Source organism: Tachysurus fulvidraco, chromosome 2, assembly GCF_022655615.1.
Source record: "Tachysurus fulvidraco isolate hzauxx_2018 chromosome 2, HZAU_PFXX_2.0, whole genome shotgun sequence".
Lineage (NCBI taxonomy): Eukaryota > Metazoa > Chordata > Actinopteri > Siluriformes > Bagridae > Tachysurus > Tachysurus fulvidraco.
Window position 1 is genome coordinate 37148152 of NC_062519.1, and position 144179 is coordinate 37292330.

Genomic DNA, 144179 nt, shown 5'->3' on the forward strand with positions numbered 1-144179 from the left:
GCTCATGATATTTGCACCTTTACACCAGCAAGCTCAGCACAACATAGTTACAGCAAGATTGTAGTCTTTCTTTGGATCAACAGAGATCAACAGAGACGGATTATAACATAAAGGAGATAATCTTGAGGGATTACCCTACTGTAAATGCAAATTTTACATTCCCTTATTCCACATTGCTACTGGTTTTTTAATTCTAATTCAGTTGATTAATTAGGAAAGACTATAGTATCAGTAGTAGTGGTTGTAGTCGTAGTTGTTGCATTTTTTTTGGAAGGGGTCTCCAGTGTCAGTGCTATTTTAACAGTCAGAGGTAAAGCTAGTGGTTTACTTGTTGCAGTCAAGGTAAGCCTGTTGTAAAGTAAGTTACAACAACACTTAAGTAAAGTGTTTGATTCATGTACAATAATTAATGTAGTTGTATGAATAAAATGTATGATGTTTCAGACCTTTTTTATTTTTAATAAATAACACAATAACAAATGGTGGAATATTATTTTATAAGAAAATAAATGTAAGGAACTTGCAACTAACTATGGTTTGTTTCAGTGTCTTTTTACTGATTTTGTATTAAAGTATTAAATTATTCCACCTCGTGCCACTGTCATGAAAATGCGTTCCAAATCTAAATGCTGAAGCAATTTCTCATACAGTGTAAGAAAATCAGAGGATGCATGTGCATCATTGGAAACTAACACAATTTAAAACTGACTTAACAGAAATAACAAGCTCAGAGTTTTACACTGCAGCATTGTCAGTTCACAAAAAAATACAGGAGAAAATAGATTGTAAGTTTGTAGCTAAGCAAATTGCACAAGCCATAACAGTAACCTGCCTTAGGATAGGAACGGAAAGAAAGAAGAATTGTTCCGTATGTGTAGAGTTTCATGTGAAGTTCACAACATCTTGCTCAGTCTCTGCTCAACCAGTCACAGCATAGCCAGAACAGGTTTAACATAATAGCAGTAAATCAAATGTAGTAATTAAAGTTTAGCATTCAAATTTGCTTTACATAAACACTGTTTTTGAGATCCATGTGAGACTGAATATACTGTATGAACACCCTCTTAAATTGTTGAAAACTCAACAGTTGTGATTGCATAAGTGCTCACCTTCTGCTGCCAAATTAGTTCTGGCGCAACCAGTTACATAATTAACTGGATTAAATCTCATAATTATTTAAATGCAATTCACCTATGGGCAGTTAAAATGTTCTTACTGTAAAAAGACCTGTTCCTGGAAGTCCCCTGAGCCCCCATTTCAAACAGCATACGATGTCTGGGACAAAGTTCTGGAAAAGTACCAGTATGGTTTTGATTATAGAAATTTAAACTTTCCATAAAATGCTACATTTTTAAAATAAAAAATATAAAGAATATTGTGAAGCCACAAGTCTGCCTAAAGCATATTATCCACCAAATATCAATGGAAATGTAAAGAGTACATTGATGAGAGATGCAATAAAGTGCTCAAGGGAAACTTTGAAGAAGCTGAAGATATCCACATTTCAGATATGAGATAATGTTTTTGATGGAACATGTAAAAAAAATGTTCTCGGGCTCTGGAAAGGCCAAAAAGTAACATACTGGCCTTGGGACAAATTGGAACATTTGGTGTGAATGCAGCATGGCTCATCACCACAGTAAAGCATAGTGGTGGTAGCATTCCAATAGCACCCTAAGCATACTGCCAAAGAATCACAGAAGTGGTTCAACTCTAAGAAGAATTAGTTGAATCTGTTGACAATCCCAAATGAACGCCCAGGCATCAATCCAAAAGAGAATCAATCCAAGTAGCAAAACTTGGATAATTCTGTTTATCAAAATCCTCATACAGGTTTATAGAGCATCAGCAATTCTGCCAAGAACCGGCAAACACATCATGAACCAGATAGATAGAAACATATCCCAAAAGACTTTGTCAGCTGTAATTGAAGCCAAAGGTGGTTCTACAATGTCAAAGAAAGTGTATATTGTGGTTTTAATGTATTTTTCTTTTTTTTTTGTACCATATAAGAGACTCTGAGACCTATAACTTCACACAAAATGAAATTGTAATATAACACTTTAATATTTCATTTATGATGAGATTAAAAAGGGTAAAATTTGGTAACATTCAAATGTTTAACAATACACACAATTCAATTTTATGGCAGCTTTGCGAGTTATGTTCATAAAGTTAAGTGAGCATAGAATGAACAAAGTTAAATGAACAAAGTTAAATGTCTGCTATGAAGAGAACAGAAAATCAGGCTCTACTAAGGCAAAATAAGAATTTCTTAACAGAGGGATGCAGAACTTTGTTTTCCAAGCCCAGGGAAATGCTTGACCTTTTAAACCAGTGTTGGCCTTTGACCTTGCCATTTCACACGCACTAATAATGGACAAATCATCTGCACAACAATCCACCTAGTAATTACCATCTTCATGAAAGTCTGGTGTAATTTTTTATCATTCATACTTTTGTCTTTTACAGAAGGAATAATAAAATGAACATGGTGTATGTACAATAAACAGATTGTTGGCAATGGCTTAAGAATACATTTTATATATCAGCTGTTTCTGCTGTTTTTGCACATACTGTCCAAAATTTCAGCCGTTTTTGCACATATTGTACAACATCTCAGCCATTTCGCACATACTATACAATATTTCAGTCATTTGCTGTTTTTTGCACAATTCTATATATTATCCCAAGGACCTGCTGCTAAGAAACTGTGTTCATTCTAATGATACTGCATGAAATATTGTTTGAACATTCAGTATTTACACTGGTCGGTCGGCGCTGTTTCTGTTACTGTTTATTGTCTTTTGTGTATTGCATTTTTTGTACTTTTTGTATTGTCTTGTAACTTTGTGTCTGCACTGTCTTTTGTCCTGCACTGTCTTGTCTGTCTTGTTTGTCTTGTCCTGCACTGTTTGCACCAGGTTGCACAGTTGCAATTTATGTGGCTAAGACTACTTACAAATCCTTATAGCCCTGTCTTTGTTTTATGTAGCACCATGATCCTGGAGAAACGATGTACTGCAACAGCTATATATGGTTGAAATGACAATAAAAGCTTCTTGACTTGACTTGACTCTTATACAGTATGATCTGCAAATGGACTGCAAGTCCACAAACAAATGCTCCATTGGGGAACAGTTGATAACTTCATAGACTTTATATTAAATCTCGAATCTATTTCCTGCTTTTTGGTCATGTAGGAAACTGCTATAGAAGGGAGATTATTTTTAATCACACCATGCAGTGCCACCCAGTTGAGTCTGGATTCTCTCTTTCTCTTCAATTTCATTTGCATAGAATTACAGATAGCATAAGATACTTATTTTTCTTTTGTAAGGTTTGCAAAGATGTTTATCGGTACCTATGGCAGAGCAGTAACCCCAATGCAAACATTTGCACAGCACTGCTGAGAACCGGGAATGGATAAACACCTAATTTCCTCTAAGATCTGCTGTGACACATTTGGCCTGTCAAAAGATACAAGTGAAACAGACTAGAAAAATGGCTCACTCAAATGTGCTTTCAAATGTCAACAAGGCACAGAGACCTAAGATTAGTTTTTGTTAAGTCGGGCATGCAGACAGAGAACAGGCTTTAAACAATAGCAGCAAATGAATATAATGATTTAAAGGTATGTGTTTTGCATTCTGCTAAAAATGTACTTGATCTTTGCTTTCATAGGGTGTGGTGGAAGCTATGGGATGATTTTTTTTAATCCTAAAGGTTCATAATAAAGAAATATATATATATATATATATATATATATATATATATATATATATATATATATATATATATATATATATAATACATTTATGGGAGTGCTGGCTAAATTGTTAGAAAAATCATTAAAGAAAAAACATATAACAACATAGCAATGCCCTAAATTAATAATATTTCAAATAATGGTATCATATGGATATGGGATTTTGTATATAGGCAAAGTGGGTGTGTTGCTGATACTTTTGTGGCTGTGGCTCTCAATTGGACTTTCAAGTTTCAGTGAGTCATGTTCAGTGAGTTTCAGTGAGTCATGTTGTGAATAATTTTTAATTGATTGAATTGCATCGACTTCATTCTGTATTTTGCAGTTTTAACTAAAAACACAGCGAGTTGCATTTTGTGCATAAGGAAGGCCCAATACTCTGTGACAATATTTAAAGAAGTGCCATTGCAAATTACTCTACCAAGTGCAGTTTGCATTCCTTTGGTAATTTAATCAGTTTAAGAGCTCACTATGATTCTGTATCAGCCCAGCCACTAAAATGAAACACTGTGTTTGAGGGACCACCAAATGAGGTTTCCCACACTCCACTTCAACCATCTCATTCTGGACTTGCCCAGAGGAACAAAAGAAGTAAATCAAGCCAAACTGCTTCCCACAGATGGACTGCCTCCTTTTGTCAACAAAAGCATGCAAAATAGTATTTACAAACGACAGATTGAGCATAAAGGGGCTCCTTTTGAGAGCAGACGTATGGAGAGTGTGCAGCCTGCACGCTCCCTGTGTCCCTCCCTCATTACATTGCTGTGCTCTTTCACAGCAGCATGTAAATTTCAGAGCCAGCTGGCCCTCAAGCCCGTCAAGGCTATAAGGTCAAGAAGAGGATGTGACATGCAAGTCATGTTCAGACCCCAAACAGACCCCCATAGATGTAGAATATACCAACCAGAGAAGCATACTGTAACTGCTGAATTTAGGGCTAGGATTTCTTGTGTCATTGAGGTGAAGCACGCATGGGACAGAGTCTTTCCCAGCATTTGTTGTGTTTCTTTATAATTGTTGCCAAAAGAACTTTAAGATCTGGCATGGTTCATTGGCAGATTACACACAGTTGCACAAGATCACTTGGATCACTGTGAGGATTGACATTGAGATAATAACCTCAGGCAAATCACATTTGGGAACTTGAATGAGCATCAAACATTATTTCATTATGTTATCTTAAGATTATAAATGTCATAATTAAAGTTATAGGATTCGGGTGATAAAATCCATGCAAATATATTTATGTGAACCTCAATAACGTGCATAAAGATGAATTCTTAGACAGTTTTTATACACAGTGAGGCATGATGCAACAGTAATCAATAGTGATCATCAGAAAATAATGAACAGCATGGTGTGTGTGATACTGATTAGATCTTTTTTATCTATTAATGAATGACAGACCATTATTTTTTATCTGCATAAATTTACCTGTGATATTGTATAAGTACAAAACAAGTTAATTCGTCACTTACATTCTAGCATTTACAAATAATTATTTCACCATTCTCTCTTTTTTGACATCAATTAGGCAAAAATGCACCTTGTCATGTCACAGAGCAACCAGAAAATGCCACATCCTCCATTCTTTGACTTTCCCATGGCAGACAACATTACTTTTGACTGCGAGAATATCTCCAATATTAACAATTACCATTTATCTTTGTAAAATAAATGTATTATTACATTTGAATCATGTAGCTATTCTGCCAATCAAGATCTAGACTGTTACTATAGAAACGATAATGTATTAAAACAGACACATTAATTAAACTTGTGATTTGAATTACAGCTGAAACGTCTGTCAAAGCTGCAGTTATAGAAAATTAATAGATGCATTCTAAGCAATCTGATCTAAGAACTCCAGGTCCACCAAGCTGCCACTGCTGGGCCCCTGAGCAAGGCCCTTAACCCTCAGTTGCTCAGTTGTAAGTCACTCTGGAAAAGGGTGTCTGCTAAATGCTGTGAATGTAAATGTAAATGTAAAAACTCAACATGGAGGTTTTATAAAATGGTTGCAGAGGTTAAACAATCTTGTACGGAATATTCAGTTGGGTAAAATCACCCGCTTTACTTGGCATAGTTTTAATGCCCTTAGGTCTTTTTTTTTTTTTTTTAAACCCTTGGGGTTGAAATTTTCACAGCAATGGTATTAAGTTTTATATTATTTGATTTACAATGATGACGCCTTAGGACGGTCTGGGAAACATACCCAGAGGGTCTGTGATTTAAAAAAATTAAATAAAATTCTAGTGGTAGAAATCTTAAACTATCATTAATAAGTTATTATATTTATGAGTGAGTTTGTATAATTATTGCTTAGTTTGACTGGTCCCAGTTTAATCCAAAACTCAAAAAAGTAGGCCTATAAATTCCTCTAGCTTAGACAAATTTCTTCCAAATGTCCATCTATTCTATACAACTCTTGTCCTTGTCTTGTACTGGGTTGGTGAACCTGGAATCTATGTCAGGAGACACATAGTACAAGGCAAGGAACCTGGACAAGATGCCTGTCTATCACAGGGCACAATCGCACATTATGGAAAATATGCTAATCAGCCTACAGTTGTGGCTGTACAGTAGTTTTGAGAATTACATAAATATTAGTTTTCACAAAGTTTGCTGCTAAACTGCTTTTAGATCTTTGTTTCAGTTGTTTCTGTGATGTACTGAAATATAATTACAAGCACTTCATATGTTTCAAAGGCTTTTATCGACAATTATATGACATTTATGCAAAGAGTCAGTATTTGCAGTGTTGGCCGTTCTTTTTCAGGACCTCTGCAATTCCACTGGGCATGCTCTCAATCAACCTCTGGGCCAAATCCTGACTGATAGCAACCCATTCTTTCATAATCACTTCTTGGAGTTTGTCAGAATTAGTGGGTTTTTGTTTGTCCACCCGTCTCTTGAGGATTGACCACAAGTTCTCAATGGGATAAAGATCTGGGGAGTTTCCAGGCCATGGACCCAAAATTTCAACGTTCTGGTCCCCGAGCAACTTAGTTATCACTTTTGCCTTATGGCACGGTGCTCCATCGTACTGGAAAATGCATTGTTCAGAATTGTGAGCAAGCCCACTCCCTTGGATGAGAAGCAACCCCACACATGAATGGTCTCAGGATGCTTTACTGTTGGCATGACACAGGACTGACGGTAGCACTCACCTTTTCTTCTCCTGACAAGCCTTTTTCCAGATGCCCCAAACAATCGGAAAGGGGCTTCGTCGGAGAATATGACTTTGCCCCAGTCCTCAGCAGTCCATTCACTATACTTTCTGCAGAAGATCAATCTGTCCCTGATGTTTTTTTTTGGAGAGAAGTGACTTCTTTGCTGCCCTTCTTGACACCAGGCCATCTTCCAAAAGTCTTTGCCTCACTGTGCGTGCAGATGCGCTCACACGTGCCTGCAGCCATTCCTGAGCAAGCTCTGCACTGGTGGCACTCCGATCCCGCAGCTGAATCCTCTTTAGGAGACGATCCTGGCGCTTGCTGGACTTTCTTGGACGCCCTGAAGCCTTCTTTACAAGAATTGAACCTCTTTCCTTGAAGTTCTTGATGATCCTATAAATTGTTGATTTTGGTGCAATCTTAGTAGCTACAATATCCTTGCCTGTGAAGCCATTTTTATGCAATGCAATGATGGCTGCACGCGTTTCTTTGCAGGTCACCATGGTTAACAATGGAAGAACAATGATTTCAAGCATCACCCTCCTTTTAACATGTCAAGTCTGCCATTCTAACCCAATCAGCCTGACATAATGATCTCCAGCCTTGTGCTCGTCAACATTCTTACCTGAGTTAACAAGATGATTACTGAAATGATCTCAGCAGGTCCGTTAATGACAGCAATGAAATGCAGTGGAAAGGTTTTTTTGGGATTAAGTTAATTTTCATGGCAAAGAAGGACTATGCAATTCATCTGATCACTCTTCATAACATTCTGGAGTATATGCAAATTGCTATTATAAAAACTTAAGCAGCAACTTTTCCAATTTCCAATATTTATGTAATTATCAAAACTTTTGGCCACGACTGTACACCACATGTCTTTGTACAGGGAAAGAAAACAGAATACCCAGAGGAAACCCTCCAGGCATGGGGAGAGCATGCAGATTCTCAAAATCAAACTCTGGAGGTGTGAGGTAAATGTGCTAACCTCTAAGCCACTGTGCTCTTTCGCTATGTTGTTCTTAATTAATAGTTATTAACATACTGTATATTGTATATACTGTATATTGTATATACATTATATTGTATATTGTATATACTGTATATACTGTAATAGCAAGAATATTTTTACAATTATAAATAATTAGCCTAATATCCAAATAGTTGCAGTGCATTCAGTAAAATAAATAAAATACAATGCTAGTTACTGTGATACAAACAGGATATTTCATATTTTCCAAATTTAATATGTGTATAAGAGATCATTTTAACTCATTTAAAAACAGAACAATGAGAACATTTGAGCCATTTTAACGGAGAGCAACTCTTTCTGAAATCTTTACTACATTACTACAGTTTTCCACTGATAAATAGTGTGGAAGGAATCATTCTTTCTGTAGTGGCATAAAAACATAATAAAATATGTGTAATTCCCCAATAAATGTTCATCTTTGAGAGCTGAACTTCATGACACAGTTGTAGATGATTGATGCAGGCTGTCAAGAGCACAGGAAGCAAACATAACAACTTGACAGAAATCCTAGTGTGTAAACCTACAGACAAAATAAAGAACAAACATGACCTGGTTGTCATTGGCTCATTTGTTTCCAGGTAGATGAAAGAAGATGTCCATTTAGTAACAGGATTTATGCAGATTGGCGAAGTGTCGAATAAACAAAAGGTCATGTATAATACTACGGAGGTCTTTATTCTGTAAGATGTGTCTCAGAAAACCTGTCATTTGACCTGTCATGCATTGCTGAGTTCTACATTGTGCATTTGTCAGTACGTTACACATTCACAGAGCTCAGAATTGCATGTTAGGTCAAATTAAAGGCATATCACAAGTCTGTAGATGGATTTTGTTATGGATTGGAAATAATAATATTGTGCCATTACACGTGAAAGTTTAAATGTTTTGCAGCTGAAAAAATACAACAAATAGAAATAACGAAAGAAGTTTGTAATTTAATTTTAGATGTTTTTATAGCTTATTCAATAGTGAACAGCTTTATAGGAATATATAAATCCAGGACATAAACTATACATTTTAAATCCCTAATAAGAAACTCTCTGATACAATATGAGGCAGAAACCTTGAGAGGAACCAGGCTGATTAAGGAATCTATCCTCATTTGCGTGACACCAGTTAGTGTAATTATAAAATAATTTCTCTTAAATATCTGTTTACTGTATGGTCTAAAAGTGCAATTGCGCAACCGGGGCAGTCCTTCTACTTATAATATGAAGTCACAGAAAACTTCACCTTATATACAATTACACATTTTCATCAGTTTGTCTAAAGCCTCTGTCATACAAGCTGGGTGTATATTGTTACTGCTATTTTTAGCATAATGTATTAGAATGGTCACATTAATAACTCTCTGAACTGCTGTTATAAAAATTAGTCACCATCATTTGACCAATAACAATAGAGACTTTGTACATTTATATGCTAATGTGGTGTGTTGATGGCAAATCTGTCAACAAAAACCAACAAAGTTCATAATTAAGTTATTTGCAGCTTAGATGGCTGTAGCGTTGTACACACGTATGGCATCGTCCTTGCAGGTAGGCACATGCATAATATACACATGCACAGACACCGAGCTGCGTGAGGGTGTGCCAGCATATGGAAGACATTTTTATAGCATAGCACATGGATTGTGGTAAAACAGGTAGATGACAAACAGGCAGGACACAATATGTTTCTTCACCCTAGCTCTTACTTCAAACAATAACATGTTTAATTAAGACAACGATTCACACAAATGAGCAGGAAAGTTTCTTCTAAAATGTATTGCTGCTAATGCTAATAATACTAATACTAATAATGCTTTTTTGCAAGCATGTTTTCCATACTGTACTATTCCAATATTATATCATTTACGCTGAGAATTATTAAGATGCACTTCATTGAATACAATATCTATTAAGGACTATGCAGAGAAAAAGTTATAATCAAGCTTGTTTTTCTATAATACGGTACTTATAGGGCTTCTAGCTGTCCTGATAATCCTGTAAAAAACAGAAAACAAACAATTTCCACCCAACACTCAGAACACTGCACAGAAACTTGCTACAATTGCATGCCAAATTAATTATGCCTTACTAAAGTGGAACAGGTTTACTCAAACAATTTGCTCTGATGACAAGCCCAGGTCGTAAAAATCCTGCGCTAAAGAAATATATTGTCACATTTGTCTTGTTCAGGCAAGTTGCCTAGTTATTGGCATATTGATCTAGAAAATAAAGATGACTTGTGTCACAGTAGGTCTGGTTCAAAGAGAGAAAGATTTTAAAGGATCCCTGCCAGTCATGGCATTTTATTATCTTATTACTGAAAATCTTCACTAAATGTATTTTCTATTTCCTAGTTGTGTGGTGGTCTGGAAAAGCTCAGCTTTGGCAAAACTTTGTTTTGTTCTCGTGATATAACTTGATATTTAAACTTTAAGAAATGTAAATACATTTTACCAAAAGTAAGTAAACATATTTTGATTTCATCTTAAACCTTGGCTTTCTGCCTGCAAAGTTCATATTAGGTAAAGATCCTGTACATGGCACAGGAAGCCAATAATAAATGTATTCAGTCGATGTTTAAGATACTGTTGGAAAACTACATGCCTTAGCAAAAAGGGATAAGAGACTTCATGACTGTGATGAAGACTGTGATTGATGCTGTTGGACACTTGAAGACAATGTACTGTTGGTCGAATTGAAGACACTGGTGTAGATTGTGTCAGAAACCATTTATAAGATAGTAGAGACTATGTTTCAGACAGTGATGGAGATTATATTTGGCACTGTTGAACCTGTGTTTGAAATTGTGTCGAATGTATTGGATTTTGGATTATTCAAGATTTTGCTAGTGATTGTATTTATGACTGTGTTAGAGACTGTGTTGGAGACACTGGTGGAGGCTATGCTATGCTGCACTCCACTAAACCATGTCTGAAATGACTTGATTTATGATATTCACATTTACTATTAGCCATACATTTTCAGTGGCGGAGTTGAAGAGAAAGTGTGTTTGAAAAGATTAATTATGGAGGCACATTTGCCCGGATGCTTATGGGATAGCAGCTTATGGGATAGCAGCTTATGGGATAAAGATGCATTTTAAATGAGAATGCCCCAATTCGATAATTGGAATGTTTTTCGATAATTGGAATGTTTTCTGGGAGTGTCCTAGGCTATTCCGTGCTGACGGCCTGCCCCCCAGCAGAGTTGGAGCGGAGATCCTCTCGGACCACATCTCCAGGGTGCTGAACACCTTTTGACTGGTAAACTACTCTTTAAATCTCAATAGCCATCCTTCACCTCAGCACATTGAAACAAAAAATGCACACATAGCTCACCCTATAGAAACTGTGTCTGTTCCCCGAGCAGTGACATCAAAAAGTAAATACATGAGAAGTTCTCGAAATAATCTTACTGTAATTAGACCAGAAAAATGCCAAAGAAACAAACAAAAACAGTTCTTAAGGTTTGGACTTCTGAACATTAGATCGCTTGCACCCAAAGCACTTATTGTAAATGAAATGATCTCAGATAATAGCCTTACTGCACTCTGCCTCACCGAAACGTGGATTAAACCAAATGAATACATCAGTATAAACGAGTCTACACCATCAGGATATATCTATAAGCACGAACCTCGTCTGACTGGTCATGGAGGTGGTGTCGCCACTATCCTTAGTGATTACCTCACTGCTACCCAGAGAATACAGCATAGATTTAGTTCTTTTGAAGTGCTCGTCCTTAATGTTACACTATCGCACTTGCACACGAAGAAATCCCTGATTTCTCTTGCTCTAGCGACCGTGTACAGACCCCCAGGGCCCTACACAGTTTTTCTTAGAGAATTCACAGATTTTCTCTCAGACCTATTGGTTAACTTTGACAAAGCATTAATTGTAGGAGACATAACATTAGGACTCACATTTATGGACTTACTAAACTCACTTGGGCTCAAACAAAACATCACTAGTGCAACTCATCGACATAACCACACACTAGATTTAATAATATCACACAGAATAGATGTCACTGATATAGATATCATACCTCAAAGTGATGACATCACAGACCATTACCTCATAATGTACTCACTACCTATAGAACAGACTCACCTCAGTGTCTCACCACGTTATCGACTCGGTAGAACCATTATTCCGACCACCAAAGACAGATTCACAAATAACCTGCCTGATCTGTCTAGACTTCTTACTGTACCCTCAAACTCAAACGACCTAGATGCAATGACTAACAGCATAGACGCTATATTCACTAGCACATTAGACACTGTTGCCCCAGTCAGATTACAGAATGTTAGAGATAAAACACTTGCACCATGGTATAATAGTCATACTCACATCCTCAAGTGGGAGACCCGTCACCTCAAATGGAAATGGAGAAAAACTAAATTAGAGGTTTTATTTAGAATTGCGTATAAGTACTGTATGTCCAGCTATAGACAGGCTCTAAAAGCTGCTAGGGCTGAGCACCTGAGCAAACTCATAGAAAATAACCAGAACAATCCCAGGTTTTTATTTAGCACAGTGGCTAGTTTAACAAAAAAACAGAAATCTGAACACACTATTCCATCACATTTCAGTAGTGAGGACTTTATGAGATTCTTCACTGATAAAATCGAAAGTATCAGAAATAAAATAGGTGATGCTCAACATGTGAGAGAAACCAGTGACACAATCTCACCTAAGGCTTTACACAGCTTTACAAGTACAGGACAGGAAGAGTTAGATAAACTTATTACTACAGCTAAATCAACAACATGTTCACTAGACCCCATCCCAACTAAACTACTGAAAGAAGTGTTACATAAAGCTGGTGAGCCTATTCTTAATATCATTAACTCCTCTTTATCTTTAGGTTATGTCCCGAAGTCTTTTAAGTTGGCAGTTATTAGGCCACTCATCAAAAAACCTAACTAAGATCCTAATGAACTATCAAATTACAGACCTATCTCACACCTTCCGTTTATGTCTAAAATACTTGAAAAGGTTGTGTCTGTTCAACTGAGCTCCTTCTTACAGGAGAGCAACATCCTTGAAGAGTTTCAGTCAGGTTTCAGGCCCCATCATAGCACAGAAACGGCACTTGTTAAAGTTACAAACGACTTGTTCTTAGCTTCGGACCAAGACTGTATGTCACTATTAGTTCTACTTGACCTTAGTGCTGCATTTGACACTATAGACCACAACATTCTTCTAGATCGCTTACAATATTACACAGGTATTCATGGACAGGCTTTAAGCTGGTTTAGATCCTACCTGTCAGAGCGATACCATTTTGTAGAATTAAATGGTGAATACTCCAGTTTATTGCCAGTTAATTATGGGTCCCTCAAGGATCAGTTCTCAGACCTCTGCTTTTCTCTATATACATGCTTCCATTAGGGAACATTATTAGAAGACATGGGATTAGTTTCCATTGTTATGCTGATGACACACAGTTATATATCTCATCAAACCAGATGAAATAGCCACAGTGTCCAAATTAACTCAATGCCTTAGAGAGATAAAAGACTGGATGAGCTGCAACTTTCTATTGTTAAACTCCGATAAGACAGAAATACTACTCATAGGTCCAAAAATCAGTGCACAGAAACTCTCACAACTTAACTCCCATTTAGAGGGATGTACTGTTACTAGTAGCTCGACAGTGAAAGACCTGGGTGTTATATTAGACAGCAACTTGTCTTTTAAAAATCATATCGCCCATACTAACAAAACAGCCTTCTTCCACCTTAGAAATATTGCCAAGCTGAGAAACATCCTGTCTCTGATGCTGAGAAGCTAGTTCATGCGTTCATGACCTCTAGACTGGACTATTGTAATGCATTACTAGGTGGTTGTCCTGCATCTTTAATAAATAGGTTACAGTTAGTCCAAAATGCAGCTGCCAGAGTTTTCACTAGGACAAGAAAGTATGACCATATAACCCCAATGTTATCATCTCTACACTGGCTACCTGTTAAGTTTAGAAATGACTACAAACTGCTGCTACTTACTTACAAGGCTCTTAATGGTTTAGCTCCCATGTATCTAACTAGTCGGGGCTCAGACACACTTTCCCAGTTTAAATGTAGATTAAAAACTCAACAATTTAGTCAGGCGTACACATAATACATCCTATAGTATCATGCACTAGTACATCAAACCGGCACATTTTTATGAACAGCAGATATGTTAATCCCTTTCCACTGCTTCTCTCTTTGTACCCATCCTGAGGCATCCAGACATTGTACCAGCTCCCAACGTCCTCTGTGGGACGAAGCCTTTGGACGTCCACTGAGCCGAGGCCGACTCTAAGAATCCTGAGACATCTCCAGTTAGACCCTGTGATACTTAGGAGATCCGAAGTCCATGATCCTTACACCAATACAACATTTAAATGACTGTATATTACAATCACACCCCAGTCTCACCCATATGAGGATGGGTTCCCCTTGAGTCCGGTTCCTCTCAAGGTTTCTTCCTTACCAATTTAAGGGAGTTTTTCCTTGCCACTGCTGCCTGAGTCACCTCAGACTTGCTCATAGGGGAATAAATACATACACATTGTGAACTATATACATGTAATAATAACCTAGAATTTTTATTCTGTTAATTCTTATTTCTTTTATTATTCATTATTTCCTTTATCATTAATTATGTCTACCTTCTGCTCTATGTTTATGTTCTGTAAAGCTGCTTTGAGACAATGTCTATTGTAAAAAGCGCTATACAAATAAACTTGAATTGAATTGAATTGAATTGAATTGAATTGAATGCCCATAGCAATCACAGCACTTGTCATTTATGGTTCCATTTATCTGTTGTTAACTGCATATAGGTTTTAACCCCAGGACTGTCAAACACATGCAATGACCTACTGTACACAGTAATAAATCAATATAGGAACTCTTTAAAATGCCTACCGGTATATGGGTTTGAAAATACTATTACAACAGCAGGTTTTCAACACCATAGTCCCTGTTGTATTAATTAATACATGTTAGCCATTTCAGTTTTTACTTATGCAAATTGTAGTCTATATTTGTACATTTTGTAGAGTAGAGTATGTGGCCAAGAACTACCTTCTTTCACAGAAAGGGGTAGGTTTGACTTACTTGCAAGATATGGCATGAGGATGGCGCATATAAAGCTAAGACAGTGCAAACAGCTATGCTTTCACCAATCAACATTGTAGATATAATGCCATCATTATTGTTAAGTTATACTACTTGTGTCTGGATGAAAATACAGATATACAAATTCCTTCAAAAGTTTTGGAACAGCCAGGGCAATTCTTTTGATTTTGTTTTACATCGATGTCAAGACAAGCTCTTAATTTCCTAATATTTGCATCTTTGTTAAACAACTTAGAACATGTTATCCTTTGGTGAACTGTTCATTTTTAGGTGAGCACAAGTACTGGGACAAACAAAGTTTCCTCCCTTCAGTCTCCTTTTCAAGAGGTGGAATGCATGATCAATTTGATTAAGATCTGGTCCATTTTTGCCTACAATGAAGTCCTTTGTTATGTTGGCAGTGTGCTTTGGATTATTCTTGTGCTGCATGATGAGTTTTCCAATTAGAATGGATGCATTTCTAAATGTTATATTGGCAGACCATGTTTTTGTAGACATCTGAATTCATACTACTGCTAATACAACCAATCATCATAAAGATTAATGAGCCTGTTCCAAAAACTGCCATCTTTCTTTATTCAAACTTGGCATATCCATCACTTTGGTGGAGGTTAATTTTGGCTTAGCTCCATCTTTCTTTGCAAATTTCAGTGAGAGTTTCTGATATTACCTGCTGATGAGTGGTTTGCACATTTTGGTATGGATTCTATGTTTCTAAATTTAAAGACAAATGGTGGATTGTCAGGGGGCACAGTAGCTTAGTGGTTAGCACGTTCGCCTTACACCTCCAGGGTTGGCGGTTCGATTCCCGCCTCCGCCTTGTGTGTGTGTGTGGAGTTTGCATTTTCTCCCCATGCCTCGGGGGTTTCCTCCGGGTACGCCGGTTTCCTCCCCGGTCCAAAGACATGCATGGTAGGTTGATTGGCATCTCTGGAAAATTGTCCATAGTGTGTGAGTGAATGAGAGTGTGTGTGCCCTGCGATGGGTTGGCACTCCGTCCAGGGTGTATCCTGCCTCGATGCCCGATGACACCTGAGATAGGCACAGGCTCCCCGTGACCCGAGAAGTTCGGATAAGCGGTAGAAAATGAATGAATGAATGAATGAATGAATGGTGGATTGTGATACAACCCTTTCCTGTGGAGCTTGTTGGTAATGTCTGTTGACTTGTTTTGGATGTTTTCTTTACAGCTCTCACAATATTTCAGTTTAGTCTTTGCTTGTCAGTACAGTAGTCAGTACTTTCTTCTTTTTTCAGGATCAAGTTTCCCTATTCTCTTGAACTCGGGTTCAGAGCTAATAATTATACAAACAATCAATAAAAATGGGGTATCTGGAAAAAAGAAATGTGTTTGATCATTTGAAAAATCAGTGGATTCAAAAAGGCGCCAAGATGTTTATAATATCAGGAAATTCAATTGAAATACTGATCTATCATCTCATATTCATTCTTTGATCTCCAACCCAAATGTCTGCAGTGTATAGCAGAAACAGAAGATTTGGAGTAGTCATTCCAATACTTTAGGGAGAACTGTATCATGTGAATCACCAAATAATATGGGGCAATTTTTCAACCACAGATGATGTGGAATAAATAACATACATTTCAGTATAAAAAACTCAATTGAAGTCCCCTTCAAAGAAGACCTATGACAAATAGATCTGACCACCTCTTATAGTAGACAGACGGATTGTGACAATGAACTCCCACAAGTAATCTGGTATCCTTAACACATTATCCAGCTCAAACAAAGAGAGGGAGATCTTAGACACAGACTTTAGCATAGCCACCTGTAGGGCATGAGCTTTCTTTGAAATACTTGAGAACCCCATGTTGTTGTTAGACTAGTTCCATTTTCTGCAGCCAAGTATAACAGATAATATACAGTGCATGTCTGTATTATTTTTCTTGGCACATTGATAGTGCAGGCCAGTGGTGGCACCAGTGTAGATGGCGAGGTGTCATGTTTGATTTAGTGACGTCGCCTTTTTCATGCTTTTTCTTACAGTGCTCATTTTTGACATGAGATGGCCTTGGACTTCAATTCCTATCATTCTCATTAGATCACATGCTCTTGCCCATGTTTATTTCTACCTGATTATAGTCTATGCCATATTTACTTACTTGTGTTACTATGTATTTCTCATATTTGTCTATATTTATCAGTCTTGGGCAATATGGGACAGTTGTTTAAAAAGTCTTTATTTACATTTACATTTAACTTTTACAGCATTTGGCAGCTGCCCTTATCCAGAGCGTCGTACATAAGTGCTTAAATCTCTAACATTGAATGCATTGATGTTGGCTCACTAGGTTACATACTTGAGATACCATGAATTTAAAACATTTGTTTAAAGTTACAATGAAAAAGTGTCAAAGTTTTTTTTTTAATTGCAAAAGATAAGGAAAGAATGTCACATACTGTATGTGTTATTATGTGCTAGATTATGTATGTGTTAGCTTAAGACATGTCACCATACCAACCATATTGGTTATTGAGTAACCCAAAACATTTACAAATAATCCTAAATGTATTATGGACAGAAAACAATAAGTTACCAAGACCAAGTTATATATAACAACCATGATAGCAATAATAACCAAGGTGTTTTTTTTGTAATAAATTAAACTTAAATTAAAATTACTCATACTTATAAAATGTAATATAATCTTTAAGAATAGAAAAATATTTTTTGAAAATGTTAATCTGACTACTAAAGTTTATAAAAGAACACATGCCTCTCTCGTTTCTTTTCCTCCTCACATGTATACCCTGTGGTGTTAAATGGTGTTGTGACATGATGCAATATAATTTCCATCCCTCTCTCTCTTTCTGTGTGTGTGTGTGTGTGTGTGTGTGTGTGTGTGTGTGTGTGTGTGTGTGTGTGTGTGTGTGTGTGTGTGTGTGTGTGTGTGTGTGTGTGTGTGTGTGTGTGTTTTCAGTATTACTCACAGGAGGGTAAGGTCAGGGCTAATGTGAGGCTGAGCTACTATTGCTAATATTGTGATGAATTAAAGCAGTTTAGATTGTTGCACACTGCTACAGGCAAATATGTCAATGAAACATATACATTGTAGGCACATATTTCATGTCTGGGCTGTAAGTTTTTTTTACCTCTACAGATGCAAGATTGCATATTACAAGTTTATACAAATTTGTACCAGTAACAAGCATGAACTATTTTATTTGGTAAATATTGTTCTTCACAGTGGTGCAACTTAAATCAAATCAAATCAAATCAAATCAACTTTTATTTGTCACTTACACCTACATACAGGGTACGACATGCAGTGAAATGCTTTTTGCATCTGCCCGGTATATAAACATAAAAATAAATGCAATTTATGTTAAAAAAAAATAAACAAAAACCAAAAGGAGATAGATAAATAAAAAATTATAAACTATATAAAAACTATATAAAATATGAAAAATTTGAAAATATATCTCGGATAAAACGGTAGAAAATGAATGAATGAATGAAAATATATCTGGATATATGTGGACAACTCCACATAATGCTGTAATTACAGGGAGTGATACCAAATATTAACATCAATACGAAGCAATGGTGAGTTGTGATTGGTTATTGGGAACAGTGAAGAATAGCAATTGGACGTTGGAAATATTGTTGAAACGTGATTGGTCATTAGGAACAATGGTGATCGGTGATTGGTTATTGAAAACAACAAGGCTACATCAGTGAGAACATGTCTATGAGCACAAATCATTCTGAATCAGTGAATCAAGTTAACTTGGTCTATAACATGCAGCAATGATGTATGCTTTGGAGCCATAGTGAATCGCAAAAATCTACTCAAAAAGTCTCTAGATTTGTCTTTGGGGTTCTATTTCATAATAAAATTGCTCTAAAGCACTGCAAATAACAATATTAAATAGATACTATAGTCACCATTTAGCACAGCCTCCCTCACCTTTATACCTTTGACCGAACAGCTGTTCATGTAATCTGTTGCAACAGGCTCCATGCAGAAAGATTTCTACACATCAAAGATCAACTGGGAGATTTATTTATCTACATGTACATATGCCAGAAGCTGTGAAGTGTTCTCTCTGCACTTGTTGACCCTGCAAGCTCCTAATAATGTGGGCTTTTCCACTACAGAGCTTCTGGGTTAATACATGTGTGGTCATTAATTAAGAAGCTTTTAAACCTCCTTTCAGCATGCCAGCACAGGCCCAGCAACTCATCTCCTCTTTAGGTATGATTTTTTTTTTTTCAAACCTTATATACAGCCGTGTTTAACTAAAAAGAATGTAAACGTCAGAATTTTGGAACAACATTCAAAAGCGTTGAGTTGTAAATCCTACAAAACTGTACTTCTATTTAATATTTGTGCTTACAAGATTATAATGGAAAAGCATTCAGCCATGGTACAAGGACAAATTTATAGGCTTTTGTTGCCTATTATTCAGCAGTGAAGCACAAACAGTAATGGAAACTCCCCAGCTGGGACACACTGCACAGTAAAACCCTCATAACACAGTTGCTGAAATATTTCAGCCTAAGCAAAATCCCCAAGAAAACAACACAAGGAACTGAATGTTGCATAGCACCCAGGAGCTCTCTTTGTGTTGAACACAAAGGTCTGAGAAACTGTTATTACAATGATACCAGATGATAGGATTTTCATAGGTGTTTCCATAACACACACGTTCAGTTCTGAGGTTTTTGGGAAGACTACTGGTCATTGTTTCCCATAGCACAATCCTTGACCATCTTTCCTCTGGAGCATAAGCCCTAAAGCAATAGTGAGTGGATCACTGCTAGGTTGTTAACTGCAGAGTTAAATTCTGTAGAGAAAAATATGCATCTGAATACAAATCATACTTGAGTTTATAATTTCAAACGACGGTTGAAGACCTACTTATTCATGAAACACTTCAACTACCACTTCCTTCACTGTTTGTTGCTTATATGTTTATAAAAAAACAAAAAAACAAACAAATAAAAAAACAAACATTTGAACAATGGATTCATGGTATCTTAAGTATGTAACCTAGTGAATGTATCCAATGATAGAGAGTTTAGCACCTCTGTACGTCGCTCTGGATAAGGGCGTCTGACAAAGGCTGTAAATGTAAATAATTGCACAAGCAAGAGCTCCCGAGGAACTAACCCTAAGTCTGTTCACCATAGACCCAACACTAATTCCTACCTGTCAAAGTCTTCAAATTATTGCTATTAAAGACCAGACCATACAACTGACTGACACAACTTTGGTTCAAAGAAGGCATGACAGTCTCTGTATATTTATATATATATATATATATATATATATATATATATATATATATATATATATATATCACTCAGTTTTTTGACATTTTGAATTTCTACATTATTTCTACTCCGGTTGTATTTTAACCTTTTATTTTAACCTGAACTTTCAATAACAAACCATTAGGTTGTTGTTGACAGTGAAACTGAAAGTGACTCTTTCTATTCTTGATGAGTTTTGTTAAGATGAAGTAATAACATAAAATCATCTGCAATTAAAGGTCTGCCACAGGTCATGTTTAAAAAAAAGGACTGGCTTGTTTATTTGCCTGAAAGTGTCTGAAATTCAGGCAGTTTTTCCTCAGCTCTGTTATAGTATTTTTTGTGTGCTTCTGAAATACTTTGCTGTGTTCTCATCTGTCTGCAGTCTGCCAGTTGATGACCCCTGCTCTAGCGGGAAATGGGCTTTAAAGTCATAGCTTTAAAGCCCATAAATTGGCTTTTTAGCCATGTTTTTGGGACCTGTGGAAGTGGTAATGCAGGCACAATTTTGAATCAAATGGGGTCTGTACAGATTTCAAATGTCAGACCTCCCTGGTGCAAAACATCACTTCAGAATTTCATTCCTGAACATGAAAAAAAATCCAACTAAAATATTCATTCAGTTGTCCATTCTGATTTCTGTCTGATTTGCATTCTGTAAGTCTTGAAACTACAGTATGCCAGGAACACTGGGCATGAGATAGGAATATATCCTGGAACGGACACCAGTCAATCAATAGATTACAATCAAATATCAAGTCACTTAACAAAAAAAATAAATAAAAAAATCAAGCTTTTATTGTCATTTCAACCATATAGAGTTGGTGAAGAACAGTAAAATGATACAATGTTCCTTTAGGAGCATGGTGCTCCATAAAACACAGGGCTACATAAAGCAACACAGAACTACAGTAAGTACACTACACAGTACTACATAAAATGCATGTGTGCAAACAGTGCAAGGCAGACAGTACCATACAACAGTTTTGACATCATACGTCTGTAAACATAAAGGACAGTTAGCATAAAGGATTGTAGCAGCAACTCTAGTAAGTAGCCTGCAAAACGCGCTTTAGGAATGCAGTGATGTACAGTGTGCAGTGAGTGTGTGTGTGTTGGGTTGGTGTCAGATGGTTTGGGGAACACATTTTAACACAGCTTGTTTGTAAGGGCCTGAATGCATTGGTACCTGTACCTTTTCTCAGACAGCAGGAGGCTCATACACACCTACACACCTAGGGGAAATAAGGAGGGTTAGATACTACCTATCAGCATAGTGATGGGTGATGGGAAGAAACTGGAGAACACGGAGGAAATTTATGCAGACACACTGAGGACACTTTATACTTCACACAGACAGGAACTCGAGCACAGGATTGAACTGCAGCTATGAGATGAATTACAAAAGCATTTTACCTACAAATTATTCTTATACTTGTAGAAGAACAGGTCTTAAACCCATTTAAAGTACAAACCTGTTATTTTGTTGCTGATCAAAACATAATCGGCACTGCAGTAATTAACTCCATCATTTCACAACATGAAAATTTTTACTCCTTCATTTTTATTCTTTTCATGCAATATGAATCAAGACAGTTCTCTTTAGCATCTCATGTCTGCCTCCAGCTGAATAGCAGCACAATTGGGCTGCTTTGAAAGTTGATGAAGCCTGTTGCCTGTCAGAGAGAAAATAACCGACAACCTCCATGGTTCCTCTCAGTCATGTTGCTCCTTGAGAAGTGTCTGGTAACACATTAAGCTTTGCTCTGAATGGCTTAGTTCTCCAAGCTTGGTGCCTGTGTTTTTCTCCCTCCTGGTGGAAAGGACTTGAAAAGAGTCAGTCAACACAAAGGGGTCTAAGGGCATTACGTAGGTGCTATTGTGCACCATTGTGCTGAGTGGCTCTGATGTCTGTCAGCAGCAGACCATCTCTACCTGATCAGACTACTGTCAGCTAGGGGCTTTGGGGAGCATCAATCACCACGTTGTTTCTCATCTCCCACAAGTCACTAGTATAGTCATGGCAACACAGGGCCAAGTGGCCTGCATGCCTCATGCAAGGACCCACTGCTGATAAGCTGTATTTCTGTATTGAAAGGGGCTGATATTTTTTTGTTTGTTGATTTTTATCAATGCTGGAAAGTGGTTTCATAAATCTGTGTACTGATTACTACATCTCCTGATTTTTTTATCTGCAGTGCAAATATACATGACACGGTTTGTTTTGTTGTTTTGAATTTGTGCTCCAGTACATGAATTTTGTAGGCTCATGAGGCTAAATTACAGATATCTTTCTGGCATTTATTCATTTGGCCAGATGAAGTTGGATGAAAAGCATTTGGCCATTTTAATGTAGCCAATCCACCAAGATCCATCTATTTTTAGAGGAAAGCAGAGAACCCAGAGGAAACCACCACACAGAGAGTATCCCAAGCTTGCTAACATTTTATCTTCTGTTAGTCATTCTGTAGTTAATTCTATGGTGATGTAATGCTTGGATCTGCAAGGAAATATAGGTTAATGAAGATGATCTCACAACTTCTGCAGTTATCTAAGGCTGCTAATTCATAGTTGGCATTTGTCAGAGTATTTTGTGAAAAATAGTCTAGATCTTTACTGTAGCTAGCAAGATCCTAGACTGCTGTTATCGTTGTAGTTGTAGTGAGATATTATCTATGTTTGTTCTGTTTCTGATTCTTCACTGGTTGTACTTTTAGAATCATGTTAAATCTATAACCTAATGCATTTCACAGTTCAATGATCTTCATTTGTTTTAATTAGAACACATGGCCATTATATATTTCACCTGTATTTCATCAGTCCCTCAGGATCAACCCTTCACAACCTTCACAAGCATTTTGACACTTTTAATCTTACTCAAGGGTCCAACATTATCTTTTGGGAGATTTGAGTACTTTAGGGAGTAGGCTTTAGCAACCCACTTTACTCTAAGCCTTTGTTCATCGACAGCACTTCTCTATTTAGAGCTTAAGCCAGAATGGCCTTTGAGCCTAATGAAGGTCACCTTACTGAGACATAGATCAAACCAGAATGGCCGGTGTCCCTGGAGGAAACTTAAGAGAAGAGCATCGCTTGAGGCGTAACGCTTCTCTGACTACAGGCTTCTGCCTTTCAGTAACATTCCCCAGTGAAAGGCAATGCTAATATTTCCTTGTTATCTGCAAATGTGTTATAGGGCATCAGCATTTATTTACTAAATGTTCAGTTGAAACAAATTTGATGTGACAGATTTGCGTTCAGTTCATCAAATTGTATTCCTCACATTGTGTGCACGAAACATATCATGTGTAATTAAATAACTAATATGGGATCACATGAGAATTTCATGTGTTAATATCTAATAAAAACAAATCATAGGTTCTACAAGAAAAAATCAAATGATGTAAAAAAATATACAGTGACATTTAAAAAATAACATACTTTGCTGTGGAAAAACAAAAAATGGATCATGTGTAAAACATAAAAGATGTAAAAAAAATAATCAATTATGTAACAAAAACACATTAAAATACACAACTCATAATTTTTAAAAGTTTATTATGATTTACTAAATGAATAATGTGTAAAAAAATTAATGAATGAAAATCATTTGAAATTAAAAAATCACTTCTAAATCATTTAAATTATGTTGACAAAAAATCATATGAAAAACAAATAGACGAATATAAAAATGAATGATGAATTTATAAATTAAGGAAAATCATATTAAAATATCTGAATCATACAAAAGATTCACACCTTGTGTGACAAAACATTACGTGAATTTGAATGAACTGTGTGAATAAATCACATGTGAAATAAATAATAACTGGAACAAGAAATCAAGTCAAAAGTGGTTCTTAAAATGCCTAAACATTACATATAATAAAAACTCTGATATGGTGAAAACTCCATAATGTTCATGCTAAATTAACCAAGCAGTTTTTTTTATATTATTTAAAAAAAAAATTACAGGTTTTAAATACACATCACTGGAGTTCAGGTCCCGTTCCACCTCATTGTGAGTGTGACATTGGCATCACTTTAGATGTCAAAAGCACCAACACACCCCTCTGGTGCGGTTATGTACATGTTGTGCCTCTTAACAAGAGACGTGTGATTATCTTAAGCTACTCTGTGCTTTTACAGAGCTGTACGTTCATCATGTCAGAGAACCACACACCCACAGGGCAGAGTTGAGCACCAGAACGACTCAGCATGCCCACGGCATTACACCAGCCCCTGTAAAACAGAAGAGCAAATAAACAAGCCAGTCCTTCACATGTCTCATAAGTGACTCCGAAGCGAGCACTTTGGTTAGCAGTTTGGTATAACACCTATGGAAGACACTTCAAGTTTTTATAAACAATAAAATCAGTAAAAGTTAATATATAAAGTATTCATCGATGTGCTATTAAGGAAGAAATAGCTCAGAGGTAAAGACGTTAGATTTCTGATTTATGGAAATGGAAGTGAGATTGGGATGGTGTACGTTGTGAGTGGTCCAAGATTCCTCAATAACCTCAACAGGTTGAGCCTCAGCGCACTTTAATGTACACGACCCCAATAAATATTTATGGTGGTGCCAATTGTTATCAAATGAGTTTTGCTAAAAATACTGCAATATTATTTGTGCTTGATAGTTTTTGGGGTGAAATAGTGTTTAATATGTATCATTGCACAAATGTCATTTATTGTGATGTGATGGTGGCTCAAGTGGTTAAGGCTCTGGCTTGTTGATGAGATTTCAAGCCCCAGCTCTGCTAGGCTACCCCTGTTGGGCCCTTGAACAAGGCCCTTAACCCTCACTGCTCCAGGGGTGCTGTATCATGGCTGACCCTGCGCTCTGACCCCAAACTTCAAAGTTGGAATATGTGAAGAAAGAATTTCATTGTGCTGTAATGTATATTTGACAAAATAAAAGCTTCTTCTTCTATGTTCACACACAAAATGATTTTATTGTGCATGTCACCAGTTGGCATTCCTACTATCTCTTGCCATAGTAATAATGTTTATCAGTGGGTGGTGCAACCAACATTCCAAATCATTTTTTTTAGGAGTTTAGGGTTTGTGTCTTTCAGCCGTATATATATATCATATATATATATACGGCTGTATATATATCATGTCCCTGGACACACCCACATCAACGCTCACATCAACAAAAGTGGGCAGCTTTCACTGAAAATGTCTTTGCGTCTGCGGGTTGCTGTGTGTTACAAATCATGTTCATGTGTTCTGTTCATGTTTTTTTTTTTTGTATTTGCATCTAAGATACATCTAATGTCAGCTTCCTTTAAGAAACTCATGGGTGCTTTTTCAATTTTTTGATACTTTATGTGATTTCTGTTAGTATAATTTCCTAGTGTATCATATTTCTGTTTGATCTGGGGGTATTTTTTAATTCTTAAAATGCATTTTAGGTGTATTCTTAACTATCACTGACATTCTCTTATTTGCGTGAATTTCCATGCAAGATAGCGGACTATCGGCTTAACATTTCAGTGAGCTTATTAAAGCCAATGTACAGTATTTTAACTGATATAATTATTACTATTATGATATAACTACTGAGATTATTAAGCCTATTTCTGGTGCTTTGATGTTCCAAATATTGTCCACTTCAGGTATATTGGCTCTCTCTACCAACTATTCACCTAATAGCAAATAAATAAACGTATTATTATTATTATTATTATTATTATTATTATTATTATTATTATTATTATTATTATTATTATTATTTAATCTAACTGATTGTACCCTTAAGTTATTTTGGCAACTATTATATTTCATCTGGAAAATACTTAGGGCTTGGTTGTGAACTTAAGTGCCCTAAATAAAAAGAACTGTACAAAAATCCCCTCTTTGTGGCATGAGTAAACCACTACAAGCTCTAATTAACTGTGTATACACCTGAGAGGGGATTATCTGGGATCAGGTTGTGCATGAGTCTGCTCGTTGCACATTCGTTTTGATCCATCGGTGTGATATGGTTCTCCCTGGCCTGAGGTCAGACACATACACAAAAGCTGGGCTGATTCACAGTCTGTGTCGTGACAAAGTAAGAAAGCAGAGATTTTTGGCCCTTTTACCAAAGTAGGCTAGATTCTTTTTTGGCAGTTGAGATTCCAACAAGCCCTGCAAACATCTCCGGACCACAGAATCCATGTCAGAACAGAATTTCTTTTTTATCCTAGAGACATGAGAGACACAGCTCTCTCTCTCTCTCTCTCTCTCTCTCTCTCTCTCTCTCTCTCTCTCTCTCTCTCTCTCTCTCTCTCTCTCTGTGTTGTGTTATAATCTAGACAAAGATAGCAGGGAATTCAGCTTATTCTATTCATTGACTGTATCAAAATAGTGGCAGCAAGGAAGAGGGTTATCTGGTGGAAGTTTTCTATTGATGTGGGATGTAGGAAATCGCAATAATAAACAATAACAGTGAATGCTGTGTCAGGAATTTTAGTTCAGCAATGTTAGATTACTACTGATAAAGGCCTCTTATTTTCCCTACACACAGAGCTCTAGTATACTGTATATCAATATAGCCATCGGAATGTTCTAAGTTCTAAGCCACATTCTAAGTAAAATGCAAGACTGTACAGAAGCTATCTTTTACTAAATTCTAAGAAAATTGACATGCATATGTTCGTATGTAATGTAAATACTAATTAAACATCTTGTCATTAATCTAGCTTGGTGGTTTCAAAATTCCTAAACTTTGCATGCATGTGTGAAGATTATCGTGAACAAAATGTGTAAGAATGCTAAACCAATCAGAATCAGGCCGATGCTAACAAAACTCTGCTGTCTGTGCTGCAATCTATTTCCAAGTTCTGGTTTCTGTGTGTTTTATTGTCAAACTTTTGTCTTTGTAGTCACATGTTTTATGTGCCACAGTATCACTCATATTTTGTTTGTTCTTTGCTTTGTAACCATGAAAAATACTCTCTGCACTTGCATCTTCATCTCACAATCCCTGACATACCTTTAACAGAACAGATTTATCTAACGAAAAAAATCCTTACATTCTAGTTGTCCAAATAGTATGCTCCTAAATGTGTTACTATTTTTGAGAACACATTAGGTCCAGGTTTTAGGTCCATTTTTCACTAGCATATTAGTTTTTGTGTTAAGATTAGGATTAAATGCATTCAATTCATGTGATCAAAATGGTGCAAAAGTTCATTCATTCATTTTCTACCATTTATCCGAACTACCTCGGGTCACGGGGAGCCTGTGCCTATCTCAGACGTCATCGGGCATCAAGGCAGGATACACCCTGGATGGAGTGCCAACCCATCGCAGGGCACACACACTCTCTTTCACTCACACACTCACACACTACAGACAATTTTCCAGAGATGCCAATCAACCTACTGTACCATGCATGTCTTTGGACCGGGGGAGGAAACCAGAGTACCCGGAGGAAACCCCCAAGGCACGGGGAGAACATGCAAACTCCACACACACAAGGTGGAGGCGGGAATCGAACCCCCAACCCTGGAGGTGTGAGGCGAACATGCTAACCACTAGTCCACCGTGCCCCCCCCCCCTTTTTTTTTTATTGTCGAACAAAAAAAAATATTTTTTTAGTTCTATCGTCGGGAGGTTTTTCCAAGAATCCTGATAATAAAATAGCTATACATAGCCAAATTGAGAAGATTTTTACAAAATTTTGTTCAATTTGGCTATGTATGAACATGAATTTCTTTCTTTCTCTCTCTCTCTCTCTCTCTCTCTCTCTCTCTCTCTCTCTCTCTCTCTCTCTCTCTCACTCTCTCTCTCTCTCTCTTTCTCCTGTCAGTCACATTGATACTGGCCAATCATAGGTAGCAGTATATGGAAAATGGCAGCATGCTTTCCAATAATTGTCTTATACTGCACTATAATGCGGCATAACAATTTAAAAAACAGAGAAATGGTAGAGGAGAGCTGTCAGATTTCAGGTGAGCAAATTGTGGAGGATAACATAGGGAAAATGTCAAAGTAAGTATTGTATGACTTATTTATAGACTGTGCTTCATAATAAAAACATAATGAAGATTTGTTTCAGTGAAGATCTTATAATCAGTAATCTGTAAGCCACTTTGGGATCTTTTATGTCAACTCAAAACAAAAAATACTAACTGGAATGGTTTAGAATTGTTATTAGGTCTAGAGGAAAAAGGAATTTTACAACAAGCAATGTGGAGCTGTTTGCTTAAATGGACTTGACTAAATCAGCTGAACTCCTTTAAAAACAACTCATTCTTTCTTTTCCTCCCTGATAACTTCTCTGCCAAATTTTAAAAGCATACCCCCAGGGATAAAAACAATGTGTGAGAGCTGATGCTATCTGTGTAGCTGAGGTCTGCAGCAGCAGGAGAATGGTAGCATTGTACATACTTACTGTACAGTGGAGATGGAGAACAGTGAACAAGCACCTGAGAGAAACCAGAGAGATCTGCCAGATCACACCAATCCCACCAGACCAGCCCTTTATTTTTCAAGTAGTGGCAGGAAAAGTTTTTAAAAAGCTTTTTAAGGTTGAGAGAGCTAAGGTGACTCGGGCAAGGGTATGCATGCAAACATGCAGAATTTTCTAGAATAGTTATTATGTAAAAATGGACATGTTGTAAATGCATATTTGCCCTAATATAAACTGGTGTTTTGCTGCTATGCCCATCACACACTAGCCTAGACGTGCACACAGAGAGGCAGCATTGTGTACTGTTCCCTAGAGGCCATGCCCAAATAGATGCTGACATTTCTCCAAGAGAAAAAAAGCCATGTAAAGAAGTGAAAAGAGGCCACTGAATGAACTACTTGACTCTGCTAAGATATGGTCATTGGAGGATTAGGTGTGGATGGTACACACATATCTCCTGTTACACACGGTCAAGCATCTGATGTTCGTGGCTCTGGTTTCACCTTGTGTAGAGCCTGTGGATGCAACATAGGCTGCTAAAACACACACAAAAAAGAAATAAATTCACTGTGGGGTAGATGTTTAATGAAAATATAGGTTCATGGTATTTAGTATATCCATCACAACAACCTATAGTTCAATTCAATTCAATTTATTTTAACAAGATCGCAGCTTTACAGAAGTACAGTATGGAAACAGAAGACAGAGAGAGAGAGAGAGAGAGAGAGAGAGAGAGAGAGAGAGAGAGAGAGAGAGAGAGAGAGAGAGAGAGAACAAAAATAAATAAATATATAATAATAATAATAAGAAGAAGAAGAAGAAGAAGAAGAAGAAGAAGAAGAACAAGAACAAGAACAAGAACAAGAACAAGAACAAATAAGGATGAAAATAAATAAATGAATATATACAATTAAAGTTTAAATCTAATTAAAAAAAAATTAAATTAAAATTTAAAATACTATATATTATCGCAAACTCTGAGTTCAGCACAAACCTGATTGCTGATAAAAACCAGACCATACAAAGTTCCCTTTCGGAACTCGAGCTGCGTCGAAACGCTATGGGAACGCCCTCTGCGTGACCGCGCTTTGAACCACGTGTGTAATCTGACCAATAGGCTTTGGAACGTGACGTCATCGGCGGGTGACATCGCGTAAACAGGAAGCTACAAATGGCTGCGAGATGGACAAGACGCCAGCTTCTGCTCGTTCAGGTAAGCGCTGTTTTCTGATACTGTGTTTTTCTGATAGAGTGATGGCTAGCAGACAGAACTTCCGAAAGTGTGTTTTTCCGTGTCCCCGTTTTATTACCGGGAAGGATTCGCATGATCAATGCGTTGTTTGCTTGGGAGTGGAGCATGCACAATCGGCTCTCGAGGTAGTCGATTGCTCACATTGCAGCCGCATGGCTATGCGCACGCTTCGCTCCCGGAGAGCGCTCTTCGAGAAGAGCGCTCTCCCTCGCGGCTCCGGTCCCGCTCTTGCCGAGGCAAAGCAGCGCCGGCGCTCATGGGGCTCGCAGGCCGATTTAGCAGCGGGATTGGAGGCGGATGAGTCCTCTTCAGCCTCGTCTGCTGAATCGAGCTCCGGCTCTCGCGGAGAAGCAGGCCCGATGGCTGATTCTTCTCCCGGTGCGAGCAGCGCGGCATTACATGTCTCTCCCTCCGAGGAAGGAGAGCTGATGGATGCTAGCGAGCCCGTGGGCTCCTCACAGCCTGTGCTGTATGAGGAGCTCCTCGAGGTCATGACACGAGCCGTAGCCAAACTGGATTTAGATTGGCCGGTGGAGCAGCAGAAGCAGCGCACACCCAGTAAGCTGGATGAGCGTTTCCTGCGCCCTGTGTCACTCAGCAATGCCACGTGTGGAAGAGACGCTGGCTAGCTATTTCTCCCCTAACGTAGCATCGTCGCTAAAGGCTCCGGTTTTCCCAACTAAGCCGCTACGTGCTACGTCAGCCTTAGTAGGGAAGGCTTACGCGGCAGCAGGTCAGGCCGCAGGCTGCCTCCACACCATGGGTGTGTTGCAGGCATACCAGGCTGACCTGCTACGTGATTTGGATGAGGGACTTAGCTCCGGGACCGCTGATATTGAGGAGTTGCGTCGCACTGCCGACTTGGCTCTTCGGGCCACGAAGCACACGGCGCGGGCCGTTGGGCGGTCCATGGCGGCCCTGGTGGCCACAGAAAGGCATCTGTGGCTCACCTTGTCCGACCTCCCGGACAAGGATCGAGCTGTGCTACTGGACGCACCGATGGCTCCTCCTGGACTGTTTGGCGACGCTGTGACGGTGGGCGTACACAAGTTCCAGGAGTCTAAGAAGCAGTCGGCTGCGTTTCAGCAGTACCTCCCTCGGCCATCTCGTGGGGCTGTTCGGCGGCAGCCCCTGCCTGGTCCTTCCGGGCACCGCGAAGCCCAGAGACAGAGCGTGGCCACCCGATCTCCGCGGGCAGGGCCTAAGGGCTCAAGGCGACGCTCTAGGCCCAGGAAGGAGCAGGGTGACCTGAGGGTCACCCTCGCCTCCGACAAACGGGCAGTGGTGCATAGATCCTGACGATCTACGGTTGGGGGGATGGGGCACGCCTCACATGACGGTGCCCATCCCTCCCCTAAACCACCGGGGCGCTAGGCCGTTGGCTCTGCCACAGGATGTGCTTCAGAGCACGGCCCCCCTCCAGCGGGCACCTCCCTCCACTTCCACCCAAAGTCTCTGTATGGATGGGGAAGGCCCGCCGCCTCTCAGGAGGTCTCAACGGCCGCAGTACGTGGCTCCGTCCGTTCGGGTCAGGGAGGCCAGTCTGTCTGCCCTGCCACAAGATCTGCTTCAGGGCACGGCTTCCCTCCAGCGGTTCGCTCCCCACCTTTCCACCCGAAGGTTCATTGTGGAGGGGGAGGGTCCGTCGCCTCTCACAAGGCACCATCAGCTGCAGGGCTTGGCCCCAGCTGCTCTGAGTGGGTCAGAGGCCAGCCCTGAGGGGCTGGTTCCCCTGAGGAACTTTCTGACAGCTTGGGAGGAGCTGCCAGGAGTCTCCCGGTGGGTCCTGCGGACCATAGAGGATGGCTACACGATTCAGTTTGCGTCCTCTCCTCCCCGTTTCAACAGGATGTGTCCCACCCTGGTGGGACCCGAGCAGGCTCTGGTCCTGGAACAAGAAGTGCACACACTCCTGAGGAAAGGAGCCATTGAGGTGGTCTCCCCCTCGGTTCGAGAGTCAGGCTTTTACAGCCCGTACTTCGTCGTTCCGAAGAAGGATGGCGGGTCGCGTCCCATTCTAGATCTACGCTCCTTGAACCGCTCTCTCAGGAGGCTCAGGTTCAGGATGCTCACCCTCAGGGAGGTCGTGGCTCAGATCAGGTCAGGGGACTGGTTCGTCACAATAGATCTGGAAGACGCGCACTTTCACGTTTCCATCCTTCCTGCACACAGGAGGTTCCTGAGGTTTGCTTTTGGGGGCGAAGCTTACCAATATCGGGTCCTCCCGTTCGGCCTAGCACTCTCGCCCCGCACCTTCACGAAATGCGTCGACGCAGCACTGACCCCGCTGCGGCTCCAGGGCATCCGCATTTTAAACTACCTCGATGACTTGCTGATTCTGGCTCAGTCGGAGTGCCAGGCATTGCGTCATCGAGATGTCGTCCTCGCCTGCATGAAGGTGCTTGGGTTTCGGCTAAACGCCAGCAAAAGCGTGCTCTCTCCAGCACAGAGAACCACCTTTTTGGGCGTGATCTGGGACTCGGCCCGGATGCAGGCACGGTTGTCACCTGCTCGGGTCGAAGTCATCCTCACCTCAGTCAGGAGAGTGCGGGAAGGCCAGCCACTCCCTGTGAAGCGGTTCCAGAAGCTGCTAGGGCTCATGGCTGCGGCGTCCAGCGTAATCCCGCTCGGCCTCCTGCACATGAGGCCCCTCCAGTGGTGGATCTGGGGCAGGGGGTTTTCTCTTAGGGGAAACCCATATCGTTCCATCAAGGTCTCGCGGCGTGCCCTTCGAGCCTTGGATGTTTGGAAAGACCGAACGTTTCTGTCCCAAGGCCCCGTGTTGGGGGCTCCATGTCACCGCGTGATGCTAACGACGGACGCCTCCCTCACGGGGTGGGGTGCGGTCATGAGTGGCCACTCCGCCCAAGGTCTGTGGAGCGGCCCACGTCTCTCGTGGCACATAAATTGCCTGGAGATGATGGCGGTGTTTTTGGGGTTACAACACTTCCTCCCGGACCTGAGAGATCGCCATGTATTGGTCCGCATGGACAATACTGCGGTGGTCTCCTACATCAACCACCAAGGGGGCCTCCGATCTCGCCCTTTGTACAAGTTAGCACGGGCGGTCCTCTTGTGGTCTCGGGACAGACTCCTCTCTTTGAGGGCCATTTATATCCCGGGACGGTTGAATGTCAGAGCAGATGCCCTGTAGGGGCCAAGGCCTGGGGAATGGCGTCTCCACCCCGAGGTGGTGGAGTTCATATGGCGGAGGTTCTACAGAGCCCAGGTGGATCTGTTTGCGACCCGGGAAACCTCGCACTGTCCCCTCTGGTTCTCTCTCTCTCACCCAGCCCCGTTAGGTCTGGATGCCATGGTGCAGTCGTGGCCGAGGCTACGCCTGTACGCCTTTCCTCCGATTGCACTGCTCCCTGGAGTTCTGGAGAGAGTTCACCGGGATGGAGTTCGTCTCCTCCTTGTAGCACCTCGATGGCCGGGCAAGCCATGGTTTGCGGATCTGGTGTCCCTACTCGAGGGCCCTCCGTGGGAAATTCCTCCCAGGAAGGATCTCCTCTCACAGGCGGGCGGAACCCTGGTGCACCCCCGCCCAGAGCTGTGGAGGCTGTGGCTGTGGCCCCTGAGGGGGCACAGTTCATAGCGGCTGGTCTCTCTACAGAGGTAGGAGAGACCCTTCTCCACTCCAGAGCTTCCTCCATTTACAGCCCCCGAACAGGAGCGACAGAACCGACTGTGTCCAGTGCAAGCACTGGTCACTTACCTCCGCAGGACGAGTCCATGAAGAGAATCGGTGCAGCTGCTCGTCTGCTACGGCCCTAACAGGAAGAGTTTCCTGGCCGCTGTGCAGATGTTGAGCAGATGGATAGTGGATGCGATTGTCGGCTCCCAAGCCCTCTGGCTTCCCCGCACCGTTCGGGGTCCGAGCTCACTCCATCCGGAGTGTGGCGGCCTCTACGGCCTGGTCCGCTGGAGTGGCACTCCAAGACATCTGTGACGCTGCGGGTTGGTCCACTCCGATGACCTTTGTCGAGTTCTATGTCCTTGACCTCAGAGCCACCCCGGGCTCCTCTGTTCTACGTGCAGGTGCGGAGGCCCTCACTCTCTAAGCAGGGTCTGGTCAGTGTGGCGTGATTGGACACTCGTTCCCATAGCGTTTCGACGCAGCTCGAGTTCCGAAAGGGAACGTCTCTAGGTTACGACCGTAACCATAGTTCCCTGAGGAACGAGACGCTGCGTCTCCGTGCCACACTCCCTGCATCCCTGCGGCGCTTACCTTCTCTCACAGGAGCTAACGTCTTGTCCATCTCGCAGCCATTTGTAGCTTCCTGTTTACGCGACGTCACCCGCCGATGACGTCACGTTCCAAAGCCTATTAGTCAGATTACACACGTGGTTCAGAGCGCGGTCACGCAGAGGGCGTTCCCATAGCGTTTCGACGCAGCGTCTCGTTCCTCAGGGAACTATGGTTACGGTCGTATCCTAGAGACGTATAGTGTTATTAAAAATCCATATTTTTCTGCAAGAGAATTATTACTCATATATTCATACAGTATGTCCATAAACACTTAACCACTGTTGCTCTGACAAAGCAGTTACTAAGGATGCTCTTAAAAAAATCATCATACATATTTCATGATGGAGACTTTTTGTCTCAGAGACCTTTCAGACCTACCTCTTCATGAAACAATTAAACTACCACTTATTTTCCATGTTTGCTTTATGTATATATAACTCAACTCAAATAGTGAAACTCATGTATTATGTAAATTCAGTACATACAGACTGAAGTAGTTTAAGTCTTTGGTTCTTTTTATTGTGATGATTTTGGCTCACATTTAACAAAAACCCACCAATTCTCTATTTAAAAAAAAATTAATACTTCATAAGACCAATAAAACACATTTTTAGTGAATTGTTGGGCTTCTGGAAAGTTTGTTTATTTACTGTCTATGTATTCAATACTTGGTTGGGACTCCTTTTGCTTTAATTACTGCCTCAATTCGGCTTGGCATGAAGGTGATCTGTCTGTGGCACTGCTGAGATGGTATTGAAGCCCAGGTTTCTTTGACAGTGGCCTTCATCTCATTTGCATTTTCCTGCATTTCCTAACCTGGCATGCACACAAACAATATGTTCATTTAACCAACTTTCCTGCTGGAAAATTAGCATCTTTAAAAAACTGGTCAGCAGAAGGAAGCATGAAGTGCTATTAAAGTTCTTGGTAAACGGGTGCAGTGACTTTGGTTTTCAAAAAACACAGTGGACCAACACCAGCAGATGACATTGCACCCCAAATCATCACAGACTGTGAAAACAACACTGGACTTCAAGCAACATGGGCATGTTTTTCTCCACCCTTCCTCCAGACTGTAGGACCTTGGATTTTAAATGAAATACAAAATTTGCTCTCATCTGAAAAGAGGACTTTAGACCACTGGGAATCAGTCCAGTTCTTTTTCTCCTTAGCCCAGCTGAGACGCCTCTGACATCATCTGTGTTTCAGAAGTGGCTTTACAAGAGGAATACGAAAACTGTAGCCAAATTCCTTGACACGACTGTGTGTGGTGGCTCTTGATGCCTTGACACCAGCCTCAGTCCATTCCTTGTGAAGTTCAGCCAAATTCTTGAATTGATTTTGCTTGACAAGCCTCTCAAGGCTGCGGTTCTCTCAGTTTATTGTGCATTCCACACTATTTCGTTCCACTCAACTTTCTGATAACATGCTTGGATACAGAACACTGTCAACAGGCAGCTTTTTTGGCAATGAATGTTTGATGCTTACCCTCCTAGTGAAGGGTGTCAATTATTTTCTTCTGGACAACTGTTGCATCAACAGTCTTCCCCATGATTGTGTAGCCTAGTGAACCAATTTGAGAGACCATTTTGATGGCTCAGGAAACCTTGCGGTTCCAGGTGTTTTGAGTTGAATACCAAAACAGAGTTCTAGGTTAATGGTATTCTAAGTCTGTAACCTAGTGAACCAGTGTTAATGTATTCATTGATAGAGATTTCAAAACACTGTTGTATGTCACTCTGGATAAGGGTATAAATGCCATAAATGTAAATGTAAATCAGATTTCCTGTAATCCTTTATGAAAAGATATGAAAAAAAGCAATGAGTAGTCCACCTATTATTGGTATCTATATTTGTATTGTATAATGTGTATAATAACGTCTGATATAAGAGGCTGGTCTTATAATGGGTTATGCTTATGGCTATATCATTTATGGGACTGTGTTATTTAGAACTAAGAAAAATATAATTAAAATATTTTACCATATAACTATTTTAGATTTAATGGTTGACATGTTGATTTAACTGATGAAGATCCTGTACAGGCAAAAACATAGTAGTAAAAAAATATTAATAGTAGTAATAGTAATAAATAGTGTTTTGTTAACTAAAATAAATATCTTCTCATGGTTCAGGGTTCGTTGTGGATCAACGTCACTAAAACACTTCCACACATGCTGTCTAAACACATAGACACATAGCCTGGGATACTTGTGCCATATCCAGAGATAAATTCTGATCTCCTAGGTTATGTGATGGACAGATACTAAATTTATTCTTTTCATCCTGATTGGTTGAATCCTGGGGTGTTACAGAGAACAGTATCTCCTTGTTATTGACAGTAAATAGCTGTGTGTGGTAACTGAAATCCCATTAGATAAAGGATCTATATAATATTCTTGGACATTGCTCTGACGCATTAGTTCCTCAGGAGCTCTTGGTTGCTTAATTCCACTCAACTACAAACTGTTGTAGAAAGGATATTATTTACGTTATTTCCTGTCCAGTGTCACCCAGATGAGGATGATGTTCCTTTCTGAGTCTGGTTTTTCTTAAGGTTTCTTCCTCATATCATCTCCGGGAGTTTTTTCTCACCACCGTCACCTCAGGCTTGCTCATTAGGTATAGATGTTAGAGATAAATAATTACTTAATTTTAAACTTTAGACTTTAACATTTTTATTTGGTTTATTTACTTATGTAAAGCTATTTTGAGACAATGTGAATTGTTAAAAGCTCTATACATATTAATTGAATTGAATTGAATATGCATCGTGACCTGAAATATATGAAACCATGTAAAGTTTTTGACACAAACAATATCATGAAATGAAATATTTATATGCTTTTCCATCTTGCCACGACTTTCTGCCAAGGTCAAGCTGTTTATGGAGCCAGTTTTAACAGCCAGTCTGCCTAAAGATGTCTACAACCGTAATATATTCTTTTGTTCTATTCTGTGTAGTATTATGATATGGCTCTTCATTGATCACTGCATACTTGGTTTGTCAAAAGAGATTTCTTGCACTCTTTATTATCCCAGAATATCCTATTACTATTTGGAAGGTGATACTGATACTCACAATGATACACAACAAAAATTACAAAAAACTTGTATCCCTTGCACATACCACTGAGCAACATAATGTACTTTGGCTATTATGTTGATCCTAATATGGTTGGTTTATTGTGTATCTAGGAATGCATTATCAGAATGAACAAATAATAGGTTGTACTACACAGATACAAACACAGATAGAAAAAATTAGAGGCACACTATTCACAGTTCTTTTAAAAAGTCTTGCCAGAAAGGTTATTTGGGAAAAGGTGTTTTGGGAAACGATGTCTGGATGAAGTCTAAGATGAAGTTCTGTTCATCCAACCACATCTTTTTGAACTGTTGCTCATACAGTTGTAGCTGTAGCTCACAGCGGAATGTGATAAGCTCAAGTAAAGTCTACCCACATTTTCATTCATTAGCTCACAGACACCCATGAATGCCTTATATTGTTGTTATATACAGGAGAGATAATATGTCAACATTTCCACCCAGGAAACATGGACAAGTTTGTTCTCTTGAATCCCAGCCAAAGATTGCTGTGGCATTGTTGGAAAGTGAAGAAAAGTCCAATTTGTTAGAAAATATCCTAGGCAGATACATACAAATATTTGGCTTGAATCATGACCTTCTAAGCAGTGACCCAGAGCCTTAAATGTTGAGCCACCACTTCTCTGTGCATGAGTTTTTATTTTTTTTGTTTGTAGCTGCCAGTAATATTAAAAAAAAAAAAACGGCTTGTTTCTTAAATCCCAGCCACAGAGGGCCATGGAAGTGATGGCTCAATGGTTAAGGCTCTGGGTTGCTGATAACCAAGTCAGGGTTTATACTCCAGCAGTGTTGGGCTCTTGAGCAAGACCTTTTAACCCCAACTGTTCCATGTCTGACCTTGCACTCTGGTGCCAGCTTCCTAATAAGCTGGGGTATATTCAGTTATATTCATCCAGCCAAATATCACAGGCAGTTACAAACAAAAATTCCTAACAAGCTAGAATATGTAAAAGTCTAAAGCATTTTACTACATTTTGTAGAGTGTACGGTTGTGTATGTGAGAAATTAATTAGAAACCCTACTTTGGGTTTATATCAAAAAACAAATATTTGGAACTGTAAACAGATACAGAGACAGATAGTGGTTTTGTATTATATCACTTATCTTAATGTAGCTAAAATTAATGTATCTAAGCTAAGGCTAATGCAAGATCAATTCTGGTGGTTTCATGGTTTATTTTGTTTGGAAATCACAGCCCAAATGTAGTATTTATATTACAAAAAGTTAGTAAGCAAAGCTTTGATGAGAGCAGCAGGATCCATTTGTTTGTCTGTATGAAAGGAGGCTTTGTAACTTGTGTTTTTTTTATTCAGGCTTTTGCCAGGCATCCTTACACACAGCTGAGAGTCCTGATGCCAAACACCAAGTAAAAGCCAGAACAATGAGACGAGCTCTGGGTCTCTGCACTTTACTCCAAGAGCCCTTCAGAGGGAAACACATCTGTTCTAACCTCAGAAACAAAAGATACTCACATGACAACTAGTTGTTTGGGACATAACTAAATAACTAAGTACATGCTTAGTACAAAATGCAGATTCTAAACAACACAGAGTGAAATTGAAAGTACAATTAGCATCATGTGATCAGAAGAGAGTAAATTGAAACATTTTGGCCATGAAGCTGCCATTTTGGGTGAAAATAGAGGACATACAAAGCCCGGAGATCTACAGTATTGTGAATTATTGGAGTGTATCATTGTGGCATTGAGATCCATGGGATCCATGGAATATTTATGCACCATGAATTCTGTTTTGCAGGATTGTTTAGGACAAAATCCTCAGGCCAAGAGGTTAATGTTTGAAGAAAATTTCAACAAGTGAACAACCCCAAACATACATCCAAATCTTTGCCAACATGGTTGCAAGTAACTGTCTCAGTCTCTGGATTTGAAGATCCTTCAAGGTCCTTTAAAACTCTCACCAGTCTTTTCAGATATTAAAACTAGAGACTTAGAGTTTTGCTGCCATACATGCAGACATTTATTCTTTCTAACTTAAAAAACATCTCGTTGATCTTTGGGCTTTACACCCACCCAAATTCATGCTTTTTCAAAATGTAAGTGCATCCTTCTCCATGAACAGCTGCTGCTGAATTAAACAGCACCGGCAGACAGCATTAAGTCTGAAAGCTTTTCAGAGCAGGAGGAATGTTAACCTCATTAGATGCCCATCTATGACTCTGAGGAAGCGGAGGAGTGTCTAATGGTCCTGAGACTTGATTATCTCTGTGCGGTTCACTCGGGTGTAAATAACTAGACAGGATCAATTTATCTTCACTCAGGAAAGCTTTTGGTTTCAGAAAATGTGTGTATTAACAGGCAGGACAAGAACTTCTTCAACTACCTCAACAGTCATCTGTTTAATATTTGTTCAGAATAACATAAATATGACTTTGAGTTATACTTATGTGTGAGTTCATTTTTGCTAAGAATGCAGCTGGGTACTGTGTGTGTGTCTGTGTGTGTGTGTCTGTGCTGTTCACATGTGAACATGTTACCTGGACACAGCTGTCTTTTCCTCTTTTCTTTCACAGTCCATTACCTGTCATTCACCCATACACTAACCTATAACACACAAACACACACACACACACACACACACACACACACACACACACACACACACACACACACACACACACACACACACACACACACACGATGTAGAGCCTAACAACATCAATATGGCTCTCTATTCATACACTAATTGAGGCATAGAAAGTCTGTTTATCTCTTCTGTAAAATTCCCTCTGAATCATCTGAGCCATGAACATGGGTTTCATTGAAGCAGCAGTAACTGCAGACTAAAAATGCACCCAGGAGCATCAGTACTATCACATCACATAATCCATTCTACTGTTTATTGAATTATTATGTGGTAACATAAAATCAGCTGTAGCTGTAATGGAAAAAGAAGATGCTTTATCGTCAGTTATATTGTAACTATATTTTAACATAATCAGAAAATTACTGCTTTTCATTCTCGGACATAAATAAAACACTTGGGTACATGATGTTGTAGGAGAATGCTAAATGCTTGATTCGTATTAAACACAGAAATTTCAGGTTGTGGAATGTACATAAGACAAGTTCCTGTATTAATTTGTGTTAGCAGCTATAAACAGTTGTTCCATCACCACTTTCAGCTTGTCATGTTATGGAGAAATTGGAAAGCCCTCTATTCTGTTTCCATCCTAGATATCTTGCAGTGCTTAAACTTGAGATTCAATTAAACAATTAAACACTTAAACAGTAAAAACACTTCTTATTTCAATATGGAGCATCTAACATACAGATTAATTTGTTTACTCTAGAAACATCTAAATCTTACAGACAAAACTGCTGTCAGGATTGCTGTTACAGAAAACTAATAAACACATTTCGACCAATCCGAAACAAGTGTTGAATATATGCTGTATAATAATGGGGGGTCCGATTCCTTAACAATCTGAAGTATAAGCTATTCTATGCTATTCTAATTTATTTTATTATGATTCATATGAAATACAATGGGAACATATATACTGACTGACAGATAGATGTATCACAGTATATTACTCTTGCCCAGTGCCTCCAACACCCCTCCCCCACCCCCACAAAAAATAGAAAACACTCAATTCAAATGTATAGCACTTAAAAAAAATAGAAAAGGAGTTAAGGGTAGAGATTTATATCTATGATGAACAAGCCAGAGGTGACAGTGACATGAAAAAACTCCCTGTGATGACATAAGGAAGAAACCATGAGAGGATTCTGGGTGACACCCGATAATGTGATGATAGGTCATTAAAATACATAATTATATAGGCTCATGCAGTTTTACACATGTGGAATGCATTTCAAGTCTATTGTATTTTTATCAGAAAATGAGTTCACTCTCGTTCACTCTCTCTCTCTCTCTCTCTCTCTCTCTCTCTCTCTCTCTCTCTCTCTCTCTCTCTCTCTCTCTCTCTCGCTCATTATCTAGCTATATATAAAAACATGACTCAATTTGGATTGGTTGTGCTTTAGATCTGCCCCTGATCTGAACTCGTTTTCCACGTTTTCCAGCCTGATCTTTGTTTTTTGTTCTAAACAAGCACAATGCTGATTCCACCCAGCCAAAAGAAGGTGAAATTCCTTTCTGCATCATTACACCTAAACACATCGTGCCTGGGTGGCCACACTAAAAAAACCTCATTCACTGAACACCTATAAACACTCACACATGCTTCGAGTCCACTGATCTTTGTTTAATGTATTAAGAATCTGATGACAGCAAGATGTTTCTGTCCTGCTCTTGAAAATATTTCATTCACTCAATTTCCTCAGATAATAATATACAGTGTATTATCATAGTAAGGAACCATGAGAAAATGTCTTAATGAAATATCCAGCATGTTCATTGCTGATGCTTTTTCCAAATTGTGGTTGTTTTTTTATTTTTATTTTTTTTATTTAAAGCATCATACTTTCTTAGTAGACTACAGTATGTTTGGTGTTTACAACAACCAGAGTACATAGAGCTTTAGGGCATCGGGTGTGAATCCCAATGTACTCTATGTGAAATATAATACAATCTGTAAGACAATCCAATGCACCTGGGCTGTGTCAGGCCAAAACAAACCCTGAATACAGATACAGTGACTAATGTATATTTGTATTCACATGCAGATTCTTTATTGTTGTCATTGAACAATAAACAATAATTAGACTGTAATGATGTAAGCACATATGAATAGATTCTTCACAACAAAGAGAAAATGTGCTCTGAACAGATAAAAATAAAGATATGAACAAGGGATTTCAGTACTGTTCAGTGAATTGACAGCATCCTTAAGAACTGCTTGATCACGGTTGTTGTGGTTGTGTTTAAATTAGGCTACTTGTTTGTTCATATTTTGGTGAGAAATAAAAATCGGCATCTAGATTCATCAGAAAAAAATTGAAAGATAACTGTGAACAGGATAAAAAAGAACAGATACTAGTTATGAAGTATTTAAGGTATAGTTGAGGTTAAGGAACTGAAACTAGAACATGCTGTCTCAATGCTGTTACCAAACACACACACACACACACACACACACACACACACACACACACACACACACACACACACACACACACACACACACACACACACACACATACACTCCCACATACACGCACATTTACTCACCCACTGTTTTGCACATCCATTCAATTGTTCTTTTGTTTCGCACCACTGTTCACAATACCTCATCCAACTGCAGCTATAACAGAAGTGTATATATGTTTGCAAGAAGCCTCTGTGGTTACAACCCTCATTTGCACAATGTTTACGACCCTATACTTTTACACAATTTTCTGTATAACATACAGAATGCACACTGGTTGCTGTGTTTTTTGTCTTGTATTGTTTTGTATTGTTTTTTTGTCTTGCAAATAGCAATAATATAAAAGATTCTAGTGTAGGTCACACCAACCTCCAGTTTAAATCCAAATACAGATAAGGGAAGCATTATTTAGATTCAGACACAGATAATGGCATTGAATTACATACCTCATATTGTATCGTGTTGTGTTGTGTTGTATTCTAAACACAGGGAAATAAAAGAATATTAACATATATTGAACCTGAGACTCAATTTAGAGTGTCCGCATTTTATAGATAGCTGAGTGAAAAGCTTAAATTTCCTCAAGGCAAAAAAAAAATATGCTATAGAAATAACAATGTTTTAATTATTATAGCAATACAAATGTAGTACAAGAAGATTTTTTGGTGTGTTTATAATTATACAATTATGTAATTAACTGATGATGTAAATGTAAGTTTTTATGATTATAACAATTCTAATGATGTAAATGTACTGTATGTACATTTGACTTTTTCTCTGTGCATAGTTTGTTTGTTTGTTTGTTTTGCACATTGTATATTTCTCTCTCAGGTTTATTTCCCCTAAATCTCAGTTTGTGTCTCTTTTTTTTTTACACAGTCAAGTTCACTGATCTGACACTAAGCAGACCTGCATGCAGTGAAACTCTGATGTTGCAATTCGGTCAGGAGATTGTGTGTGTCTGTGTGTGTGTGTGTTTGTGTGTGTGTGTGTGTGTGTGTGTGTGTGTGTGTGTGTGTGTGTGTGTGTGTGTGTGTGTGTGTGTGTGTGTGTGTGTGTGTGTGTTTGTGTGTGTGCATGATAAGCTACGTGCATTTAAATGAAGGTGTGATAAACAGTTGCATAGCAGCCTAAAGGTTTGTCCTGTATACATACAATTCAACAGATTATAGACTTGATAAGCGATATAATAATAAACAGTCTGTTATCACTGTTATGGCAGGTTTATTGTTTAAAGGAAGGTTGGGTAAGAATTGTGATAACTTTAAAGCCTGCTTAATGTTAGCAGCAGTCTTGAGAATCTGAGTAAACATGAATTTTCTGAGACCTTTTACAAGCTACGCTAAATTCATTCATTCAATTTTATAGTAAACTCTTTCTCCAGGTCAGGTTTGTGGTGAGTTGACGCATATACCATGGACACAGGGTGTGAGATGAGAATACTCCTTGGACAGGAAGGTTAATTGATCAGAATTCATCACATGCACACACACTCAATGCAGCCTAGTCAACCTACCTACCAGTACATTGGAAGAACAGGAGCAAACCAGCCACCCTGGAGCTGTGAGATGTCAACATGTCCCACTGCACCTCCATGGCAACCCCTGATAGAGGTGTGAATGTTTAAATGGTTGTTGAATGTTGAAAGAGCAATTTATAGATGCACAAAGCCACATCACTGCACATCAAAAACCTTTCTAAACTATCTTTGTGTGTTAGTTATTCTGATACTGTAGAGACTTCATTAGAACTGAATAACCTAATGCAAATATATGATGTGATTGGAACAACAATTAGCAAATTAAAATCTCTCCACATCTCTGGAAAATTGGAAAAATCATAGAATTCCTTTCAAATTCCACAATATTTTACAGACCTGTACTTTATGAGGTAGGTTTTATTCCTTCTGGACCATATATGGTCAAAATGACAATAAAAGCTTCTGACTTGACTTGACAGTAGCACAAAATTAAGAATACGTAATGAGGAAAGTTGAAGTTATATAGTTTAGTTATAGTATAAAAGTACAGCATATTGCAATGGCAAAGTAGATTTATTTGTCTAATTCTCCCTAATTAGCGCAAGAAATTCTATCTTACGGATTGTGCCACTTAGTCAAATCAAAATAAGCATACACTATTGATCCCTGTTATATGAAACTCTGTGCAAAGCCAAACAATTCTAAACAATACTGCTAATCCCCACTAGCTATCTGATGGTACCGATGCCATTCTTATTCACGTACCAAAAAACCGGAACCTGTTGCCCCAACGGAAAAGGCACAGTTCAAGCTTGAAAAAAGCTCAATGAGTCTCCTGTTACTGATATGATGATGTGGGTAAAATCATTTATCTTCCTGCAACTTTTAGTGCATTCCTCCCTTCACAGTTCTGTGACTGTGTTGTGCTTGAGTGCACGAGAGGCACCATGTTAAATCCCAGTGATCCTCAACATTCGTCAGGGAGGAAGAAGAAGATATCTCAGCTAAAGGCTGTCATTAAAAAAAGAAATAAATAAAAAATTTGCATCAGTCATTGCTTCCAAAATGTTAAGTAAGTAATGTGGGATTTTCCTGCAACAAACGATTGATAATATAAAACAACATTAACTGAGAAATAAACTTAACCATAAGCATTTTGGCCCTTATTGGAAGAAGAAAGTATATGATGTGTTTTACAGTACTTATCAAGACAAAGTCTAAGCACCCAGGTCTACAACTTGTGAAAATATGTATTTTTCATTCCTTTAGTATGTGATATTATGTTAATTTCTTTATGTATATAACCTTTTTTAGCATGAAATAATGAACATATACAATTCTATGAGTCTTAATTTTTCATAAGGTAGTTTACAAGTCAGCCATAAAATTCTCTAAAACTTGAAACTTGGAGAGATTATGGTTGTGTTTATAGCTTTAGTCTGATGTTGTTAACTCATGTGGGAGTGGCACAATTTTCCTACTGAGAGCCAAAAATGTCTGATGGACTTTATACTTAAGTAAAGTTATGTAAATAGAGTATGGGGTTTAGAACATGCATTATTCTCATAAATCTTCTATAAAAATGAGCAGAAATAGAAAAAAAGAACATTAGGATCATCCATTGAGTTCATTGGGTTAACTCGTTAGCATACTGTATGAACGCTCTGGGAGAAAAGACTATTAAATTGTACTATAATCTATAAAACTAATTATGCTACATTTATCCACATGTAGCATAATTACATGTTCACCATAGTGAAAGGTATAATTGTGTATTTTTTTGTACTTCTTCTTAGATTGCTGTGTGTATAAAAAGAATAAAACATAGCACTACTAATATAGGTCCTACTCTTCAGTTGAAGAAATACACATACTTTAACAAAAGGTAACAGCCCACAGTGATAAACTAACCTCCACCTACTGGGTATGACATTTGGAGTAGAGATTGCTGCAGTGAATTCCCTACACAATAAAACTACAATGCTGTAAACCTGTGCAGCGGCCTGGTTTTTTCCCACTGGCTGATCCTTGCTTCAGCTTGTTACAGTGCCAAAGTGGCATGAACTGCACAATCAAACAGAGGCATTGATAAGAAAGTTCTTTTTTGATTAAGAATGAGAGAGTTGGGAACCACCATGTACATCCCTTGTAACATTTGTATGTATCTTTAAACATACTGGACACTACATGAGACACAGATTAGGGAGATGTGGAGAAGTGGTGTTGGGTTAACAATTGGAAGGTTGCAAATTAAAATCTACCAAGCTGCCACTGCTAGGACCTCAACCCCCAATGTAACGGGCAACCAAAAAAAAAAAAAGCTAATGAAAAAACCAACTGCAACAATAAGGAAAAGATCATTTGGTATCTTTAGTTCTACAAATGTACGGTACATACTTTATTCTCTGACTTCGGCTATGGCATTCTTCATTCAGGAGAATCTGTGTTTTGCCAGAACCACATTATTTGTCCATGCAACTACTAGTAGTAATCTACAATTAAGCACAGGACAGTCCCAGAATTAAAAATTATTCCCTCTAATTACCTCTAGGTTGTTGTCATGAAGTATACATTAAATTCATTCTTACAGTAAAGCTTTCAAGGTCCATTAACAATCTCCAGGACTAAACACACTAACTGTACAATGGATGTACTCTTGCTGGTACCACCCCACACTCTCAGAATCAGAATCTTTTGTGCTTCCAGCATGTTTTTTGGGGGATGAAGCTTTATGTGAAGGTTTATGTGGTGCCCTTGCAAGTTTTATCTTGCTAGTGATCCTTAAGCTCCTATTATGTACTTTAATGATTTAAAATGTACTCTACTGTATATTCACATTTCAAGGAAAAGGCATAAAAGTACAAAAGTACCACAATTACAAGATAAGTAAAATCTGCAGCAATTTATATCTGAGAATGTGCACTGGTACCACCGAGAGTCTATTATACCATTAGTACACATATTTTACAAGCAAACAACAAACTATTGCCTCTTTAAATTGATAATGAAGGACTGTTGGTGTGCCTTTAATGCTTTATGGTTCTGTTTATGAACCTTCATAGTGAAAAGCTATAATGTGTTTAAGGCTATGTCTTTTGTACATACTGTATAAGATGAGGCCTTGAAGGTTCCACCTCAGTGACAAAGAAATTATTTTATTTTATTTTCTGCTTGGATTGCTTGCATCAAAACTCACTTATGAGGTTTGCTTTTCAAAACCATGTATCTAGAAATGTGTTTTTAAACCCATGTGTGCTTAATGGAATGGAAGTAATGAGCTGCAACCTGAACTGGCCTCCTTTCTTAACCTTATTATCCTGTTATCCAGCGACAGATACAATTACAGATGCTTCTCTGTGGTGCTGTCATACATCCATCTGCTTCCAAATAGCTTCGCATTATATCTCTTTTTTCATCTCATCCCTTAAAAAACACTTTATTTAGAAAGGTAACAGGGAGCACAGAGCAGCTCAGAGATCTCTGTCCCTGGCAACTTCTTCCAGTGGGATTCCCAGATTGAACCCAGTTCAATACCTCCCTGGTAATTCTGCAGAAGTTCTTTCTCTCACTGAGTCGCTCCCGGTGGACGGATAGTAGGCAGGCAAGGGGTGTCCTCATGCACAAAAACCCATCATCTCAGATGACTCTCAGTTAACATAAGCAGTGTCTCATCTCTGGGCTACTTGAAAATCGAGCTGAAAAGAATTTATTCCAACTTCATGACTTCATTTTCATGACTGCAGGTGAGGACTAGGATGTTGATTGACTGGTAAATTAAGAGATTAGCCTCATGGTCATGCTCTGCTCTCTCTTTCTCTCTCTCTCTCTCTCTCTCTCTCTCTCTCTCTCTCTCTCTCTCTCTCTCTCCAATACCACGTATCATGGTAAGAAATCTAACCGATCTCATGCTCCTACTTCTGCGACTTGTATACAAAATGGAAATATGTTTTCTTGGGAATATGCCATCTTTTTCTGGCTGAGAAGCATTAAATAATAATTTGATAATTAAACTATTATATGTACCAGAAACCTAATTGCCAAACTCACTAATCCAGTTCTTTCCTCACTTTTGACACTTTTATGACACTCACTCACTCACTCACTCACTCATTTTCTACCGCTTATCCGAACTACCTCGGGTCACGGGGAGCCTGTGCCTATCTCAGGCGTCATCGGGCATCAAGGCAGGATACACCCTGGATGGAGTGCCAACCCATTTCAGGGCACACACACACTCTCACTCACTCGCGCAATCACACACTACGGACAATTTTCCAGAGATGCCAATCAACCAATCAACAACGCATGTCTTTGGACAGGGGAGGAAACCGGCGTACCCGGAGGAAACCCCCGAGGCACGGGGAGAACATGCAAACTCCGCACACACAAGGTGGAGGCAGGAATCGAACCCCCAACCCTGGAGGTGTGAGGCGAACGTGCTACCCACTAAGCCACCGTGCCCCCCTTTTATGACACTGTAAAATAAAATAAAATAAAATCAAACAAACAAACAAACAAACAAACATAAATAAATGAGGCACAGGAGACTTTCTGGTATGCAGATATATAAATGACTATTTGATATACAGGGCTATGAACAGACTCCAATTTTAAATGGGGTTTATAATTACTCACTGTCCACTTTATTAGGAACACCCGTACAACTGCATATGTGTGCAATTATCCTATTAGACAATCATGTGGCAGCAGTACACAGTGGTTGTTGGTGCAAGGAGGGCTTGTTTGGGTATTTGGGAAACTGTTGAAACGGTCTTCTTTTGTTTTAGTGACCCTTTGGCCATTGACTCAGATTCCTGCTCAGGGCTGACTGGAATGGAACAAGAGGTTTTGTACTGTTGTGCCTCAAAATTTTGTGTGTTGTGCCTACTGAGATAGTTTTCTGATCACCACAATTGCAAATGGCTATTTGTATATCCCAGTCTGGCTATTCTTCTCAGACCTCTCTTATAAACTATTTGTTTTCTGCTCACAGAATTGCCTATCACAACAGTTTTTTCTTGACTAATTCAGTGTGAACTGAATTCAGTGTGAACAGTGTGGCAGTTGTGTGTGAAAATCCCAGGAGATAAGCAGTTTCTAAAATTCTCAAACCAGCCCATCTGGCACCATTGACCACACCAAAAACCATTGGTGCACCATTCTAACATTAGAAAATCATTCTGATGTTTGATGTGAACATTAACTTAAGCTCTTGGCCTGTAGCTGAACAAGTTTATGCATTGCAATGTTGCCAATTACATGAAATTACATGAATGAAAAATTGTACAAATGTTAATAATAATGACGATAGTGTTTTTATGTCGTATGTTAAATGTTAACCAATAATATGCACATTGTATACCTGTCAACAGAATTTGGTTAGTTCTCTTTCCAAACTCTAGTGTCGACTTATCTAAGATCAGTTGAGAACCAATCACGCTGCTGATTCACTGTTACAATTTTCTCTACATTGCACCACATTATCAGAATTTCCTGCTTTCCACACTGAATTTGACAACTGAAAATTAGACAGAATCCCAGAGTCAAAGACAAAACCCTCACTGCTATTTTAATGACTAAGACTACATACGATTTGTATTAACAAATTAAATAATCTAGAGCGCAACTACATCTGGATTTATAGGGTTTATTTGACTTAAAATACAGGCTTCATGAACATTCTACCAATTTGTTTGCTCTTTACAATTAATATTGGGCTTTAATTATTAAACACAAACTCCACCAGCCTTTTAAAATTGGAATGGTTCAAAGTAAGTGTCTTTGGTGTAACAATCACTCTCAAATCTATGGACAAATTAACACTGAGTTAGTTGACATTAAAATGTGGTGCAAGAACAACAAAAAAATATCTATGATCAATGCAGTTGCCTAACACTAATAACTAAGTGCACATTTGTCAGCAATTTTATAATTAGAGTTTTTATGTTACATAAACAACAGGACTACAGTACGTGTCCTGGTGGTGATTATACACAATACAACAAAATCTCCAGTGGTTTATTAAAATCGTACTGAGTCTATTTCAGTCCAGATGTTTATAAATACAAACTCTCTTCATGTATTAATTCAGCTCTGGGGAAATTCCCAGTCCCTGTGTGTGCTGCTATACAAGAGACTCGAAAACAGGGGAAATGTCCGAGTCTTGGCTGTGCATGGAGCTGAGACCTGTGTCTGAATCATCATCATTAGTGCTACATGCTTTAGCAGCAAGTCCTCTGGCCTGCTCAACCCATGCACCATGACCACTTGCTGTGTCTTCATCATTTACTCTATCAGTGTCCTTAAGCATGTCGCACCTTTCCTCCTCCTCCTCCTCCTCTTCTTCCTCCTCTTCCTCTAAATCGAGTGAGTCCACTTTTTCAAGCAAATCCTTTAGCTCTTTGTCTCTTCCCCTCCAGATCTCCTGCACCAAGTCCAGGTCATTTCTAGCAGTTTCTAAATCCGTACTTAGCCTAAGGCCAATGTACAAACTCGCGTCAAGTTGAGTCCTAATCCGCTCCTCCTCTAAGAGCAAATCATCCTCAAGTGACATGTCCACTTTTGGAAGCATTTCACATGCATTTATTTCCCACGTTTGATTTATAACCCTGAGCGTGCTGTCATTTCCAAAATCCTTATTAGCCAGCTCCTCCTGTCTCCGCTTCATCCACCTCTGGTTTAGCTCCTCCTGGATATCTCTGGTTATGCTGTCCAGCAGAACTTGGCGATCAGTAAGATCTTCCTGCAGCCTTATCACCTCCTCACATTTTCGGATGTACTCCTCCAACTGGGCAAGAGTTTGCTTTCCATCACTGGGGTGTGAATGCCGGGATGCAGCTCCTTCCACCATGTAGGTCTCCTGGACGTAGTTGGCACCATGTTCCCTTACCCTGTCCAGGTGCACCTTAGCCTCATAGAGTTCAATCTCGCGGTCCAGCTCCTGGATGCGCTCCACCTGCTGCCTGATGGTGTGGTCCTGCGAGACCACCAGATGCACGAGGGTCTCCATTCTCTCCGCATCCTTGCCCTGTGCCCGCGCGCGCTTCTTATTGATCCGTTCGAGCTTTCTGAACGCCTTTCGGACCACGCGCCGTTGCTTCTCGGGCGACAGTGCCATGGTGGCTTGGCGCACAGTGCCCTCGCGTGCGCACGGGTTCTGCCGGCTGGGCACGAGTCGCGCCTCGGCACTGCGTGGCGCGCTGCTGCCCAAGGACGCGTCCTGCTTGACGAGCACGAATCGGACATATTCCTGCTCTTCACCCCATGCATTCCACAAGCGCAGTATTTTAGTCTTGTTGGGCAAAACGCGCTCGAATCCGCGCCACTTCTCCACAATGCAATAAGAGCGCGCTGACGCGGACGCGCGCCCGTGCAAATTTTGTTCCTCCAGCAGGACTTTAATTACGTCCGCACACGTCGTGCGCTTGGACAAACCGGACACGAGCTTCTCTTCACGACAAACCCACACGGAAATTTTGCTTTCCTCAGACTCCATCTCTGAGACTTCAGATCAGAAGTTTTGTGCGCTGCCAGAAATCACGCAGAAATCTCCCCGGTTTCAGTAGAAAGAAAAAAACTATGCATAAATCCTGTGAAGAAAGGATCTTGAAAAATGCAAACTGTTTTAAAAGTCAGAGAACTTTTAAAACTCCGCGAGCATGTGACTGAGCGCGCGCATAATTCGCACCGCGTCTCCTGGTCGCGAGCTCACGTCGCTGCTGCTCCACACTGTTTTGATGACTTGACACAGAAGCAGGTCTAAGCTCCGCCCATTTGGGGGGCTACTGATCCCACTTGTTCAGGTCATGAATTAAATAGATGACAAAACATTATTTACAACTCAAACATAATGTTTATAATGACTTTATTCATATATACGTTAATAAATAACGCACGTTTAATAACATAATTTAAAGAATAACAAGACTGGTGCAATACTGTGCTAACTAAATGCTTTATAGAGAAATGTTTTCACTTTAAAATCTTTATTAATTCAATCAGGCAAGGCATTTTAGTTAACCTAACCTATGCCAAACAATTAAATGTTACCAATTGTATGCTATTCTTTGTTAGTTCACGCACACACACACACACACACACACACACACACACACACACACACACACACACACACACACACACACACACACACACACACATATATATATATATATGAATATATGAACTAACAAAGATGATATGATATATACAAACATCATTTTCATATCAGAACTGACAAGAAGTCATGCAATTGAAACCACAATCAAAAAGCAAAAGTTACAGAAGGCGCTGTGGTTGACAAAACGTAATGTTACAAAACATTAAAACAGTTAAACCCTCTTCTTCTGCACTCATATAGGTGTGATCAGAATTTGTTGACTAATTTTCTGTACAGCAGCTTCGTTGAAGCGAAATCACGAGTTTATATTAATACATTCATTTCTGATAACACCTCATTCACATTTGATGGCACGTGATCCACATAATATAAGTCTGATGTTAAAAAATGTGTTGCGGCTTAGAAATGAATGCGTAATTGATGCGTAATAGATGAATTAATGCGTAATAGATGAAGTTTTCTGTATTAAGAGGTTTGTTTAACATTAATGAAAGGAGTCTCCAGTGACAGTGCTTTATTATAGTCAGTTTTGCACCACATGGAACATTTTACACTTCAGTGTAAATATGAAGAGCTTCATTTGTTTTATGTCTTATTAACATAAAGAAAGTGGAAAATAGAGAGTTTGGAATGGTTTTCTTCCATAATTATACATATTAAATAAAAAACAAGCCTAAATTTAATGTTAAATTGATAATATATACAATGTATGATGGGCCGTTCATTAAGTATTTTGGCAAATTGCTGTACTATAAGATGAATAAAACTCTCACAACATGTTATAAGAAAGTAAACAGCATTAACGATCACCCTGCTTCACGTCAGGCCTCATCCCACCAGCCAATTGTTGATTATTTTCCTCTAACAGCACACCCCATTGTGTGTTAATACATACTTGTTCAATAGATCGCTGGCAATTTTTTGGAATCCTGCTCTATCAAAGGCTGTGTGTCTTTAGCCTTGAGCTGCAGTTATGCTTACAAATAAGATTTTCCACAGAATATTAAAGTTATTTTACCTCATATCAATGCCTTCACTACAGTTTACATCAGTGTATAAATGTTCTCAGAGTCTAAGACCAATTAACAGACACTTTAAATGAACGAGTTACTAGCATTAGCTTTGGAATTAGCGGTGGTTCAGGAAGCTGTACTGTAGTTACAGCAATAACATGGGCTTGCTTGTCACTTTACTGCACATTGTAGAAACATTAGACACACGAACTGATATCGTTCAACTTTGAGCATTTAATTTAATCCTCTGTATAAGAATAAAAGCATGAAAAAGAGCAGTTTCCTTGATATCAGCTTTCCACCTGGGCTGAAATCAAGCACATGCACTGAGATTAAAACACCAAGTTTTGAGTTTCTGGTGAGTAAGACATGTTTTTTCACCAGATTAAATATATAAATAATTACAGTGTTTGTATTAGTCTCGCATAACATTATATCTGAACCTTTTTTTTTTTTGGTTTTGTTTTGTTGTTTGTTGAAGCGCCTTAATAGAGAAAATATGATCAAGCTCGCCCCCTCGTGTCCATCATCGGTATTATCGATATCGGTCATGTATCACGGCTAAATTCACTGCTAGGCTAAAATGAGAAATAATGAAAGTGCCACAGGGCTTGTATTGAGCCTCAGCAAAGATTTTAAGACACTGGACGTCTTCCAAATAATCCTTATAACAGAATGACTGGACTTATTTATAGAAACGTAATAAACTCAAACTTATAACTCAATCTTTAATGTAAAAATGCCTAACATATTTAATTATTGTGTAAGTAGACAAAATATATAATATTTTTTGATGGGATGGGATTTTTTTGATGGGATACAATTTGCTGTGTCTTTTTTGACCAAATTAAGGAAAAATAAATAAACCAGATTTTAGAATTTCGTTTGTTCTCTTAACTCTTGAGCGTTATCGTTATCCAGAGTGACTTTTATCTCATTGAGCAAAAAGTTATTAAGAACTAGATGGAAGATGCTTTGAAAAGCTTTGAAAGTAAGGAATTTTATGGTTGTTGTTTCTTTTCTTTTTTTTCTTTTTTTTGAAAACCCCTGTAACAGAAAGAATTACGCTGAAAAAAATGGGGTTGTAGTCCGTTAGGGGCAGTTGTGGCTCAAGCAGTTAAGGCTCTGGGTTGTTGATCAGAGTTCAAGCCCCAGCACTGCCAAGCTGCCACTGTTGGTCCCTTGAGCAAGGCCTTTAACCCTCACTGCTAAAGAGGTACTGTATCATGGCTGACCCAAAGTTGGGATATGTGAAGAAAGAATTCCACTGTGCTGTAATGTATATGTGACAAAATAAAGTCTTCTATTCCTATTTAACTAATGAAAACTTTGTTTAAACACTTAATTGCGCTCACTCAAGCTGAACCAGACCAAACTTAAGACACACAAACACACACATATTAGAACTTACAGCACGATACAGTGATTAAAGTGGCATTGACACAACAGGAGCAAACTGAGAACATGAACCACACGGTTTTGTTCCTGATGTAGTCTACAGTATAAATCTAATTACAAACTTTTGTGACGACAAAAGACCAAAGCAAAGAAACCTAAAGCACAGCACGATTACATATGTGTTTTATTCTGGGCTGTTTAGTTATGTTTACAGTCAGAAAAGGGAACGTATTTATATAGCCCCACTCTCTGGTGTCACCCAGATGAAGATTAGTTTCCTTTTGTGGTTAAGATTTCTTCCTCAGAATAAACGTGCGGGAAATTTCAACGAAACTCCGGAAGTAAGAAGAGGAGGAAAATACAGGAAAACACAGCATACAGTACACCATGGAGAGACGACTGCGCGCTGCAATTATGTTCGTGCTTGTAATCTACTACATCGCTTGTATACAGCATTCTATGCAAAGTCTTAATTTTCAGAATGAAGCGCGGATGCGGCTTGAAAATATCATTTTAATGCACTGCAAACGGCGAAGACGCATCGCAAGACACTTCAGGAGGCGGTGAGCTTTTCTTTTGCGAAACTGTGACATGATGCTCATCTTCCGAAAATACTGCCAACGACCCACTACGGCAGCTGGTTTAGTCCAAAATGCGCAATAATTTTCGCAGTTAGGTCTATTCGATCTCGGACCGTGTTCTCACCACAAACGAATGCGTACCGAGACCACCTCTCCAAGGACGTCTCGGTACGCTCGTAAGTGCATAAGTATAAAATTAAACCAGAAAAAACAATGCAGAAAAATAGAACAGAATCAAGACATTAAATTTTTTTTTTAATTGCACTGATGAAGTTCTTACAAATGTTGAGGATTGAGGGTTTTGCTGAAGGATCCAACAGTGGCAGTGATCAGAAGTCCACGATGTCAGTGATAGGACATGATTGTATAGAACTTCTTTGTGTATCTTCACTGGAATCGAAAGGCTCAAACATTACGGCATGATGCTGCTGCTGTACACAAAGTTTCAAGAGCCCAGACCTCAGCCCTGTGGAACACCTTTGTGTACTTGATGAATTAAAATACAGAGAGCTCAACGTTATGGTCCAAAATTTAGTGAAAAGACTTCCTAGAAGATTAGAGGTAAGGATGTGGTAGCTTAGTGCTCAAGGCGTTGGACTATTGATTGTCTGGTTGTGAGCTTGTATCTTGGGTCCTCCAAGCTACCACAGCTGGGCTCCTGAAAAAGGCCCTTAATCCTCAATTGCTCTGTTGAATAAATTGAAATAAAATGTAATAAATGTCCCAAATACCGTAAATTGAGGATATTATAACAGCAAAGTGTATCTGATTGCGAGATTTCTACACCAAAGATCAGAATAACCTTTATTGTCAAAAACCATAGGTTTTGCATGTAAAAGGAATTTGTTTCGGTGTACTGGTGCATAGTATAAAGCAAAGTGACATAAATATAAAGAACAAACAATAAACAAACAAACAAAATGTGCAGGATGTGCAAAAAGTGGACTAGTGCAAATATTCAGTCTGAGGTAGGAAGGTAAGAACATGCAGTAAAGCAGTGCGAGTTGTGTGTTAATGTAAAAATAGTGACCCTGAACAACTATATAATATATACAATATATTCCCATTAAATGATTGAGAAAAGAAATCGAGGGAATTAGAAGTTGTTTTTTAATGAGGCTTTATTTTTATCTTGAGGCTTTTTTTTAAATATATTACTGGTTATAAAAGTTTTATTATTAACAGCATAACATGAAACTATTCAATGGTTTATGTGTACAGCATGGGAACTGCCCTACATTCAAGGACACACAGCCTTATTAATTTTTTTCCTTATTTATTTTATTCAATATGGCATACATACAAAGTATCTAGAAAGCTACAAAATATCTACCACTTTATCAAGAAGGCATCAAAAAATGTTACAGAGCAAAGACAAGACCATATGCAGTAAGGAACACATACACATAGCAGGTTTTTACCATCTCTCTCTCTCTATCTCTCTCTCTCTCACACACACACACCTTTGCTCCAGCGCTTCGCCATCATTAATGATATTAAAAGATCTCACGCCTTTGTACCAAGAAAAGCCAGAATATATAATTTTATACAAAGCACCTTTTTACAAAAAAAAAAAAAAAATCTCTGCACACAAACCCAATAGTTTTCTTTTTTTTCTTTAAATGATACTATTTTGAACTAGAGAATAGTTCACTTTAAAGCCAACTTCGTAAATGGTAACGAACAAAGGAGGTACCAGTACCTACACATAGACAAAAATACAAATCAAGAAACAAAGAGAGAGCTAGACTGCTGACGTGCGGTCATCATTCCTCTAGAAAGCGACTGCTCAGTGTCCGTTACTATCAAAAAACGAATGTCCTAGCATTCAGCGTGCGGTCGTTGGTGTTCAGCTCCCTGGTGAAGGAAAAGGCGTGACAGCTGCGATCTGCGAGCTGTGATCTTCTGGGTGGAACAGAAGGTCTGAGGTGCCAGCAGTGTAGCAGTAACAGCATCACGGCCACACGGGGCTCCCGAATATACTGATGTCATCACAAAACAAAAGAAAAGAAGAAAAAAAAAAGAAAAAAAAAAAGGAACAAAATTGTTGTGTACACGTAGAACAGTAATACATGAACAAATCTCCATACGCAACTCACACAAAGTGAACCAGAACAGAGAAATAAACGGGGAAATCAAATGGAAATCATTCGCCGTTTTCCATGTTACGCAATACTAAAGTCCACAGTTTTACATTAAGCAGTACAACACAGATCAGTTCAACGATTCAAACCGTAGGACAGCAGTTTAAAAAACAAGTGAAATGGATAGCGTTAAAGGATAAACGTTAAACTGTGCTGAAGGTTCGGAACGGTTTTAACCAAATAAAGAGGACTTTTAAAATCCACTTCGAATAGTGTTTAGATATTCTCCTACAGAAAATATCAGTTAGTGTTCTGATTTTTTTAAAAAGGGAAAAAACACCAGCTTAGAAAAAAATATCACAAAAGGGCTTCCAATTTACAGGAACAAGCAAGATCAGGGTTTTTAACAATCTGGACTGAACACAAACAGAGATGTCTGAAAGCATTGTACAAAAAAAAAAAAATCTCTAATTAAAAGTCGTTACGTTATAGTTTTTACTATTTAACCACCGTCCCTTGTCGTCTACTATAAACTTTTAGCAAGGCATTGTGGTGAATATTTGACTTTACATCCACGTATTTGGTTCTGATCAGTTATGCAAAATACAATTTGTCTTTTCTAAGCTGGAAAAACGTGAACCAAAGGCACTTGTATGCTACAGTGCAGGAAACGAGGAGGAGATTCATCGTGCCTCCAGGGACTTTTTTTATATTTTTGGTCTTTTCTGATAAGAAAGGCATGGCCAGTTTGGTAGTGTTTTGATAGCTTTCTAGGATGTAGTGGTAAGTGTGAGCTGATGTGCACACTAGCCACGCTAGTCTTTTCTCGTTAGACCACAAAACGATGAGTTTAGTGTTTTCTCAGCTCGTGTGAACGCAGGCATCCGTTAAGGCACTGTGCTTTGTTATGCTTTGGCAGCTCTGTGACTGTACACTTCCGTGGAATGACATGGGACGAGGACATGAAAAGTCTTCCAGCTTAGGAAAGAGCTCACAGTTTTAGTGGCATCATTTTTTTTAAGGAGAAAAAACCAAAACAAAAAAAACACAACAACAAATCTCTCACAGCCATGGTTAAGGCTCGCAGTTTTAGGAGGCCACAGAGGCTTGGTGTTGGGGATTAAAGGCAGCAGAGGACACTGGGATGGGACTCATCAAAACGAGAAAGGTATGTGATTAAAGGTCGAGCTTTGAAAGAATCTTCCCTGATGTCTGTAGATAATATGATTGTGTCTCGTCGAATAAACTGAAAACGTAGGTTCGCATGATAAGGCATGTCCCAAAAGTATCCAAGTGCTCGGGACATTTTGACAATCAGCTCGCCTCTGGTGGTCTGTCTAGTGCTTTTTTGCTTTTTGGGTGCTTTCACACATGCAGCGTTTAGTCCTTTTGAATCGAAACCGAGTGTGTTTTTGCCCGCAATGGGGTTTAGTAGGTATGTAATAACACAGTAATCGGTGAAAATAGGGAAAAATTTTAAAAAGATTAACAAGATTAACAGGATGAGAGCATCTGAATGTATAATAGTTTGATTATAAGCTTCATTGCACTATCCAGATTTTTTGCTAGGATCAAATCGGTTTTTAATAGCACTGTTCACATTCATGATCCTAATCTGTCACTAAAACAGATTTCTTATAGACAGCTGTTTCAACACTCTACTCGGTTTCAGTATATTCCTTCCGGTTTTGAATTGACTGAATCAATTCTCCTTGTACGTATTAAACATCAAATTTATTTACTAATCTGTCCACTGAACACAGTCCCCGCTGTCACTGTCGCTGTCCTGCATTGCTGTTTTTGTGCGCACTGAAACCCGAATGAATCAGATGCAGTTCCGATCTAGAAACATGTATGACTGTGGCTCAGATCTGATTTGAACAAAATCCTGTTTTTGTGTCCACACAGTGCTGAAAAAAGTCTCATAGTAAGACAATAAACTCAGATGAGACTCAAATGTTTTGTGATTTTTAGACATTTCCTCTTCTGTCATTCTGACAAATGAATAAAAAATGTAATTCATGAATCAAATTCGTTTTCAGCCCTTCGTTTGTTTTTCGTTCCAATTATGTGAAACTAGAAAACACACCAAAAGTGTGCTTCGGATTCGACAAACGGATTAATAAGTGTGAAAGCACCCTTAGTGACTAAAACGTTAGCAAGATACTTTTGGATTTTGCAGTGGAGTAGATCGAATTTCTTTTTTAATTTTTTTTATTGCAGGTGAGACACGTGAGATTTTTTTTCCCAAGGGCTGCACTTTTAAATTCCCTGAATGCTACAGATGCCGAAATTCAGTAACTGTATTCTTATTATTTCGATGGCCTTTACAGTTATTCCTCTCTGAATCAACCGAATGTTCCAAAACAAAAGATTTTTTTGTAATCTTTGGAAAGCCTACAATAATGCGGGTATATACATTTATACACAGACACGTACACATTCATAGACGGTATTGTTTGATATAAACCTAAAGGCTAAATCTGCTTTTAAGGTGTACATTATAACAAGATTAAAACCTAAAACATTGTCTTTCTCTGCTAGGTTTAAATCTAGCGAAGTCTAGCGATACTGCCACTTATATATATGTATGTATGTATATGTATATATATATATATATATATATATATATATATATATATATATATATATATATACACACACATACAAACACATATGTATATATATGTATATACATATATATTTATATATATATGTATACACGTACAACCTACGGAGAAAACGTCGATTAGGCTTCCTTTAAAATGACTCTTTCCTGTATCAAAACATAATACAACTGTACCGTGATTCACAGCTGCAGTCAAAACATCCAACACATATACATTAATAAAGACTGATAAAAAAAAAATAATAATAACAATAAGATAAGCGTCACCCGGATGAGAGCTCGAATCGCTGCAGGTGAGTGTTGAACTAGAGGCACTGCCACTTTTTTGTTTTTGTTTATTTATTTATTTTTTTTAAATTGAGGTTCAGAGTCTATAGAACAGATCTGTTGGCTGGCACGAGCTTCATTCTTTCACCAGTCTGTAGATGTGATGCTGAGCGCCGTGTTCGCTGTTCGACACCTCGAACACACACGCCATGCACAGCAGGGTCTCCTGTGTGTCTCTGTTTGTGACCACCTGAGGGGAGAGAGTGAGAGAATCAGAGGCGCTGACACTTAAATGAAGCTCTTCTTCAACTGGAATCAACAGAATCGCAAAGAATTGACGAGAAGGTGAAGAGTCGTGGGATGTTATCGGAGAGCTTGTTTTTACAAACACATACACACGCACGTGCACACACACACATACACACACACACACACACACACACAACTACACAACCACTCACACATACTCACACTCTCACACACTCACATAAACTCTCTCTCAGACAGACAGACAGACACACACACACTCATGCACACAAACCAAACACACAACCACTCTCTCTCTCTCTCTCACACATACCCACACACTCACATAAACTCTCTCTCACACACAACACATACACTCCCCCCCCCCCACACACATATATATATATATATATATATATATATATATATATAAAATATACAAACACAATATAATGCACAATAGTACACCAGTGGTGCAAGAACAACACGCTTATCAATACTCAGATAGTAGAGGTGGAATACTGCATCGTGATGTAATGGAAAAAATAAATAAATCTATGTGCACCCTGGGAATGTATGATTCACTCTGTGGGAATCAGCATTCTATTAATTATAGATCTACTTGCACATGCACTGTTTGACCACCAGAGGTCCAAACCTAAACAACCCATAGGGTTAAAATGTGCTGAGCGTGCACTGAGGAACAATCCCCTTCCCCACAGTGACTTTCATTCAGTTACTTTCTGAGCAAGTATATATATATATGTGTGTATGTATGATCCTGTAGTACATTGTTTTAACAAAATGAATCCTGTTTGCACAAAAAAATGCACTGAGTGCTGGTTATGACTCTTTCCAATGTCAGTTTTAAATGACGCGACATACGTGACTCACTCTTTCCAATGTGTTTTTCTTCATTAACGATTTCATTAAAATATTCTGGGAATTGAACTGAGGCATGAAGCCAGTATTGTGCCTTGAATTCAAATTTTGCCCCGTGTGTATCATCACACCCGTATTTATATGGAATCTAAAATATTTAAATAATGAAATTGATTTGGTGCTCGTAGATTGATCAGAAACCTTTGCACTTACTCTACTATCCTAAATTACTGCAGCATTTGAGGCAAAACTGCAACTTGTAATATCCTGCCAATAAACTGATAAAAGCAACTATAAGACTAGAAGAATAAAAGACTCCAACTCAAGCGGTTAAGGCTGTGGGTTATTGGTTGAAGGATCAGGGTTCAAGCCCCAGCACTGCCAAGCTGCAACAGTTGGACCCTTGAGCAAGTCCCTAAACCCTCACTGCTCCATGGGCGCTGTATCACTGCTGACCCTGCGCTCCGATCACAACCTCCAAAAACAAGTTGGGATAATATTCAAAGAAAGAATTTAACTGTGCTGTAATGTATATGGGTCAAAAATAAAGGCTTCTATTCTATTTTATAAACTCTCCTAAGATCGAAATTTCAGCTCAAACAATTCTAAAGAACTATTTTTAGATGAGTTAATAACAAGATAATCTAAGATATTGATTTGACTTAATATAAGTTAACATAAGGTGGATCCCTATACAGACACAGCACTTGGTTAAATCTGTAACTCTGACCGTACAGTAGAATTAAAACACTGTGTTGAAATTTCAGTCCAAAACTTTGCATGAATATCAACATAGTAGAACAGAACCAGTAGTCGCTATTAGTATCCAGACCTGAAAGCTTTTTATGAGCATTACATGCTCTAACTGAGCAACAAAGTCCATCCGTTTTTCGCCACTGAACAGGAAAAGACATACGACATTACAGCAACTTGCAAATTACCACATAAAAGACTGGCAGCATCAAAGATTAGAGCCGTTTTACAGGCATGGAAGAGGACGAGAATGAGGATGAGGATGTAAGGACTGTGAAGGAAATGATGCAGAAGAGCACACCAAAGACCCAGGATGCACAGCTGCATGGAAGAGAAATGGCATTTTAATCCCTGCAAGGTTGCTGCTAAGTGAAAAGAATGGCAGGAATGCTGACCTATCTCCATCCAGAAGAGCGAGGCCTTCACCCATCACCCTCCCATATAGGCTGGAGGTCAGAGGTAACAATAAATGACCTATTGACTCACCAATAGGATTGTGAAGTTCTCCAGCACACTGTTCATCATGTACTTTTCAGGCAGGTGTTTGAGCTTGTGGATGAAGTTTATCATGTATTCGCACATGGGGGAGCGGCTTATCCGGTACACGAAGCGACCGTTCTCGAAGCGAGCATATTCCGTCTGGATAAAATATCAAATAATTAGAACCATTACTGCAAGCAAGAAGAAAAACAATAACAACTTTTATTTCGAATCATTATTAATAATTCTGAAATTATTTGAAAATATTCAAATTCATTTTATTTGAAATTATATGACTACATTTTATACTCCAGTCACATTATTAATAAATTCTTCTACTACTACTACTACTAATAATAATGTTTAATTTCTATTGAGCCTTTTTTTTAGATCTAAGGTCACTTCATGTATAAACACCCTCACTCTTTCTCCTTCTTTTTAAATGGAGTCTTGTCTTATCCCTAAATAACTCTCATCCTGAATAGACATGGCATTATGTATAAAATCCTACCTCCACTTTTTCCACCACCTGCTTGCCAAATGAGCAGACTTTAGTGGAGCAGGTGATGGTCATGTTCTCCGGGCTCTCGTACTGGCTGGTGACTCCATAGAAGGCCCCGGTTTCCTCCTGCATGTTACAGTTCAAGTCGGCCTGAGAAGAACCAGAGGTGTCAGAAGTGGCATCGTCACATCAATTAAAACGGCATATACAATATACTAAAAAGCTTAAAGAGTCTGGTATACAGCTGTCATCTAGTGGACACAATGAGTAGTACAGGCCTTTTGTAATGACTGAGGCATTAATAACAACTCCTGAGTTGTACAAATGCATTAAGGAGTGAATTAAGGAAATATCACGGTGAAATCTGTATCCCTTACATCTCTACTTTGTCTTATAAAACACTATTCGTGTTCAGCAAGGCACTGAGCTAACAGTCCGGCCCTTTACACGCTACCAGTTAAATAGCGCATCAGTGTGGCCTTTCAAAAGCAGATGATAAAAAAATATATTGAATGGAAGGTTACTTAAAAGCTATTTTATTCTCGTAAAGGAAAAAAAAACGCTCTCAATGGCCTGTTCTCTTTCATTAAGACCTGATGGTCGTTATAGAAATTAATAAGAGGCACAAAGAATAAAAAAAAACGCAAATATTCCTCTCTGGCATGCTCTTCCTTCATTAAGGCAGCCCCATTACATTTTCACATAATATACCAGAGAAGCATTATTGTGCAGATCCAGGGTTTCGTTTGAAATTCAGATCTGCTCGTCACTTCAAACGGAATTTGAGCAGGCTCGCGCTCGACAGACAGAGCAGCCCACTTTAACGATTGCCACTAGTTAGCATTTGGTTTTAGGTAAAACATGCGCTACGTTTAAACAGCTATTAGAGCTGCAAGCCGAGCCCCTCCTTATTGTTTTGAAATATTACACTGAATTAGCGAAGGCTTTGATCTGGCACTTTTCCTGCATACGACACGCCAAATATAGCTGCCAAATGGTCCGGAGCATATGCAAACTCAGACTGAAGTGGGCTGTTGCATTCAAGAAGGACTGGGCACGAGTTCAAAAATTCACGGAACAGTGTGTGAATGTACAAAACAGTGAATAATACACACTTGCTCGCTCGACTTAATACGTCAGTTTCGTAGGCTGTGTATATAATGATCAACATAACGTTTTATCACACTGATCATCTTTATCCTATGGTGGGTGTGGTCTCGTACAACATGGCCCCACCCCCAACAACGTGACATTCATGGCTTGATGAGGATGTAAATCCTAAGCTATGGTAGAACATACGAGTAACTTAATATTTTGCATAAAGCTTGCACATTCTTTGGGGAGAAAGGCTTGATATATTAGACTAAATACGTTTGAATGTTGTTCTTTCGGCTGTTCCCTGTTCGGGGTTGCCATAGCTGATCTTCTGGACTGAATATTTGAATTTTGTTACAGGTTTTATGCCGGATGCCCTTCCTGAAACACAGCCCTCCCAGTTTACCAAAATAATGGTTCAAGTTCTGGTCTTCAGTTACTAAATCTTATCCCAGTTGCACATTTCTGAGAGATATTAGATGCGATCTTCATCACTATCATTAAAACACCAACTGATAGAATACCTTTTGGAGTAATGATGTTCATGGTTGCTGTTCTAGTTCAAGAGACTTGCAGAGTTAATGTTTAGTTGAACTGAAGCAATTTTGGCAGCTTGTAATGACTCAAAACCCTGAAGACACTTTATGTATTACATTTACAGCATTTGTCAGATGTTCTTATCCAGAGCAACTCACATTTCAATACAACTGAGCAAATGAAGGTTAACGGCCTTTTCGTTTAGCGGACCTGGGATCTGAACTCACCTTCCGATCGAAGGTCCAACACCTTGGACACAAGGCTACTACATCCCCCTTATGTAGGTTTTTCCTTTAATCCACTGTCTATAGATTTCTGTTGTATAAATCTCAGAACCGATTCATACTGTCTATATTAATATTACGGTTTAATATTGACTCCTAACAGTTTAACAATTAATTATCCTACAAAACCTGCATAAATATAAGAGATTTACAACGCTATCTGACCGCCAGTCCACTTACCCAGAACTTTATGAGGAAGAAGGAATTCTGTGGGCCTTTGCCAAAGAGCTCCTTCAGCCCTCCTTTCTTCTCTGGAAATTTGTCATAAATCTGACGAATGTCCACCGACTCCAGCAGAGCATCGCTGTAGGAGTGATTTGTCTGACCGATGTGTACAAAAAGGTGCTTGTTGTACTGCAATGGAAACAAGAGATAGAGACTCAGAAAGTGGAAAACAAGATACTTTTTTAAATGATAAAAATGCATAAATCACATCCTTGATCCCTTAACACATCAAATCTACAACAGGTTTAAGCTCCTAAATCCTTTGTAGGAACTCGTAAAAGCTAAAGGTCTGACAAATAAGCGACGTTATCTGTTATCAATAGTGAAACAAAATCGTCTGAAGAATGCAGACAAACTGAGATAGATCGCTGGCGTCACAGAAATCCTAAAAAAATTTCCTGCTCCTGCTCAGGGTCGACATTTTGAGGGACAGAAACGTATCTGGCCTTTGTCTCCAGCCTTGTCCCTCACTAGCTCACACCCTGACTCGGAAGAAAAATGGCATCGTGCCTCGGTTACACAAACGTTCAGATGTTTCAGCAAATTAGCAGCAATCAATAATATTATGTGTGGAACAGCCATATTGTGTATAGTTTCCAGTAGAAGGACTTCTCTTTATATTGCTGAACAATCTTTGAGATAATTCTTATTATTATTCAGAAGCGGGACAGAGCAAGTCAGAAAAGCTGATCTGAGTAATTTATGTCCGAGTGAGATGTGAAGATCTCCAGGACTGAGTGTATGTGTATAAGTGTGTATTTGTGTAAGTGTGCAAATGTGTAAATATGTATTTGTGTAAGTGTGTAAATGTGTAAGCGCATATTTGTGCATGTGTATGTATTTGTGTGTGTAAGTATGTATTTGTGTAAGTGTGTATTTGTGTGAGTATGTATTTGTGTAAGTGTGTAAATATGTATTGGTGTGAGTATGTGTTTGTGTAAGTCTGTAAGTATGTATTTGTGTAAGTGTGTAAGTATGTAAGTGTGTAAGTATGTAATTGTGTAAGTGTGTAAGTATGTAAGTGTGTAAGTATGTATTTGTGTAAGTGTGTAAGTATGTAAGTGTGTAAGTATGTATTTGTGTAAGTGTGTAAGTATGTAAGTGTGTAAGTATGTGATTGTGTAAGTGTGTAAGTATGTAAGTGTGTAAGTATGTATTTGTGTAAGTGTGTAAGTATGTATTTGTGTAAGTGTGTAAGAACGTAAGTGTGTAAGTATGTATTTGTGTAAGTGTGTAAGTATGCAAGTGTGTAAGTATGTATTTGTGTAAGTGTGTAAGTATGTATTTGTGTAAGTGTGTAAGTATGTAAGTGTGTAAGTATGTATTTGTGTAAGTGTGTAAGTATGTATTTGTGTAAGTGTGTAAGTATGGATTTGTGTAAGTGTGTAAGAACGTAAGTGTGTAAGTATGTATTTGTGTAAGTGTGTAAGTATGTATTTGTGTAAGTGTGCAAGTATGTAAGTGTGTATTTGTGTAAGTATGTATTTGTGTAAGTGTGTAAGTATGTATTTGTGTAAGTGTGTAAGTATGTAAGTGTGTAAGTATATAAGTGTGTAGTAGTCAAGATATGTATTGTGTAGTGTGTAGTATGTATTTGTGTAAGTGTGTAAGTATGTATTTGTGTAAGTGTGTAAGTATGTAAGTGTGTAAGTATATAAGTGTGTAAAAGTGTGTAAGTATGTATTTGTGTAAGTGTGCAAGTATGTAAGTGTGTATTTGTGTAAGTATGTATTTGTGTAAGTGTGTAAGTATGTAAGTATGTATTTGTGTAAGTGTGTAAGTGTGTAAGTATGTAAGTATATAAGTGTGTAAAAGTGTGTAAGTATGTAAGTGTGTAAGTGGTTATTTGCAAGTCGCAATAATTTCATTTTTCGCCTCGGGAATTTAAACAATTAAACAGTCAGATTTTGCGTTTTTAATTTTTTTTTTGTGTTTTTTGTCATCTAATTTTGTTTTGTGATTTTATCTTTTGTCAAAGTATCTTGTGTCCTCTGATATTTCATATGTTGCCGGATACTGTTGTCTGATATTTCTTTTGATCTTCATATCCTGTTGTGTTGTCTGATGTATGTGTTGTCTGATGTTTGTGTTGTCTGATGTATGTGTTGTCTGATGTTTGTGCTGTCTGATGTTTGTGCTGTCTGATGTATGTGTTGTCTGATGTTTGTGTTGTCTGATGTATGTGTTGTCTGATGTTTGTGCTGTCTGATGTTTGTGCTGTCTGATGCTTGTGTTGTCTGATGTTTGTGTTGTCTGATGTATGTGTTGTCAAATTTGTTTGTATTATCTGATGTTTGTGTTGTCTGATGCTTGTGTGGTCTGATGCTTGTGTTGTCAGATTCTATTGTATTGTCTGATGTTTGTGTTGTCAGTTTCTATTGTATTTACTGTTTGTGTTGTCAGATTCTATTGTATTGTCTGTTTGTGTTGTCAGATTCTATTGTATTGTCTGTTTGTGTTGTCAGATTCTATTGTATTGTCTGATGTTTGTGTTGTCAGATTCTATTGTATTGTCTGTTTGTGTTGTCAGATTCTATTGTATTGTCTGTTTGTGTTGTCAGATTCTATTGTATTGTCTGATGTTTGTGTTGTCAGATTCTATTGTATTGTCTGTTTGTGTTGTCAGATTCTATTGTATTGTCTGTTTGTGTTGTCAGATTCTATTGTATTGTCTGATGTTTGTGTTGTCAGATTCTATTGTATTGTCTGTTTGTGTTGTCAGACACATTTTGTTTTCTGATATTTCTTCTGTTGTCAGATCCTGTTGTGTTGTGTCAGTTTTGTATTGTTTTGTGTCACTTAACCACTGTCTAAAACTTTATTGTTCTGAGTATTGTTGTGAGTGTTTCAGATGTCGAATTGCTCGTCCTTGAGTCTTATTACTCACTGAGTCTGGTTCCCTCTGCTGCTCGAGGAAAGCTGAGAATTCGACCAGCCTGAGCTTGCTGGTGCCGATGGAGCGACCCTGCCACGCTGGTACTGTGGGTGCTGGTGCTGCTGTGGACTCGTAACCTGCACACACACACACACACACCACACACACATAAATTAGCATTGAGATACAGTGCTCACTTTTAAGTGTCTAATTTAATAAGAAATACAAAATATGGAATACTTGAAATTGCTGTTGTGACGGTGGGCTGGATGGGGTAGGCCTGCTGTGCAAACGGCTTGATGCTAAAGCAGAAGAAACAAAAGAACGTTCAAGAAACACAACTCTGAAAATTTCCCTCCGCCTATCATCTTACCTTAAACAAAGAATGCAAATAACACACAGGCTAATATACAAACTATAAACAGATGATGGAATGCATGGGACGAAGCTCCTCCATTTTTAACAAAGGGACTGGAGAAAATGTGAAAGTAACCACTTTCACCAGTCAGGAGACGATGCGCTAAAGACACGATATGAGACGGATCCTGATACAGGCTTCACCACATGACAGTGACATGAGACGACACAGAGCCAAATACATAAATCCATTTATTTTGGATGGAATAACTGAAATATTAATCCGGCGTGTTAGACAAGTACAAGATGCATGATATAAGGTGTTAATTTTCTTACATTACATTCAAAATTATAATTATTTTTCATTCTAATATTAGTGTTTTTCTGTGTCATGGATGTGTTTCATTGTGAAATTATTATTATGGAAAGATGGATGTTTGGTGTATATTAAATAATTTAGCTTTTCTTTTCCGACAAGAGAATTTTCTTAACGTTTTGTCTGACTGATGTTTCAGCTGAGATTGCAGGAAAGCGGAATTTCCACATGTCTCTTTTGTATCAGTATAGCAAAGGGGTCAGAAATCAGAAATCAGAAATGCCACACCTGAAGTATAACTTTTGGCACCTCTATTTTATGCCGTATTTTGGGGTGTTAAAACAGGCCATGAAATAACTACACGAATAGGAGAAATCAGTAAAAAAATATATACATAAACAATAAGAAGCAGAGTTTGAATGCAGATTGTATAGAGGTAGAAAGGCAGAAAGAGAGCCGGATGGAAGGATGATAGTGGGGGGGGAAATGGAAATAGAACAGAAATGTAGATTTACTCACTCTTGTGAGGATCCTGGCTGTCCCGGGGATATCATGCCCTGCCAAAACTAGAGAATTAGATACATAAATAGACAACAAAGCAAGGCCTATCCGCACTCACACACACATACATACACTTTCTGCAGGACTGTGATACTCAGAGGATCTGAGTGTTAGCCCACTTCCTGTAAACCCAGGTGTACTATGTGCCATGCTGGCCTGTTATCTGGACTATGGCAGTGGTGTGCTTATCAGATGTGGATGTGTGCAGTAGTTGTGTGCATGCTCACTGAGTGTATGAGTGTGTGTGTGTGTGAGTGTGTGTGTGTGCGTGTGTAATGGGATTGGGCTTCCTTACCCCAGCTGCTCCAGGGAAGGCGGGTCGAGGGATGCCTGGCAAGCCCAGCTTGTTGTGGATGGCCGTAGCGGAGACGATCTGTGCTGAGGACATGGATGCCATGCTCTGAAGGGCTTTGTCCTTCACGGTCTGATCCTGTATGAAAAGCGGTTAAGATTCAAAGAGAATGGCAAAAAAAAATCCAGCAGTGAAAAGGAAAGATGTGCACAGCATTGTATGATACGAAGACCAGGCCAGACAAGCAAAAGGAGCTATAAAGTGCATCGGTCCATGAACATGAAAGCATTTGCTTCGGAAAGGAATGTGAACCAGAATCAGACCTGGCGAGTAATTAAAATAAGGTGCGACTGCTGTACACTGAGAAGAATGTCTTTCATAGACTTAAACTCGCATTAGCCTAATAGGAAAAGTAGTATATCCACCTGTACTTATATTGAGCCATGTGTCGGAATAAACAGAAATGTCCGACTGACAAATAAAACATCTTTAGCAGGTAAAAGATAAGCAATAATAACCTCCTTTTCTCCACCGACTTACATTTACCCTGGACACTGAGCCATCAAGGCTATCGAACAGAGTCAACAACACGAAGCTAACGGTAAATGCAGACACGGAGGATGCTGTGGTTAAGAGTCTTTCTCCTTTATATACTGGCTCATTAACTCGAGCTTTAATCTTCCTGATGAGGTTAAAGGCTAACACTGAACACAGTCATTCAGGTTTATTTTTGATTCAAGGCATGCTTACAATTTTGTGCACATCAACGCAGTAAAGGTTAATTAACAAGCTCCGAGAGCCAGGCGCAGACCTGCGAGCGCACAAAGGCTACAAAAGACATCCTTCTTTACACCAAAGTTAAAAAAAAAAACATTGCTCAGTGCGATGTTGAAAAAAGCCAGAAAAGGTAGCAGATAATAACTCTGAAGAAGCAGACGGAGCTGAAGGCTAGCAGAATAGTGCAGCTGTGATTAAATAGAGGCGGTGGGCATGAGCTGGAGGTGAACATGCTGGCAGAGCTGTGTGTGTGTCTGTGTGTGTGTGTGTGTGTGTGTGTGTGTGTGTGTAGGCGTGGCTCGGGCTGGAAGCAGAACACAAGGCAAGCACACGCAGGACAATGTACTTACCATGCTCGTCACCTAAACAGAAACAGACAAGGCTTCACTGTAATCATAAGCTTCACACACTGCTCACAACAGCACACAGCATAGACATGCACCATCCTCTTTACCGACAGCTGATTACTTATCATTTCACCGAATTACCCAACCATAGATTAACGAAAGGTCCAAAAAGTCTGGGTCGCCTAATTGGGAACGTTGGCAAGGATAAAGATTTTGCACATGCATTGAAAACCAAAATGTGGACTCATCTGTCTACAGTCTCTAGAATTCACACAGAAAGCTCTAGAACGCTAGAAAACACCCAGCGAGCAAATGTTCTGCAAAGATCATAGGAGAGTGGAGAGAGATCTTGAGTTTTGAGCGGACAGGTAACTCAAATACCCATTCTTTACAAGCCCGGTGTGCAGAGAAGCATCTCAGGATGCACATGTACCTTAAGGCAAATGTTCTACAACAGCAGAAAAGCATATCGAGTTCTGCTCCTGTTAGAACAAAAAATCAGAAATCTGAGGCCAGGACCAGGTCATGTCTGTTGAGTTCTGTCAAACCTTTGTTCCTAATAAAGTGGCCAGTAGGTGTATGTACTATGGACTATCGTCAAGTTTATACAGTTGGTTTATATGCTATCCAACATGCAATATAAACATATTGGTTTTATGGATATTTCTTGTCAAATGTACCAAAATTTCATCCACTCCAGACTTCAATCATTTAGTTTCCACTCATGTCTTTGCATCTACATGTAAGTGTCTCCTCATAGCTTTGTTCAGCCAGATTTAGGAGGTCATGTGACAGCTGTTTTCCTGATTCTCATTCACCCTAAACTTGACTGTGACCTCAAAACCACATGAGAGTTTTCATGCTTTTTCATGCTTTATGTCAGAGACAGAGTTTAATTGAAGTCAGGAGTCATCTTTAATCAGGGTGTGTTGTCAAGCAGGGGTCTGAAACACCACCTCTGTCTGGGTCACATCACAACCTGGACCACCAACAACTGGCTCTGGGATATAAATAAGATGATTGTAATGAGGAAAAAAAAGGAAGACTAACCGAAACAATGCAATTCTGTGCAATATTCGGCTGATTAAATGATTTTATTTATTTACTTATTTTTATTTTAACCACATGCAAACAACATACATGTCCACGGTCCCCCACGGCTTATCTTTAAACTCCATCACTGCATTATTGGGGGATGTGGTAGCCTAGTGGTTAAGGTGTGGGCCTACCAATCAGAAAGTTGTGATTTTAAATCCCAGGTCCACCAAGCTGACATTGCTGGGCCACTGAGAAAAGCCCTTAAACCTCAATTGCGCAGTTATATAAAACAAACGAGATAAAATAAGCCACTCTGGACAAGGGCGTCATGCCAAATGCCATGAATGTAAATTACTCCACTACACTGGGAGAAGTATTTTGGTAGTCAATGACTGAATCACACACACACACACACACACAAGACTGACGAGTTTCTGAATCATTTTTAGACACTGGCCTGACTCACATCAAATCCGGCAGCAGACAGACGTCGACTCTCTACAGAGTTTCTGTGAATTCTAGAAAGCGTGATGGTGACTACCAGTTACTACCAGTTACCAGATGTGCTGTTTGAATATTTTATTTATTTACGTTCCTATGGGCCAAATGAAACGTGTCATCTAAAGTCTTGAGTTTTAATGAAAAAAACCTCAATAACATTATTATTATTATTATTATTATTATTATTAATGGAAAAAAGAGGGGTTCTTGGGGGTAATGCTCTTTTGCTCTTGCTCTTTTTCTAGAAATTTAAACTCTATCAGTATTCGTTAAGAGTCATTCCTAATGAGTAAGACCTGTTTGTGAACAGAGCAGTCCTCTTCTCATTACTCATAACCGGTTATTATAGAAAATGCATTTGTTATTTTTTTCCCCAAGTGATGAATGATGTAATTGTGTTTAGCAGCTTTTCATAACTGATGAAATAAGAACCGTTCTTAGTAGCCGACTCTTGGCAGACGCCAGACTTTTTGAACCCTGCTGTAACTGAATCTGTATCAATACCGAGGTTTAACTCGAACATCATATAACATTCAGGATCAGACTGCAAGTCATGAGCTGAGCCATCTTAAAGGAAGATTTGCAGCTGATGATATGGGGGCTTTAGATCATTGTGGCCACCTTTCATTACAAACTATCCCTCGAGAGCAGCGCCGTAATGACCGTCATTTCACTCAGCATGTCTCGGATAAAGGGACGCCGGGACGGTTTACTCTAATGCACCGGGAGCCGGCTCAAATTCTTCCCTGCTTCTAATTTGCTTTAGATGAGAGGAGACAGAAAGCCGTACAAAAGGCGGACTGCTTCTAGTCAGCAGCCGCCGGTGGCCCTGAAAGATCAGCCATTCACGGTGGAAAAACACACACAGAGAGAGAGAGAGAGAGAGAGAGAGAGAGAGAGAGAGAGAGAGAGAGAGAGAGAGAGAGAGAGAGAGAGAGAGAGAGAGAGAGAGAGAGAGAGAGAGAGAGAGAGAGAGAGAGGCACTCATGCACACACTCATACGGGGACACAAATGAAGGGTCATTAATCCTTCTGAGTATACTGGGAACTGTGGAAAAGTGTGCCGGGCAAAAGAGTTTGTTGTATCCTTATACGCAGAAGGGAGAGAGAGAGAGAAAAAAAAAGGAAAGAAGGACAGTGTAGAAGAACGGAAAGAAGGACAGTGTCGGAACGAAGGCTGACGTACATCAAGGTCACCGACGTTCAAAGGTGAGCCCTTAAATAACAAGTCAATTTATCATTAGACTATACATAACACAAAAGGCTTAAAAATAAAGAGGTGGCCTTTAGTAAAAAAAAAAAAAAAAAAAAACAGGGGTGGGATTAAAGTATGAGGGTTGTGTATGTGGGTGTGTGTGATGTTGATGGGGGTTGGGAGGGGGAGGGCGTTTCAGTAGTTTCATTAATGCAGCATGAGGTAAGCATTTGACAGCCAGAAGAAAAGCAGAAAGGGAGCGTGAGACCTCCAGAGAAAACCTCATGTTAAGCATGCGAACGACTACAATGGTCCATGTTTAGGCCCAGTGAGAGTTGATGAGGGGAGAAAAAAAAAGGATGACTTCATTACAGCACAGGCAAGAAGGCGAGTCTGCATCGAAATCCCAGCCTCGGGTTGCAAAGGTCGTGCCCACGAGCATGAGGTTAAGCTGAACTGCTGACTGTCTGACTTCTGACCTCAGCAGCTCACAGCCAGCACAAGCGTTCTGCCAGCGCGTATCCAAATGGCTCAATCTCAACGCGCCCCGAAACGTCACACGCTCACACACATGCAAGCTCATGCAATTTCTACACTAGCTAAGAGCCTAAGAGTCATCGGCTTTGATTTCTTTAATTCCACTTAAGCTATAAATATCTTCCTTAGCCCAAATTTAGATGAAAGAATAATCTATTGTGCTGGATATTTTTCCCATCCACCCACACTGCTTGCTCTCTATTCAGGTCAGCTTTATAAGCTAATAATAAAGGCACTCGAACTATACTCGCACTACAGAGAGGTCCCAGGGGTCAGGTAGCTTCAAAGCAGATGCACTTAGTGGTCAATCAAGGCACAGCGGCATAAACAGTCATTAAAAAAAAAAACACTAACCACCAAACGGCCGCAGTGTGAAAGATAAAGTGTGTGTATGAGGCAAAGAGGTAAAGAGAAATGTGCAGGAAGTGAATTATACATGCTAAAGCACACACACACATATAGGCATGCATAAAGGTTACAGGTTACAGAAAAACCAGGGCAATGTGAAAAAGAGGAAGACGGCGGGGCAACCACAGGGCCGAAAGCAGAGAAGCGCATACCTTTAGCTTGGAATGAAACTCGCGAGATTTCCGCCGGGCAAGAACCTGAATGTGACTAGACACCTGTGGGGTCAGGGAGTGGGGGAGGGAAGACAAAGGAAAAACAACCTGTAACCATAGTGATGAAACCCCCCACCCCCACAACAGGGGCGGAGTCAGACCTACCTTGATGGCGGCTTGGATTTCACGAACTTTCTTTCTTGCTAAGACCTGTATGTGACTAGACACCTCCATTTTTTTGAAAGAAAAACAAAAGAATACAGAAAAGTAATTACTCTTTTTTTTTTCATCAGAAGAACACTCAAGGAAGGATTTAGCAGCACTAGGAAAACAGGAGAAGCGCGGCCCAAGCTCGAAGCCACCAGCCGCACCGGCTTGGCTCGCCCTCGGCTTTTAAGTGAGCTGATTAAAGAGGATGCAGGCTCCTTAAGCACATTAAGAAACAGCAGATGTGCTCAGCTGCACGCTGAATGAGAATGGGCATGTCTAGTAGCCTTTGGGGACTGAGCGCTTTACCTAGCGGCCTGTGTAGCTTGCTGTTCTGCAAAGCGCTGTGTCACTGTGATTGGGGTTCCAGACAAAAAAAAAAAAAAAACAAGGTGAAGGGGGATAGCGAATTTTAACGTGTTGATACCGACTGCCAGTCAACACTCCAACACCAAAGTCACTTGCACATATCTGAGTGGTGCAAGTGCTCCTTTGACCTTTTCAATTTAATTACAACAATCACTTCAGCTAAGATGGAGCTTATGCAAATCAAATTAGGATGTAATTGTGGCCATGTTAGCACATCTTTGTAATGCTGTTACCTTGCGATTGCTTGAAGAGCCCATGAAAATGTCATTTAAAACCATTAAACATTACCTATGTAGGAAAATTAATTGCCTTAAACGTTTAAAGGATAGGAAATGACCTTAGAGCCATTTTAAATAAAAAATAAATAAATAAAAACAACGGTGAAGATCTCCGAATTAGTAAACTATTTAAGAATGCTGAAAAATCTAGCTGGATAGTTTGTAAGGTAATTGCCATAGCTTGTAAGGTAATTGCCATCAGGTGTCACGTTGGGAGTCTAGAGATGCATTATTTTATTTATTTATTTGACTTCATTAAACACACCAAATACTTGGTTATGGTTCGATTTGGGTCGTACGAGACAAGAGACCCAGACAATAAAGTAGATACTCAGTATGAAGTAAAAACAAAAGTCACAGCTGATTTACTTCAGTTTGAGTGAAGTTTACTTTTTCGTAGTAGCTTTACCTAAAAGGCTATTTGCAGCTATTTTAATTCCAATGTACACACAGTATGACACTGTAGTCTCCTTACTTCTTGTCCCCTGCACTTGAGAATCAAGAGCTGTAAGATTGGTGCAACCGAACCCATGCTTTAACAGGTAATGAGTCTCTATCGTGACTAAATAGGTGTGTGGGGTGACATTTCTTTCCACTGTGAGAGAAATATATTTATTCTATTTCTGCTTTGAGTGTCGGTGTGTGTGTTGGCCAGAGCCCTAGTTCAGCGTCGTGCCGTCATGCAGCTGAATAAAAAATGCCTGCTGGAGGAGTCTCTGGATAGTGCTCTACTTCCAAGGTCACATCAGTCCATTTACTCCCAGCCAGGGCATGCAGCAAAGCTCCATGCTAGCATGTTTGTGTGTAAAATGTTTATTTTATATCTAAACACTATGTGAGTCTATTTGGAAGGATTTATACATAACGGTATGTGTGTGCAGTAAGTGTGTGTTGGCTGGATACCAGAATCTGTTCCATAATATTTTATGCAGAAGCTCAGGCAGCAGACAGACACGCATAACGGAAACGGCCTTCCTCCATTATGTGAGTGCGACACGGCTTCTTACCTGCTTCCTCGTCCTCGTCTTCCCGGTCCGCAGTTTGATGTATCTGGCAATCAGCTCGTTCCGACCTGAAAGTGAAACAAAGCGAGAAGATGACATGTTTGATTCCTGATCCGATCCCGTCTCTGTTTATGTATGTCCTATATTATGACCAGTGCGCTGGGCTGTTTTCTGTCCCCCAAGCAAACAAACATGTGTCATTTAAATGCAAACGCATGTCACACATGGTATTAGCATGAAAAAAGTCTGTGACTCTATAGCCTTTCAAATTAATCTAATTTAAGGCCAATTTCTTCAAAGCTTCACGTCGTGAAAGGAAACAGATCCCGACATTCATACTGTTACAGCCCATAATGGCAAAGGAAATATGTCCATTTAACGCACTGCTGTTCTCGCTAGATTATAATTAAAGAGTGGCTTTGTAGTGATTTCCAATTAATGGCAGCTCCAAACATTCTTCTGTCCTCGGCTCACCCCTAATTGCCCATGCGAGGCACAATGACCCCTGCTTAGCCTTTTCATATGTTAATAACATGCCGCCACCTCAAAACTATTACGCAAATTATAGGTATGGAGCCACTCTAATTACGTGTCCAGCTGTATCCAATGGTTGCCATAGAACTGTTGTTTTCAATTTTAAATCTGGGCCAGTGTAAGATAACCAGCTTTTATAAAACAGGCACAGTGTGCATGTGGAGCACAAGCTTTACTTTAACATTCAACTAGTAAGCTATTTTTGAGCCTGCACTGTAAATAGTATAGATCAGGGGTCAACAGCTGGCAGAACCAGCAAAGTATCTCAGTGCACCGGACTTGAAAAACTAATGTTGCAGAGCTAATCAATATCTGAAAGAAGAAGAAAAAAAACAAAAAAAAAAAAACCAGGGCGTTCAGTTGCAGCAAATAACATGCATTTGTTTTGATTAATTAGCTGAAGGCAACTCATCATACCTGAGATATCAGAGACACGGTGAAAGGGAGGATTGGTCACATATAAAGGAATATGTCTGGAGTGTAGACTTCAGTATCGGATATTCTGCTGGCTGTGGAAATGCTAGGTTGTGTGAAATGAGGGCATGTGCGCACACACACACACACACTCACACACTTACACACGTGCAGGCTGCAGCCTCTGCCTGCTGTGCACAGGGTGAGTTCGGTGTGTTCAGGTGGGCCTAGATGAAAGCCAGCAGGGCCAGGTAATGCCTCTTGAGCTTCTGCCATTACACACCTGTCGAGTGAAAAAGAAGCTCTCTCTCTCTTTCTCTGTGTCTGTGTGTGAGGGTGGGCACTGCACAGCTAAAGAAAGACCACTTTTCCATCAAATACTGATATTCACACATCTATACTGTTTGCTTAACGGATAGCCGTTCAATCAACGAGAGACCTCGTATTCATGTATCTAACAAATTTTAAAGAAGATTAAAATGATTTAGTAAAAAAAAATTCTGTAAAAAGTGGGATTTTATCCTCTATATAGCTTAAACACCTTTTAGTGTTTATATGCTCAATTGAAATGTCAATAATACATTCTGGGTAAAGACAACAGGATAAAAAAAAGGCCACTTAAGGCCCCACCTGACAGGTGTGCATGCTGTCTAGCCCCAGGCCTGTGTGTGAGTTTTGGATGGGTCAGAATGTGGGGGCAGTCTCATCTACTTCTTCGTTAAGGCCATACCAACAGTCATGTGACCCACGAACAAATAAACAGCATCTGGGAGATCTGCAGTTCCAGCCCACCACCCCAGCATGCCTGCACTGTAATCTCTCCCAGATGAAGCCAGGGCCCTCACCACTTTCAATAATTCACACACTGTGTACACATAACATGACAATAAGGCCCATTCATGCAGACGCCCCATTCCTAGATCAAAGCTCACAATCGGCCAGCTGTAAGCATGCTTACTGCTGAATAATTCATTCTTTTCACTGGCTTGGAGGGGAAAAAAAGCCACCGTGCTCAGCGGGACCAGGGCAGGGTGCTTTCTCTCCTATGTTTGCAGTGCAAAACAACTCTGGCACAAAGAAAAATGCACAAAAAAGAGGCAGGCCAAATTCAAGGCCTCCAAATCCCCGGCCACACAAGCTACCCCCCATTAAGTTGAGATGGAGTAATTCTGTATGCCTTATAAGCTAATCAGCACTAGTGTGTTTTTTTTTTCCTTTTTTAAAGAAGAGATCGGAGCCATTACACATGGCCCAAGTTGCCCCGACCCCATAGAGATTTCTTAATAAAAGTATTAATAGAAGGCTTTTCGATGAACCCGGCATGTTCAGCATTAATCTTTTAACTGTACCCTCTATAAATAATGACTGCTAAACTTACTCTTGTCTAAAGGAAAGTTTGAGGAATTTATTATTTTAGGAAACAAGATCAAAAATAGAACAAGATTTCAAACTAATAATAATCGACAAAACGGCAACTGAGGCTGTCTGTGGCTGACAATATGAATTGAGATTTTTTTGCCTTTTAATCCTGTTCAAATTCTGGTTGACATCCTGACATTAGTCCCTGTTGCTTCCACGTGTATTTTTAAAGGCTTAGTGCTTTTTTGTAATTATATGCTTATCACGCACTTTGCAGGGGAAAAAAAAGACTTGTTGGTGTGTTTCAATTTGTAAGGTACCTGTTAAGCATTAGCCTTGATAATAAGACAGATTTAGCAGCCAGCTAGTTGTATCACTACACAGCACTACATAGTAGAAGGGCCAGTGTTTAGTTGGGACTAAACCAACTCCTATTAGGATCCATCAGGTTTGGAATTGGTTTAGGACGTCCACCCTAAAAGGAGATCCCGTCACTTACAACCGCAGGGAAAGGATTAGGTATTTATGAGGTCCCCCCAAAGATTAGAGCCCTAGCTTTTGGAAGAGAGTGAAAGTGTTTTCTCCAGCCTCTTCAGGAAGGGAAAAAAGTTGTTGAATCTGAATAAGTCACGGAGATCCGGAGACATATCAATAGTCCTCAAACGGTAGTGGCCCACAATGGAGCCTTGAGTCACCCCCACCTTCCAGATTGGCCTCCAGCAGCTGACTTCTCATTCTATTAGAAATACAGCTCTACCCCCTCTCCGAGGCTGCTGGACTGCCTCCCTTTACCTACTCCCTGCTGAGGGGCTTTCAGGACACCCTCCACACTGTAGAGCCTCCCTCGGCCTTTACCCTTCATATGCAGAGAAAGAAAACCTCAAAGCTTTCTGTGCTTGCACTGGCGGTGGTTTAAAATCCTACCGCCAGGCAGGCAGAGGCTCTTTCTCGAAACGAGGCGGAGCACTGATTATCTCCACGGTTTGAAGCTGAGATATGGAAGTCAGCTGAGTTTGGGGTGGGGGGGATGGGGGTAGCTAACTGCTTTTATTGAAAAGTTCCCCCTCTTTTGCTTTATCATGCCCTGCCTCCCTGCTTGCCTCTGTCCAGGCCCTCCCTCAATCAGTAGGGTTTACACAGCTGCTCGATCTGCACAGCTACCCTTGACTACCCCCATTGCAGCTCTTCTAACCTCCACCCCCTGCTGCTTGCAGTGGAGGCCAGCATGATTTACAACATATTCACTTTCCACTGGCACTTTCTGACCATGTTTCATCACACTGCTTTCATTTGGGGGAAGATTTCAACTGGTCTGCTTTTAATTCACTCCTCAGTGAATTATTTCCTTTGGTTTTTTTATTGCTTCTTTCTCAGGGTTGCCCAAACCGTCCAAGTGGCACAGCACGAGCAGATTTTGAATTGAATTTTAATGCATACATTTGTAATCTTAATGAATGTGTCTAGACTCGCCCACTATTTGAGGTCTGCTCCAACAGCCCAAGTTTTAAACTGAAGTGCCACTAAATGAGTAAAAAAAAAAAAAAAAAAAAGAGAGAGAGAGAGAGAGAGAGAGAGAGAGAAAATGTGTCATATTATGTACTTCATAATCACCATCACGTCAGTTAAAGTACCGCTGTTCAAGCGCCAGGGTTTTGGGAAAGAATTGGTGGTCAAGAAGATCTAAAGACTTGTCCCCTGGATTAAGCAACACGTGGCATACCCCTCCTTTGGTCTTCTCCACCACTGCCAAAACTAATATCCGTCTTCTACTTAAAGAGGATGAAGGAAACCTGCCATTGATTCTGCAACCAGGGAAAGGGGGGCAAATACGGCCCCATCTTACTCCCTGTCATCATAACAAAGCAGAGATGATTTAATCAGAGAAAGGCTTCAGTGATAAACAGCATCCTGATATACTTGCCACATATTCAGCCATTTTTGTTGCATTATTTGATTGCTAACACCACTGCTCTGCAACCTAATTTTGCAAAGGACTTACTTCCTGTAGCACTACTTTGGTTTAACAGGCAAGACCATGCTCACATCTGGTCTAGCGATGATGTCAGTGCATGCTGGATTGTACTAGCACAGGGAGACTCAGCCAGCAGCACTTATGCATGTGGCTTTTTTCCTTGCACAGCACTCTGGAACACAAGAGGTAGTTTTTCAAAGCGTGCAGAGCTCTGGTTGATCTCAGTCCAACATCCAAATCTGTCATTAATTCTCAATAGGTTGTAACTTGGTAAGTGTTACTTATGACAGAGGAACCACAATCACAATTTTGCCTGTGCTTAACCTTAATTAGCCCCCATGAAAACTCAACAGGCCCTTAGTTGGATATAAACTAAGTCCAATTATCTGGGACAATGATGTAGACCTTGAGCAGTTTTTTTTTTTTTTTTTTTTTTTTGCAAAAGAGCAAAAGCCTTTAGCAGGATGCCTCACTTAAAAGTGTGAATTAATGGAAAAAGAGTGTTGCACTTAGCAGTTTGTAAAATAGGACATTACACTAATTGTCAGCATGCACATGTACATTTAATCCAGACACGTTAGTGCAGGATATGTTTGTTCAAAATGAAAGAAGTGGAGGCGACTGTCCTGTTCCAGTGTGGGGTATCAAGCGCAGACAATACCCCTGCTTTCCTGTCATGCGTGATAGATGACTCAAGGGTCTTGGGCTTACATTAGCATTAAAATGGACTAACAATATGGTGGCATTCAGGCAAGCTCTAGACTCTGATGGTCACTGGCAGAGTTTGGAAGCCTGAGTGTGTTGGTGTGTGTTTGAAGGTGGATAGGGAGCCTTTTACTCCTGTGAACAACAGAAATCTAGGAAACAGCACTAGTAAGAATGGGAGGCCATACAGAAAGAAAGTACTTGTGCCTTGGAAGCTGAACAGAATAAAGAGCTGACATTGAAATGATGGTTGCCATCACGTTTTCAAATGAAACATCATATTGAAGATCAAAAATGGGATCTCGGAATTTCTTCAACAAAATGTTGCAGTTGTTGTCTCATTCAATTCTTTTACGTCTAAAGCCTGTGCACTTTAAACAAGTCCCTCGTTTATGAAGATTATTAGAATAAAAAAAGGGCTAAACCAATCAGCACATCTATTTAATCAAATTCAGAGCAAGTAGAAAAGCCAAACCAGAGACAAGAGCTCCTGCTCTGAGTTGTATGGTAAATTTGACCTCTTGAATAAGTACAGCTTAAGAGCTTTTGTAGGTTAGCGTGTCCTGCTCTCAGTCATAATTAGGGGAAGGGGAACAAGGACTCAGTGCACCCAACCAATGAAATCCGTTTAGAAACTACACTGGATAACAGCTGCTGAGCACAACATCTGACTCCTGCCAACCAGCTGCCGATTATGGCTAACTTAAGCTCTCAAATGATGGGGCCCCAAGCTTTAGAGATGACCAAGTCTGAGAATGGCTTCAAGGCCAAAGTCACCACGCCCAGTGCTTTGGCAGTCACACCCACACCAGCCTTACTTTTTGGGCCACAATGCTGCTCTCCCAGTCACCCTTGCCTTTACAAGCTCAAGGTTCAAGCCTATATGTTTTGCAAAGTGACCCAGTGAACTGTGAACCTGTTGGGAGTTCTCTGTCTACTCAGGCTGTGTTCCATATGCCATCTGCTGCTCGCTGTGTGGAACAATGTCTTGCAATGTCTCAATGTCTCTCATACACTAAAGACCCCATTGATCTTCTCTTTTAACTGCAATTAATGCATAGCATGTTGTTGTATTTTCCTGAATGGAGTAAAATCCTATATTTCTTTATAATGTTACATTTAATATACAAACATACATTTAACTTTTTTATTGGCACAGCTATTCCAAAAAGATTATTAATTATTCCACAGAAAAACCTATACTTCCATATTGTGTTGCGTTTTGTCTCAATTTTGTCTCAAAGGAGTCCTGGGGGGAAAAAAATGTAATTTTAGATTAAAAAATTGGAACAAAATCTACTTATTAAATCTTGAATCTCATAAATCTAGACTAAATTGTGCCTTCCAATAGCCCACAAAGCATTAATTCATGGATGATCTTAAACCAGGCAATAAGTTAGATGAAAAACATATCTAAGCAAAAAAAAAAAAAAAAAAAAAGAGTGAGAGAAAAAAAAAGAAAAGGAACAAAACCACTTCAATTCCGTACAACCACACGTCAACCAAAAGGTGAAGGCTGGTGAGAAAATACGACACAAGTTTCCTCTACTTCTCAGTAGAGAGCGTTTATAGGAAGCAGATTTGAAAAGCTCGCAGCTGTGGTCTAGAGCTAACAGATCAGAATGTATTACATGGCTGAAAGAAAACACTAATGTTTCACATTCCACCATCACACCTACTGACTATATACACCACTCAATCACTGTCACCCTAAAATGCTGCTCTTGTGCAGCAAATAATGGTGAGGTATGCAAGTCGGATCTGCGAGTATTCATGGTTAACAGAGCGGTGAGGCAGCAAGCTGTGAGCTTTCTCTTAGTTGCAGGCCTTCCTTATAAAGGTCAAAGAGCAGTTACTTATGAGATAACATACTATAAAATAAAGTCTAGAATCATTGTAAGATTTAAGACTTAATAATAGATCATACGTCTTATGAGTCACGCTTGACTGCAGATCATTTCAATTCTCTATTAAAAGACACTTAAGTGTAATGAATACCCTTTAAAAAATCAATACAAAGTTTCCAAACACAGAAATGGAATCGATAGTTAACTCCCGGTGACCCGGGTTAGCGCTAAAAGCCTGAATTATGGACGTTCAGTCGGACGAAGAGTATCGGTAGGCTGGGGATTAATGACGAGCATCCATTGTGCAAACAGACAAGCCAACGGCAGAAATCTGCAGGTGCTCACCCCAAGCCTTCTCAAGACAGAGAGGATTACATTAGATGACCTCTCGTAAATCCCCAGAGTGCAGCCGCAGGTGGGAGGGGATTGGACTCGGCCATGTTTGTCCTTTTTCTCTCCACTCTTCAATGTTTGTCAGCAGAGCAGAAGCCACTCCAACCTTGCTGAATCTGCACAAGCTCCCAGAAGGCCAATTAATGCAGACAGTCCTCCACGGCCTTGCTCTATCAATTAGGAGGCGCAAGTGCATCATCATCATCACATACATTACTGTTGAGGCAGGTCTGGTCAGGGGGGTGAGAAGAGGCTCTTTCAGAAAAAAACAGAGAGAGAGAGAGACAGAGAGAGTGATAGAGAAAGAGAAAGGGGAAATGCAAGGCAGTAATGAGGAGTCCCAAGAGGGACCAGAGAAACGGAGGAACTCAAGTCCTGCTGATGTGTGAACACGCCACCGACTAGCACCTCCCGGCACACACACAGTCAGACGCAGGGTTAAATCAATATTTTCAATCTCTCAGGATCAATCCTGCATCTGAACATGAAGAGAAACCTGTTAGCAGTCACCAATATGTGTAAATGAAAAGCCAAACTTCATGACCCTGATGTATCACACACAGACACAAACACCCATGTCGCAAACACACCCTTCAATTCCTGCTCTAGTCCCTCATGCTCCAAGCCTCAATCAATGTTCAAACTCCCTCAGCGAGCTTTATAGCTGCAAATTGCATGGGAATTTCTCTCTTTTTTCTCTACTCTGGCTTTAGCATTCCAAATTCAATCCTCCAAAAAATGCATTTAGTTGGTTTAATGTTCAGAGATCGAGAGGCTAAAACTAACACATAGGTAAAATGATCCAGAATCCCCCAGAATTACAATCAGAGCAAATCATTTATTTAAGTAGATTGTCTTTAAATTGTAAAAAGTTTCCTTTTAGAACTCTGCAACCTGAAACTAGTTACTGAACAGGTTGCCTGGTCTTCTGGATTCACTCCTCAGCCTCTCCAATGTTAAGCAATGTTCCTTCAGACCTGGTTTCTGCTGTCCTGCAAACATAGTACACCCAAATCCCAGCACATCAAGCACAAAAATGTCGTGAATATCCATGGTCTTTGGGTTTAAGTGAATAAACAGAATGATTAAATAAAAATTTCTGTTAGACTAGGGGGAAAGCATAGAAAAAAGCAATGCCAGTGTGGGTGAACAGAAAACTCCACCCTGAAACGCATTAAGTATGTTTATATTGAAGTAGTTTGTGATGTGCTCAGCAATCATGCCGCTTTTTTTTTTACTTGGTTATGTATTTTAATTTAAACAGTCGTCTGTCATGCTGAAGTCACAGAGGGACAGTTCTAGCAGAGTTAAAACAGCATTCAATAGAAGTCAACGACCTCAAACATAAGGGATGACACTCAGATTTTGCAAGCACTTCTTTTCCACTAAGCAGCTTTCAGTGATGTCATCTTTCAATGTCCTATTAATGAGAAATCCAGTTTTGGTTTTCTATGGCCTAGCTATGAGATAGATATTGTGAGTGCTACAATGTTTGTTAGCATAAAAGCTGTGCAAGCTAATCTGTATGAACATTGTGTACAAATGGGGAGGAGAGAGAACCGGACAAAGTAAAGAAGTAAAGTGCTGCTGCATCACTCTCTTAGGAAAAAAGATGAAGAACTAAATAGTACCGGTGCCACTACCAAAGTGAGTATTCTGATTACTGGAGGAACGGTGGAACTAAACCAACATGATGACAAAACGCTTCAAGTAAAAAAGTGACCCTTTTTACGAAATAATTCTTGGATACTTTTGACCAAGCGTGTCATTCCAAGTATGTCATTTCAAGCGTGTCATTCATTTTCCTTTATGTTTCACAGGTATGTCTGTGTGTTTCTTGCACTATGTCCATTTACTTGATAAAGAGAAAAGACTAAAGTGCAAAGTTTTACACTCTAAGATAAATTGAAAAGATCACTTTATCTTCTGTAGCTTTAGTTGTGTTCACATGATAAGTGCAGACGGTTTTGCACATTCCATACTGATGAGGAACCCGTGTGAAGTTTGAAGCCACAAGTTGCTTGCAAAGCAAAAAGCCAGAAAACAGTCTTCTGGGAGTGAAATTCAAGCAAGTCTTATTCTTTCTTATGCTCTGGAATTCATTAGGGAACTAAATCTCAGACCGGGTTGGGTTTTTTTTAAAACCCATGTCAAAGGCTAAAACTGACTGAGGATTGAAGAAACAAAGTCTTTCAGTCCTGTTGCTTACAAACATCTTTTTTTTTTTTTTTTTTTTTTAAAAAGGGCTTGTCAATAAGATTACATCTCACAGTGCAACCAAACAGCAGATACAAATGCCTGGGGCTTTTAGTTTAAGGTGGGCAGTCAAGCTTGGGATGGGTCGGCTAACCTGAAGCAGATGTGCTTTCATCGGTTCGGGTTAAAGACAAATTTTTTTTTGTTTGTTTTAAAAGAATATAAGCTCATAAGAAAAGTCCACAACATCATAGCTAAAATTGTATTGTAATCACAATAGGTTGGGGTTGATTATTTGGTTGATTAATCCTGTCATTTCTTGTATATAATTTAACAAATATTGCCCAGAAAATTGCCCAATTATTACCCCAGAAATCATAACTAACCAGAATATCAGCAGTCAAAAAAACAAACAAACAAGATTTTAACAGTTTTCAAATATGAGGAACCTTCAAGGCTTTGGAGCAATAAATTACACAGAACAGACCCGATCACTGTAATCAGCAAAAAACAAGAAAAATAAAAGAATTCTGTTAAAAAAAAAAAAGGCAATTTACCATTAGGTATACTAGTTAAACCCATAAGAAATAAGAGAATGAAAGTGTGACCAGCAACTGGGGATGAGTTTTCGGATGAAGGATTTTAACTATTGTCTTCACCTGCCTCAAACATGTAATATACAAAACATTGGCAAAAGAAAGCTCCGGGTGCTGATAAACCCTAACACCTCAATACAATCATTAAAAAAATCTATAAGGAAATGTGATGACCTACTAAAGCTATGTTAAGACACAGAGCAATACAAGATAATTAAAAAGGTTCCTACAAACACTACACTATAATGTAGACACTGTGAAAGAACTGCCACTGGATGCAGATGCAAATTCCCTTTGTTTTATAGAACTAATAGGAATATGTACCGTGATATCCACCGTGTCTACAAGTATATTACCCCTACCTGTTGCCTCAGTAACTGGTATTCACACGATGAAAAGTAATCACAGTGTAATTGAAAACGTGTCTTTTGCAGGTGTAAAAACTACAGAGCTGCTACCGTGCCACAATGGCGTGCCGATGAAACCGAGGGATTGTATAGGAGGTGTGTGTGTGTGCGTGTGTATATGTGAGTGTGTATGAAGCTGAAGTTCTCTAGACTCCATTCGCGGAGTGAATGCAGGTAGCAGAGAGAGCCTGAGCGGATCCCAGAATTCCTCATTATCCTCGCAGCGGGTGGCCGGGTTTGCGGCAGCGGTCCACGGGGGTGGCCGGGCTCGCTTATTACGCTTAACTGAACCACAGCAGCTCTGCAAACCAAGTGCCACTTAGTGCCCGTCTGAGACGGCCGCTTGGCCCTGATGAGATGACTGAGTGTGCGGCGTGTCAGTAGCAGGGCAAAAACAAATGCCTCATCAAAGCAGTATGGCAAACAGGTCCGATCTGCACTTGGCTATTATGCACGGACCTCGGCCCTGATGCATAATGTCTTATGGCTTTGGGTCGCCAACGAAAAATTGCACTATATGATTAACACTCGCCACCTCCTAAGCAAACAGATGCACTGTAAAAGACTGCTCGGGTGGCCAGGGCCTGATAGCAGCCGCTAAAAGCACCCAGTTCCTGAAACAGATGGTCCTTTCACACATAATAATCATAACAGCCTGCATGTGCTTCTGAGCATCTTCCAAAACATACTGTGATATTTAGACTGCTTCGAGTAAGTAGACTCTGTAAAGCTGCTTGTAGACCAGATGATCTTTAAAGATTCTAATCTAACAGCTTGGCTGAATTTTCTGACAAAATATATGACAACATTTCTTCATGTCAGATTAAAAGAATGAATGAAGATCCTGTAATTTATGATTAATGAAAAAATCACTACAAATCACTGCTTACATTATGAATCAGCACAAATTCAGGCTCCAGGCACAAATAGAATTTTTTTTCCAAAAAAAGTCTGAGGTAATAAAGATTTTCTTGACCATTATCATGTTTTGTTTACATTTTGCCATCACCACGAATGTGTCCAAGCTTCTCTTACAAAAAATGCCATCCTCTTATTGGTAGGTTATCGTAGCATCAGTTGAATTCCGATTTGGTTTTTAAAGATTGACAATTCCCAGACATTCCGATCAAAACTTAACCAAAAAATCCTTTGTGTATGTTTTGTACAGGACAAAAACATCGGTAGAAGTCGGCCAGTGGAAACATGGCTTAAGAATCAAAATGCAAGATTTTGTAGAATTCACAAAATTGACAGATACTTGATAACAACTTCAAGCCGCATTAGAGAGAGCAGCTTACAGGGGTGCATTATTCAAAGCAATTTGATACAAGGTGCTCACGCACCTACAATAACCCCCATTAAATACATTTTCTCTGATCTCAATGTCCCATTTTGCTTTTCTTGTCATGTTTCACATCTGGCCATGTGTGCAGTGATGTACTCCAGAGGGTATGTAATTGCCTGCGGCCAGGCTGAATGGAGGCTCGCAAAGCAGGTGAATTATGTAAGTGCTAGGTCTTCGGCTCTCGATGCTGAGGTTTTCTTCTCTTTCTTCCTCATCCCCCCCCTGCTTCTCTCTCCACAAAGCAGCGGTTGTGATGTTTTTTCGCTGCTGTCACAATTAACCTCAGAGGCTGGGCAGAGAGCCAGCGGCAAGCCCTTCAGGTAAACAGTACGATAAGCTTAGCTGCAAAAAAATTAGACATTGTTTTGAAGCAAGAGGCAGTTGCTATAGTAACTGTTGCTAATTAACTGCATTCAGCCAGGGGAACAAAGGGCTTAAAGGCACTCAGGACAGCAGAGTGCACATGTGCAATCCCTCTCTTTCTGTTGCTCGAATACCTGCGTCTCTCCCTTATTTTGTCCCCGCCCTTTAACGCATGCCGGGAGAAGTGCAGCAGCCGGCCTATCAAAGGTGGACATCGATTGTGGACTGGTGTCTGTAAACTAGCCTCCTTTATTTAAAAAAAAAAAAAAAAAAAAAGATGATCACAGTGTCCTGGGGCCAATCAACATGCTTCATCAGCATTAAGGAGCACTTGAAGTGGATCTCATCAGCTCCGGTGGTATTCTGAAGAAACGGCCGACCAGAACAATAAAGCAATGACAAGAAAGAAGATCATAAAACGATAATACAGAAGACCGGCAATCTAATTCCCTACATTAATGTGTATGTGTATATGTATACGTAGGAGACAATAATGAAGAATAGTTCCTAGACGGGATGTAACTGAATATAAACACGTTTTCTAGACAGATATAAACACAGATACTTATAGGAGGCGCACTATTTGGTTTTGTCAGAAAGAAATCTGGTTGTGGCTGGAGCTCTGGGACTGGGATCTCTTGGGTTTTTAACAAGTAAAAAAAAGGCAAAAACAAAAAAGCTTTTACTTCCATGCACATGTAAACAAGTGGTCAGAGATGAAGCTCAGGACAAAGAAAGACCATGTTTTATTTGTTCATCCTTATGTGCAGGGTAACAGTGGTTTCAATCAGGCTACTAGTTTGTTTATATTTTGGGGAACGTCTCTAGTTGAGAACTGTAGCTGAGTGATACAAATATTTGGATCCCTAAACAGATAGTTAGTGGCATTGCTTTACACCTCTAATGTGTAGCACATACTATTACTCTGATTCAATGACTTTTAGCAAACTGTTTAAACAATAATGCAACCCAGATAAAGTAAAATTTCAGTAAATAAAATGAATAAAGTCCTAATTATCGGTCTGACTGCGAAGGCAGAGCAGCAGTGAAATTAATGATTGAGAAGAAATTTGGAAGAATGAAGTGTGTCATCTTTGACTAATTGTGGCTATAATCACACACTGAATGTCACGAGATGTGTGCAGTCAGACGTTACAACACATAATAAAACTCAGGCTTGGTCTTTTTTATACCTAATTGAGTAACTTGCTGAAAAACAAACAGTAATTAGAAAGGTACTTAGTCCAACATGACAGAAAAGAGAATAATCTAGAACAAGCAAATGCCAGCAATATTACATTGTTTAAAATGTTTCCTTCACACATTTAGTCTTATTTAATCAGCCATTGTGCATAAATATCTATTTTGAAAAGCCTCATATTCTGCTGCTATTCTGTATGATACTCTATAATAACTGACAGTGACTAGCTTAGGCTAACCTAGCTTGTCTCTGTCACAGTACACCACATTATTTCTCAATTTATCCTAATTATCTCCTCAGTTATTTATTTAATAACATCCTATTGTACCAAAATGTGCACACAGACTAATACAATTAGCTCATCACTCATCACTACTGTCAGCTAGCTTAGCTTAATTAGCTTAGCAGTTAGCTTAGCACAGAGATACTGCAGCTAAAGATTTCTGAATATCAACATCCTCTAGTCTCAGCTGTGGAATGTACACAGTGACTAAGTTCGAATGTCACACACAACAAATACAATAATAATACAAGGTGTTACAGATAAAGTCTGCTATGTTTAGAGGAATTAAACAACCAAGAAGAGCTAGCCAACTATACTAGTAATTAGCATAACTAGCATAGTTTTATTGCAGAAGATATCCTCAATATTATCAGCAGTAACCTGTTGACTGGGAGCAATTGGATTTGTTTTGTTTTTTTAAATGGAAGAAATAAAAGGGAAAGTTGGTCCGATTTGCTCATGGTTAAACGTTAGTACTATGCACAAAATGAATTTTAGCATACTTTTTGCTCTTTATACGCAGACTGAAGACAGATTTATTTTTTTTAATTTTATTTATTTATGCAATTTTTAATTGGGGTTTGAAGATTAACAAGTTTCTTTGAAGACAATCCAGGGGATCCCTTGTTCATATTTTGTTATAAAAATATCCTAAATTTAATACTGTAATCTAAATGTTTCAACATTCAAGCTCTTTAAAATGTAATGCAACAGTTTTGTAGCATCTTTGATTTGTAGGCATGACACAGACATGCACGGTGCAGGTGTCGACTCGTTCAGTGATCTGCACACGCAAAATACATTAACAAATTTGGGATTTTTAATTTGCTCGGCCTCCCCGCTGACAGACGGCCCTGCTTGTTTTGACAGTTGTAACGGCCCTTGTTAATGCTTGAGCGAGTGCATGGGTCACAGTTCACGGTGCGATGGTTTTGGCACTAGGAGTCCAGCGACAGCTGCATGGCTGAAAGACGAGCCCGGCCCCTACAAAGAGCGCCGAGCCGCAATCTGCCACCTTCAGCTCTCCGCCGTTCCCGCCAAACTAGTTCCGGCAGTGAAAGAATGGCATGGTGCCGGAACAAAACAACGCCCATACTCTGCCTTTCAGACCTGTCCTCGGTCCTATATCTAGCTCAAACTCATTGCTATTAAAAAAAAAAAAAAAAAAAAAAAAAGCACACTGCTTACCGGTTGTTCTTCCTCCCTGAACAGATGATTGCCTTACTTTCTATTCACACCAATATGAAGGTTTTCAGGTCATTTTGAATGTCTATCACTAGGAAGACAGTAAAATGGGGGGGGGTTGCGGCACTGAGTGCACATGCAACCAGACACTCTGAACATCTGGCACAGCTGACCTCTGCTCAATGCTCGCTCAGTCTAATGGGTCACAGTGGAAGGAGACCAACCTGGAAACTTCACAAAACAAGCACACTTAAAACAGCACTAGGACTTAATACAACACTAAAAACTCATTACTTTTAAATTTAATACTCCTTGAAAAAAAGAATGCCATAAAATATTTCCAATTAATACTAAGATAATTGTATCCTCTTTTAATATAACTGAAAATGTTTGTTTTTTTATTTATTATACAACTGGAATTTATTTCTTTAATTAATTATTCTTTAAGTGTTTATGTAGTGGCATAGTATCCTCTCATTTTATTTTTTTCATGTTATGTTTGTATATATATATTTAGTTTTATAACTAAGTAATTTATATTACATTTTTCTTTTAGAATTTAGTATTTTGTGAGTCTATTTGTGTGTGGCATAAAACCCTCATCTTTTTTATTTATTTATTAACCTTAAAAATATATTGCTATCTCTAAATCAGTGAGCACTGGCGGCTCTTGTACTTGCCGTTAATCATTTAAAACTCGCCAGGCCAAGCCATTTGTCATGCTTTAATCCGAGGCAGAGGGAGAGAGAGTGAGTGAGTTTCTCTGGCACTCCTGGTGTACAAGAAGAAGGAGGAGGGGCTACTGTGTGTGTGTGTGTGTGTGTGTGTGTGTGTGTGTGTGTGTGTGTGTGTGTGTGTGTGTGTGTGTGTGTATGCATGCTGAAAACCTCTTTGTAGCGGCAGCTGAGAGCCATTGCTGCGACTCCTAAACATTACATTTCATTTGGCCGGAGAGGTCACATGACAGCTGCAAAGGACGCCCCCCAAGGGCCTTCAGCTTTCACTTGACACTGACAGGCAGCAAGAGACTACGCAAGAAAATATGCCCTCTTTCCATGACATCACCCAGCCAGGGTTTTTTTTTTGGAAAGGGGGGATGGAGGGTAGGTGGATGAGTTTTGGGGAGCGGTTGGGGGGGCACAGCTGGTGGCAGCCGTGGTGCCATCTGCTCACGACTAATAGTTCATGCTGCTTTACTTATAGACTCGGAGCTCTCCACACTGGCCAGCAAATAAATACTGCTGCTGAGGTCTGCGGAGGCCAGACGGGCTAACACATTAATTTACTGACTGACTATTAGTCTCATTCTTACTCCCATAGCTGTAGACATTATCGCTTTAAAATCAGTTTTGAGCTCTATTTAAACCAAATTAGCATTTATGATCATTATTTATTTATTTGTTTATTCGTTTGTTTGTTCGGTTCGAAGCCTCCATCACTGGTAAATCTAAGTCAGTTCTGTAACCGTTCCGCCGCTTGGCATGAGACTCATCTGTTCTGAGATGCTGTCTTCAGGGGCTAGACCGGCTTGCAGTATTTCATCGACTAAATTATTCTCATATTCATCATCCACTCATTGTTCCCTCTGTCTAATTCCTCGCAGCCCAGCATCCCCTCCTGGATTAATTGTGGTGCCCAGCATGGTGGAGGTCACCTGGTGGGTCCATGTCACATGAACTCCACTGGACTAATTTGATTTGGAAAATTTGAAAGGAGCTGTCCAATGGTCTGTGATGTCTCTAGTACGAGATCATTCATGAGCTATTGGCTGAAACGTCTTGGATTAATCTGTTCACTACTGTAACATGGCTGTAAAGATCATTTTAAACTACACAATGCATTGTAATGTCATCTTAATTATCCTAGGGTGGACAAATCAAATGTATTAGTAAGCACACCGGCCAAGTGGAAACTCCAGGGTGTTGCCCATTCTCTCGTGCTCTCAATGACTATGCTAGAATATATTTATTAAAGCATGGAAAGCTAGTTAGCTAGTTAAATCAAGTTACATAATACACAAATACATAAAGGAATACAAATTCCAGCAAAAGTAATGCCTCAATATGAGTCATAACGCCATTATCCTTTTTGAAGAATGTCTGAGGTAAGCGTGTGGTGTTGACACGCTCGCCAAAAATCCTGCAAGTCACCAATCAGCGTTTAGCCATGAGCAGTCATCATATGCTAGTTAGAGAGATATATGACCTTGGTTCTGTTCAACCCAGTGTCCACACCTTGATCAATGTGCATCAGTTCACACCAAACACCCACTTTGTATTGACTTTGTACTTAAGTTATTCTTTTAGACATTTTTTGTGTTGACAACAATAAAAACTGGAATCGGATGTCTTACCATACATCTTGCCTTCATCAGAAAGGATGATCTTGCGACGGCCACAGGGTGGGTAGATAGCGAGCGCCTCCTGGAAGCTCTGCTCGATGTCAGGGCTCCACACACCCTCAGCGTCATTGTCCATAGGTTTCTCGGCAGAGTCGCTCATCCTCTCCATGTCCTCGCCAGGACTTTCGCTGCCGCTCCAGCTGCTGGGATCAATTTTGGCGGTTGGGACCTCCAAGCCGAAGCCTGGAGCACACTAGGGCGAGACCTAACGAAAAGGGATAAATAAAAACGGTGGTCATTTGCCAATTACAACAGGTCCTGAAGTGTTTTATTCCTCTTACACTAGAGAATTTTTTTTTAACTGTTTCATCTGTTCATAGTTACAATCAATCAAGGCTCCTCTCAGGTTAAGTTACTTCCAACAGTTATAAACAGTTTTGTCATCACCCATAACTCTTTCCTCTCTCTTAAAGGAAAAAAACCTTCACAGCAAGTCATGTTACTGTGAAACCTCAAATCAACCATCCTGTTGTGGTATACACAGGATTATTCGACATTCATGATATTCAAATAATTTTAGAAATAGCAAAATAATACCTTGCTTGAGTTGAGCCAGGTGTCTGAGTAGGAAAAAACACCTGGCCCTCCAGGACAGGAAACTATTGAACTGCAACCCTTGAAAATACCACCATTACCCCCACTGTCTTATTTGTGAAGAGTCTGTCTATGTAGGCAGCATTTTTAAGCAGCTCTCGCACCCTTCAGTCAAACAATGTCCCATTTAAAAGGGAACTAAAGGAAAGCAATTTTTAAGGGAAGCATATGTGAGTAAATAGCACTAGAATGCTAAAAAAGATCATCATGTAATGACTCAAAAACAATTTTATTACTTATTATATATAGAAAGTATGGAATCATGGTATAATACATTTTATTTCCGGCACTGGCTAATCCCTACCTACTCTAACGGGTCAGGAATCCTGGTCATGCTTGGGGACTTGAAGCTATTTTGCTAATAATGGAGCCTCTAGACCAACAACCAAAAACCAACATACATATATACAATCAAGTCTTGATTATGAAAAAATTCAATAGTTCAGCAAAACCGAAATTTTGTTAAGACCAAGAATGCAAAGGTTTTATTTTATTGCCCCCTATTTTAGCAAAACCAGCTAAAACAGCTTCCGAAGTTCCCCAGATATTAATATCATGTTTCTATTTTCCTCAGATGTACTTTCAATGGACTTCTAGAAGGATCCAATTGCCTTGAGAAATGAGCTGGGTCGAACGAGGAGGCAGCAGACATATAACCTTAAAAGTCTCAGCCAAAACCACCTGGCATCTCCTGTAAAGCAGCAGACTTTCTTCTCTAAAAGGCCTTTACAGGCGAGCCAATTTCAGCCCAGCTGTCCGTCCCCTCAAACCTCCCCTTAAATCTGGACGGAAATCATGTCAGCCACTTGCGTGAAGAACAACATGACTGCTTGCAAAACATCCAGAGCAATATTTGAATGGAAAAGGAAAAAAAAAACTCATAACCTAGCAAAATGGAACTTGGTTTTTTTTGTTCTGATTTGGTTGAAAACAAGGTCTTTATCGTTCTGATTGCTAAAGCACACAAAAGTCTAAGAATAGTCACTTGAGTCACTTGCCAAAGTGAGTTCATCTGCATGCTGAAGATTGTATACTTTATACAAGTGCACAAACCACTCAGAAGCCAAATGTGTCAAAAATGTGAGGACTCTTGGACGGTGTCACGGTCCCGTCCGGCCCCCACCCCATCCCACCCCATCCTCCAGACGAGCCTTTCCTCCCTCAGCTTGCTCGTGTTCAGGCGACACAAGCTGTTGTGGGACTAGCAGCATATGTTTCTTCTAGAATGTCAGTTCATGAGGGGGGAAGGGAGCAAGCTGTTGAGGGAGGGGAAAAAGTGAGGGGGAGGATGGGCAAATCGGAGGGAGCGGAGCAAGCTTTTCCTGAATTCCGTTTTTGTGTGCTGAATGCTGACGCTGCAGAACTGACTCGCAGACTAATGGGGAGGTGGCTTATCCCGTTCTGACCACTAAATGGTTCAGGCCTTTTCTTTTTGGCCCTGCTCCTCACTCCCCCACCCTGCCTGCATAATGAACTACCCTGCTAATCACTTCCAGTGCTGCGACATGCATGTTGTGGTGGTTCAGCGTGGCCAAAAGTCATTTGTCTTGTATTTTTACTCATCAGCAAAGCAAACCCTGTACCGATACCGACAAGAGTCCAGCCTGGAGACTTAAATTCCATATAAAAAAATATATTTTTCCACTTTGGAAAAGAAACAACAAAAGTCAACAAAAGAGACTTGGTGAATCTTTCTCGAGAGGCTTACTTTCACCAACGCACTGTCTGGGCATGTTTGTATCGTCTGTTAGGCCTTTCCCAGTAGGACAACTGTGACATTTCAGGGTTTTTTTTAGTGTATTATAGATTCGGGAGGGGAAATGAAGGAAACCAGAGTTCCCACTTCTACAGGTGGCTGCCCCCAACATCACACAAGGAAACAAATACCACCCTGCCTCAGCGGTCCATAAATTATTAAACCTCAGCTCCCTGTTTAACAACTTCACATGGTTGAGGTAAAGGAGAGGAAGACTACCTATCTGAAGGTTCACACTATAAATGATACAAACACGTTATTAGCATATTAGACCATGGCGCTGCAAATTTTTTGAATCCGATTGGTCAGAAGTTGTTTTATATATATAAATATATATACATATATATATTAACAGCCGTAGTTCCAACTAATTCAAATCACAGGTTCAGATAAATGCACAACATTTAAAAATAATATATTATTATATGACAAAACAGACAAAATTCAAATATAAAAAAATATAAATAAATAGTACAAATAAAAATATTTGCTCATTTATTATATATTCAAACAATTAATATTTATTTATTAAATATTCAAACAAAATTTTTTTATCAAACCACATTAAAATATTATATTACACTAAATGTTTACACTAAATATTCAAATATTTAAAATGTACTTTGAATAAGAACTTTTTTTGCCTTTTAAGTCACCGATTATTATTCAGTTATTCAACTTAAAGCTTAATAGTGAGTAACGTCTATGAATTATTGAGTAGCTACAGTGAAATTAATGAGGAAAAATGGAATGCAGTTCAGAGGAGGAGGAATGCAAGCCTGGACAAGCCAACAGGTCATGGGAGTTTAAGGGGTTATTGTGTGTTCTAATCTCCCACCACACACACATACACACAAACACACTCACTCACACACACACACTCACGTACACAAACAGACACACACTCACGCACACTCATGCACACACTCACATACACTCTCAGGCACACTCACACACACTCACATACACACACACTCTCACACACACCAACACACTCACACACTCGCACAAACTCACATACACACACACTCGCACACACTCACATACACACACACCAAGTAAATATCTACATGAAAAACAAAACAAAATGAGTGAAATCATCAGATTTTTTAATGCATCATTTGTATGTGACATGAAGAGCTTTTACATTCACACACATCTTGACTTTGACCCACAAGCCGAAAGCCTTTACAACGATAAGAAAAGTCTAGAGTTATTTTGGTCTCGTGAAAAATGCTGCTTCGTTATGCTATTGATTTCCTGCATATCTAACATTGTATTCATAAGTCACCAGTATTCAACTAACCATATTATTACATTAGACAAGCTACATACACAGTAAAAACTCTCTTATTTTTACAAGGCACCAGGAAGTGATTTTGATATACGGGTCCAACATCGACTCCAGGCTTTTCACAGCACTCTTACAGATGGTTAAGGCCACATCCATCAACAGGAACAAGCGTTAAAGAACATTCCGGGCAGAAATCAATAGTCTAAAAACAGCCTAATTATGGGACATGGCTTTGGTCCCTCTGTGGTCATTTACGCTTCGATAAATCAACTTAACTGATTTACCTCTGCCACAATCTCATACGCAACGCGGCCCTCGGGAACTTTCCTCCGAGTTCAAGAGCTCTTCATGATTGTATTACATTATCATGCATAAAACCTGAGCACGATTTAGGCTTGATCTAATATGTGCTGGAGTTTCATATTTTCCCTTCCTCTGCATTACAGAGCTACTCCAAGCGTCAAAACAAATCCGGTTTCAGTGATTCTTATACCCCAGGAATACACCTGAGGACAAAATAGAACTTGGTGTGCTTTTAAATTTACAGTATTCAATTCATTTGAACCAAACTGTCAGCAGACGAGGATCGCATTTGAATGTGGACCAAAGCGGAACGAAAGTATCAGTGTGAATCCGCTTCCAAATTATTTGTTTCTAATTTTGGATCGCAACGTGTTTTACAAATATGAGCTTCTAAAATTACACAAACCAATCCAAAGAGCAGAGCTGTAGTGCTGCAGAACTATATAAAAGTTTTTGTGTGTTTTCTGTGATTTCTGTTCACACTTAGTAAAGATTTGGTTATTGTCACGGAGAGAATTGTGAAAGAGTTACAAATATGCTTTTCGGCCCTACTTGCTCCTACTTTTTTTTTCTTTCCGATCCAATTAATGAGGTGTAAAGCTAAAACAAATGTTTACTACGGTATAACTTAAAACAAAACCAATTCGGAAAGTATCGCTTATGGCTCTGATTCGGACGAATACGTGTGAAAGTGCATTTCACCTCTGAAAGTCTTTAAGTGCAGATCTTGTATCTAATTATGACTAAAACCTGAAGTATTTGGCACAAAGCTGTGAACTCTCACACGTCCGCTCTAAACAGAGGCAAACTGAAGGCAGATCCACTTGTCTGTTTTGTGAGAAGAAACTGTTGTTCGCTTTGAGGTCTGGATGGTTTCTTTCAAATACCGTCTCACTGTATAGGTCATTTATTTCAAGTAAATAATCAGTAGGAATCATCCAGATACGTCTTTTGTTTAGATTAACAAACGAATATATAGATAGACGGAGGAATGCTATAACTACTGACCAGAAAAACTGAATCAGGACTGCAGTTTAATGTGATTTGGGCAATATGGCCTCAGACAGAGCCGAGCTCAGTTCAGTTTGTCTAAGCCTTGATGACAGATGGGAGCAACAATACACTGTGTTTACTCTCCACACCGAGTGTCAGACAAACAGGCGACACCGATATCCTTCCAGGGACAAGCAAGATGACGATCCTGCAGCTCTAATTCATCGATTCATCCAGCGAATATGGTTTCAGGCTGATGAAGCCGTGTGATGAGTGACTGCAAGATTTATTTTGTTTTTTTTAATGACGCATGGAAATGCAACAAGTATGTGCCAATTACCTGCTATATGCCAGTATGATGTTTATCCTGTCATTATTACAGACGCTTCCAAATACACTCTGCATTCCACTAAATAAGGTATCGTAAGGACCTAAGGTCCTAACCTACGTTCCCTCGCCTTAATGCTCTTCTCCATGTATTTTTTGCAACTTGCATATTTTAAAACAGAAATATCTAAAAGAATAATAGCTGACAGGGCATGTTGTTATAGGAAAATAATCAACCTTGAAGCGTTTTATACCACAGTAATTTGGCAATGATGGGGGGGTGTGTGTTTGTATCTAAGAATAACACCTCATTAGCAATTTATGACTATGTTCTAACTCCTGTCACATATTATACCAGCCATAAACAACTCTATACTCAGCAACATGTCTTATTCTCTCTCTTCAACTGTTAGTAAGACAAAAAAGAAAAAAGTGAAAAATTTACCAAAAAACCACAATGTGTTTCTATCTTTCCTACTTTTCCCCTCTCTCTCTATCTCTCTCTCTCTGTCTTCCTCTTTTTCGCCCTCTCTCTCTCTGTCTCACCCTCTCTCTCTCACCTCCCCCCTCTCTGTCTCCCTCTTACTTACTCTCTCTCTCCCTGTCTCCCTCTTTCTTGCCCTCTCTCGCTCTCTCGCTCACCCTTCCCCTCTCTCTGTCTCTCTGTCTACCTTTCTCACAATCCCTCTCTCTGTCTCTCGTTCTCCCTCTTTCTCGCCCTCTCTCTCTCTTTCTCCCCACCACCTCTCTCAGTCTACCTCTTTCTTATAATCCCTCTCTCTGTCTCTCTTTCTGTCTCCCTCTCTCCATCTCCCTTCCCAATCTCCCCCTCCCTCTCTATCTATCTATGTAATCTAATTATATTAACCCTCTATATTGAAAACTCTCCCAACTTAGAAATACTCAATATTAAAGGTGGGGTCTCCGGTGTTTGAGAAATGCCGACAAACAAAACAAAAACAAAACTAATGTGTAGAAAGGGGCGGAAAGCAGAAAGTGAGCAGAAAGGGGCGGGTCTTTTAGTATATGGACGAAGAGAGTGTTCAGTGCACATGTGTGATATTAGTAGAAAGCGGTTTTAACATTAACATGGCGGATAAAAACAAAGAAAGAAAGTGAAGAAAGGCTTACGATAAGGCAAGAAGCAGGACCGTGTTAATATAGGATCAGTTTTCCAGCGCTGAAGAGAACTGAACGTCTTCCACGTGAAACGGAGATAACCCTTATAGGTATAACACACAGTACTAAAAAAACACATTGGTATTACCATAGTATTACTCATTGAGTTCATTTATTGATAAAAAATATCCCCTCGGTCAGCTGCCCCAATAGGTTCCGCCATAATACTTGTCTGGGTTATACTTGGGTTACACTTGTCTGGTGTATGTGAGGGGCGGAGCTATCAAAACAGTGGTGGGACCCATTTGGGTTAGGGGTGTGTTTGTTTTGGTGATTTCAAATGTCAACATTTGCTTTCAAACAACGGAGACCCCAACTTTAAAGTTTCAGTTTAACTTGTGAATGTACAAAGAGCTTGATCCTGGTGACTCCTTCCAAACATCTCACCAGAGAAATTTCACCATATCTATACTGCCTAGGTAAGTAATACAATATTCATGTACATAAATATTTTATTAAAAGAATGTTGGAGCCGGATCACTGGTAGCCTTGCAGATATGGACCTGGCAGTCTCACAGCTGTGGTCCAGCTTTTGATTGCCATGTAGGGAACAAACCCAGTCACAGAGGGATGCAGGATCGAGTCAGTGGTGACCCCAAGCCCTGGTAAAAATTAAAGAAGGGCATTAGAGGGTCAGACAGTGCTTCTTCCGTCAGACCTTCAGACCCTTCAATACAAACACACCCATTTTCCAGATTTTGAATTCCATATAAACTCATTGACTCCATTGTAATTCTACACACTGCACTTTATCGTTCTTCCACGTAACTCACCTAAGGCTTAATAAATCACTTTCCATTGTGTACTCTTAACAGAACAAACTCTGCCTGAATTCACCTCTTTGGCCTAACTCAAGCACACGTGCAAACTGTAAATAAAATCCTTAACAATTCCCATTAGTACTAAACAAATGTTAGAATGAATTTCTGCAAAAAATAGTAATGATGAAGTCAACGATAGAGCAAGCATAGTCTTCATGATCGGAACACAGTCCTGCTAAACTGCCTTATCCTGCTTTACTTAGAATAAAATACAAATCTCCTATATATCATAAAATCTCCTATAAATAAAACAAAATACTTCAGATTAAATATGGTTTGCTGCACACTTTTAAAAGGGATTAATGAAGGAAAACATATCCCTGAAAAACAAGCCTTAAGACTTCATCCTTCAAGAAAGACGTAGTATGTGTCACTAAATACGGCTTTATCACTGGCTTTGTTCTGTGCAGTGGGGGTAAAAGTCTGTGTACTGTAAACTGTAATAGTGCTTCCCACACACACACACACAGACACAGACACACACACCTCCTAGGCACCATGCCCAAAGGTACTTACACTCAAACATGCTGTTCCTGAATTTAAAAAAGGCCAGAGCTAAGCTGGGTCAAGTTCCAGGCAACAGTTTTACCCAATCATCAACTATCTGGTTTTTACTGTGATCAGATTTCTGTTCTTGGCTGTTGTAATGCATCCCCTCAAAGTTTATCATGATCTGAAATACTTTTCTGGTCACCACGGTTGTAAAGAGTAGTTGTCTGAGTTACTGTATCCGTCCAGTCTGGCTGTTTTCTCTGCTCTCTCTCTCTCTCTCTCTCTCTCTCTCTCTCTCTCTCTCTCTCTCTCTCTCTCTCTCTCATTAGCAACAAGTCATTTCCACCCACAGAACTGCTGCTCGCTGGAGGGTTTCTGCGTCTGGAGACTACTGAAAACGAATGGAAATCCCTAGGATATCAGCAGTTTCTGAAATACTCAAAGCAGACCATCTGGCACCAATAACCATGCCACGAACAAAATCGCTGAGAACACTGGAGTCAGATTAACTGAAGCTCTTGAGTTTATACTTTGTGCTGCTACCACAGGACTGGTGGAGCAGGTGTACAGGTGTTCCTAATAAAGTGGCAGAAAGTGTATAAACAAAAGAAGAAGAATCGAGATTGTTTTAGAACACCCGGGCGGATAGGGTTAAAAGGTTTACCGTCTTTAATTATCCCTTTTTTTGGGTAAATCACAGATGCCAGTTAACTAACCACATGCTTATAAGAGCTCCACCTTCAGAGCACTCTGCCATTTGTGTGCGTGTGTGTGTGTGTGTGTTGGTGCTCAGCTTCTCCTGAGGCTAACTCCCTCTCTGATAATGTTCTGTGCACGCTGTGGCCAGGATGTGCCCCAACACGCCTCTTTCACAACTCACTGCTATGCACACACACGCCAGCAGTTCCAGAACTGGGGATTTGACTGTGAAGAAAAAAAACAAGAAAAAAAAAAAACAAGCAGAGCTTAACTGGCTCCGAGCCGGTGACAGTGTTTCTGCTATCGGCTCTGCTTGGCTGATAAGACACTGATGGGTCAGACAAAAACAAGGGGGAAAAAGAAGACAGAAATGGGCTTTCAGTTCAACCATTCAACCGCTTTTTTCCCTTTTCCACTTTTATGCAAACGGTACAGAGACTTTACGGATCCGATTGAACGTGGAGCGGATTTTATCGATGTCATTTACATTCACATCATTTGGCAGCAACTTACATTTATTTAAAACCAAAACAAAATAGTCAGTTGATGATTCAGGGCCTCGCTCAGGGGCCCAGCAGTGGCAGCTTGGTGATCAAACTTATCGCCTGAATTTAAAAAAAAAAAAAAAGAAGAAGTTAATTGTTATTTTGTGTACTTTTTTCCGTTCCAAAAAGTTGTGGAATACAAATTTCAGAAATGGATGAAAGTTTTTTTTCTTGAAATTATGTTGTCTGTCCATGACAATTCTCCTCTTCCTAGAGTTTGAAGCCCATAACTGATGAAAACATGGGGGTTAGCAAACGTTTTCAGTTTACTTGCTTTAAATTAGGGAAGCATTTGGACAGAAACCTAGCATGCAAGCAAGAACAAAACCACCTCCGAAAAGACTTAAGGGGAAAAAATTGACCAATATGCAAAACTCAATCTGGACAAGATCAATCACAGAGCAGAAATGGCTTCAACTTTCGGTCAGTCTTGTGGAAAGTCTTGTGTAGGTCTAAAAACAAGAAGCATGTGACTATCGCTGTAGAAGGTGAAACTCTGAACTTTCTACTTCTCTTTAAACAAAGCTTGCAGTTAAAGACCAGAACCATTTGGGTGCTAAGTAAAGCTCCCAGAACTCGATATGATAATTCACAATATGATAGAAAACTCAATTAATGCGTCCTTTGAAAGGCTCCTCTTTGGAGAGGCTGTTTGCATTTGAATGGAATATTTCTGCTAGTGCGTCTCTTTTGTGTACTGGCGTCTGCTTTGCTCTTAGGTACGCAGGTCCTTTAGAGCGCTGGAGTGGACGGACGTGCGCCGCAGCGCATTCATTAGAATCATATCAAAAAGTCTGCCCTGTGGGAAAAAAGAGCCCTATTTACTTGCTTGTTCATTTAAGGCATATGTCTGTATGGCATCATTATATCCATCCTATCATTTAAACACAAAGCGTCACGTACAAAGCTGGCTGAAGAGCACACTAGCCAGACTACAGTGATGGATTCTGAAACGGGAGAAATGGCACTTTAAGGCAGCTTAATCCGGTAAATAGGTGTGGAGCTCTCACTTCTGATTGGTCAGATCTGTGTCCTATAACTGCAGCTCCGAGCAGTTCGGTATAATATTGACGCGTCTTCACTAACAACCGGTTCATCTTTTTCTCTGAGGAGATGTTTGAGTGTTTATTTAGCGTTAATTAAAAATTTTAATTAAATAAAAAAAAAAAAATCAGATTCATAAAAATATTTACATACTCATTTGTTTGGTATGCCTGATATGCCAAATATTATATTACAGTATAACAAATTTATATTTTTTTATACAATTTAATAAGTTGTATTTATGTATAATTCATTTTATAATGATATTTTTTAATCATTATTATTTATAATAATTTGTTCATTTGAATGATTTTTTGTTTGTTTGTTTGTTTATGTCACTTTTGGTTATTATAAGGATAATTTAGTGGGGGGGGGGAATAGAAACTAAAGAAAAGAAAATCAAAATGTTTGTCAAATCGCTTACTATAAATTCAGGGTTTTGACATTTGATGGACATTTTCCAGTCTAGTACGGTGCTCTAAAACCTTACGATTTAAAAATGATCATATGATTTAAAAAAAAACAAATCGCAGTTACAATAACACTTGATTGTGATCAGTCACAATACGTTCATCAGAATATTAACTTTCACTTTCAAGCAAGATTTTTCAATTGTTAAGTGATGGACAGTTATAAATCTGAAGTTGCTGTGGCTGAAGAGGAATAAAACACATCAGGAAACACATGCAGTGTCCAAGGATTGAGACTGTTTTGTGCCTCACACTGTGATGATTTTCATACATCACATCCGGTGGGATTTTATTCTTTCACATGCAGTAGTGTGAATTCAAACACTTCCATTAATCCTGTCGTCTGTTTCTCAATTCTCAAGCTCATCACTGTCACTTACACATGCGATGATTTTAAATAAGTGCCCCCTGAATGAATGACAAAATCATGTGGAAATTCTTTCAAATGCTAAATTAAGATTATTGTGAACAGTGACAGAACAGCATTTATACAAAAGCTTGATTTTTAACAGGTGTCGATCCTCGGTCGTCGGCACAGTTTGCTAATCCTTAATACGGGAAACAGAATACAAGACAACACAGCTGCTGGTGTGCGCCAAAAGACGCAGCCTCTCCAATTATAAGGTCTCGGAATCGCACAGCCTTCACAATGCACCTCTTCATGCTTCAAGTTTGAACATGGACACAGGAGCCTCTGGCAACCGCGTAGTAACACCATTGAAAAACGCGTGGTAAGTGGCTCTCCTGCTGACCCGAGCTCGTCTTTGGCTTTGGTCACAAGCTTGTCAAAAAGCGAAGGGTCTGTTCGAACACTAATGATCACAGCTTCTATGAGGAAGGAACGCCACCTGTGGAAACTGTCGCAACCTCAGGAGATAATTGCGCACTCCTCTCAGGCTGACACGGGCTCCATGGAAATAGACTTATTAGCGCGATAAAGAGGAGGGGTTGGGGTGGGGGGGACAACAAGTGAATGCCTCAGCGAGAGACGAGCTGTGGCTGTGTCACGGCATTATGGGAGATGACACTTATCAACGGATTACAAGAAGCGCTACGGTCGAGACCGAGCTGGAATGCAGCTCCTTAAATTAAGAGACCCAATTTCAGCCGTCGCACAAGGCCAGGGTAATGAAATAAAAGAGGAGAGGTCCGAAATGTAATTTTCCGTGTCGACTCCTTTTGTGTGATTATCTCGGAAGGTGCAGTGATCATTCCGTGAATGGCTTTCTCCAACTCCGTAATGACCCGGAGTAGTTAAGGTCTCAAAGAGAAGAACTGCAATTACCTGGTAATTACCAAAACGCATGGCACACCGAGTATTTTAGAAGTGTACTGCTGCAGCTAGTTAATTACCACGGTAACTATGCTAGCGTCTGCTGGTTTAGTAGTAAGAGGTTATGCATGTGTGCAGCAAGATTTAAAGAGTCGCGATTCCACACGCTGTGTTATTAAAGCACATACGTGATCACAGCAATGCAAAACACAACATGATGAAAAAAGATAAAAGACATCCATATGGTTTGTTTTTTTGAGCTGATTTATCAGATACTCACTACATTTTCATCAGATACTTCAAACTAAATAAAAAATTTCTCTATCGCTCCAAAATAAACATTTTTCTTTTATTTATTTTTAACACGAGGGTGCAAAAACCTAAACTGAAACCCGTCGACATTTCTGTTCACTTTTTTTTAATTGAATGAAGCGTTTATTTATTTTATTTCTTTGTTTGCCTGTTTATTTATTTGTTTTAATCTTAATACATTATTAAAAAAACACAAAGACTTTAAGCAGGATGAACAAAATTAATAAACAATAAAAATATACAAAAAATGTAATTAAGTAAACATTTCTTTGTTAGTTTTAATAAGTTTTATAAGTTACGAGAAAAAAAACATGGATATGCCAAATATTATTATACTGGAATAATTAGGGTGGGAAAAATAAACCGAACAGAATAAAACCAAAATGTTTATACAAGAGCCAGAAAATGTCATGTGGTGTAGCGAGGTGTGAAAATAACACGTCATGTACAGCTAGCACACAGGAAAGGCAGGTTGTGTAATAACTTGCCTAGAATAAATTCAGGGGTTTTACACTTAATGCATTTTCGAGTCTAATACTCAGGTCTAAAACCCTGTGATTTAAAAACAACCATTGTTTAATTTGGATTATGAAATGATCACTGCTATTAAAATGACGTGTGAAGTTCAGCAAAATATTAAAACTGTCCATTTCAGACAGATAGTGAACCACCGATTGAGGCAAGCTGGTTGTTTGGATAGTTGTTCCTCCTGGCTTTGTGAACATGTCTCTGAGTTCTTTGTAAAGCTCGAATCAGAAAGAAAAAGTCCAGTGGAGTGAACAGCCAGCAATTCTTCTCCTTCTGGCATCACCGGAGTGTTTATTTCATACCTCTTTAAACCCACAGAGCTGGATGCAAGCGAATCCGTCTGATGCCATCTAGCTCAAACCTCAGACCCGATCCTTGCTGCTACTCCAGGCCACTCTGGGATCAATTTCTGTTGGCCAGGATGGTGGATTGATTTACAGGGCCTGTCAAAACATCTATCTCCACCTGCCTGCGACGTGCAACAATCAGCTGCACCGTTCAGCCCATTACACCGCTGCTGCAGACAGGGCCGCAGAGACGCTCTCTATTTACGGCTCACGAGCTGGATGCTGGCGCTCAACACTCTGCTCCTAAAGTGTTTTCTGTTGTGGCATGAGGCAATCATGACAAGATAACTAAAACGGCTATGCGGGATGGGCTGTCCGACAGGGAGAAAGTTAGACCAGGTGATTAGCTGTAATTTGCCTAACTGCAGTAAGAATTGGCTGACAGGTTTACTATCCTTTTAAAGGACAGCATTCCAGAAATAGGCGAAATTCCAGCGTTGCTTACGTGTTACGCGGACATGTTATGGCACATCGGGACGAACGAGGCGGCGCTGTTATGAAGCACAGGAAATTAAAGCTGTAAATAAGCACGGGAGGAGATAAGAGATCTTTGGACACTTATGAGCAAAGAAAGATATCGGACCCCCAGCCACCCCCACCCCCCCTACACACACATCAATTTCTCCATGATAAGAAAAAGCCTCTATCTACTGTGAGTCACTTCTTCCCACAGAACCACTAATGGCGCAAAAGTCATGTGGTGGTGTGACCGTGTTTAGAGGTTCCTCGACAGCCATGGAAGCCGGATCCATGGAAACATGACGGTGATATCCGAATTCAGGTCACTTGGGATTAATGATATGGAAAATGTGTCCTTCAGAAAAATGTCTGTTCCCTATATGTTCCACTACTCTAGACAGAAAGCTAAACAGACAGACAGAAAGAGAGACAGACAGACAGACAGACAGAGAGAGAGAAAGACAGACAGACAGACAGACAGACAGACATATTGATCCCGGAGGAAATTCAAGCATCTAGTAGCAACATGCAGAGAACTAAGATTATCACAGTAACCTCCTCCCCCTCCAAACATGTGCAAATGAGGTAATTTTTTTTTATACATATGAAATATAAAATGTAAAAATTTCCAGTAGCAGCAAGTAAAGACATTAGTAAAACACTCTTGTGGTATGTTTTAAACAGACACAAAAGATAGACCTAAACATAAAACCAAGCAAATGATGAAATTAGTAAATAGATACTAGCTAGTTCTATTAAAGGCTAATGTTGAAAGATAACAAGTTGACAGAAAGTTCCTTTCTAATCCTGTGAAGATTTTGCATAGAATTATAATGCATGTTAGCCTAATGTTTATGCAAACCAGTAACTGATGTTGTAAGCAAAAAATAAGCTACAATATTGTATAAATCAGTTACCAATAGCATTATCAAGCTAACCAACATTTTTGCTAACCAACCTACACTACTGTGTACAGCATCATAAATGCTAGCAAACTAGCTTGGATTAGACTAACCATTGTAAACTTTAAACCAGTAATCAAATGTGCTAGAAAGCTAGCTAGAGTGTAGGCTTCCATGTATACTGTATAAACCACTAAATAATGTCACTTATGCTAACTAATGTATTGTGTAAGCTAGTGGTCATAGTAATACTTTTATAATAATAGTAATTTTGCTCAATGCTTATATCATGTTTACCAGCAAGCACTTGCATAAGCAAGCTACCTGACATGTAGATAATTATTACATTGTCTAAACCAGTAACCTATAGCACTAATTAGCTAGCTAACATTCAGCTAATTACTACACTATTTAAAACAGTAACCTATTTAGCTAGCATATTAACCTACATTAAGTTAACAATTACATGGTGTAAAATAGTAGAGCTAGCATGCTACCTAAAAATAGCCTAACCTTTTATATTGTGCTAAACAGTAATAAAAGACAGTAGCAAGTTGGTTACATATTGTAAACTAGTAACGAATGTCAGGAGCAAGCTAGCTGAAAGCTAACATTAGGTTAAATAATGTACTGTGTAAACTACAAAGCTATATAAAAATAGAGTAACTTTTCTATTGTGCTAATCAACATCTGGCAAAATATAATACTGTATAAACCAGAAACCAATGCCACATCAGGCTAATGCATATAAGCTAAGATTATGCTAATGATTGTTGCATAAACTAGTAACAAATGCACCAACAAACTAGCTAACATTCACTATCATATTGGGTAAACAACTAATTATGTTTCTAGCAAATTAGATAACGTCATGCTAACTAATGCATTGTGTAAAACAGTAACCAGGTGCTATATAAAAATAGCCTAACTTTTTATATTGTGCTAAACAGTAATAAAAGACAGTAGCAAGTTGGTTACATATTGTAAACTAGTAACGAATGTCAGGAGCAAGCTAGCTGAAAGCTAACATTGGGTTAAATAATGTACTGTGTAAACTACAAAGCTATATAAAAATAGAGTAACTTTTCTATTGTGCTAATCTACATCTGGCAAAATATAATACTGTATAAACCAGAAACCAATGCCACATCAGGCTAATGCATATAAGCTAAGATTATGCTAATGATTGTTGCATAAACTAGTAGCATAAACAGCGATAATAATCAATGAGAACAGCAAGCTAACTAATGTTCAGCTAACAAATATACTGTGCAAACTCAGAAGCAAGATAATTATAATTCTGTCTAAAATAGTAACCAGTGGTGCAAGAAAGATAGCTAGGATTAATCTAACTATAGTTTAGTCAAAAGCAAGATAACAAAAAGTTTTTTTTTTAACTTATAACCAATGTTCATTGCAGTCTCCTCAGATTGAACTAACTGGTATAATGTGTAAACAAATAGCAAACTAGCTAACATTAGGTTAATTATAATACTGTGTAAAGAGGAACAAGAGCAAGATTAGTTCAGATTAAGCTAATTATTATATTGTTTAGGCTAGTAATCAATGTTGATAGCAATCTAGTTAATATTGTGGCAGTAAAACAGCCAGTAGACACATTTACTAGCAAGCTAGCCAGGTTTAACAGCTTTTTATTTAGTTTAACTTTCTAACTAATTAATATGCTGTGATTTTGTCAAATTACTACCAAAAATTTGACTTTATTAAGAAAAAAATAATAATAATAAAAGAGCAACTTTCAAACAGTAGAAAACAAACTCTCTTCCCAGAGACACAAAAAGACAAAGTTGTCTAGCTCTGTGTGTCTGTGTCTATTGTTAGGAAGTGGTGTTGAATCAGAGTGTCAGTGTTTTGCTAAGCTACAGTCGCACTGCAGCCAGAGCTCAGGCCATCTCTTTGCATACTAATGTAGAGAGAGTTCCTGCGTCGCCTGAATCACAGGCCAGCTCTAGGACTCAACCGGTCACAGTAACAATGCGGCGGCCATTAATGAAAGGTCTGCTCGGGATTTATAGCGACACTGGAGCGGGGAAGGCTGTGCCAGCGATCCCGGACGCTCAGTGCTTGAATACGGACCACAAATTATAAACAGTTTGAGTAAATGAAGTGAGCGAGCAGCTTTGTTGCACAGGCGTACATCTTCCCGTTGATGGTTGCTCTGGGAAAGGAAGTTATTGAAGCCTGGATTTCCTGCTTTCAGCTGTGGCCAAGAACTCTGAGGTTTATGGCAACTTCTGGAACTGACTCATCTAATGATTCATGGATTCGATACTATTTTCATGGTTTGCCTGCATAGAAACTTGGGCCATGTTATATTTTAGGGTGAAGACAAGTGAGTGGAAAACGGGAAATAAACGAACAACGATGTAAGGACATGTTTGTGATTAAAACTAATTGTTTACTTATGTAGCTGTGACTGAAAACAACATTGAGATTTACGTAGGAAGAAAAAAGTTTAAAAAAAAAGCACTGTTAAATAAATTGGAACTTTTTCTTTCAGGTCTCATTTGAGAAAAGTCAATCTAAATCAGGTCAGCTAACTAGCATATTGTATAAACAAACAGCAAAAATAGCTATTATATTAATTAACAATTTCCTAATTAAAATACTGTGAAAACAGGAAGCAGAGGATCTGGTTTTAGGTGTAAGACCAAAAAATATTGCTTGCACTTTTCATTTAAGATAAGTCTCGTTTGCAAAACTTGCAAATCTAATAAGGTGAGGTTTTCTGTAAAAAAAAAACAAAAAAAAAAAACTATAGTTTAACATTTATAGAAGGAGTCTCCAGAGTCAGAAGACTGCAACAGTAAGGAACTTTCCAGTTTCTTGCTGGGTTTTGTTTTTGTTTTGTTCAAGAAAATGAAAAAAGTTATAAGAGTTGTAACCCAAATGAAGTATTAGAATTCTAATTAATAAAAATGTCCCTGCTGACAAACTGCTGTTGTGTAAGAGGATTAAAACATTCTGAGACATGTGATACTGACTGGTTATTTTCCTATAAAGTATTTAGTTTATTTCTTTATTTTTCCTATAAAGTATTTAGTATATTTATTGTGCCAATCATTTAATTCAGCCCATTTTGCAAATTAAATACTTTCATTTATTTGACAAAAGATTTCCGAAATCTAAGAGCTGTCCTGTGTAGCAAGGATCTAGATATCCCACTACACATCGTGTATCCAAAAAATGCTGAGAGAATTTTTTTGTTAATGTTTAGTTAATATTGGATAAAACTCCAAAAGTGTTAATCCTTTATTATAAAAGTGAAGGCAATAAAGTCAATTACACTCCCCAAAGAAAGGCTGTTAAGGCCCAAGTGTAGCAAGGAGTTTGCTGGAATTTTATAGCTGCACATTTACATTTACTACCAATTTTGTCTTTTATGGCAATTCTGCTTTCGCAGTTGTGAACAGCGCTAGAGACAGAAGTGGACCCGAATCTTCTCTGCTCAATCGCTAACACGCAAAGCTCTATACTGCATACTCGCAGTCATATAAGTGACACTATGCCATTTATTATATCATGATAAAATCGAGAAATGGAAAAAGAAATCGTTCCTTGCTAGGTATTTAATAAAGTTTCAGAGACTACATCAACAACCAAACGTTCCTCAGATACAATAAACTCCAAAATCTGAAAAGCACTAACGCGTGTGACAAAACATTCCCCTGTGCACTGTGATGGCGAATTACAGAAGAGAAAAAAATGAAGCTAAGCAGTGACCTGATTTGTGTATAAAGTGTTCTGCCACGCAATCACCTCAAGCCGGTGTGAACACTACTGTATTCACTATTCAGGGTTTAAAGCCTATTATAAACCGTGCCACCCATTAACTCGCTTGAATCAACATTCACACTTAAATGACTCTCTATTAAGCTAAATAACCAACTCTTGTTTGCGGCTAACCTTGATGAGGAGTCCAGAAGAAGAACGCAGAACTGTTTGAACTGTGAACTGTGTTGGTGTACATTCTTAATGATAGCAGACAAAGCATTTGTAGGAATGTGTGTGCGTGCTAAGCTGTTTTTATAGAGGTGTGAGCATCTACACACACACGCACACACACATTTGATAATATAATTCTAGAAGAGAAAAAGAAGACGTCAGGCTGATGTATTGCCCCACATGCACAACTGGAAAAATAGCTCCAGAGTCTAATTTAGGAGGAAAACATGATGAAGCCAGGTCTGCTCGGAACACTTAATTACGCTTAATAATGTGCAATCATATCGGCTTAATTCCCCTGCACATGTGCCAGCTCTGAGACTTTATTAAGTCGCTGTAAAAACCTTATAATGCAAACGGAAAATTGAATTCGAACAAGTCTTACTCCATTTATCCACATGGATGAGTGGATTTACATTCAGAAAATCTTACATTACATATTGGATATTTATTTGTGTGTGTGTGTGTGTGCACGTGTGGCAGCCTGCCAAAGCCTCTTCATATGGTTACAAATTGACATTTTTTACCTATAGTAACCTGTCTGTCTGTGTGTCTGTCTGTCTGTCTGTGGGGTCCAAAGCTCTGAAACCATTACAACAGTTATTAATATCAACAACAACTCAGGTGAAAAGCAGAAATATTTAGATGAATTCCAGAATTTTCTAACATTTGATGCATCCAATTTTTTTTGAGTCTCAAATGACACTCGAGCTGATTGTGCAAAGTTTATGTAAAACATGATGATTCGTGATAGATCTCATGGACTCACAGAAAATCTGATTTTTTTTTACTAGATCCTGATATATTTAAATTAGCCAAAGGTGACAAAAAAAATGTGTTTACTCGCTATCCTCCCTCCGCTCTAGAGTTTGTAGACCATCCGTGACCTAATGATCCAGGATCCTGGTGTTCATTAATAGAAACTTCAAATCTCTATCAAAAATTTATCAATTTATCTGGACATTTTACAACTGATCTGCTTATGGAAGAAACTGACATATTATTAACTCCGGTCAGTCTCATCACCTGAGGTAAAAATCATCCACAGCAATAACCATTTAAACCCAGACTTCACGGCTGTCTCTTCTCCATAAATAATCAGTGCTTCGTTTACTCAGTACTGATCTGTTGGAATTAGATCTTTAAATCGTTGTACAGGTTTGTCCAGTGTCATGTACATAGTGTGTGAGTGCTCTTCTCTGTTTTGGTGACGATTCAGAAATTTTGAATCTGATGTCTGTTCTGCTCTGACACAGAGCTACACACATCAGTAGTGAGAGGGGGAAAAAATCCTGTAGCTTTCAACTTCTCGTTAAAAGAGAAAATCAAAGCTGACGCTGCAACCGTTGAGCTCCCGGGTGTTGGGAGTAAAATCCAGGGCTTACGTGTAATTATTACAATTCATACTGTAACACTAGCTTTATATATGATGGCTTCCAGCTACCTCTAATATGTCACGTTGTATTAGAAACCTGTGGGAAACCTTTATGCCAAGTGAAACAAAAAAATATATATATAAAAATCAGTTCATGCCTACTTGTGGAAAGAGTGAACAAATCTTAGTGAGTTGAAAACCGCTCTTGATCAGTTCAGACCTTTATTTAGAGCAGCTGCCTTCATTGCTGGGAAATGTGCTGATGAAAAAGGACAGGAATAGCATCACTCCTTCACATCCAACAAAATATAATATGAAACTCAGAACTGGGGGGATTCCTGTTTCACTCGGACCCGCAATTATGTCAAAAGGTTTACAATCAGCGTCTTCCAAGTCGTTTAATACTTTCCATCCCCTTTTTTTTTTAGCTCTCCCATCTCTCTGATTCTGCTCTGACCGCAGATAGATTCTAATAGGAAATGATGTGGAGGGTGAATAAAGCAGACAGGACGTGGCTGTTTGTGTTGGGCTTCGTCCCAGCAGAGTTGAGCAGTTCACGTTGTCCTGTGACCGCAGGACGAGAGGAAAAGCAAGTTAGCTGCTTCTAAAAGCGGCGCGGACGCTTGTGTGTGGTTCATTCATATGTGTTGAGGTAAACCCTCAGCTCCTCACATGCAGCCATTATGAAATCTATTTGTTGCTTGCTGCTCGCTAAGTGGATGTAGATGATTCTAAATCGATAAAAGAATAGACGCTGATGAAGGAGCGACCAAAATTTCTTGCTCGCTTGGTTTTTATACAGTTTGTTTCCTCATGAATGATCTTGCTTTTATACGACTGAACTGTTGAATTCACCAATCTGGTTGGTCAGAAGCTGACGGTTTATTTTTCTCTAAAAGCAACTTTCATCTGTAATTTGAATCCCGGGATTTATTATTAGAACGTTAAGGCGCGCTTTCTAGTACGTTATCGTTTCTGTAGTTAAAAGCTCATTCACGGCGACCTTGAGTATTTAAGCCTGACAATAAGTGGATTTTTTTCAACTAGCAATGAAACAATGGCGGTGAAAAATGTAGCACTGTTGCGCCAGTGAAGCTTTCTGTAAGAACGTTCACAAAAGAAGACTTCAGTCAGTTTTAGTGCTTTGAGCATTCTTTGAGAAAAAAAACTGTTTCTTTACGCCTTATTTTGCGAGGGAAGATTTCTGGACGGAGGATTTTGCAATTTGTAATTTCTCAGTTGCGTGACTAGCTGCATTACTAGAGAGCAGGTGAATAAGGGAACGTTCGTCAATGTTATAAGAAAAAAAAGGAGGAACTAACTCATTTTCCTGGAAATACCATAATCTTATCATACTCTTTAATGTTGTAAAAGTCGCATCACACAAATCTCTGCATTGAAACATTTCCAGAGACTAGAACAAATCTGAGGGTTTCTTCCCCTTACAAATCACACATGACTCATTTGGGTGGGTGTCCTAACACTTTTTGTGTAGAAAATGACTTGATTTTGAACTTCAAATTAACATATTCTAACAGCAAATGTTCTCCACTAAAATCACTGTACAGAAATTTCGTTCTGAAAATTGATTGAAGGATTTGACTGGAAAATTAGAATTAAATGTCATTATGTTTGTTATCATTATTAGAGCTACCTGACAACCAGGCTCACAAAGATAAACCTAAATATGGCTGTGTTCTAATCACACCTTCAGTTTATTAAAAGACTAGAAGAAAAAAAAAACTTTAGCCAAAAGCTAATTCATGCTGAGCAACAAGCAGCTGGCAACTGAAATATGAGGCGTATTAAAATGCCATTGATAAGTTAAGAGAGTAGATATCTTATCTGAAGCATACAGGAGCCATATGGTGCCACGACCAGCGCCTCCTGTTGCTGGCATAACAATGGCCTGGTGTAGACAGTGAGCGCCAGCCGCGGCTTGACAAATGGCCGTTAGCCTGCGTCCTGGAAGCAACGAGAGTAACGTTCATATTTGCATTTTTCCCCTTACAGGTGCAGAAGGCGACTAAACCAGATGTCAACTTGAGCACAGCACTGTTTGCCTTCTGCAGTCCCCCCCCCCCCCCCCCACACACACACACACTCCTCTCTGGCTCAGCAACAGGAAAGACAATAGGGTCTCTCTGTGTTGCGTCCATTCCCCCACAATCCTCCATTCCCAGAGGTAACCCAATCCACTATGTCGAAGCAATGCACCTATTCTCTTCCCATTTCACAAGTGAAAGACTGCATTCTTTTTCTCTCCAGCCATGCTCACAAGCACCACTCAGACAGAAAATAAAGAAATGAACGAAGTTTTCACCTCCTGCTTCAGATTTATTATTAAAGCCCCCCCTTTCCAAAGAAATGCACAGACAACGCAAAGGGTCCACGATTTCCAGATTGCGATTTGCTCTGAAGCATGAGCATGTCATCAAATCTGTTTCCTTCGTACTTAAGAAATATAATCACATTCAGACTCTGCTTCCTTTTTCCTTCGCACTTGTGTGAGATAAGAGAAATATCACATAGACGTCAGCTTTAAAGCAGCCAAAAAGAATTTATCACTCCAGTCTAGGATAGAATACAACTAAAATACAACAAATATCTTAATATTACATCACACTGTCTAAATCCCAAGTGTCCAATACCCAAGCAATAACATAATACCTAAACATACTACGCCACATGCCAGTACACAAACAAATACCATGGCATCTTTAATATCTTCTATGCTTTAGCTTCATATGCTTCAGCAGACTTGAAATCACAGTGATGCTACACTATTAAATACACTCGCAGAAGAAAAAAAAAAAAGAGTACTAACCTCTACCTCTCTTTGTCACTCTGGTGGCACCTTCAAGAGTAAATCTTCTTTTGTACCTTTAGTGTGTATTTTTTTGATCGTACGCTGTGTGACGTGTTCTATTAAAGTCGATTAAGGATTTAATTTTATTGATTTATAAACCTGTCAGTTTTTATTTTAGATACAGATTACAACAATGACCTTATATCATGTAAAAGATACAAAATAGTTACAGGTACAAAATATGTACTCTAGATGTTACCACTCCAGTGTGAATGAACCGGAGATTAGTGTATGAACTCTACACTGGATACATTTTCCATAGAAATATCATCTGATCACTTTTTGTGCATAAACATGTAAAATATGTACAGAAATGTGCAACCAGCTGATTAGCGTTACAGCTATAATAATGTCGTCTCTTCTGCATGCTTTCAAACCTGTCACTGTGCGCAAGTCAAAAATCCTCAAAACTCACGTTCAACAGGTCTTCCGACAACATAAGCTGAAACCTTTTTACAAATCGCTGTTCAACTGTATTTATTTTTCTGTTCGGTCCTTTCTCAATGAGCAGATTTGCTTTCCAAGATAAGGTCATGCCAGCGGTCAAGTCTCAATCTGTTTACTGTAGTCAATGATGACAGCCCAGTTAGAGGAGACAAACAACACATTGTGTCTTGCTGGACTTTCTTTTCTTTCCTTTTTTTTTTTTTTTTTAAATAAAGGCCACAGTGAAATATAAGGCAATAATTAACTGTGAGAATGAAGGCTTAGTCCCAAATCACACAATAGTGGAACTTGTTTTCAGAAAGCTGAGCAAATGGGACAGTAACACAAGTCCTCTTCACCAAGTAGCTCTTTTAAGAGCTCTATATTGATGTCGTAATGAAATATTACTACGACATAGTCTTAATTCTAGATTCAGATATATACGATTGAGAGATGTTTTAATATTTGAATCCCATCTGAGTTTGGACCCAATTTTTCCCCTTGGGATTAATAAAGTATTCTGATTCTGACTAAGAGCTCTGAAGTTTAATAAAGTGTAAATTCTTAACATTTTCTAATAACCTAAAATTAGGATAATATACAGTCAAAAAAACAAACAAACAAACAAAGGATTTCAATCAGGTTAAAGACTGAATTTTGAACAGGAGAGGAAAGTGGAAAGCTAAGCATTAGCTTAGCACAAAAAACAAAACAAAACCAGAGCAGAGCTTTTAGCTTCACTGGGGCTTTAGTGTGCATGTCATAATTACGAGTTTATCCTTCTTTCCTTTTTTCTTTTGTAAATGTAAACTTCAAATTAATTTCCCAAAGTCTACCCTGTTATCACGTCAATTGCGTGTGAAACACACGTCCTCCTGTTTTGTAACAAAATTACACTTTTTAGACTAAACGTCAGGCTCGAGCGCAGTCTGGGTTCATTTATTTTTTATTTATTACTCTACAAACAACGTATTTCATATGTCTTGTCAATGCAACGTCGTTTCGCTTTGGCATGGAAAAAAAAAACACCAAGCTGATCTTTCGACATTAGTGCACAGTAGAGAAGGCGGGCAATCCCAACAAAGGAAATGACAAACCGAAGGCTGAGCGCTTTTTCCTTACTGTAAATGAAGCCCTAGTGATTTGTTGGAGTAATGGCGAAATCTGACTAAACGCCTAATAGTAATAAACACAGAGAAACACAGCCTACGAAGTGAAGTTACAGGAAAAAAAGCTAAAATTATGTATCTCAAAAGCTGAAACGCAACAGATTGTCAACAGAAGTTGGAAAGAGCGCTCGTGTGAACTTTAAGTAGGGGGCATGTTATAATCTGTGCGATAATTAATAAAATACAGGTCGTACTAATAAAATACAGGTCGCTATGGGAACGAAGCACGTTTTTATAAACACTTTAAAGCAGTGCGTAAGGAAGCGCGAGCGGTTTTGGTGAGTGGTGTTAGATACAAGTGCTGGGGGGGGGACAATGAAAGGAAACGTGTAAGCTACTTACGGTGAGGATTGTAAGAGAAGAAGGAGGAGAAGGAGAAGAAGGAGAAGGAGAAGAAGAAGGAGAAAAACAGCAAAGACGCGAGAGCAACAAGTCTCTCTTGCCGGCGCTGTGTTTTCGCAAACGATTCCGAGGAGATCTGCAACTTCCGGCAAAAGGGGCGAACTGTGGGAGAGAAAACAGCAACATTTTTTTTTTTTTTTGGAATCCCGTCATCCTGTCCGGAAAAAAATGGTCCAAATCATTTTACCATCCAAAAATGTTTCCGATAACAAGAGGAACGATTTTGATCGAGAGGATGAAAAGCTCCAGGACCCGAGAGCAATGGCGCGCGCGAGCGGCTTCTATTATATAAAAAAAATGTGAAAAATGCCAAAGATTTTTGGTGCCATGTCACACAGGCGGGTTACAGCACTGAGTCAGTGGCGTACAAAGTGAAAGCACCCTGTTGCAGGGAAAGAAAAAAATACCACACACACAGAAGCAGAGAACTAAATCCGTCTGAAAACACTTTCCTCTCCGGATCAGATACGTGGCTCAGTTTGTTTTGTTTTCTCCTTAAAACTGCGCCTACGTTTTGTTTATGGAAGACATACAAGTTTGTATCCCCCCCCCTCCCCCAGTGTATTAACGTTAAACTTACCTTCACGTCCGTAATGGATATAATGCTTTAAACAGCTCCGCCCATTTGTTGTTGTTTGTTGTATGATTTTTTTTTTTTTATTCTAATGTGTGAGAATTTATTTTGCAAAGTGCGTAAAGTTAGAGTGGCGGTTCAGGGCCGGGCGGGAATGCGAGCGCGGATCGCCGACACACCGAGAGATGCGAAGAATGCGCGGAATGAGAGCAGGAATGAAATGAACGCAAGGCGTCGGGTTCGCGCGAGAGGGCGGAGCCACAGGGTGGCGTCATCCCCCAGAGCCCGGCGAGGAAGGCGTGGCTACATCCGTTAGGATGACTTCACACGACAACGTCGGCGCGATGGTCCAATAGGAGCAGGTTCACGGTTCAAATGAACGCAGATTACATTTTAGCTTTATTAACCTCCCAGAAGTGGAAAGAGAAATGATTTCCAGACATATCAAATGCCCCAGTGCGATACTTTTATTTTCGCCCGACCACGAAAGGGTTTCAAAAACCAAGTAGACCTAATAATAAAATTAGATTCTGTATAATAGTGATTTTAGTTTTGTTTTAAGAATCACTTGTGCTAGTGAGTTCAATAACAAACACAGCCTGCATTTTAAACACTCACTAGTTAGCCCACAAATACCCTTAGGGTTGTCATTAGTTATGTACTGGTAGGATATATATATACACACGCACACACACACACACACACACACACACACACACACACACAGTGGATAAATAATGCATATATATAACAAAATGATAGTTATATACAATAATATAGAATTATTATTATTATTATTCATATTTTGTTAATATTATTATTTTGTTATAGATCTAAAAGTAAATTCAGCTTGAAAAAAAAATTCTGAAAAGTTCAAGGATAAAAAGCTCAAGCAGTTCATTAAGTAGCCTAAATATTATTATTATTATATACATTTAAATGATGTTCATAAAATAATTAGATATTGACTGGATCTGTTAAAGTATGTATAGTTAAATGGGTCCTTGGCTACAAAGCCAACTGTGAAGCAGTATGATATTTGCATTCTGAACTGATGTGGATATCAAAAATAAATAAATAAATGAATAGATAGATAGATAGATAGATAGATAGATAGATAGATAGATAGATAGATAGATAGATAGATAGATAGATAGATAGATAGATAGATAGATAGATAGATAGTACATTAGGATATTGTCCACCTGGATTATTTATTTACTTACTTACTTACTTACTTACTTACTTACTTACTTACTTACTTACTTACTTACTTACTTACTTACTTACTTACTTACTTACTTACTTATTTACTTATTAGGCAATCTAATCATTTATATATCCACAATCATATGTGTCAAGCTTATGTGTTCCTTAAACAAACCTTGTATTGTTATACAAGTGCTATACAATTGTAATACAGATGATAAAGATTGATTTATTATCACACAATCAGGATCCCTTTTGAGTCTGATCCCACTCAACGTTTCTTGTCTTGTTGCCTCAGGGAGTTTTTCCTTGTCATGGCTTTGTGACAAAGTCTGTTGTTAAAAGTGCTAGAATGGTAAAATGTAATTGAATTAAATGGTAATAATAGAGAAGAAGAAGAAGAAGAAGAAGAAGAAGAAGAAGAAGAAGAAGAAGAAGAAGAAGAAGAATAGGAGTAATAAAAACATTTGGTTTTAACAAAGCTAAAGCAATGCTAATTGATGGACCGGTGTGTATACGTCAAAGTAAGAATGTGAAGTGTGAAGTTAAAGCAGTGTTGTCTTATATCAGTTAAATATATGATTGCTTGTTTAATTCCAATATTATTTTGTATTCCCAGTTCTTGTTGAAACTGCGGTTAGGAATCATTAAAACTTCCGCAAGGGTTCTTTTACTGGTTTTATATATTGTATAAGGTTTTAGTGATACAAGTGTACCTCTCAGTTTTATTCAGTGTTTATTCAAGTTAAAATTTCAAGACTTCATTCACAGGAAATACCTAAAATACCTAAAATACCTGCTATCTTTCTAAAATTGATTTCTTATACAGGAATTATACACTCACAGTATGCTTCAGCTGCAGGCCTGTGATCCATTCAACACTCCTTCTTTTTTGAGAACTAATCATTACACCAGTTTAGTAGTGTAAGAGGGAAGGAGGAAGATGATTATGTGTCATCATCATCATCATAATTATCATTACAAATAAAAAAATCATATGGGGACCTCTTTTGTTGCGATAATAGTAGCTAATAAATAAGTTGCATGTTTCTGCATGATTCTAAGTACAGTCGTTCTGCTTTTGACTGTCATTCTGCAGTACTGACAGTCGGCCTGCTTTCCAGTGTTCTCTTATCTAATCTCCTGCTCCCGTCTCATAGGTGGTGTCTGTTCTTTCAGCACTTTAACTATTATGCATCAAAAGAGAAAGGTTTATCTATGCAAATGCCACTGTGTCCTAGAGGAGCCGTTCTCAATCCACTCCACCCCACACCACCCCCTCAATCCCAGCCATGCGTAGGCCACTAAACACCTGCGTGCAGTCCCAGCCCTGATTCATTCACCGTTACGGGTCATCTGCCAGAAGGTTTCATGCGCTCCTTGTTAAACATTAGCTTCTCGTATCCAGGAAGGTCCTGCGCAGGATCCCTGCATAATAGCAGACTGTAAACTGCTTCATAGCCTTACACAACAGCTCGTTTTCATGGCCTCCCTCAGGTGGCAGATTGGACGAGGGTTGAGAGGCCAAATGAAAATCTGAGAGTGGCCGGGAACTCAGGTGGAAATGCGGTTTGTGAGGAGCGAAGCCATAAGAAATGGTTACGTTTAAATAAGGCATAGATCTCTGTGCTGTCATTTTTGCCCTTCAGACAGTCGACATTACGAGGGTGCCTTTGTTTTCAGAAAGACACAGTACATTTAAAGTCCCCTTCCATCATTAAACTAAAGCAACTCAACATGTACATGAAACGTTGGCGTCATGAGCCTAACAGATTGGCCAGAAGCACAAGGCCTAAGCCTTTGTAATCTTTACAGATTACAGTTTTCATGACAGAAGCTCATTTGAGAAAGCAATAAGCTCTCCACATTCAACTATGTTCCTGCACCTTGATTCAATCAATTTCATATAACATACACCTAAGCAATATATTTCACCTGATATCCCCCCGGCTTTACCAGCTGTGATATATTGCATGAAACAGTAACATGAAACAATATCCCTTTGTGGGACATTTAGTTTACATTATACAAAATGTAATTTCAGTACAAAGTTGTCACAAATATTTGTATGAAAACAGGCCTTGATTTGAAGGGTACACAAGGATAGCTTCCCGAACACCACCACCATGGAAACACTAGTTTAAAAAATCTCTTTATGAGTAATATCTTTTTTCAGGTATGGTGCATATGATGCTAAAGCTTAAAATCATTTAATAAACATGTCACATTAAGTGCCAAATGCTTATCTATATTTTCCTTTTTTCTCCTTGTAAAAGTGATTTTACAACCATTTTAAGCAATCAGGTAATATGGTAATAATAAAAAAAACTTTTTTTTCTGACCAAAAATGACTACAATGTACAGCAAATTTAACATTATGATTAGTGACAAGGAGGAAAAAATCAAAGATATGTATCAAGAAAGAGTAGTTAAGTAATAATTAAGTAATGTTTGAGAAAAAAGTCTTGCTAGTATATTCTGTTTTTTCTAAAACGAACTCTGTAAATGATTCTATAGTAAATAATCATTTTAAATAAAACATTATAAAATGTGTTGTTTGTGAAAGAAATGAAAAAAAGGAGGGAAAAAAGGAGAACAAAGACAGAATCAGATCTGAGCTGTTTACTTCACATTCTGATGTGTCTAACCTTGTGTTACAAGTACGCGTACACACACACACACACACACACACACACACACACACACACACACACACACACACACACACACACACACACACACACACACACACACACACATAAACAGCTAATACCAGGATCACCTGTCTTACTGCTGGGTGTGGCCTTGACACAAAGCAGTTAATGCATGACTGAAACCTGAGAGGGTCTTGTGTTAGTGAGGTGTTTGGGGATGGGGGACCATTAAAAAAAGGTGTGTGTTGGGGTGGGAACCTTTAAAGACAAGTGTTTGGTTTGGTTTCCACTTTCAGCAGGTGTGAATAAAGTGCTAAAGAGTTTGAAAATGGATCTCACACCTCGTTAATTTACGTATGAATGCTTGTGTTATATATTTGTGCCTGTAGACACACACAACAACTTTAAAAAAATGTATGTATTTATATGTTTGTGTGTGTGTTTTTTGTTACCTTACAGATGTAACCAGATTTAAAGCTCTGACTGTGTTACACATTGTGTGTCAATATATGAATATACAGAACATCAGTGAACGCCAACATTACTGTATATGATTATTTTTAGATATTTTTTAATTTATAGTCAAAAACTGTCCCCAAAGACCCCAATCACAAACACTATCTCTTTCTGAATTTGCTGAGGGGTTTTTCCATGTCTATTATCAGCAGTGCAATCTGATGTGGACAGATACATCCCCAAAGGCTGTGTGTGTGTGTGTGTGTGTGTGTGTGTGTGTGTGTGTGTGTGTGTGTGTGTGTGTGTGTGTGTGTGTGTGAGAGAGAGAGAGAGAGAGAGAGAGAGAGAGAGAGAGAGAGAGAGAGAGAGAGAGAGAGTGAGAGAGAAAGAGAAAGTGTGTGTGTTCTGAAGACTGGAGCATGTCGCTCTTTTTGCCGCAGGGGGCAAAGGCGGAGCAGCAAGTTGGGGGTTGGGGTAGGTGGCTTGGCCTGCTTTAGTTCATTTCGCCATCGCCTTGTGACCTCGGCTAATCAGGAGGCCCCTGCGAGGCCAGGTGCAGATCAGGCCAGTCTGCTCACACTGCCAGCACTGATTGGCTTTAGCAAGAGATAAGGGTCTAGTCCGCCAGATTCAGCACTCACTTGCTGATAAAAACACAGAGCTTCATTTCAGAGTGCTGAGCGAGACAGGAGGGGGAGGGGTTACACGGCCCAAACCAAAACCACCACAGGGGGTCTTTCATCAGATTTATTCTCTTTTTATGTGGCCCTGTAATCAAAAGCTTCATGCCTATTGACTCTTGAATGGCACGTGCCTGGCCAAGATTTTATGCAAATTAATTGATTAATTTTTAAATAAATTGAGTTTAATTTATGCTGAAAGTTTGATTGGAGATCATCTAGATTCCTAAACTTTTATTTTCTAGGCTCAAGCTAGAAACCTTTCCTGAAAGGCTTCCAAGTATAGAGTCAAGTCCACATTCTCACATATAAAATTGCAGGAAATGGTATTTAATCAGATCAGGTGGTATCAGAAAGAACTGAAAAAATGCCACATCATTTCCAAAACATTTTCAAGACAAAAATGAAATGAAAATTTCATTTTCAGAACTGCTTCATTCAGGTCAGGGTCAAGGAGCCTATCCCAGGAACGCTGGGTTTGAGGCAGAAATACACCACGAATGGGATACCGGTCCATCTAAAAAATGTTGAAATGTCCCTGGCTGTAACCTTGTCACATAGTTTGCCACCAAAAAGCCTTGATATTGCTAACTTTAACCCATAGCCTACAAGGATATCATGAACTGTTGAATGAAATGTTCCTTACTTAAATACACGCATCATTAGCTTACAGAATTAATGTTAACTGAATAATAATAAACACCGATTATACTTATGCTTGGCAATTTAACACTCTTTTTCACTTGCACAGGCTTTGATTGAAAGATCAAAGCAGATTAAACTGGAGCTGCACTGCTAAAGCTTCATGCTACCGCTAGGATGAACTGCCAAGGTGAAAAAATGTTTTATTAACTGTACTTAGTTACTATTCAAGTACTCTATTCAAGTATTGTTTATACATTACACCAATAAATATATATTGAAAAAGATCCCTGAATTCAAACGTTGAGATATACATAAGTATAAATTTATAACTCAAGTTTTTTTATATAGTTTAAAAATAGATTAAAAATTTTTTTTTTTAAATTAAAGAAAATTGTTCTTTGTTCAGATTCGAAATGATTTCACGGTTACTGAGTCACTAATCTGTTGCTCGGGTTGCTCAGGTGCTCGGTATTGATTACTTTGGTCTGCCAGGTCTGTAGCATTAATCATTTCATTTAATTAATGAGGAGAACATATACTTATACTGTGACATAATTACATTAAAAACACTTTTTATTCCTTACTTTTTATTTACACCCTACAAGTAGAGTTACCAATCTCTTAAATCTTAAATCTCATTTTATCCAAGCATCTAATCTAAAAGTTAAACAAAATAGAAAAAATAAATCTGCTAGTTGTTACTGGTGTAAAACAGTGGTGTCTTCATGGCCACATGTGCATGTGTGTGTGTGTGTGTGTGTGTGTGTGTGTGTGTGTGTGTGTGTGTGTGTGTGTGTGTGTGTGCATTTATACAATCATCCAATCATACGACAGCAGCACAACTCATGAACTCCACAGTTCAAGAGCTTGAGATGTTCACACCAAACAAAAGAGTGGGGAAAAGTGTGTTCTCTGGGATTTTTTTTTAACCGTGGCATGGTTGTTTGAGCAGCCAGGAAGGATATTTTAACTCACATAAACAATCATGTTGGTGAGCAAAAAGCTTCTCAGCATGCACAAAACATCAGTGTTTAAGTTTGATGGTCAGGATTTCACTCCTGTCAGCCAAGAACAAGAGTCTGAGGCCATCATTGGCACAGACTCACCCAACTGGACAGTTGAAGACTGGATAAAGTTTATTCCCTAACCTTCAGCTGTCCAGTTCAGTTGAGTCTGTAGCCATGTTAGCCTCAGATTCTTGTTCTTGGCTGTCAGGAGTGGAACTTGATGTGGGTTTTTGTTGTTGCAGCCTATCCACCTCAAAGATTGATGTTTTGTGCATGCTGAGATGCTTTTCTGCTCACCACAGTAAAGAATGTACATTTTGATTTCAAACCAGTTTGGAAACACAATATTTTCCTCAGTGTTTTTTGTTTTTGTTTTTCTCACCATTCTATGTAAACTTTAGAGATTGTTGTGTGTGAAAATCCTGAAATATTCAAACCAGCCATTCTGGTACCAACAACCATACTGTGGTTAAAGTCACAGATATATGTGAAAGTTTCTTTGCTAAGTTTAGATTAGCATGATTTGTAGAATCTATCATTATTAGCTAGACAAGAGGTTCTTGTTAATGGCAAATACTAGTTATTTACATGATATTTAACTTTTTTAGTTCTTTAGCAAACTTTGTGGCATCAGTCACACATATGACCAACAGACTTACATATATTTTCAGGAACAACAGTGTTTTCATACATTAAAAACATTAACTTGAGTTGATTTACATGTACAGCTTTTAGCAAACACCCTTATCCAGAGTGATATACATTTTTATCTTATCTTATACAAGAGAGGGTTAAGGGCCTTGCTCAGGGGCCCAGAGGAAGCATCTTGGTGGACGAGGTTGTATAGATGTTTTTAATGAATACCTCAAGCTATGTCTCAAGTAAAATTTTGACACAATAAACACAATTTTACATTTTCCCAGTACTTCATGAACAACCACTACATTTACAGGCTATGATCTGAAAATTCTGCCATATTTTAGAATGGGGGCATAGAAGCCTTTATTATCACCACATATACATTACAGCACAGTGGAATTATTTTCTTCACATACCCCAACTGAGGAGTCTGGGGTCAGAGTGCAGGTGCAACTATGATACAGCACCCCTGGAGCAGGGAGGGATGAGGGCCTTGCTCAAGGGCCCAATAGTGGCAGCTTGGCTGTGCTGGGCCTTGAACCCCGATCCTCTGATCAGATCAACAACCCAGAGCCTTAACCAGTTGAGCCACCACTGCCCGAAAATCAAAATCAAAATCAAAATCAAAATATATTTGATTTACATCATTTTGCATGATGTCTGTAAAACGTTTTTGACAGCTGTTTACGTGTGAATATTTACATCAACGCATTAACTTGATGTCCTATCAGCATAACCTTTCTAAATACGTCATGACTCTTGCATTAAAAAGGAGCCTGAGAATATACACCGCCCTCTTGTGGACATCTCTAGAGGGCTTTCAAAAGTAGGCTTTCTGGATGAGTGAACTTTTTTTTAATTTTTTTTTTTTTTTTAATTATTCTAAGGGCCACCAGAAACTATGCAACATAACTCACAACTCAGCATGCCTTTCATTCCAATTAACAGAATAATAGAGCTAGGAAAATATGTCTCATTAAAAATTGGTCAGGAATGTGTTTAGAGTTGAAAGGTAGGGGCCAGACTTAATCTGCATAAAGAGGAAGCTGGGTATGCACGCTGTTACCTTAAACAAAAAAATTCATTAAGAAAAAATGTTGATTAGATGACATTGTTGATGTTCCTCTCACACAGATGCATTAATCACATTCTTCTCTTCGGCGTCTGAAAGATAAAAGGCACACAACTGGCACGGATATGCTGGAGCAGTACAGTTAAGAAAATTTAATTAAAACTCATTAAATATCTGGGCTACATGCCTGTGATGTCAGGTTTATTTTAATTTAAGGAAATGCAAGAAGAAGAATCCTCAGTCTTGTTTTTTTTTCTTTTTTCTTTACACTAAGCATGAAATGAATAAATCTGAAACAACCAGTGTGTTGACCTGACAGTGTGAACACAAAATGCAAATCTTTTTCTTTACAAATGAGATATTATCTTAGAAATCAGCATGGAACTAGATTCTTAAAACCCCCCATTGCTACACTTTACCCAAACCCAGGAAGAAGGAACAGTAGTCTCCAGGCAACAGGCGAGGGTTTTGATGTCCAAATGTTTGCGCACTAAATGTCTCTTTAACTCAATTCTGTAATGCAGTGTTTGAAGATATGGATCTCTACTGCCTTTGATGGCCGTCCTGGCACTCACAGGCATGTGGTTGGAACAATCCCACACTGTGGACTAGCTATAAATAAAGCTATAAATATATATATACGAGTCTGTTTCTGCTATTGTTCCACTGAAGCAGAAGAAGTCTGTAATCGGATGGGTCTGATCAAGATGAAGGCCTGGGTATGTTTCAGAGCTGGGAGGTTATGGGAAAAGGGAGTGTACACAAGCTGCACGACTCAAACCACATATTACATAGTACATTAGATATATTAAAAATAATATACATTTACATGGATGCCTTCATGTCTGAGCTTGTTTTGACAAAATGTTCAGCTGAATATACAGTGAAAAAAAAAAAATCAAGACTCGAGGATCAACACCTTTTTTTGGGATATAAAACAATGAAATTTAGCCTCACATCCCCAATGATGATTATTTCCCAATACCACCACATTCTCGTGTTTCTTCTTCTGAAGACCTGGTTTTAACCATTTATGGTTACATTTAATGTTGTGTAACATCCACAAGACAATGTTATAGCACTCAGTGCTATAAGCAATCATTTCCTCAGCGTCTGCTCTCTCTCTGCCCCTCTACCGCTCTATGACCCTCTCTATTTGCCCCTCTTTTTCTCTCTCTCTCTCTCTCTCTCTCTCTCTCTCTCTCTCTCTCTCTCTTTCTTTGCCTCTCTCTTTCACTCCCACTCTCTGCATCTCTCTCTGCCACTCTTTTTTCCCTCTCTTTGCCCCTCTCTTTCTCTCCCACTCTCTGCATTTCTCTCCCTTTACCCCTCTCTTTCTCTCCCACTCTCTGCATCTCTTTCTCTCCTTGCCCCTCTCTTTCTCTCCCACTCTCTGCATCTCTCTCTGCCCCTCTCTTTCTTTCCCTCTCTCTTCCCCTCTCTTATTCTCCCACTCTCTGCATACAGTATATCTTTCTTTGGCCCTCTCTTTCTCTCTGACTCTATGCATCTCTTTCTCTCCTTGCTCCTCTCTTTCTCTCTCTGCATCTTTCTCTCTCTTTGCCTCTCTCTTTTTTCTGTCTCTCCACTTTCTGCATCTCTTTCCTTGTCCCTCTCTTTCTCTCTCTCTGCATCTCTATCTTTGCCCCTCTCTTTCTCTCTCTGAATCTCTCTCTCTCTCTCTCTCTCTCTCTCTCTCTCTCTCTCTCTCTGCCCCTCCCCCCCTCTTTGCCCCTCTCTTTCTCTCTTTGCCCTCCACCCCCCATAGATGTTAAACAAACCATATAAACTGTCATTTCCTGACAATTTCATGGCCAAAGGTTTGTGGACACTTGACCATATCTGCTTGTTGAACATCATCCCATTCTAGATGCAGTCCCCTCTTTTCTGTTCTAATTAGCTCCACTTAGCTGTGAAGTCTTTCTACTATATGTTGCAGCATGACTGTGGGGATTTGTGTTCATTCAGCTACAGAAACATTAGTCAGATCAGCCACTGATGATGTAAGAGTCTGGGATGCAATCTACACCAAACTCAACCAGCTCCTTTAGGGTGATACTCTGAAAATTTTTTGTACCGACTGGCCTTCCGGTTGTGCCACAGCCCTGTCCCCAAAATATGCAAAATCAAAAAACTTTTTACAACATGGACATGTGACATATCAAAATACTCAGAACAATGAGGGGAACTTCCTCACGTGTAATTTGATGGTCACGTGATGTCACGTGAAAATAAAAAATTTGCACAACATGGACATGTGACATATCAAAACACTCAGCACAATGAGGGGAACTGCCTCTCGTGTAATTTGATGAAGTCACGTGATGTCACGTTAAAATCAAAATTCAGCACAACATGAACATGTGACATATCAAATGAGGGGACCTTGTCACGTACAAGCACCATTCACATTTTCTTCAGGAAATGTACGTTCTAGTTAAAACTGCTATTAATAATATAGATCTGTTAATGAGCTTTAATTAAATTAATTAATTACATTTAATTAATTAGTTTAATTAATTTAATTAAAGAAATAATGGCACAAAAATATAAGCCTGATCTGAATTACAGCTGGAAATGCTGTCAGAACTGCTGTTATAGAAAATTAAAACACCTTCTGACCAATCCGATTTGCTTATTAAAATAAACAAACAAACAAAACAAAACATTTTATATATATATATAATCTATTATATTATATTATATATATATAATCTATTATATTATATATATATATAATCTATTATATTATATTTATATATACATATATGATATACTATATAAATATAATATAACTATACATACTATATAAATATAAATAAATAGTCAAAAATGGTCTTAATGTATTTACATTAGTAAAATGAAGGACATGAACAGGAATGATATCTTCAGTGCAAGTTTTATTTAGAATAAAAATATGCATATATGTTAATATAAATTTAGTTACATCATTTTCAAAGCTATCTTATACTGAGATAAATCTTTTAAAAAACATATCCTTTTAAGGAAAAGGGGGAGTTGAGCATATCTGGGGTGGAGCTAATTTCAGGGTCAGAAAATAAAAACTGCAACGTTATTACAAAGTTGATAAATGACATGATAATACCATGAATTGTGTAGTATTTCTACACAATTATACTAGGTCTAGGAAAATGTTAAAAATGAAAAACTGCACCTTAAAATGATATTCAGAGCAGGATACCAATAGTTATAACTGCATAAAAACATTTTTATAGCTTCCATAATATAGTTTATAGCTCCCATAGTATACATTTCCCAAAGTAAAAACGACAACATTCATATGATTGCTTTTGACACTTTTTCTTTCTTGCCATTTTATAGAAAATATCAGAACTTTGCAATCTGTGCAGGTGTAAACACACTCCCGAGGCATGTTAAGAGGACGCAATGGAGGAATCAATTACTGGTAATGACCCGAATCTTAAGCACAAATCAATATCAGCCTGGATAAGACACTCTGTTTCAGCCATTGTGTTTGGGAGTAAACAGGCTTCGAGGTTCTCTAGAGCTCTCGGCTGCGTCTGGTGTCATGAAGGGGACCGGAGGAAAGGTAATTGCAGCAGGGAAGCTAATGGCTATTCAGGACACCCTAGCGCTGGACAATTACACAGGTGGTCTTCGCTGTTATTTAGGCTCTCAGAGGCAGCTCAGTGATGAAGACGCCCTCGTCTCTTAATCTCCCCCCAGCTCCAGTCATATAATGGGTCAGAAAATGTAGCAGAACAAAGGTTTTTATTGAAAAGGCCATTGTCGGAGACGGCGGCAACAGTGAAATTCACATTTAACACAGCTGGCTCTTAATGGGGCCCAAAGAATGACAGGCGGTGTGTACTTTTTTCCAAAAATGCTTCTTTTGACAGTGTATTTTGGGATAAAATGTGTGCAATTTGGAAACATGAAAAAAAAAAGAAGAAGAGCTTGCAGCTTGGCACTAGAGCGTAAAATTCATCTAGGCGAATATTTTACTCTGACTCTTTCACAAGTCTCTGTCATAAACACACAACTCGGCTAAATTTAATTATTCAACTTGTTAGGTGGGTGAAGATGCCCAACAAAAAAAAAATATGCCCATTAAAAATTCACAGCCAGTGAAACATGGAGGTCTTCAAGTAAATCAGACAAAGAAAAGCACACCCTAAAACATCCACATCTTCCATTATCTCTTGACCTCCATTATAACCTTGTTGCATCCAATTGTGCAGTGCTGCACACAGGAGAAAACATGACTTCTGCCTTTCAGGACCGCTTCCCTTCCCTACTGTTTCAGTACCGAAAGCAAGATTACATCATGCAGCTTTATGGCAGCACAAAGACCACCGGTGTGAGCCATTAAAATGAAACACTGCCTCCGCCTTAATCGAGCTTTTTGTTTGGGGGTTAAATAAAACACAGCTTTTGGTCTGAAAGTTATTAAGTGTGACTGAGCGATCGAGATCAATTTATTCCTCTTCCATTCGTTCAAAAGTACACACAGGACAGTCACACAAAATGGTCAGTGGTGAATGAAGAGAGCACAAGGACAGGAATTCGCTTTTCCTCTGAGCCAGTCAGGCCCCATACACAAGCCGCATTCAAACCTCAACAGTGAAACAAATGATCGCTCCGACCTTCACGTTAAACTGCACGAAGGAATCCTTTTTTCCCCCAGAATAGTCGCATTGCATTCTTACAAACTAGTAGCAATAAGTCTGCTTATGGTTTGAATTCTATGATTGCCTCGGGTGGAGAAGGCAATTTCATGTCTGTTTGCTTCAGATCTATAGAAGTTTCATACAAGCAGAAAATAAAAACATTGAAGACTATTCACCAGCACAATAAACTGCCTGGACTTGATAATTTGGTCTGTTCACTTAATAGAAAGCAAGACAGATTCCTCTATCCCAAACTTCATGCAACAATTTAAAATAAAAAGTAAAAGACCTTGCTGTTATGTATTTCCTCAGTTTCCATCAGTGATAAAATCTACCACAATGAGAGAAAACTGGGGAAGTTGTCCAGGGCCCAGTCCAGAATTTCCAAGACAAAGAACAGACATGGACATGTGGGACAGATGTTCCCTTAAGGATTTTGTGATTTTTTTTTATCGTAAAAATATGAAAGTGGGGGTGTGGTAGCTCAGTGGTTAAGGTGTTGGGCTACTGATCGGAAGGTCATGGGTTCGAACCCCAGGTCCACCAAGCTGCCACTGCTGGGCCCCTGAGCAAGGCCCTTAACCCTCAGTTGCTCAGTTGTAAGTCACTCTGGATAAGTGTGTCTGCTAAATGCTGTAAATGTAAATGTAAATGAAAGTAAAATCAAGCAAACGCTGTGATATTTCGAGGAATTTGCAAGAATGAGTAGATCATAGGAAGCAATCATAGGAAGTAATTACATATGCTTCTTCATTGGTAGATTAAAGTAGAAGTCTGTGCTTGCGATTTCAATTCAAGTAATGTCTGGTGGAAAACAACAACAACAAAAATCTCCCACAAATTTAAAAAAAATCAAGCATTTCTGACTGCAACAATAACAAAAACTCTTGTGAAATCCTGGATGTACTGAAAACAACTACATGGATGAAATACGATGCTCATAAACATCAGAAACCCAGCTATATCCCTTGAGCCTGGGTATATTGGATGGTGAAAGATTACAAATTAAATTTAAAATCCAAAAAGAAAATCAGTTAAATATCAACAGTTAACATAAACCATCATTCAACACTACATCAGTGGGAAAATTAAAAGGATAATATTAAGATTTCATATCATGTTGGATAAATACAGAGCAGACTGAATACTGAAATGATACTGAATACTGTAAATAAGAAACCATAAGTAAAAAATGTCTAATACTGATAAGGATGTCATTTCTGACGTAAGTGCTGTGAATTCATTCCACATTCCTGTACTTGGTAAAGAGGTTGTAGAGAACACGTAATGTTGACTTCAGGTCACAGTTGACAATGTCTGTGAAGACAGGAAAAAAAGATGTAGATAGGTTAAGGTTATGCGTCAGAGGAATGCTGGAAGCTTAATTGATGAAAACAGAGCCGGGGTTTGACCTTCAACTCTTAATTTCCTCACATGCAAGTGTTTTGTTTAAAAGCATTTGCTCACATGTAAATACACACTTAGGCTCTGATTAACTAAGATCCTAAAAAAAAAGCCAGTGTGAATTTGCAGACTGATATATAGCAAACAGAGTTCAGGGATGTGTTCTGGGGAATTTACAAAACAGGGCGTAAAAACAATATTTATTTGATTTATTATTTTTTTTTTTGTAAATGTTCTTGATAACTGTGGTGAATTAGTATCTTTGAGCAAATGCGGTAAGGTATTTAAATGATAAGCTTAATTGGAAACCATTCTGTGCTTGATGTATGGAGGTATGGATATGTAAAGTAAATGCTAGTTACATATGCAACTGTGGATCTCTGAAAGCTGGGGTAGGGAATAATGCTTGAGTAATCAACTGAACAGATATACAAAGAAATGCCAACAAGCTCATGTGGTGACAACAAATAATGGTATCATAGGACAAGATCATCATCAACAAAACCTACAATGTTCTTGATGTTACTATTGCAGCTTCCAGTGAAGAAAACCACAGTTACATACTGTATGTTACTAGTATTCTATTTGACACCATCCAAACACCAAAGGTGTATAACACCTAGGTAGCTTCAGCCAATAATCTCATGGCATACAGACTTATCCTAGGACCTTGTCAAATCTGAAGGATCTGCCAAATCTGGTGACACTGGTCGCAGCAGTACAGACTTACTGCAGTAGTACAACGATAAATAATTCTATTTCAATTCAATTTATTTGTATTGCGCTTTTAACAATTGACATAGGAATTTAGCAATTAAAAAAAAATCTCTGAGGCTTTAAAAGACATCAACACAAAAATGGGAAGCTTCTAGAAGACCATCACAGATACAGTAGTAGCATCTCAACCCTGTTGTAATGTTTGTTAAAAGCCTACAGGGCCCCAGAGAGAACAAGAGAGAGAGAGAGAGAGAGAGAGAGAGAGAGAGAGAGAGAGAGAGAGAGAGAGAGAGAGAGAGAGAGTGAGAGAGAGATAGAGAGAGAGAGATGCCACACCTTCAGGGTTGATGGACTGTAGGTAGTGGAAAAAGGGCAGGGTCCTGCTAAAAAAGTGAACACAATTTGCAGAACAATTTCCACTTAAGGAAATCCAGGCCTACGTGTTGGGGCTCTTGTGGTCAGAAGTGTTTCCTGGATTGCTACATGTCAGTCCTCATTCCTTAGCAATTCAGTCAGAGGGGCCAAACCCACAGATCTGCTTGTGGAGAAATGTGCCAGGATATTCTTACAACAAATGAAAGCAACAGTGGAAACTAAGATCCTGACAACCATCTTGAGACCAGAAGTAGGACTTTGTGGCCTAATTGCTCAATCTATTTAGAGTAAGAACAGCAAGTTAGAGTGAGCCATGAGGTCACAGGTGCAGTGCAGAAGAGTGCATTTGATGTTGTGGGTTGAGGTGGAATATCCAACCCTATTCACACAAGGATGATCTTCAGAGTGGCTGTTACAATTACTTTTCAGCTTGCCATTGCTGCATGCAAGCTGGCGGGCAGAGACATAGAATCCTATCCCATAGAATCCAGCATCCCAGATGCTGAAGAAGTTGAAACCAATGACTTACGTGTTGATGAGGAACCTCCCAGATACTGCTGTAGATGTAGAATTCACACATGAGAAGGATGACTTATAAAAAGATTATGTTGAAGAATGCAAGCCTCTGAGTTACATGGTCTCAGCTGCTGGATCACTGATTTCAGCAGAACCGTGTCTTCTGCCATGTTAGTCATTTGTCTAGAGAGCAACACACAATGCATTCTGGGCTGCGACGCTTATCAGTTGTCACAGGACCTGGGCGTTTATAACCAACAGCCTGTTTAGACCAAGGCATTTGGGCCAGCTTCAGCTTCAAGCCAAGATTCAAAACCTCCATCCAGGCATGTTGTGTCTGCACTGACATCATCAACACAGGAGATGTCTGAATGGTTGTCTGAATCAATCACAGCTTTCTTACGAAGACAGTAGGTAAATGCGCATATTGGTTTTCCAAGAGATTAAGACATTGTTCCTAGAAGCATCCTGTAGCATGGTTAGCAGTTGCTGCCTCTCTGTACAATGTGGATTTCTGGGGGAAATCCAGGCCATCCACATTTGTATGGAGGGAATACCCATATCCATACAAAAAGCAGTGAATTAGCTTTTACCAGTTACCAGAGAGTGGTATGTAGTGGGAGTAGCAACTCCCTTCCAACTGATGCATAACAGCATATGTTAGCCTCAAGCCCTGTTAGCAAAACCCACAAGAATGTGAACCAGTTGAAAAAAGAAAACACAGTGGAAGGATCAGCTGACGGAAAAAAAAATGAGTGGTGTTAAGCCGCTCACTCAGTCAGGAAATGCCCAACTCATACGAAAAGCTCAAAGTAAACAGGGTGTGATGATGCTTTTATGTGACCACTCGGTGTTCTCTTGCTTATGTAGCTGGCTATTTAATTGATTTAAGATAAACTCAATAAAATTCTACAGTAAATGATATCTATGAAAAAAAGACAGTGTTCCTGACACAACATAATGAAGGGTCCAAGTCTCTGGTGTCTGTAAAGGTGACCATTTGAAAGCTACATATAGCACCAGTTGTGCTCTCTCCACTGCCGGCCATGAAAAGCTGCAGCTTTATGGGGAGCTTGCGAACTCCTGGTGATTCAATGAATACTTTTCTATTGGGCCATTCAGGAGCTGCATTAGTTTTTGTGATAAAGCAAAATACTTCTTACTTGTAAAGTTGTATATCCTCCTGGAATTTACAGATTCACACACAAAGGATAAAAAACAATTCAAGGCTAGCAAACACTACATTACCAAATAATGTCTATAATATCACAAATGAGAAGTGTCCTCCTGGTTTTTGAGGACAGTCCACCTGTAGCTTTGAAATATTGTCCTATGCTCCATAAGCTTGAATGTGTGGGCCAAACTGTGTCCAGGAAACAAGGTGATATGGAATAATTGTTGCATGACAGCAGAATTTGCCATTATGTGGCCTTGTTGTGCTTACTACAGTAAAAATAAGATAAATGTTATTTATAATTACTTTGAAGAAGAAATGTGAATAAAATAATCAGTTGGTGAACGCTGGCGTAGATTCGTAGACGTATTATTTCACACACTAACAAGTGCTTAGATGAACATAACATCATGCACATAAATCTTTAGTAAATCAGAGCCTTAGTGTCTTAGGATCCTGGATCAAGCTATCTTTGCTTACAACTGCTTATTGATGAGATCCAAATAACTGCAGTATGTAACGCACAGTGGTTAGCTTCCCAGTCATTTGAGTGAAGGCATGTTCAAGTATTATAACATTGAAACAATAGACTTGGTAATAATTATTACTACCATAAACTATAGTCAGGTGTCGTCAGACAACCCGGCTTAACATTTAACAGCATGTTCTGGCTTCTAAAACCAGTCATGGGATTTTGATGTGTTTTTTGCTTGATGGCTTATGTAAATAAAGGTAAGAAATTGTTGACACCAACCCTCGGGCCTTGGTTTCGGCTTCTCCAAACCGCCATCTTGCATCAGCTCAAAGGAAAATGAAACGTTGTGCACCTACAATATAGAATTACAAACCTTCACTATCTTATTAGAAGTTAAGAGAATAAATGATTTGTGGCATCAACCATACTCGAAGTACACGAGTCATCAGCTTCTTCCAGAGGAAGTGTGTCCTTGGATTCATACATACACTATTGAATATGGTTCATTTTAATTGAATGTGATAGACTGCACATTCTGAATCATAGAAAGTCTCTGAGTCTGTGTTCATTCAGACCAGATCAAAGTGCTGCATTTCAACAGCAACGAAAAAAAGCAATACACTGAAGAAGAAAAAATATCACCAAATTCATTAAAGTTCAAAGGCTTTAGTTCACTAGTAAATGAATTACTACTGCTTTAACAATTTTTACTTTCTTATAAACAAGAGCAAATTAATTTTATACATTATATGGATGTAATATTTTGTAGTATTTAGTATACTTCTTAACTACAAAAAAAGTGATTGTAAATAAATACAATTATAAAAACAATATTTTAATTATTTAATTATGATTAATATGATGTTTGCAATTGAATTCCATAGTATATTCCAAATAAAAACAGGTCTTTATTTTTAACTGTTCTCCTTCTCTTTTTGACAAGGACTATATGACTAATGAAGACATCACGATCGTCCAATATGGCTGTTATTCTACCCATCCACTAGCCAGCTTTCCCCTTTCACATGACCGCTACAGCTTTTTTTTGTTCTGCGGCTCATGCTGCATCACAGGACAGCTAAACACACTCGGATGGAAACAGTAACTGCCTACATTCTGCATACATGAGCTCCCAAAGGTGTCTGGTAATTACGCTCTCTTGCACTCCTGGTCATTAAAAATAAAAAAGAAATAAATAAATAATTTGGCATTGTAAGAATTCACGCTCGTGATTTCCCGGTGATATGATGAACGCTTTTCTATTGTGCCACTCAGGAGCTAAAACTGCATTAGTTTTTAATTAGTGATGGTTTATACCCCACTGGAATATGCATCTAGTTATATATAAAGCATATAAATATATAAATATATTTATTGCAAGCTGTTGTTGAATAAAAAAAGATCTCTTTTATTATTTACCTACAAATAGCAGAATTTCAAAACAATCCAAACATAAGGGAAAATATTTAAATGGGCATGCAGACGTTTGCACTTTAGGCACACTGCTGCATGATCAGACAGATTGGTCCAATAAACGGAATTAATATCAGTTACCTTATGGTCAAAATTATCTGGAGTAAGGAAGAAGTTATACAATGGAACAAAATATCCCTCCAGGAGCCCCATCAGCAATACCAGGTAGACACCATCAGCAAACTAATCATTAGAGAGAAAAGGATGAATATGTATCAATAGCCGTGGCATTATAATATACTCTGACAACGGAATCAAGATGTTCGTACGTTCGGATTTTCAGCGGTTACCTGTGTGTCGAGCTCAGACACCTCCAGGTTCAACTTGTTCAAGTGCTTGTTCACAAAAGTCAAAAGAGTCTGCAAGAGAGGGCAGATGGTTTCAAACTGCCTTCAGATATACGACATCTGTTAACCAATTCGAAGAAATTAAACCACATACTTTTTTAACAACGTTCAACTTGTCTGGTGCATGATCGAACAAGGTGTCGAAGGCATCACGCTCTGTGTGAAAGCAACAACAGACTGATTTTTATTCTCCTTCCTTGTTAATAGAAACATTTGTAATTAGTTTGTGTTGGTATTTATGGGCTGTCCTCAGAGTTCAGGAGTATTGAGATGTTAATACAAAAAAAAAATCAATATTCAGACCGCAAACTTGTAAATTACAGGCTGTTATGAGAGAGATGAGCGAGGACTGTTCACACAGAGTGGACTTCTGAGTAAAACAGAGCAACGTCTGAGTAAATAATATCAACTTGAGCATGTAGCTGTGTCCAAATCCCGATACAGGTCCAATATCTGACAGTCTGAGGTAACCACATTAAATGTCAAGCTGAATGTTCTTAAAAACCATAAAGCATGAAATATTATAAGAAGCCAATATCAAGTACATAAAATATTTCTGAGAACTTGGTGGTATGATAAAATAGTCCACATCTTATTTATACATTGTTTTATGACCATAAAAATCAAAAATGTGTTGAATTGTTTACATTCAAGTTGTAAACAATTCAAAATGAAAAACATGCTAAATAATAGAATGTGCTGGATCAAGTGCTATTTTATTTCATTTCATTAAGATGTCGGTCTACTGATTGGAAGCTTGTGAGTTTTAATCTCAGCACTGCCACTGCTAGGCACTTGAGCAAGCCCCTTAGCCTTCAACTGCTCAGTTGTATAAATGAGATAAATGTACTGTAATTCGTTCTGGATAAGGACGACTGCCAAATGCTGTAAAAGCGGGGTGAAACCCTGCATTGTTAAATAAAACCAGATTCATTCTGGAAGGCGTGAACTTCACACAGAACACTGACTTGAGACGAATCTGAATACTTTCTCTGTGTTACATATTCATCCAAATTTGAGACTCTGAATACAGCCCAGTGAGATGTTTCTGTTAATCATGCATGATACAGACCATGTCTTCCAGATAAAGCCCTGAAAGAAATCAGAAGGAACATTTCAGTAAAAAATGACATGTTTAAACCGTGACAGATTAAGAAGAAAACGTTCAGGGAAATGTAAGGAGCTTATTATAGATAGAACATCATTTAAAAGTAAGCAATTAGCAAACATTCAAAAAAAATTAAGTTAAAGCAAAGGAAACAATCGAACAGGGTTAGTTTTTAGGATTCTGGCCTGGTGGACATCTTGCCTACCAGCACCTCGCCTTCACGCTCAAATCTGCCCGGGCAGAGGCATGCCACGGCAGCTGCTGCCCACATGCTAGGCAGCAGCCAAAAGCCCTGAGCCTGCCCCTATCTGGGCAGTTGATTTGTGCCCACTGGAGCGCTATTAATCAGAGCTCGGCAGCAGCGGAGAGCTGGCAGGAGCAGAGCGCTGGTGCTTGGGCCCATCTCGCCACAAAGCTGCTCATCAGCAAGGAGATCCAGCTCCACACCGCTCCCCTGCTCCTTCCCCAGGGTCTGGCATGTCACTGCGTGTTTCTCACTTTTCAACTCTTCAACACTTTCAGGTTCCAACAATCGGACAAGCCGATTTCCCACCATTCCCAAAAAATTAGCAATAAATATTAATTTGCGGGGGATATACTGCTATGTTTAGCTGTTTGTCACCCTTTTCTCAATTCCATCATTTTTTCCTCCCCAGAGGACCTAATTTGTCCTTTTGGAAGATATCAGCAGATCCAGTTTCACTTGCACAGCTGTGCCTGCTTACTGACAGGAAAAAAATATATAACAGTAATGACATACTCTGTATTGCCAGTAATTTCCTCTAGGACCTGCTGAGACTGAAGGATGCCCTCACGTTTCTGGGAAAAGACAAAATGTAAGTAAATAATAAGAAGATTAAAAATAAAATAGATTCTAGTTAGCATCTTTAATGTGCTGAGATGCTGCACTGTTTATTTGGTCATATAGGAAAAGCAGAACCAGTACCTGAACCACGACTACTTGTATAGACACGTGGTCTGGGAGACGGATCGGAGCGCGGAAGTGCTGAGAGAGAGCCACCAACAAGTGAAGAATGGCGACTATGCTCTTAGCATGTATTGCTGAGAAACACAGTAATTATCATAGCAATGTTATCATTTGATAAAAAGGCTTAAAAGACAGAAAAAAATTATATCAAACACATAATGTTGGTCTTCACCCTTAAAAAAACCTAAAACCTGAGTAGACATGCTGCAACTGAGTAATCTAAAACATGAATCTATTTACAGTCAATGTTCCATTTGATGTTCCTGGAGGACACTTTGAGTGTGTCATTGATCTTTTCCAGGACAGTCTGAAGCTTCTGCTTCTGGGCAATCTCGGACTGCGTGACCTCAGCGACATTAAGTTTCTCTCCTTCCAGCTTTTCTAAACAAACAACAACAAAATAACAGGCTTCCTCTCACATCTCAGAGAAAGGTGGAAAAAAAAACACAGGGTGAACGCTAACCCTAACACAGGGTGGGTTTTTTTTTGGCTTTATTTATTTATTTATTTATTTATTTATTTATTTTTACCAAAGAGCTTCTGAAGAACCTGTCCATCATAAAGGTCCTCAGCTAGATCTTTGACGATGATTCGCTCTCCCACTAAAACATCGTTGATCCAGTCGATCAGCACCTGCATCAGAGGTCAGGCGTGTGCGTTAGCTTCACAGGCGTTCGATCCGCGTAGTTAATTCTCACTAATGATTATATATTATATATTAGGGATGTGGTAGCCACAAATACACGTTACCAACAGTTATAACCAGAAGTAAAATTTTTGCTTTGAATTTGAATGATAAATTCAGCTTAATGTGGTGGCTAATACAGGAAATGAATCAAAACCTTCTGATTAATCAGAATCTAGAATTCAAATGTGCTGTCATATAAACTGTTATAAGAGAATGTGATAGTTCTTGTCACACAGTGTTCTAGTCCCCATTGCTGAATTAACACGGACAACTATTATAGATGTCTAAATAAACTATAAGTTAAATCATCTCTTTAGGTGTTACATCAACACAGGGGGATTTGCCGTGAGTACGTTTTTAAGCAATGAATATATCCGAGCAATTTACATTTAGGTTGTATAAATGATAACATAATGAACAAGGAGAACTTTTTTACATATGTACCTTCATGAGCTCCTGGAGTTTAGGGTCATTTCTGGAATTGGGATCGACCATCGTGCGGACTTCGTTCTCCTCTTTAAAAAAATAATGCAATGCTAACAATACTAGCAACAAAAAAATGCTAAAGTTGGTTTCAGTTTACAGTCAGCTGGAGTAATTCAAACCAATCTGGCAACCCCAATCTGTTAATATTTATAAGCATTCTTTTAGATAAAAACTACATTTCTAGTATTTGAAACCGAGCATAATAACACTCGATGGTCCAACTGTAATTATTGCAAGAGAAAACTGGGATTTTTCACTCTGACACTGAAACGTTACCCAGCATGGTGTCCTCAGGATCCAGCTCAAACGGAGTGGGACTCAGAGGCAGGTTGATTGCGTTCATGCCCTCTTCTTGGAGCTCCGAAACTGTAAAGAGCATCAATAAATGATGATACATTGTCCTTTGAGATCAGCTACACCCCTAATATTATTACACCACCCTACATTACTTTAAACCACAAGCAGCTTCGGGTTTTCATTGAACATTTTGGGATTTTGCTTTCATCAGCTTTCAACAGATGGTTACATCATGCTGTTTCTGCAATGTTTCATTCTAATAAGGGCAGCTAATAGAGAGAAGCAGACACACCATCTCACAGCAGTGTACTCTGTACCAGGCTGTGCCTCTCATCATTAGTGGTCAGTGATGTGCTATTGGTTTTAGCAGAGGGAGGCTGCTCAGAGTGCCACATCTAATGCTATGCATTCAGGCCTGAACACGTCTGGGTTAACAAAAGAGCTACGATTCAGCCTTGCAATCGATGCACATCTTTCCATAATCGGTATCACAGGCAACCAAACACAAAGCACTTTAAGGCTTTTTTTTCTCCCCCTCATTTAAATTGACATGTCAAGCTTCATGAATGCTGCATGTGAGCTAACTGTAAACAGTGCAATTTGATCCAAATATGAATATGGACTCCTAAAACTGGGCGATATGCAAGTATTACACTACAGAATTTAGAGAAATACCTCAAAAATGATTGGGTAAAAATAATCCTGAGAAACGTCTTAAGTGACACTTTAATATACGATTCAATTCGATTCGGTTTTATTTGTGTTGAGCTTTTAACAACGGAGAGTGTTAAAGCAAAGCAGCTTTAAAAAAAACATATAAATACAAAATAGAAATTTAAATTTGAAATGATTTATCTCTAATGAGCTAGCCAGAGGTGACGGTGGTGAGAAAAAAAACTCCCAGGAACCACAATCAATCCATCCTCATTGGGTGATATAGTTATACTCAAGAGCAATTATGTACCAAAGAGCTTGTGTGCGACATGAACATGAGCATCAGTGTCATTTCTGACTTCATTGTAGTTTTAACATGTTCAAGTTATCAAATGTTCAAAGATGGAGACTCGTGACGTTATAATATCTACGTCTGTTTGTGGCAATAAGAAACGTCTATCATTGTGAATTCTGTCCATTATACGGAGATATATTAAGAAACATTTTTTAACATATCGTTGATCAGAAGCATGAATTTCTAGCTGGTTGATATCTCAGAACAGTCAGGTATTTATCACACTATTTACTGTGTATTAACTCCTGCACCCCTTTTAATTTAACTGTATATCTTTCTTCTCCAATAATCAGTTCTGACCCTGCATCTGTTCAATTCGGTTGAAATTCTGGATGCGATTCAAGCTGAAAAAAAAAAAAAAGGCACATTAAATGTTCTGCATCATATGAAGCATGAACCTGGGGTGTATTGAACCCTTTTTTCCTGTACACTGCCATTCCATCATTAGCAGACTTTTTCGATCAGTATAAACAAATGAATTATTTTCCGGCTGTGAGTCTGATATAAAATGAGTCAGGACTCTGTTGGCTTTTAGTATGAGGACTCTGTTGAAAACACCATCAAATTTTAGAGGCTTATGAACAAACACTCAGGGAGGATGTTAAAGATGGAGCTGCCAGGTAAGAGGTCAAGAGGAAGGCCAAAGTGGAGATATGTGGGTGTGTTAAAAGAAGACATGAAGGTAATTGGTGCGAGAGTAGAGGATGATGAGGACAGAGTTAGGTGGAACGGGAAAAGCCGAAAGTAGACATAGGCTTCATATGCTAGATAAACAGAGAAATACTTATGAACATTTTTAAGACCCTCCTTAAAAAGAAATAATTCACTGATATTTGTATTTAGAGGGTTTATTCTTACTAGCTGTAAAGGTTTAATACATGCATATGAGTGCATTATTTCTGGCTTTAACGTCTGAAAACATCGTATTTCATTTTGTGTAGGCTACTAAATGATCATTCTCACATCTGCTTCTAACAAGGTTAAAAATGATCTACATCGCATGTAGAAATCACACAAACGATCACCCTGAGCAGCTGATAATGTGGCTGACTGTACGCTGACCTGTAAACCTGCACATGAACAGTGTGTCAGTGATCTGTGGCAGCTGATGTCACACCACTATAACGAAGTCATCCTTGGATTGTTTCTTCAATCATGTTTCATGCTGCCATGTTTCTGTACAATACAGGCCTACGAGAAACTCCAGCAGGAATCAAGATCCCTTGACACGTCAACATCCTGTTTTTATTTGCTTCCATGATGTCAGCTGCCTGAACCGTGCTCAGCTGCATGCTGGCAAAAAGGCAAAACATGACAAAACAAACAAACAAATAAATAAAAATAAACCATAGCCTATCTTTCACTGTGTCTAACATACTGTATGGAGGCAAAATAGGTCTGTGTTTTTCTGATTATTTGTGACTTGCCATTTACCATTTTTTCACAATTCTCATAAAATATTTAAGCACCCAGAACTGACTTTACTGGAAATTGAGCATTTCCACCATTTTGAGAAGAGTAG

At 39.0% G+C, this 144179-nt stretch overlaps 3 protein-coding genes and 1 long non-coding RNA gene across 12 annotated transcripts in view; all 4 read right to left on the minus strand.

Moving 5' to 3' along the window:
* Positions 1-24153: 24153 nt before the first annotated feature.
* Positions 24154-29832, minus strand: LOC113646677. The gene is made up of 3 exons (XR_003441500.2): positions 29787-29832; positions 29243-29328; positions 24154-24624 (listed from the first exon to the last, which is right to left on the minus strand). It is a non-coding gene; the product is annotated as an uncharacterized LOC113646677 (long non-coding RNA).
* Positions 29833-49881: 20049 nt separating this feature from the next.
* On the minus strand, positions 49882-51740 carry rassf10b (Ras association domain family member 10b). The gene has a single exon (XM_027153051.2). The coding sequence runs from the start codon at positions 51450-51452 to the stop codon at positions 50082-50084; it is 1371 nt and encodes a 456-aa protein (XP_027008852.1). The 5' UTR covers positions 51453-51740; the 3' UTR covers positions 49882-50081.
* Positions 51741-57764: 6024 nt separating this feature from the next.
* On the minus strand, positions 57765-118830 carry tead1b (TEA domain family member 1b). 9 transcript variants are annotated; one of them, XM_027153075.2, is made up of 15 exons: positions 118593-118827; positions 117953-118114; positions 93420-93672; positions 76270-76334; positions 74574-74636; positions 74409-74471; positions 70581-70592; positions 69457-69591; positions 69120-69166; positions 68168-68229; positions 67940-68064; positions 65008-65181; positions 62921-63061; positions 62416-62568; positions 57765-60298 (listed from the first exon to the last, which is right to left on the minus strand). In XM_027153075.2, the coding sequence occupies exons 3-15, from the start codon at positions 93574-93576 to the stop codon at positions 60185-60187; spliced, it is 1311 nt and encodes a 436-aa protein (XP_027008876.1). In that variant the 5' UTR covers positions 93577-93672; positions 117953-118114; positions 118593-118827; the 3' UTR covers positions 57765-60184. The 9 variants fall into 9 exon arrangements, with proteins under 9 accessions (XP_027008876.1, XP_027008877.1, XP_027008879.1 ...); XM_027153076.2 differs by lacking the exon at positions 118593-118827 and adding an exon at positions 118200-118458; XM_027153078.2 differs by lacking the exon at positions 117953-118114 and having other exon boundaries at positions 69120-69157; positions 118593-118830.
* Positions 118831-129828: 10998 nt separating this feature from the next.
* parvab (parvin, alpha b) overlaps positions 129829-144179 on the minus strand; it is a 17056-nt gene continuing 2705 nt past the window's right edge. Inside the window, exons 2-13 of the mRNA XM_027153198.2 lie at positions 141628-141717; positions 141310-141380; positions 140708-140810; positions 140418-140558; positions 140136-140251; positions 139950-140008; positions 139154-139173; positions 138176-138237; positions 138025-138093; positions 137816-137917; positions 136541-136613; positions 129829-132917 (exon numbers count right to left, since the gene is read on the minus strand). Of these exons, the coding sequence (XP_027008999.1) occupies positions 132841-132917; positions 136541-136613; positions 137816-137917; positions 138025-138093; positions 138176-138237; positions 139154-139173; positions 139950-140008; positions 140136-140251; positions 140418-140558; positions 140708-140810; positions 141310-141380; positions 141628-141717 (983 nt within the window). The 3' untranslated portion in view covers positions 129829-132840. The remainder of the gene's footprint in view (positions 132918-136540; positions 136614-137815; positions 137918-138024; positions 138094-138175; positions 138238-139153; positions 139174-139949; positions 140009-140135; positions 140252-140417; positions 140559-140707; positions 140811-141309; positions 141381-141627; positions 141718-144179) is intronic.

What these genes read in the sequence shown, in the direction of transcription:
- rassf10b (XM_027153051.2), bottom strand. Translation starts at nt 51,452, where the DNA reads ATGGAGTCTGAGGAAAGCAAAATTTCCGTGTGGGTTTGTCGTGAAGAG.
- tead1b (XM_027153075.2), bottom strand. Translation starts at nt 93,576, where the DNA reads ATGGAGAGGATGAGCGACTCTGCCGAGAAACCTATGGACAATGACGCT. An exon ending in AGACGAGGACGAGGAAGCAG is followed by an intron (nt 74,637 to 76,269) that starts GTAAGAAGCCGT and finishes AAAAAAATGGAG; the next exon opens with GTGTCTAGTCACATACAGGT. An exon ending in TCTTCCTCATAAAGTTCTGG is followed by an intron (nt 63,062 to 65,007) that starts GTAAGTGGACTG and finishes GGTTCTTCTCAG; the next exon opens with GCCGACTTGAACTGTAACAT.